General features: G+C 37.8%; 2 protein-coding genes and 1 long non-coding RNA gene across 28 annotated transcripts; 2 read left to right on the plus strand and 1 right to left on the minus strand.

The window, feature by feature from the left end:
- Positions 1-4,557: 4,557 nt before the first annotated feature.
- On the plus strand, positions 4,558-28,476 carry RNF146 (ring finger protein 146). Of its 20 annotated transcripts, none has more exons than XM_070559363.1 (5): positions 4,617-4,742; positions 15,125-15,226; positions 21,835-21,874; positions 22,425-22,484; positions 26,769-28,476. In XM_070559363.1, the coding sequence occupies exon 5, from the start codon at positions 26,770-26,772 to the stop codon at positions 27,829-27,831; it is 1,062 nt and encodes a 353-aa protein (XP_070415464.1). In that variant the 5' UTR covers positions 4,617-4,742; positions 15,125-15,226; positions 21,835-21,874; positions 22,425-22,484; position 26,769; the 3' UTR covers positions 27,832-28,476. The 20 variants fall into 20 exon arrangements, with proteins under 20 accessions (XP_008542874.1, XP_008542895.1, XP_008542881.1 ...); XM_070559358.1 differs by lacking the exon at positions 22,425-22,484 and adding an exon at positions 24,496-24,622; XM_070559368.1 differs by having other exon boundaries at positions 4,621-4,742; positions 15,130-15,226.
- A 1,027-nt stretch (positions 28,477-29,503) lies between these two features.
- On the minus strand, positions 29,504-108,193 carry ECHDC1 (ethylmalonyl-CoA decarboxylase 1). 7 transcript variants are annotated; one of them, XM_070559375.1, is made up of 7 exons: positions 108,059-108,077; positions 79,597-79,727; positions 65,961-66,182; positions 64,590-64,732; positions 50,710-50,762; positions 49,084-49,164; positions 29,504-30,464 (listed from the first exon to the last, which is right to left on the minus strand). In XM_070559375.1, exons 2-7 carry the CDS (start codon positions 79,649-79,651, stop codon positions 30,056-30,058), a joined length of 963 nt encoding a protein of 320 aa, XP_070415476.1. In that variant the 5' UTR covers positions 79,652-79,727; positions 108,059-108,077; the 3' UTR covers positions 29,504-30,055. The 7 variants fall into 7 exon arrangements, with proteins under 7 accessions (XP_070415476.1, XP_070415475.1, XP_008542837.1 ...); XM_070559374.1 differs by lacking the exon at positions 108,059-108,077 and adding an exon at positions 80,234-80,787; XM_008544615.2 differs by lacking the exon at positions 108,059-108,077 and adding an exon at positions 80,279-80,784.
- LOC139073652 (uncharacterized) lies at positions 91,188-97,871 on the plus strand. Its single transcript, XR_011522654.1, has 3 exons — positions 91,188-93,858; positions 95,222-95,281; positions 95,612-97,871. It is a non-coding gene; the product is annotated as an uncharacterized lncRNA (long non-coding RNA).
- Positions 108,194-144,179: the final 35,986 nt, after the last annotated feature.

The raw sequence follows: 144,179 nt of genomic DNA on the forward strand, positions 1-144,179 counted from the left end.
CCCTTTCTCTGTTTGGTAATTACTGCATGGGCATCTGAATATAAAAGGTATATTCTTCTCTTGTGAATATAAAGTTTATTGTGTATACAGTGATTCACCCTTAAAATTTGCAATTTTTCCTTGTTATTACCTTTTAAAAATCTATGTGCTCTATCAAAGTTGAGAGATGTACCAGCTGTGCAAAACAGGGTTTTTTCCCACATTTTGCTTTATATTTCTAACAGTTTAGTAGGACCAAGAAAGTGTAAGAGCTAAAAATCCAAAAGTACGCAGCTAGAGTATAAGACTGTTTGTTGCCAAATGTAGCAACTGTATCATGTATCAGGATGTTTCTTGTTGCAAATACTACAGAAAAAGCTAACTCAAACTCACTTAAACATTATAGGGGCTATACTTCTTGAATTGAGAAGTTCAGAGAAAAGGCAGCCTATAAGTGTGCTTCAACAGACCTCTGGCATTCTCTCCATGATCTATCAGTTTTATCTGCAGGCTTGGTTTCCTCATGGTAGCAATACGAATGAGGCAGCTCAAGGTGCGACACCCGCACTTGATGCCACCCAAACCAGGAGAGGGTCCGTATCCCAAAACTCTCAGCAAAAGTTCCAGAATTTTACATGATACCACTGTCTTAGGTCAAATGTCCACATCTTACAGTCACTACCCTGGGGTTGGTATGTACTCATTGACTTAGTCCAGTTCACATGCTCCATTTACAAGAATGGAGTAGTGTTTCCCAGAATCTCATGGACCCTCCATAGAAATCAGAGACAAGGAGGAAGAACAAATGAAGAAACTCAATTCTGGTCAGAGCAGCAGTGACGTCCTTGTCTGTTGATGCTTAGCCTCACAATGGCACTTCTATATTCTGCTTTATATCTAAGGGAGCCGGAAAAGGTCATTTTCCAGAATCCACTGACCATTTGTTTCTTGTGTTTCTACCAATGGAAGACACTCATAAGTAAATCGAAGGTGGGAGGGAGAAGGTGATTCTTTTCTTGTTCCTGGCTCTGGCAGTGGCAGAGGTAGATGACTGCTGGTGGCCATGAGTTCCCGGATTCCGGCAGCCTCAGTAAGCATACAGGCTCCTGGCTTCCTGTTGCAGCAGTTCAAACAGAAATGCTCCAGCATCCTTGGGGAGAATGTGACTAGGCTCCTGGGACACCCGTAAACGTCTGCTCCTCCAACCTTAGCACAGCTGGTGACTTTCCGCATTTACTGATTTCAGGTTATTCTCATCTTCCTTCTTTGGCTCCTCCAGTTTTACAATACGTTGGCAACCAATTCACTTCATTGAATTCCCTTTGTTTGAAATACTTAAGGTGGTTTCTGTTTTCCAAACAGGATCCAAACTGATACACTACTGTGAAAAATATTTCAAGTTTCTAGGTTATAATAAACCAATAACTGATATGCATATAATTCCATAAATAAATAAATGCCCCAATGTACATGATTATAAAACCATTGAATGTTGACTTCCTAAATCTTAACCACTTTGAGAAAAAACATATTTGCTGCCTGTACAACTGTAGGGTATTTCCGTTACATAATAGGGTGCACTGTCTAAGTGTCAGTTTATTAAAAGAATAATATATTATTCTTTTCATTCATTATAAAATAATGAAGGATTCTGTCAAAAAACAAAATAGAGCATTTATTCTTATCTTTCAACGCTATGCTCAATGAGAGGTCATGTCATCTAATGAACAAGCACGGACTCTGGAGGTAATATAATAGCTGATATTGTCAACATAAAACATCTAAAAATCAATACATACATCATATATATATACAACCAGGGTTAGGAAAGGCATGATCAACTTTACAATCAAACTGTAAAATCTAAGTCAGGGACTGTTTTGTGCTGGGCTATTTCTCAGGCATACAATTATCATAATTCAGTTGTAACTTCTGGGGCTGCAGTAGGAACACTGAGAACCAGTAAAAGAGAGAGCATTGATTATCACATTAGGTAAAGGAAAAACACAAAGAAAACTGTCTACTACACATTATTTACAAAGGAATTCTACTAGAAAAGTAGCTATTATTTGATTACTGTAAATAGAACAACATCAAATGGTAGGACAGAGACCAAGCTAAGCAAAACAAATAACATCTAACGTTTTTGGGTGTTGGGAGGATAGTATGGGGAAGAGGGGTGCCTGGAGGAGATATGTGGTATTCATGAAGCATTTTATACACTTGTGGGAAATAGACAGTGGGTTATGAATAACGAGAAATTCCTCTCAGTATGTTGCAACTCCTTTATCTTTGATTCAATGAAGCAAAATAGAATGCCATGACAGTAACATTATTATAGAAATGCCCTGAATCTGTTAGGCTCTGATTTATTTCTTTAAGTAAATCACTTGAAAGTTTGGAGAGTTTAACAGTTACTGGAAACCAATTACTTTTAAAACACTTCTGGGGCCGGCTCTGTGGCCGGGTGGTTGGGTTTGCGCTCCCCTGAGGCAGCCCAGGGTTGAGATCCTGGGCGCGGACATGGCACACTCATCGGGCTACGTTGAGGCGGTGTCCCACATCCCACAACTAGAAGGACCTGAAACTAAGATATACAACTGTGTACAGGGGGGGTTTGGGGAGGTAAAGCAGAGGAAAAAAAAAAAAAGATTGGCAGCAGTTGTTAGCCCAGGTGCCAATCCTTAAAACACTTCTGACAATGTTGACAGGTGCTATCCTATATTGTTCATAGAGATAAACATCACTATCTTTCAGGTGGCTGGTGGAGGTTGGGTGCATACTATTTCATACATTCAGCTCTCCTATATATACACAATTGCTGAAAAATAAGAATTTCTTATTTATTTATATATTATTTGGTATATAAATGTGTGCACACATATTCATTTATTCATTCAACATATATTTACAGAGAGCCACTCTAATAGTGTCAGGCACTATTCTTGGCAGTTGCGATACAAAACAGAACACAAATTCCTGCCCTCAAGAGATATATGTTCTAGTGTGGAGAGACACACAATAAAGATGAATAAGCAAACTAAATCATCCCTTACATTGTGAAAAGTCTTAGAGAGAAAAAATAAAGGGAGAGGATAAGAAATACTGGGAGGGGGTGATGTCATGATTTAAAATAGGGTGGCAAGTAGAGGACTAACTGACAAGATCGCATTTGAGCACAAACAGAGGGAGGAAGCTATTAAGGGGAAGAGCGTTCTAAGCAGAGGGAACAGCAACCGCAAAGACTGAGGTTGAGAGCTTGTGTAGAGTTGTCTTGGAACACAAGGCTGAGTGAGCACTTTGTGAGGTCAGACAGGCAGCGGTTTTTACTCTGTTTGGGGAAGCCATGGAAGACTTTGAAGAGAGGAATGGTATGATCTGACTTTCTTCTTCATAAGTTTGCTTCGGCTTCTGTGTTGAGAATAAACTTAAAGGAAAGCAAGGACAGAAGCAAGACAACCAGTCCCTGGGCTACTGCAATAATCCAAACAACAGATGTTGTAGGTTATAGCAGAGACGGTAAGTAGTTGGATTCGGGACGTGTTTTGAAGGAAAAGCCAACAGATTGTTTGCAAAATGGACATGGAACATAAGAGAAAGAGAGGAATTAAAGACGAGTTTGGACAAGGAAAGATGGAGCTATTCACTGAAATGACTAAGATTATGGGTGTGGCTAAGAGAGATTTTAAAGCCTGGAAGGGCATTTTAGTGGGATTCTTATTGATTAATTCCATTAATTAATTCCAGATAGAATATAAATTACAATTAACTCATAATTAACAGAATATAATAGTCATTTAGAGAACCCGTTCTAAACATGTGCCTAGAACAAGTGAAGACCAGTGAATAACTTTTCCTAAATTACAAGTATTTATGGACCAGGAAACATACCTGTATTGTGATCCCGGCTGTATCTCGAGCAGGAAAGTCTTTGAGCAAGTCCTTTAACCTTGTTATATCTCTTTCTTAACTGATAAAATGAAGAAGTGGACTAGATGAACTCTTACAGCCCCTGACTGCATTCAAATCCCAGCTATGCCTGTTTCTGTAAACTGGGACTAACAAGTGTACCCACCACATAGTTTATTGTGAGCTAAAACGTGTAAGCACTTCGAACAACGCCTTGCACATTGTTAGTTAATATTAGTATCTCTCTTCAAGATGGGATCTTCAAGTATATACCAAATTTTTCCTATTGTCTGTTCATGGGTTGTGTAGGAGAGAGGGATGATAAACTGGAACGTCCTAGAGGTAGGTTTTTTTGTTGTGAAAGAGAATAACCAGTACTTTCCCAAGGGCTCTTCACCCCAAAATGCAGCTAGGCGCGCCCAAGGGCTTCTTCTGGGTCTCCAGGCTGGGTTTATGAGCAGCACCACCTGCTGGTCCTACATGCGTCTTACTTCCTCAGCCCCGAATCTCTGGGGGACCGGCGTTCTTTCAGAGTCTTCTGCACCTAATCACAAATTACAAAAATTACAAAGCAAAACATAAAGCAACGACAGGGATCCACGCAGCCAAAAAGTAGATCCTCAGAGGCAGGAGCAGGCAGGGGCCGCGCGGCGCGCTCCGGGGCGGGGCGTGGGGAACTGCGAGGGGCGGGGCTGGCGAGAGCTCCCTGGTGCACGGCGCTGCTTCCGCCCCGCGCGGCCCCGCCCCCGCGCCGCGTCGGGCGGTCACGTGACGGCCGCGCGCGTTCCCGGCCGTTGCGGGCTCCGAGGCCGAGGAGAAAAGACTGCGAGGCGGCCGCGGCCGGGGCCCGAGAGGTGGGAGTCGGGGCGAAGCCCTCGCGGGGGCAGGGGCAGCTCTGCCACTCCGGGATCCTGACATGGGGAGAGGAGTGACGGCCCGCGGTGTCACCTCCAGTGGCGACCCGCTCCTGGTGGGCCCTCAGCGCCGGGCCTGAGGGGCGGCGGCGGGGTCAGGGTCCGGGACGGTGGTGGACGCCCTTGGGCCGGCGCGGCCGCGGCTGTCCGCCCCAAGCGACAGGGACAGCGCAGCCCTTCCCGCCGCCCCCACCGGGGCTGCTGTCGCAGGCGAGGAGACTGTGACGGGCTCGGCTCTGTCCGAGCCACCGCAGCCCCTGCCCTGGGCGACGGCCCGGAGCTGGTCACGGTCGGGGTGCGAGAGGCGGAGCAGCGGCCATTACTGCGCAGCCTCTTCCGCCGGTGTCCTCGTCGCTGCCTTTGGTGGCGGCCTGGTCCCTCCCCTCTCCCGTGGTGTCAGGCCTCTACCGGGAACCGTCTGGCCCCAGGATTTAGGGGCGGCGATGGTTTGAGGGTATCCTGCTCCCTGCTTCCCGTGTGGAGGCCTCTGCCCGGCCTTGGGTCAGATAGCAGCCGGGGCGCACCGGCCCTGCGTTTTGTCTTCTCCCAGAGTGTCTCTAGCCGTTTCTTTCTCTTCCTCTCTCCCACCTCCTCCTGCTCAGGGTCTGGGTCTTGCCTCATCCGAAGAGTAGCCCCTCCACCGAGTCCTGGTTTAAACCCAGCGCTGCACAGTCTTCGTTGTTTTGATGGTTATTAAAGCATCGGAATCATTAAGAGATCTCTCGATACCCGTTGAGCCTCCAAAACCTCAATGCGTCTTCAAGCGGAGGCTGTTGCTTTGTTCTCGTGGCTGCTGGGTGCGGAGTTCTCTCCCTACCCCCATCCCGGCTGAGAGAGTACGGGTCTTCCTTGTTGTCGCCGTTCCGCTGTCCCTGGGCGTCTAGAGAAAGGCTGCAAAATTGTTTTGAGTTTACACACACATGCTGGCAACTAGATCTTTTTTCCTTGTAATCCATTTTCTTATATGTGTTTGTTTCTTTTCCCTAAGTGCTGTTTTAGTGAGCACTTATTGTTCAAGTTTCGAAAGTGCCTACGTTTTGTTCCAGTAATATTTTTGTAATATTAAACAGTGTGAAGTTGAGGGAGGAGAAAGCCAAGAAATAATTGAAAACGCTTTGTCTTTGTATGGTTGACATTTCAGGTGCTGGGGCGCACCCCTCCTTTGCAATGTGTGTACTTTTTAAAATAGGATGTGGAAGAATAACGTTGGCATTGAAAGCAGTATATAGTTACAGAAATTGGAAAGCTTAAGACTGTTTTTTGTCTCTTTAATAGATGGATCTATATTTAGACTTTTAAAAGACGTGGCATATAGGACGCGTGTAGAAAATGACTCGCACAAGTAACAGGGTTTATGATGTTGGCTTTGCTGTTTCTATGACCAGCAAAAACTGTTTTTGTTGAGTGTCTGGGTGCTCTAAAAACACAGAAAATAGGTCAAGTAAATCTCATTGTAAACGGAAAACCGGAAGAGTGAGAGCCACTCTAGAAATAGATTTTGGATGTGTTTGTTTTAGCCTCGTATGTCTTAAATTGGAGCATTTCGTTAAGCCTGATCTTTGATTTAGAATTTATGTTTCAAATGGGCCAATGTAAGTTGTGGGAAAAATGAAAATAATGGTCAACATTTGAAGGTTTTTGTTATTTACTGGTGGTTAAAATTTGGTAGAATTGTAATCATCAGGAAAAATGTTTTTCCAACTAGCTGGTCATTAGACAAGAGGAAGAAAAAGAGAAATGGCGTTTTTTCTTTTAGGGGACATATGTCAACTGGTAAAGTATTTTATTTCAGTTTCCACCAACTTGGATTGTCGGAAGAATGGGGTAGAATGTTTTTGAAAGGATCCGAAAATGATTTCTTGATTTAATAGAAGAAAAAGATAGTATTAAATCTTTTCTTTTCACACTATTGGTCTGTTCAAAGAATATTATTTTGTGTATTAGCCATTTACTAGCGTGAAACTCCTGACACACTGTCAGTTGGGTATTGAATGCTTTTTTCCCCCAGTGTTAGTAATAGAAGGTGCTGAGCCATTTTCATTCTCTTGCCTCATTTCTGGTTGTGCCTAAGGAACCTGAGTCCACAGGCTGGATTAGGAACAATCTTTGTGGGTATGGAAACCATCTTATTAACATTCTGCTACAACCACCTGTACTTATTTATGGACTATTTAGTGTTCATGGCTTACTACTTTTGGGGTTAATTAAAACAAAACCTGTTGCTAAATGCCTGTTAATTAAAGTTTAGAATTTAGAATTACAGAAGCATAGACTAGGGTAAAATGACAGAGACCTGGGAGTTATGACTTGACCAAGGTCACACAGATAATTAGTAGCAGAGCCTTTCTTATTTACAAAATGGTTGCAAGCTATGAAACTGCTGTTTGATGTGATTAAAAGACAATATTTTTCACATTCACATTTCGTGTTTTGCTAAAATAAAATATAAAGGCTGTATTTTTTGGGGGGGAGTGTAAAGGTTTAATGCTTGAGTATGAAGATTGTGAAGGCCTTAGATTGCCATACAGTAATGTTTGCAAAGGGAAGTGCTATACAGTAAGGGAAATAATTCTTTAAAATAGAATAGTGTAAAGTATTGGGCCCCATTTAGTTGAAATGAGTTTTGACTGAAGACTTGTTTCTCAATGTGACCTGTAAGCTGAGTTTTAACAAGGGATGAGAGGGAAAGCTAAAAATGGAAACATTAGGGCGTTTGGTTACATCTCTTGATTTGTGACTCTTTCTGAAGAAATTTTAAGTTGTATCTGTTAAATTACACCCAATTTCTCTATTCCTTTTTTTTTTTTTTTGCTGGCCCTTGCTTTTTTTTTTTGAGTTTGTATACCAAAAGGTGGAAGGTTTCCAGTGCTTTTCTTTTCTGTCACTGATAGCTTTTATATAGAATGTTTCCTGTTTTGTGTATTTTGAATAAATAAAGAGTAAAAACTATTTTATTAAACATTAGCTGTTAGTGATTGGAAGAATACAGGAAGTCTTCAAATCTTTATGATTTGGTTTTGTTATATGCATCTTTTCTTGATTCGTTCTTTAAAAAAGATAATCATTAATTTGAATTGGTTATCTGAAAAAAAAACTTGATTTTTGTCGACCTTGTGACTGACTTGAAAGTAGAATTGTAATTAATCCTAGATATTTTCAGAGAAAATAATAGTATATACAAATAATAGTGTGAATTTGTTGAGTGGTCACAAATTATAACTAGTGCAATATTACTTCCTTTTCGGTCATACTTATATAGTTGGTTGAGTGGGTAAATGATTTAAATCCACTAATGATCTCTAAACTCTTTTATATATTTTTAAATTTAGTCTGTCACTTTTTTCCTCCACAGTTGTTAAGAAATATTTAGTTTCAAATTTTTTTCTTTTTATGTTGCCTTCCTAGTTCATTTCTGTATAAATTTGCACCTAAAGAAGGAACCTTAACTCATTAACTAATTGATATTTGCATGTCAAAATATTTGGTATGTTTTACTGTAGTATTCATAAATTGTATGGAGTTTGGTGTATAATTTACAAATCTTCATTGCAGCAGGATTTATATATGTTTGAATTATTTATGTTTGCCAAATTAATTCTGGCCTGTGGTTAGAATTACACTGTTCTCTGTTATGTCTTTCTTGAAAGTAAAAGCCTCTCCCTTCCTCCATTTAAAAAAATCTTTAGTTTCAAATGTAGAAGTTCTCTGAGGGCTACTTCACATGACCATTCTGGGTGTGACATGCCATGCTGTATGTTGTGCGCAGTTGGCATTATAATTCTCAGAGGCTATAGTTGATGAGTCAATTTGGCAGAATTGGGACCACCTAAAACAGTCAATTTTGATCACGACAGAATATGCGATTTTCTTTATCTGTGCCAGCAAAGGTGTGGGTAAAGTAACATGGAGTTCGTTTTCTTTATTCACTGATTCTTGTAGCAAATTGCCAGTTTTGTGTTTAAAAAAAATTGTCAATATGCAAAACATTCTAAACCTGCGTTGCCCACTAAGGTAGCCACTAGCAACATGGAGAAATTGAGCACCTGATATGTGTCTGGTCTGAATTGAGTTGTGTGATTTCAGTGTGTACACACACACCCATGCACATGAATGTAAAATATCACAATAACCATTTATTTATATTGAATACATGTGGAAACAGTAATGTTTTGAATATATTGGGTTAAATAAAATAAATTATTTAAATTAATTTTACCTGTTTATTTTTATTGTTTTTAATGTGGCTAATAGGAAATTTGAAATGATGTATGTGGCTTACATGGTATTTCTATTAGATAATGCTATTTTAGACCTTTTCTCTGAGATACAGTGTATTGAAGAAAATATTTTTTTGAAAGAGATACTTGAGTTTGAATCCCATCTCCCAATATTGATAGCATTGTGATTTGGATTAAATCCTTGTGGGCTTGGGTTTCCTCATTTGTAAAATGGGCATAATCATATCTCAAAAGGTTGTTTTGAGGATTCAGTGGTATAAGGGTCTGCTAGTGCTTCCTGAATTTTAATATGCATATGAGTCACCTGGAGATGATTCTGTAGGTGAGATGCGGCACTCCAGATTTTTCGTTTGTAAGGAACTCCCAGGTAATGCTGATATTCCTGGTTGGGGACCACAGTTTGCGTAGCTGGGATCTAGATTACTACATAGGTTTTAGTTCATTTTCCTTCCCCCAACCATTATTATCTATGTAGAGTCTACTTTGAAAATTATCCATGGGATATAGGAATTGGAAAAGTCATTGTAGCTTGTAAGATTTAGTATAATTGGTTTTATTCTTGGATATTTTTATCTGCGTTCTGGAGAATTCATTGCAAGTGAACAATAGTTGGGTAAATGATGAGCTTGTCAAAAGATATAAAGATAGCTTGAATTTTATGTTTGTAAATGTAGTAACTCCCTCTGTTGGATTTTAAGTTCTTTAAAGAAAGGATTAGAACTTAGATATCTTTTATCTTTTGTGGCTGGATGCCTTGTTCACAATTAGAACTTAAATGTTGTGTTATGTGAGTAAATAAATTTAGGTTTTTGATATTTTATTTCTCTTAACAGTTATTTTAGGAGCTTTTTCATTCATCTAACAAATATCAGTTTAAGTCAACAAAAACTGATTGGCAGTTTACTAGCCACCTAGAAGTATACAAACAGTCCCTATCTTCTTGTGGCTTGTAGTTTAATAGAAGAGTTGGAAACAAACAAATAATTTCAGTCCATATGGTAAGTTCAGTAATAGAAGAATGTATAAAATATAGGGGAGGGAACAAGTTTTTTGGAGGTAGAGGAAGTGCTATTAGCATTCATAAGCTGTAAAAGAGATAGAGTGTATCAGGCAGGAGGAAATACAGAACTACAAAGGGAAGTTTGGAGAACTATTAGTAATTTGGTATAACTAGAGTTGATCTGTGAGAGATAAATAAGACTAGAGAGTTCTTTAGGTTTCAGGTCATTGAGGCCTTTGAATGTTGTCCTTAGGAGCTTTGCCTTTTCATTGTATATGCTGGAGAGCCAGTTTAGGGCTTCACATATGGGAGGTCTATTTTGCCTTTTGAGTGTATCACTCAGAGACTTGGTGAATAAATTTGAGGGGTGATGCTGAAACAAGATAATCAGACTGAATAGTAGTCCAGGTAAGAGATGATAGAGGTGTAATCTAGGGCACTAGCAATGGCAAGACAGTAGAGGATAGATTCCAAAGGTGTTAAGGGGAAAAGTTGACAGAATTTGATGTGGTTGGTTGGAGAGAGGGGTGAGAAGAAGAATTTTCTGTTTTTCTTTATCAGCACTTATTGGTGAAGGCATGGAAGCTGAGATGTCACATTGTAAGATTCATGCAGAGATGGGGGTTTGTGGAGTACGTGTAGATGAGAAACAGTGATAAGAGGGAGTCAAGGATTCTGTTAAGAAAGAAGTTACAATGGCTGGGCTCCAGATTGGGTAGGAAAGCAAATGAGATCAGAGCTGAATAAAGGAAAGGAGGTGGTCCAGAGACTGGAGCCAGTCTCCGTGAAATTAAAGAGCAGTTTTGGGAATGAGTGAGTAAGTGACCAGCAAGGACCAGAGCTTGCAATTTGAGAGTGAGATCAAGATTTTAGAGAGGCAGCAGTTTGAGGTGGCATTTAGTTCCAAATGTGGCCATGATATTTTGTTGCTGCTGGTGGGGTGAAGTTCATTGAATTCAGGATTTGAGGAATTGAAAACAGAGGACAGTGTTTCTCAAATTGTATCGATGCATTACCTGCATTGATATCATTTGGGGTGAGATTCCTGGGTTTACACCCCTGTATACTGGCTTAGAATCTCTAGTAAGGGCCTGAGAATGCACATTTCTAACAGGCAACCTCAGTGGGGCAAATTTAAGAATCTCTGAGTTAGCTGTTGGATGGTTCATTCTCATGGATATTTTAAAGATTTTATTTTTCCTTTTTCTCCCCAAAGCCACCCGGTACATAGTTGGATATTTTTAGTTGTGGGTCCTTCTAGTTGTGGCATGTGGGATGCCTTCTCAACCTGGCTTGATGAGCGGTGCCATGTCCCCGCCCAGGATCCGAACCAGCAAAACCCTGGGCTGCCAAAGCGGACCACTAGAACTTAACCACTCGACCACGGGGCGGCCCCCTTCATGGATATTTTAAATAGGTTCATAGCCGTGTGTCAGGAGTTAGGATGAAGAGGAGGGCCAATAGTGAGAAGATTAAGTCAACACCTTAAAGATTAAGAAAGGACAGTTATAGGGGATTATAGCCAATGGTAGAGACTTCAAAGAATAACTGTTTTTGTTAAGAGTAACAATGTTAGAATAGTGGAGTGTTTCCTCCTGTCTGGTGTCTGAAAATGGGCAGTTTCTGTTTTGAGTAGGCTGCAGAAGGGAAGTGAATGGAGTCTTCGGTGGTGCTATTGAACTAGGCACCTAGAGGGTAAAGTGAAAGAGTTGGGGGAGTCAGAACAACGCAGCCCATATCTGGTAAAGACTGAGTTCTAAACTCAGAGTAAAACAGATAGGTTGTTTAGAAACCCTTTTTAATCAGTTAAAAATTCTCCAGTTTTGAAACACTTTTTGTTCTGTTAAACATTTGATGGGATAAGCTGCCTTGTGTTTAAAGACCGTGTATCATATTAAAAATATTTATCTTTAAACATGAAAATCTAGATTTTTTTAGGGAGATGGATTCCCACGCTATGAGAGGCACATGGAACTGAAAGAAGATTGAGATCTCTCCTATGTTGTCATGACTGTGAGGCCTATTTTCTCTTTAGTCATTGTGTATTGTTGATTCTAAGTTCCATGTAATATGTGCCTCCTCCAGTGGGTGTGGTGAAGTGGAAGGAGGAAATACTAAACAAGAAGAAGAGGATTAGTGGCTGAGATGATTTGGTTGGTGCCTCTGGATTCCCTGGACAAGAGGCATCTTGAGAGAAGGTTGGCTTAATGGCTATAAACTTGGACATACATATAAATAGCAGAGGTCCTAGTTAATGTGACCACCTAACCTTCTCACACACTTCCTCCTTGTAGGAAGGCGATGGCTATGGATACCTTCTGTGTAGGCTACTTTGTCCATAGAGAATTTGTTTCACTTAAAGAAAATTTTTATTGTGGTAAAATATAAAATAACATGAAATTTACCATTTTAGCCATTTTTAAATGTACAAATAAATGGCGTTAATTACATTTACAGTGTTATGCAATGACCACCACGGTGTATTTCCACAACTTTTTCATCACCTCAAACAGAAACTCTGTACCCATTAAGCAGTAACTCTCTCTTTGTCCCTCTCCCTAGCCCCTGGTAACCTCTAATCTACTTTCTGTCTGTGAATTTGCCTACTTTCCATATTTTGTATAAGTGGAATCATAGAACATTTGTCCTTTCGTGTCTGGTGTATTTCACTTAGCACAGTGTTTTCAGGGCTCATCTGTGTTGCAGCATGTGTGAGAACTTCATTTCTTTTTATGGCTGAATAATATTCCATTGTATTTATATACCACATTTTGTTTATTCATTCTTCTGTTGATAGGTACTTGGGTTGTATCTACTTTTTGACTTTTGTAAGTAATTCTATAGTGAAGATTGGTGTGCAAGTATCAGTTTGAGTCCCTGTTTGCAGTTCTTTTGGGTATATACCTGGGAGTAGAATCGCTGCATTATGTGGTAATTGTATGTTTAACTTTTTTGAGAAACCTCCAAACTGTTTTCCACAGTGGCTGCACTATTTTACATTCTTACTAACAGTGTGTGAAGGTTCCAATTTCTCCACATTCTCACCAATGTTTATATTTGTTTGTTTTTCATTATAGCCATCCTAATAGATGTGAAGTGGCATATAATGGTGGTTTTGGTTTACATTTGCCTAACAACTCATAATGTGGAGCATCTTTCACGTACTTCTTGGCTATTTCTATATCTTCTTTGAAGAACTATCTACTCAAGTCTTTTGCCCCCCTTTTTTTTTTAAAGGTATGCTTTTTAGTGAGAAAGATTGGCCCTGACCTAACATCTGTTGCCAATCTTCCTCTTTTTTTCCTCCCCAAAAGCCCAGAACATAGTTATATATCTTAGTTGTAGGTCATTCTAATTCTTCTATGTGGGATGCTGCCAGAGCATGGCTTGATGAGCGGTGTGTAGGTCCATGCCCAGGATCTGAACCTGTGAACCCTGAGCTACTGAGGGGAACACGTGAACTTAACCACTTGGCCATGGGGCTGGCCTCTTGCCAATTTTTTAATTGGTTTTTTTCTTTCTTTCTTTCTTGTTTTTTTGAGGAAGATTAGCCCTGAGCTAACATCTGCTGCCAATCCTCCTCTTTTTGCTGAGGAAGACTGGCTCTGAGGTAACATCTGTGCCCATCTTCCTCTACTTTATATGTGGGATGCCTACCACAGCATGGCTTGCCAAATGGTGCCATGTCTGCACCCGGGATCTGAACCGGTGAACCCTGGGCTGCTGAAGCAGAACATGTGCACTTAACTGCTGTGCCACTGGGCCAGCCACCTAATTGGTCTTTTTCTTGTTAAGTTGTAGTTCTTTATATATTCTGGATATTAAACCCTCATCAGATAAATGATTTGTAAAGATTCTCATTCTGTAGGTTGTCTTTTTACTTGCCTGACAATGTCCTTTGATATACAAAAGTTTTTAATTTTGATCAAGTCCAATTTATCTATTTTTTCTTTTGTTCGTGCTTTTGGTGTCATATCTAGGAATCCATTGCCAAATCCAGGGTCATGGAGATTTATCTCTATTTTTTCTTCTAAGAGTTGTATGGTTTTACCTCTTATATTTAGGTTGTTGGTCCATTTTGAGTTAATTTTTATGTATGGTGTGAAGTAGGGGGTCTGACTTCATTCTTTTTCATTTGGAAATTCAATTGTCCCAGCATTTATTGAAGAGACTATTCTTTCCTCCATTGAATGGAGTTGGCGCCTTTTTTGAAAATCAAATGGCCATAGATATATGGGTTATTTCTGGACTCTTCTCTTCTATTGGTGTATTTGTCTTTCCTTATGCCACTACTACATTGTCTTGATTACTGAAGCTTTGAAATTGGAAAGTGTGAGTTCTCCAACTTTGTTCTTTTTTTTCAAGGTTGCTTTCGTCATTTCGGGTCCCTTACATTTACATATGAACTTGATGATTGACTTTTCTTCCATTTCTGCAAAAAAAGGCTCTTAGCATTTTGATAAGAATTATGTTGAATCTGTGGATCACTTTGGGTAGTATTGTGATCTTGATAGTCTTCAATCCATGAACACTAGCTGTCTTTCCATTTATTTAGCTCTTTAATTTCTTTCAGCAGTGTTTCTTGGTTTTCAGTGTACAAGTCTTTTACCTCTTCAGTTAAGGTGATTCCTAGTTATTTCTTCTTTTAGATGCTATTATAAATGGAATTGCGTTTTTGATTTCCTTTTTGGATTGTTGACTGCTAGATATGGAAATGCAGTTGACTTTTTTGTGCATTGAACTTGTAACCTGCAATTTTGCTGAATTTTTTTATTAGCTCTAGTAGCTTTCTTGGAGATTCTTTGGGATTTTCTGTATAGAGAATAGAGATAATTTTACTTCTTCCTTACCAATTTGTATGCCTTTCCTGTCTTTGTCTAATATATTTGCTCTGTCTAGAACTTCCAGTATAGTGTTCAGTAGCAGTGTTGAGAGAAGGCATGCTTCTATTGAAATTTTTTCACTTTTAAGATAAAATTTGCCACTCAGTTTTGTTAAATGAAAGGATCATACATAATCGACTGATTTTGTTGATCTTAATTAGTATGTGGAAAAGTTAATGTTGAGATTTTTTTCTTTTGCAGCACAGGATGAACCAGCAGTGGAAGAGAAAATCCTGCCAACTGGCTGAGTGAAGATGCTGTTTTAGTTTTGTGACAGGCATCTGTGGGATCTGTAATAGGAATGTAAGTATGGCGTCATCATGGTTTTTCCAAAGCTGCAGTAAATTAAGTGAATTCCTATAAAATGCAAAAAATCAAGTATCTGTCATATTTACTTCTAATTATACAAAATGAGCATTTTGTATTGACTTACAGATATTTTATTGAGTTAGCAGTTTTATTCACATTAGATTATTGTTAATGTAGATATCCAAAAATCTCCTCATAGGGAAAAATCTCTGTAAAGTAAAACTGAAGACAGAGGAATTTGCTCATAGGAGGCTAAAAAACTGGAAAGATCTCCAGGTCTTCTAGGTTCTGCTTTCTCTTTACACAGTAATTTACTTAACCAAACTAGACAGACAGTGCTAGCTTTTATAAATAAGAAAGACTTAGGAGTTATAAAATACTAGTTATTAAAAGCTTGTTTCACTAAATTAAATTGATTTTTTAAAAATTGACTTTTTAAAAATTTAGTACATTATTACATTTTAATTCATATTGAATTCACTTGAGTCCCCAGTTTTACTAGTTGTGTTTTGCTATCATCTAGTCTTTGTGAAATATGCTTTAAAATGTTACACTATCTTGATCTTGCCCATATTGAACTTTATTCTATTCTTGGTGGAACATTTTTACATGATGAACATCATAGTTCTATTTTCCAAGTTAATATGAACACTGTCCAGTTTGATGTTACTCAGGAAAAATGCAGTGAACATTTTACTGACTTTCACAGACTTAGTAATCACAGTGTTCAAAATAGTGGGCCAAAGAGTGACCCTTGTAGATATTATTTCACATGTTCTCCCAGTTTGACATATAACTATTGCTATGTACTTTTTCAATATGATGCTTTGATTATATATTCCCTTTAAAAGTATGACCATATCATTCTTAGTGTTGAGAATTTGATAAAAGAAAAATGAAACCAGTAAGCATTTTTCTTTAAGTTGGGGCTAATATATCTTTTATTTAATCCTGTTCATATGTTACCTGTCTGTCTGTATATAGACATACTGTGTTTTACTGTGCTTTGCTTTATTGTGCTTCACTGATACTGCGTTTTTCACAAGACCCTCCACCAGCAAAAAGATTATGACTTGTTGAGGGCTCAGATAATAGTTAGCATTCTTTAGCAATAATGTATTTTTTAATTAAGATATGTAAATTGTGTTTTTGGACGTAATGCTATTGCACACTTAATATACTACAGTATAGTATAAACGTATATTTTATATGTACCGGGAAACCAAAACATTGGTGTGACTCACTTTATTGAGATATTCACTTTATCATGGTGGTCTGGATCTGACCCTGCAGTATCTTCAAGTTATGTCTGTACATATACAGTCATGTGTCACTTAATGATGGGTGTACATTCTGAGAGATGTGTCGTTAGGTGATTTTGTCAGTTGCATGAACATCATTGAGTGTACCTACACAAACCTAGATGGTATAGCCTACTACAAACCTAGGCTATATGGTACTAATCTTAAGGGGACGAGCAGCGTATGTGTGATCTGTCATTGACTGAAACGTTGTTATGCGGTTCATAACTGTATATATTTTTATTTTGTAGGTCAGATAGTCTAGGTGCTGGCCATAAAGAAACTAGACTATGGTGTAGTAAGTGAGACATGTATATAATTAATAAGCAGTGGAAGAAATGCCATATTGAGGTAACAATGAAATGCTTTTGGAACTGAGAGGACTTCTTCCATCTGAAGGGTTCAGAGTGAACAGAAGAACTTTTGGCTTGGTCTTAAAGAATGAATAGAATTTTAACAGTCTGAGAAAATTAGGAAATATTTTTCAAGCCAAGGGAATGAGAAGGGCACAGCTGCCTAAACATCAAGGCATCTTCGGGGAGTCGAGGAGCAATCTCATGTGGTAGGAGAAAGAGACTTCAAAGTTAGTATAGGGAATGAGTGTGTAATTAGTACCTACTGCATTGCCAGGTGCTTACTAGGCATTTTACTTGGATCATTGAATTTAATCACTGAAAGATAGTAGTAACGTCATTTACTGATGAAGAAACAGAGAGATGAAGTCATTTGCCCTAGGTCAGTGTTACCAAATTTCTTTAAGAATAATTCCCTGGGGCACTTGTTAAAAACACAGATTTTTAGACTCTAACCCAGATATGTCCACATTTCCAGGGAAGAGCACACCAGCTAATTCTTACCTTTAGAGAAGTTTGGGAAATTCTGTTCTAGGTCAACACGGTGAGAATAAATGATGGAGCCAGGATTTTAGCTAAGTCTGTTTTACTCTAAAGGTTGTGTCAGTGTACTTGAAAGCTAATGCTTAGGAATTTGGATTAGATTATGTAGGCAGTAGGAAACTATTGAAGATTGAGCAGAGAGAAGACTAATTAGACATGATTGAACTGAGGATAGATGAGAGGGAGAAAGGACGGAAGTCAGGGAGGCTACTTGCAAGGTCGATATTTTGTACAAGAGTGTGTCCAGGAGGCCAGAATTAGGGTTACAGACTTTGGGAATGAACAGGACACATTGTCAAGAAGTTTCTGTCATAGAAAAGAGAAGTGGCCAAGCAGTAGGGGAGCACTGAGAATGGCTTCAAGTTTTATCCAAGATGGAGAACAAAGGAAGAGGATGCAGGTTCAGAGGAACAGAGAATTTTATTTTTAGTCATGTTTGATTTCAGGTGCCTGGAGAATGTTGAGGCAGACGTTTTGAAAACGGAATTGGAATTATAGGTCTTAGGTGGAATGGTTCTGGATATTGGATTTTGGGAGTCATGTAGGTGGCTATTAGTTTGAAATAATCAGTAGATTGTCTAGGCATAGCATATAGTGTGAAAATAGGGCCATCCGCAGAGCCCTTGTGAGGAATACTGGTGATTAAGGGTAGCTAGAGAAGATAGAAAAAAATGAAATAGAAAGGAGAATTGAGAGAGAGAGTACCATCTTAGAAGTGAAGAGTGTAAAGTTTTAGGAAAAAAGTTGGTGGTTAACTGAATGATAATTCAGTGCAATGAGATCAAATAGCTTAAGACCAAAAGAGACCATTAGATTTAGCCTGTTAGTTGATTTTGAAATTTACCAGTAGAGAATATTGATTAAGATCTTGGAGGAATTGGGATGCACTAACACCAGAAATTGAGGGGTTAGCTGTAAAAACAACTAGCAGTACCCCATCCCGAGCCAAGAGGAATGATGATAAAGTAGCATGAAGATAAAGATAAATTTTGAGGATCCATTCTTATCTAATTTCTTAATGATAAAGGAGTCCAGGATATCTTTTAACTATAAGGTTGGAAGTTTTGTAATAGTTTTTGGGGAGAACAGGGAAATCAAAATAGCTAGTCAGTATATGGTGCTCGCAAGTTTTGCACCATACATTTCACTACAAAAGTGGAAATTTTCATGAGTTGGAGAGTAAAAGTTCTCTCCTTTCTTGACCCTTCTTTTTTGCAACTGTCTCCCTTCATGGCTTTTGTGGTGGTGATCTCTCTCTATTCCCCATCCGTCTCTGACCGTTCCTTACATCTTTTGCAGACTGTTTTGCCTCACTTATAAATGTTGGAGTAGTCCACGGTTCTGTGGTTGGCCCTTTTTTGTCTGCTCTTTCTATGGGTTTAATTTGGGCATTCATCCATTTTCATGTCTCCAAGAACCGTGTATGTATTGGTGACTCATCAGATTTCTTTCAGCTTAGATTTCTTCAGAGTACCAATCCAGTAAACTCAACTATCATCTGCCTATCTTTATCTGGGGACCTTATAAATATCTCAGAGCCATTATGTCTGAGATGAAACTCTCCTCAAATGCTGAGTCTTAATGGATGGTGCATTTCTGTTTCCTTAGTATTTCCTGTATTCTATTCTTGGAATCTTACATTTGCATCCTCCCTCCCATTATCTTATACCTAGATTACCATAAATCCTAGTTTCCTTTTTACCCCATGCCATCAAGTCTTTCTCCAAACTGCTGTCCAAATGATCTTGATAAATTACTGGACTGTCACTTCCTAACATGAAAGCTTTCGGTGAATTCCTTTTGCCTCCTTAGGGGTTCATAGAGATCTTTGAACCCCTTCAAATTATATTTAAGATTTCATCAAACTCTTAATAAGCCTGTGACCTAAAAATGTTAAAACCATTGACATTTAGAATAAATGTTTAAACTCATTAAGATAGCACAATGTACAGCACTTAGTCTTGCATGGTACATTTCATCCATTCAAAACGTCTCTTTCCCCTTCCTGCTAGTTACCATTTCTTCCTTTGTGCTCTCTGGTATCTTACGTCTATCATAAAACCAATAAGTAATGCATGTGTTCGTTAATTTACCTGCTCCTACACTTCGATGGCAAGTATTAGTATGCATCTCCTTCCTAGTGCCATGGGTGTGGTGGATACTCAAGTACTTTGTTCAGAATTGAAAGGGAATAAAGGGAAATTCTGAAAGCGACAGAGAGCTCTTGAGGCAGGTGATATAAATTTCGTTCCTTTATCAGTCTGTGAAATTTCTTAGTAACTGGTTGAAACTTTATCTTTCCTGAAATTATTGACATAGTTCTTACATTTAGATAGCCATAATTATTTTGGAGGCAATCTGTAGCAGTTAAGACCTGGATTTGAAACTGAGATTTGAAGTTGCCTCAGTCGCTTATGAACTAAGTACTGTGGCTTTGGGCTGAGCTTTCTGTACCTCAGTTTCCTCATCTGTAAAATAAGGAAAACAATGGACCCACTTTATAGGGTAATGCGAGGATTAGATGTAAAGTGCTTCAAACAGTGCTTGGCACATATTACACAATCAGTAAATGTTAGTTGTTATATTTTAATGTAATAGAAATATGCATCAACAAACACCCAACAGAGATTAAATACTCACCATTTACAAGACACTGAATAATTTGAAAAGTTAAGAATTTTGTCTCAAGGTCTTAGGAATGGTCATTGTTAAAATTGAAATTTTTAAGGTGTATTTTTAACTTGTATTAAACTTCAAACTCCTTTTATTCTAGCAGAGCTAAAGATTTGAGGAATTTTTTCTTTTAGAAAATAGTCAAAGTTTTGGGAAGGAAGTTGACATTCTTTTTTGATAGGTCTGCACGGCTCAAAAGGTGGTGTGTTAACTTATTCTTTGTTCCCTTTTTTGTGTTTGTAATTACATTTGGAGCCCAGACTTTTAAAAATCTGATTTTTTTTTTAATGGTTTTTTGTTTTGGAAGATTGGCCCTGAGCTAACATCTGTTGCCAATCTTCCCCTTTTTTTTCCCCTCCCCAAAGTCCCCCAGTACATAGTTGTATATCCTAGTTGTAGGTCCTAGTTTTCCAGATGGGATGCCACCTCAGCATGACAAAATGTGTGGTGCTAGGTCCACACCCAGGATCTGAACCAGCAAACCCTGGGCCACTGAAGTGAGCATGTGAACTTAACCACTCGGCCATGGTGCTGGCCCCTGATTTTTAATATTTGGAATTTTTATTGCTGGCTAAAAAGTTCTTCAACACTATGTAAGCTGAAGACCTTTTTCACTTATAGTAATTTTACCTTTCTTTGACTAGGTGTCTTCAAGAAGATTAAACAAAATCTGAGTGCTTGGAGATTTCCACTAACTCTTTCCATATCTCTCTGTATTTTGTCTTCTTGAACAGAAGGCTTACAAGTATTAGTAGACACTTATTTGTCTTCCAGAAATATTTTATATAATTTGTCTATGGGAAGAAGAAGAATGGGATTTATGTTTAAAAGTTCTAATATCTTGTTAAGAATTCAGTTAGTAAAAAAATCTTTGAAAATGAGTGCTATGTTTATTATGTTCTTCAGCGGAGTTGCATTAACTTCACTCCAAATTTCTATGTATTAAATTTCTCTTAGTTTAGTAACCAGGAAATAAACTCCCTTTTTCAAAATGACCTCTGGAGTTTCCTAAGATATTAGTTAGGGAATACCTCTCTTTGATTAGCATTAACTCTCTAAAATCCTTGCTCTACAAAAAAGAAAAAATAAGCATTTCTTATTTACATATTGGTATGATCTTTTGCACACATTTAGCCTCCAGCCTATTTGAAGATCATGAAACTATGCAAAATAGAGACTTTGTAGGGTAGATTAAAATGATAAAAATAATCTTGAAGTGTATGTTTTACAGGCCAGCTAGAGGTTTGGGTCTCTTTGTCTTTCTCTTGTTATATAGCTTAGTTGTATCTTGTCCACTGTTTGTGCCTCAGCCAGAATTATGTAAGCAGTATCTACTACATTTTTCTCCCCATTTCTTAGTTGGTGACAGATTAACAGTATACTTGGTGGGCTAAAGAGAATCAGAATTTAAAAGTTGTAAATTCACAGTTGAAAGTACTTCAGATGAAATAATGAAGCTTTAGGGTCTGGTGTCTGTTTCCTGATGAAGTTTATCCACTCTGACTTCATTCTATTGAGGAAACTGAAATACCTGCCCAAACAGGACTGTTTTGCCTTTTCAATGTGTGGCTTTTACAGTTTGTGCCTTCCCCTGGGGTGGTGCTGTTTCTAGTTTTGAAATTACATGTTTAGGTTTATTCATGCAGGTAAGAGTAAGAGTCATGTAAAATATTGATCATATTCAACAGGGTAGAGAGTACTGTTTTTAGATTGAAAACTTTATTTTTTGCAGATAAGCTAACTTGCATCTGATGGAAAATAGACTTTTTTGGGTAAGTTTTACTTAAATACATCAGGTTTTGAAATTATGTATTTTTTTAAATGTATGGCATTCATCCAAGTTACATATTGGATATTTTGTTTACATTTTACAAGGCTTTATTTTTCTTTGTTAAAAAAATTTTAGAGGGTGGCCCAACGGCGTAGCTAACACAAATTTTAGCTCAGGGCTAATCTTCTTAAAAAAAATTCTTTTTAACTTTATTGTCCTGTCCTTTGCCCAGAAAGTACCTAGATCGTTTAGGATGTGGACTTGTTTATGTATAAGATCTTGCTGCTGTTTTTCCAAAGTAGTGATGAGAAGTAGCTTATTTCTCCATTTTGTCTTATGAATGGAATCAAACATCTTTCTTACTCATTTAAATTACTACTTGTGGTTGGATGCCTTTGTTAGTTTCTTTTTCTTTTTGGGGGCTTTAAATAAATAGGGAAATTTAGAAAAAGATTTTTCAGAATTTCATTGACAACTAATTTCTTTGTCCTAAATTGAAAGAATATATTGTTTCCCCTTCTACCGCTAATTTTAGTTGTTTTTGTTGCCAGGATGTTTAAAGTTATCCAGAGATTTACATGTAGCAATAGGACCTGATGAATTAAAACTAGGTAGGCAATCCCTTAAAATTATAATTATTTTCACAGTTACTCTTTCCCTGAGATTGACCTGTATGTAGCTTTTGCCAATAAACAGAAAAGTGAGAATGAGAAGCTAAATTCAGTTAGCAAATATTTATTATATACTTTGTGGTGAGCATGTATTAGATATTGTAGAAGAGGCTTTCAAAAACACAGTTTTATGGTTTCACCTAATTTATTGTCACTTTACAAGAATTTTGAGTCAAAACATGAGTTATTCTCATTTTACTGATGAGAAAACTGAAGTCCCAGAAGCATGGTGTGAGTGTTGTGATTTTTTTTTCTAACCAATTAAAAGTACATTGGGCGCTGCTTATAGTATTTGGCAGAATTGAAAGTAATATACATGGGCTGTTACCACAGTGTAAGATTACCTGGGGCAGACAAAAGTATTCTGAATTTTTTGCCAAATGACAAAGGAAATAGGTGGTACTTTGTCTCTTGCCCTTTGAGGAAATACTAAGACTGTATTTAAGAAATACATAGGAGTTTTTGAGAGTCTAACAAAATGTGTTGGTGCACAGGGGTTGGCCCAGTGGCATAGTGGTTAAGTTCATGTGCTCTACTTTGGCAGCCTGGGGTTCGCCATTTCAGATCCTGGGTATGGACCTACCCACCACTTATCAAGCCACGCTGTGGCAGGTGTCCCACATAAAAAGTAGAGGAAGACGGGGGCATAGATGTTAGCTCAGGGCTAATCTTCAAAAAAAAAAAAAAAAAGTGCTGTGCACAGCCAGTTCTTTTTAGGGGAAATAGGTGGGGGACACTAACGGACAGTTGAGAACTATGTGGTTTCACTTGTAACTTAGATGTTTAGTTCCAAAGTCTTTGAAAGCAAGGGTTTATCTCAAAATATTTTGAAGCTCCTGTAGTGCCTAACACATATTAAGAGGTCATATTTGGTTGACATAGGTTAGGAAAAAGTTGTACTTTACTAGTTTCTGTAACCTAGAGTTTCTGGTTAAGGAATTGATTGGCTATGTAATTAAAGGTTGAAAAAAAGAGTTTGGAAAGTAAGCATTTCATAGTGATCAGTTTTCCAGTGAGACTGTGTGTTGCTGCTTTTTCTAGATGAGTGCAGCTTTTTCAAAACACTTAGTATCATTTTGAACCTTGCTTATTGAGGAACCTAGGACACAGAAAAAGCAGTAAGAGAATGGATTGTTGTCTGATCGAATGTGCTGTGATGAATCCTAATATTATTCAAGTTTTGATAAGTGTAAACATTTTTACTCACTACCCTTTCCGTAACCACTGGAGCCATTTTTGAGTGCTTGATCTTGGAAAAAAGCAAAGATCCTCATTAGAATTAAATTATAAATGTTTCATGTTTCAAATGGTGAATCAACTGGTACTTGTCACTCACTTAAAGTAGCAGTTAGTTAATGGTTTATAATCTCTGAGATCTTCACCTCCATTTCTCAATCTTTTTACTTATCACTGGTCTACTCCATCAGTTTTTCCCCTTTTAAAATATCTGTGGTTTCCTATTATTATGGGATAAAATCAAATCAGATGTTTCTTTAGCAGAGCGCAGTAAGGCCTTCATGGTCTAGCTTCTGATTCCCATTACAGCTTTATCTCCTGCTGTTCCATTGCTGATTTAACTCAGTGTCTTGAGTCTCCTGCACTCCCCAGCCTCCTCTGTACCTCAAGCTTTATAACCTGTGTCCATCCTATCTCTCCCCCATCAGTATTACTTTTAATAAGTATTCCTAACATATTTTGATTACTGTAGGAATCAGGCCATCATGTGATTATCTGCTTGCTTGCATGTATGTTTCCTTACTTAACAGAGAAGGTGTGTGTCTTACTCATCTTTAAATCTATCAGTACTCAGCATTGTATATGGACCGTAGTAGTTGTTTAATAAATGTTGATCTGAATCAATAAGGCAGAAGTTCCAAATTTTATGCCAGCATTTAAGCCCCATAAATTCCAACTTGACAGACTTTTTTCTCTCTCTCTCCTTCCTCTTCAGGGCAACTTGGATATTCATGTCATTTTTCCCCTTGGTCTTGCATGATTGTAACGGGTGTGGAGCTTTGGTGATTACAAAGTGTATTTTTGACTCTTTTCACATAAGTTTTATAAACTCTGATTTGCAGGTAAGGAAATTTAGACAAAGGGTTTAATTTAGCCCAGCACTGGTGTCACTGTATAACAGCTGCCTTAAGCCAAAGTATCCTTTGGCCCTTAGCCAGCTGCAGCTATTCATTATGTAGTCTTCAGTTTGCTTCTTCAGGGCTGATCTTTAAATGCACTGACAATTTTTGTACATTCCCAAGGTATGCTCAAGTAAATGCTTTAAAAAAATATTTATCAGTCCAGTGGCTTAACTTGCTGTTATTTAAAATAAAATAAAACCTAGAAATCTATTTTATAGTATCACATATTCATATTATTCTTTGAAAATTTATATTCATTTTCTTAGCAAATATTGAATGTTCTCTATCTGCCAGATCCCACATGGGAATACAGAGATGAGCCAGAAGTGATCTGTCCCCTGCCCCTTTAAAGCCCACTTGCTTTAAGGGAAGACTGACAATAACAAAGTAATCACACAAATAAGTACAACATCGCAATTCTGATAACTGCTAGGAATGACAAGTGCATAGTAGCAAGAAGTTAAAAAACTAGGATGATTTGGCCTAGTCATGGAGGCTTTTTCAAGAGGGGTATAACATGGGTAGTAGTTTGCCCATGGTGGGTGGTGGGAGGCAGGAAGTAAGGAAATCTTCCATAGAAAGAAAACCTAGGTTTGGAGAGAATAGCTAGTATGGCTGGAAGCCTGATCAAAGGGAGGTTTGATATGAGATGAGGCCAGGCTGGCATAGGAGTGGGGGCCCGATCACGCAGGGTGTACATATCCTGGTCTTTATCCAAAAGTCAACATTTTTAAGGAAGGGGTAAGGCTGGACCAATTAAAAAGCGTATACAATAATTTAATAAGCAGTGTTTACTTGGTGGCTAGGGAAAGAGAGAGATGGATAGTAGATAGATTCAGGAGATATTTAGGAGACAGTTGATAAGACCTGATGTTTTGGATGGGGAGGGGTAGGAGAAGGGCAGTTTCAATGGTGGCTTTTTGGCTTGGATAAGCAGATGGATAGTGGTGTCACCAGAGGGGCTTTTAGGGAATAAATAAGGAGGAAACAGATCATGAGTTTAGTTCTTGTGCCTTTAAGACATCCAAGAAGAGACCTGAAATGATGATAGCAATCTGTGAGTCATTTGTATATAGGTAACAGTTGAAGCCATGAGTATAGATGAGATGATCTTGAAAGAGTACAGCAAGAAGAGCATATAGTTTAGGAAAAGGCAACAACAAAGGCCATTAGAAGAGAGATCTTCATGGAGGGGAATGAAATGACTGGTCTAACCAGTGTTTTTAGATATACAGAAGGGAAAGGGAACTTCTTAGATTTCAGCTTTGGTCTTAATTTCATATGGTCTACTTGTCAAGTACTAAAAGTATATTAATATATGGCAATATTTGCAAAATTGCCACTTAGTAATATCCTAGTAATATCCTAAAAGCCTACAAAATTGTCACTTTCTGTAATTGTAATTTCAGTTACTTTTAGCCATTTTCTGTTTTTCTAACTACTTTCCAGACTGTGAAATCAGTCTAGAATGGATTGTGCCTTTTTAAATCTTTGCATTTAGTTTTTTTTTTTTTCAAAGATTGGCACTTGAGCTAACATCTGTTGCCAATCTTTTTTTCTTCTTCTCCCCAAAGCGCCCCCAGTATACAGTTGAATATTCTAGTTGTGAGTGCCTCTGGTTGTGCTATGTGGGACACCGCCTCAGCGTAGCCTAATGAGTGGTGCCATATCCGTGCCCAGGATCCGAACTGGCAGAATCCCGGGCCACCGAAGTGGAGCACATGAACTTAACTGCTCGGCCATGGGGTTGGCCCCTAATTCTATCTTAAGAGTTCTGTGACTGAGTAGAAATGGTCTATTTATTTAAAATCTGTGATTGGATTTTTTTTTTTTTGTCTAACAATTGTATGCCTCATTGCCCCTGACAAGTAAAAGTTAAAGGCATACAAATCAAAAAGATTTTTGTACACAAGTTAAGAGTTTTTTTCCTCTACTTTCATCTTTGTATCACCATTGTCTAGTATGTGGCTTGCATATAATGCATATAAAAGGTACTTCGTAAGTGTTTTCTGAATTGTTGAATTAAGATATTGGAAGAGTTAAAACACGATTTTCATATTATACGTATTTTTTCTCACTTTCATAGGATGGCTGGCTGTGGTGAAATTGATCACTCAATAAACATGCTTCCTACGAACAGGAAAGCGAATGAGTCCTGTTCCAATACTGCGCCTTCTCTGACTGTCCCTGAATGTGCCATTTGTCTGCAAACATGTGTTCACCCAGTCAGCCTGCCTTGTAAGCATGTTTTCTGCTATCTGTGTGTAAAGGGAGCGTCATGGCTTGGAAAACGATGTGCCCTCTGCCGACAAGAAATTCCCGAGGATTTCCTTGACAAGCCAACCTTATTGTCACCAGAAGAACTCAAGGCAGCAAGTAGAGGAAATGGTGAATATGCATGGTATTATGAAGGAAGAAATGGATGGTGGCAGTATGATGAGCGCACTAGTAGAGAGCTGGAAGATGCTTTTTCCAAAGGTAAAAAGAGTACTGAAATGTTAATTGCCGGGTTTCTGTATGTTGCTGATCTTGAAAATATGGTTCAATACAGGAGAAATGAACATGGACGTCGCAGGAAGATTAAACGAGATATAATAGACATACCAAAGAAGGGAGTAGCCGGACTTAGGCTGGACTGTGATGCTAATACCGTAAACCTCGCGCGAGAGAGCTCTGCTGATGGAGCGGACAGTGTATCAGCACAGAGCGGAGCTTCTGTTCAGCCCCTAGTGTCTTCTGTAAGGCCCCTGACGTCAGTAGATGGTCAGTTAACAAGCCCTGCAACACCATCCCCTGATGCAAACACTTCTCTGGAAGACTCTTTTGCTCATTTACAACTCAGTGGAGACAGCATAGCTGAAAGGAGTCATAGGGGGGAAGGAGAAGAAGATCATGAATCACCATCTTCAGGCAGGGTACCAGCAGCAGACATCTCCATTGAAGAAACCGAATCAGACGCCAGTAGTGATAGTGAGGATGTATCTGCACTTGTTGCACAACACTCCTTGACCCAACAGAGACTTTTGGTTCCTAATGCAAACCAGACAGTATCAGATCGATCAGGAACTGATCGATCAGTAGCAGGGGGTGGAACAGTGAGTGTCAGATCTAGAAGGCCTGATGGACAGTGCACAGTAACTGAAGTTTAAATAAATTAAGTCTTCAGCTCCATGCTCAAGGTTATCTGTAAATTTTTGCCCACGTAACCTTACACACTCATCCCTAGTAGTGCATTTCGGGAGTTGGGGTGGGAAGGGGTATGGGAAGGATAGGCCTGTAATTAAAACGTCTAACATGTCTCTGTTGAGAAATTTATTTAATGTAAGGAACTGGGGTGTTAATAGTTGAGAGCTCTTTAGTAATAACCCAGTTTTCTTGAGGCCTGTTTATTTTATAGTTTTTAAAAAAATTTCTTCAGTTCTTTTGGCCAGCGTCTGTGTATTATCTGTGCATTGACAGTCCCATCTGACTCTTGCATTTTGTCTTTTTTTTTCTGCATGGATTGACATAAAACCATTACTAAAATTTGGCACCTATGAGATGTCTGGTATCAGTATGAACAGGAAGCTTAATTAATGTGAGAATAGATGACTAACAACTATTTAACAGTAGTCACTGAGCTGGACATGTAAAGACACCAGCTGATACCTTAGGATTCGGAATCCCATCTGTAGCTCACTCATGGCACCCCATGGGCTTTGCTGTCTAGTCCTCGTAGTTTGAGGTTCTCTTGATTTGCATTGTTCTTTGATTACAGAATTTATAATTTAATAAATACTAGAGTTTATCAAAAATAATTTGTCTCTTGTTTGAGTCTGGAAAGGGGATGGAAACATTTTGACATTGGTGGCCAAAGGTCACTAAAAAGGTGGTGTTTTGAATTAATGATATTCAGCTTAAAGAGTCACCTGCTCAGAAATGTTTGATTTCTTTACAGAGGATATTTAAACACAATCTAATCTACAGGCAATATGCATGGAATAAACATGTATGGCAGTAAACCTAGAGCCTGTGAGACTTAAATTGCTTAAATAACTGATAGTAGAGACCACATATGTTTTAGATTTTCCTTGCCGGTCTTCATTAGTGATCTAACACTAATCTGAATTAAATGCTAGACTTATTTATAAACAGCATTAGTAGACACAAATTCACTTTACACAAAATGTTGTAGAATCTAGGGCACGGTAGAAAGTGTTGGGTTAATTTGGTAATCTGGAATTTGGTTCTGAAAAAGAGTAATGGGAGTTTGTCTCTATTTTCCTAACTCAGAACAGTAAGATCATATTGATGAAGCATATGCAAATTATTTTTAATGTGATTTTCAAATGTGAATTGAATGTTACAATAGCAAATAAAAACTCACTACTTTAAAACTATCTTTTACCTCTTGTTGTGATAGGTTAGAATTGGGACTTCATTCTTTGACATATGTTTTTTAAAGTCTATTACTGAGATGATCATAAAAGTTTGAGTTATACATTTTTATTAAATTTACTTTTAAAAGATACCAGTTATCAAAAGAAGAAAGGCTAGTTACTTTTGAGAAAAAAATAGAAATCTGATGTAAAATGCAAATATATGTTACAGGATGCTTCCTGAGTCCCTTTGAAGTCTTAGGCAGTTTTGATGTGGAGTTAAATTTTATTACTACATAAACAGTACTACTTACTACTTGTTTAGAAATTCCAGGACATACAAATGAATGTGCAATTTTGTACCATCAATAAACTTTCCATGTGGGGGCTATCACTGTTCAATAGATAATCTAAAATAGAAAAAAACTATTTATTAAAAAGATCAAATAAATAAGGCTCCAGATTTGTAGGTGGGTGAGGTGGGAAGCATCTTTATTTAAAAGAAGGGCCATTCCCTGTGATTTCTTTATTCCAGCTGCATAGAGCAGAAAAAAATGATTGATCGTATCTTTCCTTATAGTCTTGTCCCCTGATCCCTCTCCACTGTTGTTCTTCAGCTGCAAGGTTCATTCAGTTATTTTTATAAGTTGTTCCCAGGTAAGACAGAACAAAGACTTCATGAAAAATAACCCCAGGAATAGGTTTTATGTACAAGTTTTTCCTTTTGAAAAGTGATCTTCAGTTATAGGCTAAGAACTATTATGGGAATTTGAGAATTGATAACAATTTTTAAGCCAAAAGTTTTGTATAGCCAAATGTTCCAGATTACTTGGTAAATAACCAAATATACTGACAACTAGGCCAGCGAGATTGGGTACTCAAAAAATTATTAAAAACAAACCCAAATACCAGTGGTAGCCTTCAAAGTAATTCTGACATTCATATTTAATGTCATTTGATTTTTATACACATTAATCATTGGAGTTTTAGTTGTAGTACATCATATTTTAAAAAACTATTTATTAAATTTTGCTCTCCTAGCAATAGCCTCTAAATTTGCAGGTCCACCCCAAAGTGTTCCTAAAAGATCTCTTTCGTTCTGTAATGCCTCTTCTAAACAAAGCTCTTTGCCTGAAGAAACAGATCTTTTCAAAGCTCTAATTACTTCCGGTGGCCCTTTGATAAACTGCTTTAGCCACTCTTGTGCCTCTTCTAGAGATTCAGTTTCATCTGAAGACTGCAAGACCTCTTCGACCATTCCTATGTCTAAAGCTTTTTTTGAATCCAGTTTGAGGGCCCCAGTTAACACTTTGAGAGCTTCTCTGTTGCCAATTATGTTGACCAGCCGGGCAGCACCACCCCAACTTGGCACTATACCCATCTCCTTGTGGACAAATCTGATCTCACTCTCTCTCGTCATTAATCTGCAAAAGAGAAAAGTAAAAACGTCATTGCAACTAAGTATATACGCTTTAGTCATGAACTACTACCCATTCATAATCTGATCTGAAATCTCCATAGATTTTTATAGGTGGATATGTTATCATTAAAAACAATGTTCAAAAAATCTGGCTAAGTCTATAATTCAATTTACTAAACAGTACTTAACACTTCCCTTTGAAAACAATGGCAACATTTTTGTTGTGTTCCTTATCCCCTTTACTTTGCAAATAAGAATCTTGTGTTTATTTAATGTTTATTTCTAAAAGGCCAAAGTTTATCTTTCTAAAGTGAGTGGTGGCCCAATGAGAAAACCAGGATTAAGTGAAAATAGGGGAGTAGATGTTAAGTGCATACCTCCCTCCCCCCACCCCAAAAACGCGTAGTAAGTTAAGGTCAGTAGTCTTCAGGAGAAAAGCATCAATTGTTTTAACCCAGCATCTATCCAGTTTCCAGTAAATATTTACTAAACACTACCAGCCCAGGAGGTCTAGGTGAGGCACTACGGGCGTGACCAAAATAAAGTCCCTGGACTCAGTTCACATTCTAGTTACGGGAGAAAGACTAGTCAATATAATGTCAGGGGTGCTAGTGCTACAAAGACAAGACAAGGGACTAGACAACAGGCCCGGGTGTTGAGGGTGTGCTATCTTAGATGGAGCAGGCCTCTGAATATTTGCCCAGTTACCCGAGAGAGTGATGGGGGGAAGTGTTCCAGGAAAAGGGATTTGCAAGTGCAAAGGCCTTGGAGCAGAACTGCTCAGTGTCTCTGGGGAGCAGGCTAATGGAGCTGGAAGAGAGCAAGCAGAGAGAGTAATAATGGGAGATGAAGTCACAGAGGTAGGCTTATTGGCCTTAGGAGTCCAGATTTTATTTTTTAAGCATGAAGCTATTTAGAGGAGGCTGACCAAGTGAGTAGGATCTGACTTATTCTATGAAGGTTTTCCTGGTTGGTGTGTTAAGACTTTATTTAGCATTTAATAGCACTTACAGTACCCGTTGTTTAAGGAACTTTATGTTTAAGGAACATTATGTTAACTAATCCTCAGAGCAACCATATGAGGTAAGTACTATCCTCATTTTATAGAGGGGGAAAACTGAAACAACAGATTAAAGAGCTCACTCAAGGCCATGCAGCTATGGCAGAGCCAGGATTTAAGCCCAGGTAGGTTAGGTTAGTGCTCTTAACCACACAGTACACAGAGTAGTTAGCTAGTCTAGAGTGGAAGCAGGGATACCATTAAGAAAGTTGATAGTGGCTTGGGTTGGACTGAGAGCAGTGATTTCCTATAGCAGGTATTCATTTCCCCGAAATCTTGGGATTGTTATGAATAGAGTGATTAATAAGCAAAATGGAACAATAAAGAGGAGTTAACACAAATTAGAGGGATAGCAACAGGCTTCACTTTTGCTGGTTAAATTTTGTGTGCTATCAATAGACTGCACAGAGCTGTGCTGTCTGGGGAATGCTGCCTGAGTTTGATTTTGACTGCGTGCTTCAATGAGAAGCTTTCCTTATGTTAAAACCTCTGATGTGATCCAAAGGTCATATCTCAATTTTAATTTTTTAAGAAAAATGATTGCTTTCAAAGTACTCATTACAAAAAAGACGACCTTAAGTGAATTCGGCTTTCCTGAGTTTTCAATGCTCAGCTGCAGGTGGCTTGGTTCTGTTAGCACCCAGAACAACAGACTCAGTCTCTGACCCTTTAATCATGAGAAATATTCCATTCGAGAATTCTCACAAAAGCCTGCTTGTTAACCCACCGAGAAAGAACTTTCTCTTCACAGCTGTGAATTCCTACAAGGGAAAATCGGCCTCAATTATGAACAACTACTTTCAGAGGCAAATCGCTATGAAAATAGGAGTAGTTTTCAGTAAACAATTTGTAAATAAGAAGGAAGAAAGAACAAGTCTCATAAGAATCTGAATCTAGCTTAAAATTGTGAGAGGAGTACTGCTTTGTTAAACAAAAACAATGTTAAAAATAAAGTAGAATGAAATTACAGAAAATGTCTAATAGCCTTGGAGACAAATACTGCTAATACTGAAATATAAAGCTTTTCACAGAATAAAATATGTCACAGTTCATAAGTATATTCTGGAATTGACACTAATGCTGGCTCAGAGCTATGCCTACAATACAGAAAAGAATTATGTCAGGAATAAATTCACTTAGAATCAGCTGAATATAGAAGTTGGTTAAAGCCCTAGATGTTGGGATAACGTAGATGTGCTTATGACAACAAAAGTTATTATCTGTGGAAGCACATTTATATTTAGAATTCTTTGCTTCTAAAGAAGACTCAATCATTTTTATACCATGTATTTTTTTCCCTTTGCCACATTTGACAAGGTGAGGTATGCCTTTTTGAATCATGTTTTACAACAAATCCTGATGTAATCCTTGTAAAAATACTTGTGATCAAACTCTGACATCCATTCTTTATATATCATATGCCTGGGGTGTGCCTGTCTACTGATATACATTTGCAAATAGGACCAAAAAATCTGCTTGTGACAAAAGAACACGTGGTAGTTTAACAAGAAATATGGAACATTCAGATGGTAACCTTTCACAAGACTGTTCATTAATCTAAAAATCAAGGTTTAAATTGGAAATTTTAAATGTTGATAACCATAATTTGTAAAGAAAATGTCCAATCAACAAGCTATATCTGAAAATAGAAACTGCTTCCTGATTGACCTCACAGGGTTATACACTAATTTTAGATGCAGTCACTTGGTACCACCTGCAATATAATTTACTGCAAGGGATAAACTATTAATCTATGTAGAATACTGGAAGACCTAAATTTTAACATTCTGAAGACTTAGACTCAATTTATCAAACCATATTAAACTCCCTTTTTTTGACAAGTAAAAGAATTTTAAGTATCTTCTGTTTATTAGTGTAATTATTATTGGCAGTGTTAAAATTTCCTGTGACACCTTAGGAGAGAGGGGATGAGGGAAGTAATCAAATGTGGATACACTGCTCCTTACCATACAAACAGCCCATAAGTGGGCAAAGATATCACCTGTGACAGGTGTTGCAAAGTCAGCGTGGATACCTGAAAGGACTGTTCGGTGTGCTACTACTTTCTGATGAGTTAGCTATAGGTTGCAGGTCTTTGAACAAATGTATTCAAGAAAAACAATTTTAAACAATTATTAAATTTTACTAAAATAGGAAGTTTTTCGTAAAGGTTATAAAAGTTTTAAAAAATGTTTATTATTAAAGAATGGTATTTTTAGTGAACTCTGTGATAAAAGAAACATAAATGATTACATTGGGAGACAGTACAGCGTTTTTTTTTTTTTAAAGATTGGCACCTGAGCTAACAACTGTTGCCAATCTTTTTTTTCCCCTGCTTTTTCTCCCCAAATCCCCCGAGTACATAGCTGTATATTTTAGTTGTGAGTCCTTCTAGTTGTGGCATGTGAGACGCCACCTCAGCGTGGCCTAACGAGTGGATCCGACTGGTGAAACCCTGGGCCACCAAAGCGGACTGGAGGAACTTAGCCACTTGGCCATGGGGCCAGCCCCACAGTACAGCTTTGATGTGAAGTGCATAGACTTGAGGCAGACTGCCTGGCTTGGTTGCTAGACTGGCTGCATACTACATCTTGTAAAATACAGCAAAGAAAAAAGACATGTGGTATAAGGAGGATGAAATTACTTAACATCTCTGGGCCTCTGTCTTATTTATAACCTAGCTATAGCACTTATACCACAGTATGATTATGAGTATTAAGTGAGTTAATATATGAAAGCTGCTTAGGACATATATGCCAAATCCTTTAAAATAGAACCTTAGAGGGAGTGTGTTTATAGACATTTAAAAAAAATTAGTGTGAAATCTTCTGCCTCAAGCACACCTCTAGTAGAACACAGTATTATTTATACATTTGGAATATAAAAGTCATATATATATTTTGTAGCCTCACAGTGCCTAACACATATTAAGCATTTATTGTTATGAAGTCAGTTGCATTGGTAGGTAGGTCACTACAAATAATGGTGGTGTTTCTGCTGGAGAGGTAGTATAAAGTTGTTTCCTGGACTAAAATCACTCAACCCCTAAAGTATCAAAAGTAAAACAGCTATACTCACACCACGAGCCCAGCAAATGATGGTGTACTATCCGTCCTCAGTATCTGTTAATGGAGACTACAAAATATATACAATTTTTATGTTTCCAAATAAAGGCAGAAATAACTATTCTGCTCCAGATATGGCTGAGAAGATTCCAAGCTGATTTTTTCTTTAAACATAGGCATATACCTCTCTAAGATTGTCTTAAGGAACATTGTGCAATATAAGTAAAGTATAAGCATAAATATTTAAAAATTTTAAAGAAAGCTTTTTTTTTTTTGCTTGAGGACGAATGTCACGAAGCTAACATTTGTGCCCATCTTCCTCTATTTTGTATGTGAGATGCCACCACAGCATGGCTTGATAAGCGGTGCTAGGTCCACACCCGGGATCCAGACCCACAAACCCAGGGCTGCTGAAGCGGAGCGCATAAACTTAACCACTATGGCACCTGGCCGACACCAAAAAGAAAGCATTTTGATGTTACAAAATTAAATAACATGATGTCATAAATTTAAAGTTTGGAATCACTGACTTGAATAAACTTCAGTATCGGACTGGTAGTCCTTTTACATTGCATATTTAGAGCCAATGACGACAAAGCCAATTGGTGTCATGGGGAAATGTGGGCATACAAGTACATATTAGCAACAGCATCTCTGCCCACAAACACCACTTTGAAATCATGCCCGAACCTAAACACGTATTTTTGTGCACGTGTGCTTCCTGGTACCTTCTGCCTCCTGCTTTCTACCTGCCATCACATTCCAAGACAAATTATGGAGAATAGAAGGAAAGAACCCAAAGATTCTCCCCATAATCTTGCCTTTCTGATTTCCTACTCTCAGATGACGGGCTTCATTTATTTTATGCATAGAGACTGCTTGAGTAAGAAAGTATATATTTGGGGACCAGCCTGGTGGCACAGCGGTTAAGTTCATATGTCCCGCTTCGGTGGCCCGGGGTTCGCCAGTTTGGATCCTGGGTGTGGACCTACACGCCGCTTGCCAAGCCATGCTGTGGCAGGTGTCCCACATTTAAAGTAGAGGAAGATGGGCAGGGATGTTAGCTCAGGGCCAGTCTTCCCCAGCAAAAAGAGGAGGATTGGCAGTAGGTGTTAGCTCAAGGCTAATTTTCCTCAAAAAAAAAAAGTATATGGTTGAATAAGTGAATGTTTTAAATTGTGTGTCTGCGGTGGTGGTAGAGTGGTGGGGGGAGCAGACAGGAAAATGTTTTGGGATTGTCAAATCTGATTTTAATATTTACTTAGTAATCCTAGCATGCTTAGAGGTGGATTTTCTTGATATCACAGGCTCTAAAGTAAGAATTTCCACATAGTGTAGCAGTCACCACAAAACGAAGCAACATGGGCAATGACTGCTCCTGAGGTGGTTATCTCGTCTTCAGAGCACAGGCACTGCCACAGCAAAAACTGGAATTTGTTCTTTAACGACTCTGGGATGTGTTGGTTGGTGTGCATGTGTGTGCACGGACTCGGTTGTGTATGTGCAAGTGTGTGTATTCTGTATATATACAGTGTTTTATTTACTAAGTTAGTATTTTATGAAAAGGGCTGCCTAAGTAGCTCCCTTGGGACAAGCATGTTTACAGCTCTTTCTTTGTAATATACTTTGAACTAACGGGTAGCAGCTGGAAATGCTAATACCTTGGGCTGAGGGTTATTTATATTCATGAAAACAATGTTAGAGATTGGAAACAAATTAGATAGGCAGACTCTAAATTGTGTAGTTGAGAATTTTATTTCACTAGGGAGACGGAGGAATAAAAATGTGTTTTTCATCTGGTGAATAAACAGCTAAATCCTTGATACTCCAAAGAAAAATAGGAAAAGAAAATTCAGACAATTCATATACACATACACAGACACACATCAATGAACATATGAAAATGTATGCCTCACCAAAAACCTTTAAAAATGCAAATTAAAATAAAATACAAGTTTTGACTATCAAAATTAGAAAAGATTTTTAACAAGATTATATTCATTCTAAGGAAGGATGCTCTCAAATAGACACTCACATATTGCTGGTGGTAGTATAAATTGGTAGAATCTTTCCTGGAGGCTAACTTGGCAACATATATCGAAAGCCTTGAAAATTTTTATATCCTTTGATTAGGTACTTGAACTAGGTACAGGGTTTATTCTAAGGAAATAATCTGAAATGTGGACAAAGCCTTATGTATGAGGTAGTTATCACAGCATTAATGATAATAGAGAAAAATTGGAAACAACAAAGGAGGATATTTTAGTACATCCATATTGATGGAATATTTTATATCCTAAATTCATGTTTTCAAAGTATGTTTCATGCTTTGGGAACACTGTCATAAATATAAATTATATACCATATGATCTTAATTTTTTAAAATAGAAAATCATGTCTATTTTAAAAAGACATGAAGAAACACACCACAATGCTAATTCTAGTTATCTTTGGATGGTAGCAACTTTAATTTTTCACTCTACACTTTACTGTATTTTAAAAATAATTTAGAACCTTGTTATTCAATGTGTGATTTGTGGACCAGCAATATCAGCATCATCTCAAACTTCACCCCAGACCTATGAAATCAGAGCTGCATTTTAATAAAATCTCCAGGTCATTCCTATTCACTAGAAGGAGCACATAGCCTTTTATAATAAGAAACCATAAACATCTGAAAAACACCACCTGTATTATTTACTACTGATGCTATAACAAGCTTAGTGGCTTAAAAAACACCCATTATCTCAGTTCTGGAGGTCAGAAGTCTGGGTAATCATGGCTCAGCTGGGTCCTCTGCTTAGAGTCTCACAAGGCTGAGTCAAGGTGTGGCAATACTGCCTTCCTTTCTGGAGTCTCTGGGGAGTAATCCACTTCCAAACTCATCCAGGTTCTTGGCAGAATTGAGTTCCATGCAATTTTAGGACTGAGGTCCCTGTTTCTTTGCTGGCTTTCAGGTGCGGGATTCTCGTCTTCCTAGAGGCCACCTGCATTCCCTGGCTCATGGTCTCTTCCTCCATCTTCAAAGCCTTCTCATGCTTCTCATCTCTCTGACTTCCCATTCTGCCTCATGTCTTTATTTTGAAAGGCTCATCTGATTAGACTGGGGACACCCGAATCATCCAGGATAATCTCCCCATTTTAAATCTCCCCATTAGGTCCAGAACCTAAATTACATCAGCAAGGTCCCTTTTGCCAAATGTTAACATAATCACAAGTTCTGGGGAAAAACAGAGGTGGGGCAGACATCTCTGGGGGAGCCATTATTCTGTCGATCACACCATCTAAAACCTCAACAGAAATACTTAAGCCTGATTTTCCGTTCATTCTGCTGTTCTATTAATTTTCCTCACATATTCCTCTCACAGCACTACAGCAACTAGCTCCCACCACTACCATCACTCCTTCACATCTTTCTTGCACCTTCTGGGTAACTTTTGGCTATTCATTCAAAGATTCTCTTTGTTCTACTGTTTTAGGTGTTAGTAAGTAAAGACTCAGTGGGGAAAACAATCTCTGTTACAAAGAAAAATGAGGATTCACTGGATCTATAACATTCTACTTTTAGGTGAATGTTAAAGGCGCTGGAACACTTGTTGAGGAGTCCAAATTTCCTAGGTATAGACACTAGACCTGTGTAGTTCCAGAACCCCAAACAAGCTATTTTTTCCCCCTCAATGTTAACCTAGTAAAATCAGAATATAAAGGCATGATTGGGTCCCCTGCTGTCACTTTAAAGAACATTAGGGGCTAGAAATCTAATTAAGGCCTGACTGAAAATGAAAGAAGGTTTATATCATAGTGGAATTAATGCATTATGTTAAGAATTTTTTCTAATTACAAAATATTTCAAGTACACAGAAAATAACATACTCATGTACCCACCACTTAGATTTAACAGATGTTAACATTTTGCTACATTTATTTCTCAACTCTGTTCTCATCTCTTTCCTGTTTCTTCCTGACTTCCTTCTCTCCCCAGTGGCAGCTAATATCCTGAAGTTGATGAGAATCATTCCATGCACATTTTAATTTTTATAAACTGCATGAATTCTAGAAAAGAGACCAATAAGTAATAATAATTCAGTGTTATATCCAGTATCTCAAAAGACAGGGTACCCTGACCAGCCAACACTGATCTTAAATTGGTCAGTATTATTTTAGCAGGTAATTTCTACATTGGAAATGAATTCATTAGACTATCATAGTTTGATGACAGAAGCCATTAAGATAATTCGACTAACTCTGTCTAGTGTGATTTATCCCTTCTACTGTTGATGGCCATTTAGGGTTGTTTCCAGTTTTTAGCTATTATGAATGGTGCTGCTATAAACATTCTACTGCGTATCTTTAGGTGAATGTTTGAAATGCATACAAACATTCATTGGATTTATACTGTATTAGTTTTCTTCTGCTGCTGTGACAATTTACTATAACTATGTGGCTTGAAACAACACAACTTTATCTTATGGTTTCTTAGGTTAAAAGTCCAACACGAGTCTCACTGGTTTAAAATCAAGATGATGCATTCCTTTCTGGAGGCTCTAAGAAGAGTCCATTTCCTTGCCCTTTCCAGCTTCTAGAGGCTGTCCACAATTCTTGGCTCATGGCCACCTTCCTCCATCTTCAAAGCCTGCAGTGATGGGTTGAGTCTTCACATCTCATCACTCTGACCTTGCTTCCATCATCACTATCGTTTTCTGCCTCTGAACTCTTCAGCTTCCCTCTTTCATTTTAAGGACTCTTGTGATTACACTGGGCCCACCAACCAGGACAATCTTCCTATTTTAAAGTCCACTAATTAGCAACTTTATTTTCATCTGCAATTTAATTCCCCTTTGCCATATAATGGGGACATATTCACAGGTTCCAGGGGTTAGTTATAGGTATTTTTGAAGGGCCATTATTCTGCCTACTGCATATCCCTAGAAGTAGAATTACTGTGCCATAGGGTGTATGACACTCAACTTTAGTAGATACTAGCCATTTTCCAAAATTTTGTACCAATTTACATTCCCATCAGTAGTTTATGAGAGTTCCAGCTGGTCCACCTTGCTAACACTTGATACATTCTATCTTTTTCATTTTCTCTCTTAGTGGGTGCATAGTAGAAAGGCACTGTGACTTCAATTTGCTTTTTCTTGATGACTAATGAAGGTGAGTACTTTTTAACATATTTTAGGTCATTCAAATATCCTCCGTGAAAAGTTCGAGTCTTCTGCTCATTTATTTTAATTGGGTTGTCTGTCTTATTGCTTTGAAGGCGTTCTTTATATATTCTAGATGTGTCTTTTATGACATATAAGTATTGAGATAATCTTCTCTCACTCTGGATTGCATTTTCATTCTTTTGGTTGTATCTTTGATAGAAATTATTAATTTTAATATAATCTAATTTATCAATCTTTTTCTTTATGGTTAGAGATTATTATGCCCCATTTAGGAAATCTTTGACTACTTCAAGATGGCAAAGACATTCTTCCATGTTTTCTTTCAAAAAGCTTTACTGTTTTACTTTTCACTTTTAGATTTGCAATTCATCTGAAGTAATTTTACACATACACATACCCTTACTGGAGAGACCATTATTTCCTCACTGCTCTACAGGGTTACGTTTGTCTTGGATTAAATGGCCATATATTTTGGATTGGTTTCTGGACTCTACTGGTCAGCTTTTCTATCCTTGTGCTATTTAAGTTACTATAGTTTTATAATAGGTTTGCTGTCTGGTAGTATAAATCTTCCAACTTAGTTTTTCATGACTACTTTGGTTATTCTTAGTACTTTGCACTTCCATGGGAATTTTAGAGATTGTCAATTCACATACAAACAGAAACCTATTGGGATTTTTACTGGGATTACACTGACTCCGTAGATTAATTTTTGAGAGAAGCGAATCCTTAAAATATTGAGTCTTGTATTTCACGGAAATGGTCTATTTCACTATTTGTTTAGGTCTTCTTTAATTTTTCCCAGTAATCTTTTTTAGTCTTCTGTGTAGAAGTCTGACATGTCTTTTGTTAGATTTGTTCCTAGGTGTTAGGCATTTTTTTTTTAATGCTACTATAAATGGTATTTTAAAAAAATTTTGTTGTCGATTAGTTTGCTGCTGGCATATAGAAATGCTATTGATTTTTATTGACCTTGCAACCAACAAACTTACAAAATTAACGTATTAATTTCAATAGATTGGCTACATATTCTTTTGGATATTCTATGTACACAATTATGTCATCTGTCAATAATATGGTTTTATTTCTTATAATCCAATCCTTACAACTTCTTTAATCTTGCCTTACTGAACTATCTAGGATCTAGTACAATGATAACCATAAGTGCTGACAGGATTCTCCTTGTGCCTCATGTCAAAGGGAAAGTTTTCATAGTTTTATCATTATGACATATTTGCTGTCGGATTTTTGTAAATGTTCTTTATTAGACTAAGAAAATTCCCTCCTAGTTTGCTAGGAGTTTTTCTCATTAATGAATGTTGAATTTTGTCAAGTACTTTTTCTGCATCTATCAAGATTGTAATTTGATTTTTGTCCCTTTTTTTGTTAATGTGGTATATTACACTGATTGATTTTCTAATGTTAAACCAACCTTGCATTTCTGCAATAAGCATCTCTTGGTCATGATGTATTATCATTTTTATCATTAGATTAAATTTGTTAATATTTTGTTAAGAATTTTTATATTTATGTTTATAAGAGAGATTTGTCTATAATTTTTTTTATGTCATTTTTAGGTTTTGGAATAAATATGCTTATTAAAAGAGTGAGGAAATATAACTTATTTTTCTATTTAGTGGATGAATTTATGTAAGATTGGTATTATTTCTTTCTTAAATGTTTGGAAAACTTCACTGATAAATCTGTTGCTGTTTTAAGAAGTAAAATTTCAGAGGTTAGTCTGGAGGATAACAGCTGCTGATTGATTCCTAATCTCCCCATCCATCCTCCTCGAAGTTACAAAATTAACAAGGAGCAAAAGAAAACCAGACATGACCTACACCTACAGATTACTCAGAGACAGAGAATACTACATCTTTAAAATGATCTGTAAGTAGAGAAATAAACACCAGATTAAAAAAAGATTTCGTGCTGCTGTTGCAAACTAATGGGCACAGAGTGATAAAGAGGCTTAAGACCTCCAAGCAAAACAGGAGAGGGGCATAGAAGACTTTGAGGAAGCATGGTCAAAGTCACCCCCAGAATGAGAAAGTCTAACACTATGTTCTAAAATACTGAACACAATTCTGGGATTTTGTGGTTCATAGCACTGACTAATAGAAAAAGAGCTTGAAAATTAGGCTGAAAGTGATAGTTTCGTGTATGCACAGCTTCTGAACTTAGAAGACCCAGATAAGTAGAGAAAGGGTGATTCCTTTGGAGAGATAAAAGAAAAAAAAAATAAGAGGGGAAAAATAAGGATTCTGTAGAAACAAAAGAGATACAAGTCATGCCAACTCCCATTTCCACTGTTATCACCATCACCAATGTCATTCAATAACTAAACTGTTAGAAGATGGCACTCTCAAATTAGGAATCCTAGCCACAAAATATTCAGAAATAGAACATATCCAGCCAATTCTATAAAAATCTATTGTAAGAGTAAAGCAGAAAATGTAAATTAAAACATTTTGGCTGATGAAAAGCACCTCCCTCCCCAAGAAAAACCATGAAACTGAAGGAAAAAACAGTGATGATCACTCCAAACTGAATTCAATATCTTCAAACAGCATATAGGCAGACCTCGGAGATATTGCAGGTTTGATTCCAGACCACGGCAATAAAGTGAACATCTCAATAAAGCGAGTCACACCAATTTTTGGGTTTCCCAGTGCATATAAAAGTGATGTTTACGTTATGCTGTAGTCTATTAAGTATTCAACAGCATTATGTCTAAAGAAACAACGTACATTCCTTGATTAAAATGCTAACCATCATCTGAGCCTTCAGCAAGTTGTATGTAATCTTTTCGCTGATGAAGGATCTTGTAAAAATGCAGTATCTGTTTAGCACAATAAAGCAAAATTCAGTAAAATGAGGTATGCCTGTAGTTCTATGAAAAAAGAAAAATCTTGAATCAGAAATTTAAAAACCAGGAATAGAAATCAACCCCTCCTCAAAAATAAGCCTTGGGGGTGGGGAGATAAAATGAATGAGAGTTGATTGAACTCAAGAAAGAAATAGAAGAAAAAGACAAGAATAGGTTTGATTGAAAATTTAATAAAAGGCATTGAAAAGAAGCAGGAAAACAACCAAGAGAATGAGAATTGATCAAAAAAAGAAATAGAGAAATAGGCAAAGAAGATGTAATATATGTATAATTGGAGTACCTGAAACACCTAATATTTTCACATAGAAAGGGTCTATTGGACATCTGGGAAAACTGACTCTAAAGGATCAACTTTGAGACAAATCCTAAGTATCACACTTTAAAGAGAGAAAAATCAGGGCCTCCAGGCAAAACAAAAACAAAAAGCCATCAAATAACTTATAAGGGCCAGAGAATTATAACGTCATTGGACTTATCAAAAGCAAAAAAGTACCAGACCCAGATGATTTCACAGGAGAATTCTACCAAATCTTTACATACATAGATTATTTTTGAGATAGGAAACAAAGGAAACATCACAATTTTTTTTAATGCAGTAAGTATAGCATTGATACCTGAATTTGATAAATATAACACACACGAAAATAAAATTAGACTAATATTATTTATGTGTATTGTAGTAGGCAGTCTCCATGATGGCCCCTAATGATCACTGCCTCCTTGTACTTACACCCTTGTGTAATCTTCTCCCCTTGAGAATTTACTATGAGGGTCTATATATACCAAATAGACTTGAGTGCTCCTGACATATTAATTCATGATAGGTATTATCAGCTGATGCTTACAAGGTTTGGGAGCATAGGGTAGAATAATGCTAGAATGCTGTATGAGCTCATTTCTTTTGAATACTCATAATAAGAATCTCTCTCAAATTCTGAAATATTTTCCAAGGATAATGGAAGAGCAGCAGGGATAAAATGTCAGTTGAGTGAATTCCAGGCAGTTCTCCAAGGTTAAGAAAGTTAAACAAGCAAAAAAGGGCCAACATATACCTAAGGAAGGAACTGATCTTTTTAGCAGAATGCTATGAAAGCTTTTGGTGTGCTTTTGGAACAAGCAGATATTTTTATAACACAATTAAAGCAAGTTGTCATAGAAGATAACTGACAAGGTACTGATAAAGTTAGGGGGGAAATCAGAAGAGTAACTTGTAATGATTTATCACTTCCTTGAAACCGTGGCTGGTCATGTAGTTCAGGATGCAATCTTCTCTATTAGCCTCTAACGTTGAAGACTTTTTGCTTTTGGTGTAAGTTAAAAAGGGCTGAAGAGACTAGGACAGTGCTTTTCTATGGTGAAGGATCAGTTCCTACTTTTTTAAAATTTCTAATTGGTTGTAAAATGTAATAAAATATAATACTAGAAAACCAAAACAAAAAATAAAGATGTAAGTTTCTTGAATGGCAGTGCCTGGCATACATGGGTGCTAAACATATGTTTAATGAACAAAGACACCACTTCCAGAAAAGTTGGTTTACAAATGAACATGGCTTCATTGGAAGCTGCTCTGTGAATGTATCTGGTATATTACTGGATATATCTGATGAGGGCAGTACCCTGAGACATCTCATAACCAATAAAACTAAATATTTTATGAGGCTTCAGGACACACGATACTTCCTTCATTTAGAGAACAGCAAAGCAAGACAAATTAGCAGTATTAAAAGATTAAACAGTCTCTGATTGTTTTTCCTGTGATTTGGCCTTGTGTCCTAAACCCTAGCTAGACCCAAACGCGGATGAGGAATAAATACGAAGGGTGATGTGAAAGTCTAATAAATGCACAAAGATGAAACCAGACTCTGTGTTAGAGGGTACACTTTCTACAGAGGACATCTATAAAGTTTTACTTTGCACTGACCTTTATGTACAGGTTTTTTAAGTGTAATAATGCACAGTTGGATTAGCTTAGAATTCTTTAAATATATTAAGTTATATTTTTAAATATATACTTTATATTTATATATTTAAATTATATATTTCCTTAGTACACGTATTTCAAGGTAAAGTGAGAAAAGTCTTTAATCCTTTCACACATAGAGCATTTTATATTTAGTCTCACATTGTCCAAAAAGCCAATGACTGCTTCCACCTCACAGAACAAGCTGTAGATCCTAATGCAATCTGCCCTGAGGACAGCAGAGGGCACCGTCATATGAAATGGCCATTTTTAATTATGTCTAAGAATCCTCTCCAGTTAGGAAGCACTAGTCTTCAAAGAGGCTAGAATCTTCATAAACTGTCTTATACATCAAAAACTATTTTAAAATCTCTATTTTTGTGACTACAATGTGATATATTTCAATTGACAAGTTAAAACCTGTCATAAATTATCAAAAAGAATAAAAATTAATATAAAATTTTACTACTTTGCATGAATTAGCTTACTGACTCTTCCCTCACACTATTTCTATTACTACATGATGCCATTTATATGAAGTTCAAAAAGAATATATTGGTTACAGAATAACTAGCTTATAAAACTATAGAGGAAAGTAAAAAGGAAAATATAAAATTCAGGGTAATAGTTTCTGCTAGATGGAAAGGAGGGGGTATGGCTTAGAAAGGGTGTGTAGAGGGCTTCAGGAGTGCTGGCAATGTTCCAATTCTTGATCCGTATCATAGTTACATAGGTTCCCATTTTGTAACAAATGATTAAACTAAACATTTGTGTTCTATACACACAAAACCAAAATATTAGAAGGTCTTATCAAAATTGCATCAGTGGTCAAAAGATATATCTTAAAATGCAAAAGATAATGATAAAATAAATAGTACATAAGCAGAAATATTTGCTTCAAAAACAGGGGTTCTAAACCAAGGGTCCATGGATGAGATTTTATATGAAGCTTTCTAAGATAGGGTTCCTAGCTTTGCTACATTCTCAAAAAACTGGAAGAACAATGTGGAAATATCATCGAGTTATTAGTATGATCCAGCTTTCTTAGAAGTAATTAAGTTCCAAAACTATTCAAACAATACAGAATTACACACATCTAATACTAGATGAATTTCTGGTTAGAGAAATCATTATCTTCATTCATAAAGTTAAAAATTCAGATATGCTTAAACCCCAAATTTATTTTCTGGTAAAAATATAAATAAATAAAAAGGCCTTTCATTCTTATTATGTTTATTTCTTTAAAAGATAATTGCCTGATTAAAACAAAAGCATAATAATAATTTGTGAAGTTATAACATGTAGAAGCAAAATATATGACAACAATAGCACAGAGGACAGGAGAAGGGAAATAAAAATATATTGTAATGTTTTTATATTTTGTATGGAGTAGTATATTATTTGAAGGTGGACTATGATAAGTTTAAAATGCATATTATTAACTCTAAACTAACCAGTCAAAAAACTATATATGTATGTATATGTTTGTGTGTGTACATATATATTACTAGAAAATATCTTTTTCTGTGTTTTAGAAATATATATTTTCTACCCATATATTCTAGGCACTGCCATTCAAGAAATTTGTCTTAGTTTTTTGTTTCATTTTCCTAGTAATATATCTGATATATATATATATATATATCAAAGAGGTTTAGTCAATAGTAAAGGTAAAATGGGGTCATAAAAAAATAATCTAGGATGAGGCAGGAAAAGAGAGTAAGAAAGAACAGATGGGACAAATAGAAAACAATACCAAGATGGTAGAATAAACTCAATTATATCAATAACAACACTGAATATAAATGGTATAAAATTCCAATTAAAAGTCAGAGATTGTTAGACTGGATAAAAAGGCAAGACTCAAATATATATTTTGTACTAACTAGAATTGCCTTTGAAAAATACAACACAGGTTAAAATGAAAGGACAGAAAAAGATATACCACAATAATGTTAATCATAAGAAAGCTGGCATGATTGTATTTATCTCAGACAAAATAGATTCTTGACTGGATCCTGGACCAGAAAAAGGACATTAGTAGGATAATTTTAAAAATTTGAGGAGCCAGCACAGTGGCACAGTGGTTAAGTTCGCATGTTTTGCTTCAGCAGCCTGGGGTTCACCAGTTCAAATCCCAAGTGCGGACCTATGCACTGCTTGGCAAGCCATGCTGTGGCAGGCGTCCCACATAAAGTAGAGGAAGATGGGCACGGATGTTAGCTCAGGGTCAGTCTTCCTCAGCAAAAAGAGGAGGATTGGCAGCAGATGTTAGGTCAGGGCTAATCGTCCTCAAAAAAAAAATTAAACAATAAAACTTTGAATGAGGTCTGTAGACTATTTGAAAGTATTGTATTGATATTAATTTTTATAACTATACTGTGGTTATACACGATATTAACATTTCGGAAACTGAGTGAAAGGTATATTGGAGTTATCTGTATGATTTTTGCAAGTTTTTCATAAGTATGTAATTATTTCAAAATGAAAAGTCAAAAATGTTTTAAAAATTAAAAATTTCCGCTCTTCAAAAGACCCTAATAAAAAAAGGCAGAGAGAATACATTGACAGTACTTACATTTGACCAAGAACAACTATATATTTGGTGACATAAAAGGACTTCTATCCAGAATATATAATAATATATAGAATGCAAAGAAAGGCATACTACTGAGGAATTAAATAAGCAAACCACTGATATATGGAATAAGACAAATTAATCTCAAAAACAAACTGTGATATATCTATACAATGAAACACTTCTCAACATTAAAAAGGAATGAAGTAGTGATACATGGTACAACACTGATGAATCTCAAGCTGGAAATAAAAGAGTACATACTATATGAATCTATGTATATAAAACTAAACCAAAACACAAACCTTATTTAGAATGAGAAAGTGGTCAGTGTTTGCCTTGGACTAGGGTGGGAAGAGACTGGGAAAGGGTACATGTAACATATGGGGGTGATGAAAACCTTCTACATCTTGATTGTGGAGGTGGTTACACAAGCATAGAATGTAAATTATACCTCAATGAGACTGATTTCAAAATTGTTAAAATGGAGGTTAGAAGAGATAAGTCTATGATTAATATACATCTTTTAGCATCCTTAATTATAGGTCTTCCTTTTCTTTTTGATGAGTGTTTTTTACATCATCATGACTATTTTCATACCATTTTGGTACAGTGGACAGATTACGAGTGTTAGCTTACATAATTTGAAAATCTGAACTATGAAAATTTGAGCCTACAGCACTACATGCCAGAGTGGAATGGCTTTCTCTTCAGTGTCTGAAAAGGAGAGTCAAAACTTTAAACACTGATAGTCTCCTCTTAGTGTATGCTCCAACATTTTCCTTTGCCAGGATCAAGTGTATAATGAATAGGAAAAAGGAGTGAGGCCACGGTTAGCCTTAAGGCTGAAAAACATTCCCAGTGAAACAAGAATTAATGAGTTTAAAGCCTGAACATTACCATACTGGCATTTCTGTAAAAGTAGTATAAGGTAATCCTAAGACTCTAATCAATATCATGTGTACACTCACGTGTACTTTAGGTTAAGAATTATGCTAAAACCTATATATTCATTAACTCGTTTAAATCTATCTACAACACTTAAGGGAGATTATTTCCATTTTATAGACAAAGAAATTGAGACTTAGACGAAACAGTTACTTGCTTAAAGTCAAATAGATAAAAGCAGCAAACTGGGAAAGAACCTAATTCTGACTCCAGTGCTTGGGCTCTTCTCCATTTTACCTCCAAGTATGCTATCTACTCTGCCTTTCGCATTATAAAGAGGCTCAAGTGTGCAAGTCTGTACAAAGAACACTGTATTGGTTCTCCTAGCTAAGCAAGTAGGTCCTAGGAATGGTACTGAGAAAGCACCTTCAAACATACATAAACTGTCAGATTCCACAAAATGTCCTTCCTATAAAGTACAGCTGTCCAACAGTAAAAAGAATTCTAGGGATTGAAGGGCTATTGGTCCCACATAACTTTCTCTAATTTTATTCCCTAATCAGCCCAAAGCCTCCACAAAGTTACTACATATCCGAGTAGAGTGAAGATATGAAATGGATCTCAGAAAACCTCTTTTTATTGGTAAGAGGACGACTACAGTAGTCTTTCTCCATTCTCTTTTTCTTTTCTTTCTCAGTTTTTTACTTTTCTTTATATTTCTTTTGAATCTTAAAGTTTCATACATTTCCTTGGCTTCCCTCTCCAGGGATTTTGCTAATATGGATTTGATTTATTCAAAATCATTTGGTTTTGTGAAACTTTTGAAATGTACAGTAATAAAGTAATGGTAGAATTATTATACTAGACTGAAATTATCTACTTTAATGACTGACAAAAATATTTGCTAATTGATTATCCTACTTAATACATAAAATATTGATATTAAGGCCAAAAAAATTTGAGCATATATTAATTAAATACATGCAAGAAGTAATACAATTTTCATCCTACCTGAAATCACATGCCGTAGTAACTTCTGCTCCTCCACCCATTGCCCGACCTTGAACCAGTGCAACACTTACTAAAGGAAGTCTGTATATTGAAAGAAAGAGAAAAAACGAATGTGAGTATTTTTAATTTCAATATTAACTTACTCTTATTTTAAAAACTTAAGATGCAGTGGAAACAAAATTATTGAGCAGTATTTATAATAACAAACAAATCTTTAAGGACAATGGAACCTTTAGCCTGTGCCTCAAGAGGAGAAAAACAGTTTAATAATGAAGATATAATAATTCATAATAAATGCCATGTAATTTACCAAAATATCTCCCTGACTCATTATATATGTTTAAATAGTATCCATACTGTAACTTTCTCTCAAATAAATGGAGTTTCTGTATAATTTACAGCTCCTGGAACTTCTCAGTAGCTGGTAATTGGGAATAATTCAATGTGATATCATCTTAGTCCATTTTTATTGAGATGCGGATATGGATGGGAAAATTAAGGCTGTATCCAAAGGGAGGAAATGTGGTTCAGAAGACTGAGCTCCAAAACTGTGTTATTATGAAGGTTCCTATCAAAAATCTTTTCATTACTCACTAAAAATGATCCACAGACTAATCCTACATAAAGGAATGGTTCTGCGGTAAAAATCAATCTCTTCCCCTTTCCTGTTTGCAAGGACCCACTTTGCAGGAGTGTATGAATATTCAAAGATAAATCAAAAATGTTTTGAAAGTAAAGAATTTTCAGTAGGTTCCAACAAAAATGCAAAGCTGCAGAAATAAAGTAATTGAAAATTTCTTAACACACACTGCTTCCAAATAAAAAGAATTATTTAAAAAAAAACTTTTTTATGTTTACCTAAGAAAAAGTCAAACGTAGTAGGGAGAAGATGGTGACAAGAACTAAAACAATGAAAAAGCATTTTAGAATAGTAATGTTATGATTCCATTATTCTTTTTAGAGTCTCAGATACACAGAGCATAAAACTACAGTAATGTCCAATTAATTAGTATGCTAAATAAATATAAATTTCCTTAGTTTTTGTAATTTTTAAATTGTCAACATTCAGAATATGGAAGTAGAAAGTTCATCAGCCCAACCAAGTCATAGTGTGTAACCCCAAATGCATAGTGATAGGCCAAGAAGAATTTTCTCCCTTTTCTTAAAACTTTCACCTAAGTGCAAAGAACCCATCTTCCTCAGAAAGATGTGAAAACCTCTCCAATCCAGAGTTCTTGATCTTTCCTCTGGACACAGACCACTTCACTATACATTCTAAGAATTTTGAATATTAGGTGATCTTTACATGTCATCTCTTGATCAGTGTCTTTATTCTGCTCCAATAGCAGTATTTAACTTTCCCATGTCTATCCCTAAATATAGGTAGCACTATAAGCTTTTAAGGAAAAAGGCCATGTCTTAAATTCTTTTTCTATACTTGTATAGACTTCTAGACAGTAACATCTAATTAAATGACTGTCCTTGATGGCACAAATAAATTTCCACATTAGAATAAATATAATTTGAAAATCAGCTATTATTTTTTTAACTGGTACAAAAAATAGAATAATGAAGAGCTATTTTTGGTATTTTAGAAATCAGATTTTAAAAAGAAAGATACATTACCTCATAAGTCTTGTTAAGGTGTTTTGCATGAACATACTCATGGCCACTCCATCCTTTAAATAAGAATATGCATAAACACAAAGATATAATGCAAATGTATTACATAAGAAATTTTAAAAAGATATTTCCAGGATTTAGAAAGTAATGAAACCAAAAATACACCTAATTTTTTTAGTAATGTTTTCATTTAAAACTCTCTGATAGTGTCCAAAATGCAAATGACGCAGTATTTGATTTTGTTGAGCTCCTGGGCTCCTTGAGCTCAGCTACGCACGAGGTATTAGCAAAGACTTATGTGTGAGAGTTAGATCATATACCCTTACAACAGTGTGGAGTTCTACTCAGGGTAATTTGCTGGGAAGGGCACAAGATACACCCACCTATTATCCCAGACTGTAATCCCCTGAGAATATAAACATCTAAAAAACAAATTTATTAAAAGTAGTCTAAACTCATTGCCTCTTCTTTTTCTTCACACGTTTTCTTCAACCTAGTGTAATCTGTTCTTCGCCCTTCTCTCAAAAGACTCCCCTTCAAAGGTTTCTAAAACCCTCCCATTATTCAAATTAAATGGCTTTTCTCCATCCTCCTCTTCCTCTCTCTCCATAACATGTGCTACCTTGCTTTGACCAGTTTCTTCATTTTAACATTGTTTGTTTCTAGCAACATCCTCCACTCCTGATTCTCTTCCTAGTTCTCTGACTGTTCTTTTCCAGTTTTCTTCTTTCTCTCTTCTTATTCAGCTAATCCTCTAAATGCAGGTATTCTCAAAAGTCCAATCCATGATTCTCTTTCTTATCTTTATCAATTTCATTCTTGGAAGTCTCGTTCATTATTACCCTTGCTTCCACTACTGTTTTCATGTAGAGTTCCAAAACCCATGAGAAATTTCCACTTTCTGCCAACACTTCAAACTCAGCATGGCAAAACTAACTGGGAGTGAAACAGGTGAGTTTGAATCCCAGTGTTATCACTTACCAATAACATGAAATTGAGCAAGTCATAACTATGAACCTCAGTTCCTCATCCACAAGGAATGAGGAATAAAAAAATACCTGTTTCATTTGATTTACAGGATGGTTGGAAAGATGAAAATGAATCTAGACACTGTGAAAAATCACATAAATGTAAGCAAGTTCTGAGTTAGTGGAAAAAGGTCTTCTGGTCAACAAGGCTCAGAAATTGGTATTTCTTTGATTTCACAATTCTCCTACAGTCGATTAGTTACCAAGTACGTTCCCCCAATTCTTCCTTTGAAATTTTTCCAATATAAATCCCTTCTTTTTCTATTTTCACTACCATTCCTCTAGTTCACACTTTGTCACTCATGCTTAGATTATTACAACAGCTTTGCTTCCTAACTCTCTGTATTTAATTTCTTTTTCCTCTTTAATATATCTTGCATCCTGCTGTCTGATAAACCTTCCTATAGGATGATGATTTTTATCACCAATAAAATAAAGTCTAAATTCCTTGGGAAGGCCTGATCCCACTTGATCCCAAACTATTTTATCAACTCTATTGACTACCATAACCCTCATCCAAGCATCCTAACTTCAGCCACATTAATTTGTCATTCCTCCAACATGTTACACTTATTGTTCCTGTGTCTTTGCTCACATCATTCCCACTATCTGGAATAACCCGTCCTTGTCTCCACCTATTTCAAGAAATGCCAAGATCAAATAATATTTTTCCATCTGGATTTTCTATATCCCATAGTAATAGTTTTCTCCTTTGTGTTTCCATGGTGTTTTTATTTTTGTAACTTATCAACAGTACTTATAGATTGTCTTGCATGCATTGTGTTTGGATTCATTATTAGACACATTATTTATACAGGATAGGGACTAGGGAACCTCATAAGTGGAATGTGGTCTCAGTTCTTAGTCCCCAAAAATCTTATGAGAGATACAGAAATGCAACATGTATGAAGGTATTGCATAGTAAGTATTTTAAGAAATGCCTGAACAAACTGGGAATAGCACCAAATAAGAAACAATTCATTTCAATTGGGTTGGAGTAGTTGGGAAGGGTTTATAGAAGAGAAGGGGAGAGGGCATTTGCTAGCCTAGACCATAAGTTTCTTGAGGTTGATGGTACATCCTCTTTATCCTCAGAAGCTAGTACAATGTTCTGCATATAGTATGTGCTGGTTGAAGTTAACTGAATCAGATGAATTTTAGATGGAGAACTACATTGATTTATAAAATAAATGCAGTCAGTGAAAGGTAAAAACCAACATGGTACAAATTTCCTAATCAAAAGCCTTTATCAGGGGCAAGCCTGGTGGCACAGTGGTTAAGTTTGCACGCTCCATTTCAGTGGCCCATGGTTCACAGGATGAGATCCTTGGCATGGACCTACACAGCACTCATCAAGCCATGCTGTGGTGGCATCCCACATAGAAGAACAGGAAGGACTGAGAACTAGAATATACAACTATATACTGGGGCTTTTGGGAGGAAAAAAAAAAGAGGAAGATTGGCAACAGATGTTAGTTCAGGGCCAATCTTCCTCACCAGAAAAGCCTTTATCAGGAAGGTCAGTCTATATTACAAAGTGATGAGAAAATTAATACAAGCACAAAGAGCTAAAAGTCTTTAAAAGTAGACTGATTTATAGTCTATTTAAAACCTGGCCAATAGAACTGGTTAAATTATCTCAATAAAGTCATTTTAATAGGTCTATTTTCTATTACTAGATTTAGAGTACTTGAAATTCTGATGGAAATATCTAAAATTGGTAGTAATGATGGTGATGCAGGTATTAGCCTGTGTTCTCTTACAATTTCCAATGAAGGGATAAAAGTCACACTAAAAAAGGTTTAAAAGCAGCCTAGAATAATGGTTAACAGCACAGACTCTAGAGGCTAACTGCCTAGTTTTTAATCTGGGCTCTATCCATTGACTAGCCCATTTGACTTTGGGCAAGATACTTCCCTCTATATGCCTCAGGATCTTCACATGTAAAATGGTGCTAATAATAGTACCTACCTCAGTAGGGGAGTTAGTAATGATTAAATAACTTATGACAGGTAAAGAGCTTAGAAGAGGGTCTGGGCATATAGGAGAACAAAAATGTTATCTAACTTGTTATTGTTAACATCAGTGATAGCACTGGCAATCACATAACAAGTATGTCTTGGCCTTAAGTGTACCATAAAGTAGAGATCACATTGTGCTAGCCAACATGACCTAAGGAGAAGAAAGATTTAATTTATTACATTTGTCCCCCAAAGCCAGTGAGCCAACAATGGTTATACTCTCAGGCCTCTTACTGGGCTGAAGGAAGAAAATAAGTCAATTAGATAAACTCCTACCTGTGATAGAATGAGTTGAGGGAAAGGGACCAATGAAAAGCTGGACCTGCTCTGACAGCTAAAAGCTGGAAGCTAGGAAGTACTTAAAAAAAAAAAAAGGTTTTGAGAGCTGTTGCAGATGGTGATATTTTCGTCCGATCTGGATGATACTCTGACACCTAACCCTACTCCTCCAGCTCTTCCCAGTATAACAAAGATGAGAAGCACAATATTCAGCCTAAGTGCCAAAAGAACTATTAACAACATATTTCCTCTAAGCCTCATGTATCCTGAGTGGAAAAATGCCCAGCTTGTAAAATATCTTATCCTAGAACATAAGTGAGCTCTCTGTTTCCCTAAGTGCTTGTTGTATGGATTTATTACTTTGCTCAAATTACATGGAAGGGTTTAGAGAAAATTAAAATAGCTTATTTATAAATTATTGACTAAAATGGAACTGTACAAGAGTAGTAGCAAAAGCAAAGAAGTGAGACAAGAACTTTGAGGTCACTGTAGAAATTTAAGCAACACAGAAAACAGGGTCAATAGATTGGCAGAAAAGTAACAAGGAAGGTCAGGAGGCAAAGGAGGATGTTATCTTCAAGCTATCAGATAAAGAGTATAAGGGTTTCTAAATGTCAGACTTTTCCTTGAGGCGTTATGCCTATTCATTGTAGAGTAAGCAGGTTTTTATTTCCCTATGTCTTGAAGCTTATTCTTAGATTTTGAGTTTGAAAAAATACTTTTTGCAGTCTACAGAACATCTGTGGCATCAAATCCAAATCTTATAACTGGGTTAATACTTACATTAGATTTTTTCCTATTTTGTTCTTTTTTCTGTCCCATAACCTTGCAGGGCTAATGCTTGTGTTATGCTAATCCATCTCCCTGCCTGACCTTCTCAACCAAGGACTGCCTAATAGGGAGCTCCTTTACTGCTCATTAAACAAAGAATACCAAAATGAAACCAACTTCTTGAGAGACCAGGTAGATTAAAAAAAAAAAGTGGAATGATAAATATAATCAAATATTGATGGTTGTTGATGCTCTTATGAGTACATGAGGGTTTCATTGTATTAGCCACTCTACTTTTGTTTATATTTGGTAATTTTCATTAATAAAATATCTTAAAATTTTGAAAAAATACAAGGGCAAAAACATCAACATAAATATCTTTTTTAAACAAAATCAATTTAATAATTTCTTTCAAGTATCTTATTATAATTAGCAGGGAATGTAATCCAATTACTAAAATCATTATCTATTCTAGTTATCTCATCATCCTCAGAAAAGCAAATTCACCAAATAAGCAGACACTAGTGAGGCATCTGCAACCAGAAAGAGTAACTATATTAGATAAGAAGAGCCTCACTGAGAGAAAGGCTCTTTATAACTTGAAGTCACGTTAAGGGTCTCACAGTATCTCAGCTGTGATGGGCAGATGCATTCACACCTGCAGCTGCAACTCAAACAGGTATGAAGCTCAGAAGACTTGAGCCCACTTGTTAAATCTCAGTTTTACACATACAGTAGTCCCCCCTCATCTGTGGTTTCGTTTTCCGTGGAACCATAGTTCAAAAATATTAAATGGAAAATTCCAGAAATAAACAATTATGGAAGTTTTTAAATCACCCCCTGTTCTGAGTAGCAGGATAAAATCTCGAACAATTGTGATCCGTCTGCTCAGAACATGAATCATTCTTTTGGCCAGTGTATTCATGCTGTATATGCTACCTGCCCATTAGTCACTTAGTAACCATCTTGGTTATCAGTATATTGTTACAGTATATATACTGTTATAACTGTTATAATCATTCTATTTTATTATTAGTTACTGTTGTTAACCTCATACTGTGCCTAGTTTATAAATTAAACTTTATCAAAGATATGTATGTTTAGGAAAAAACAGAGTATATATAGGGTTCCATATTCAGTACTATTCAGGTATCCCCTGGGAGTCTTAGAACATCTCCCCAGTGAATAAGAGGGGACTACTGTATTTAACAGTTATTTCTCAGGCATATAAAAATATAGACAGTATGAGAAATGGTAATAGTTATCAGGAACTTTATAGTTTTTGTTAATTTTAAAATCAACATGTGACAAAGTACTTTATACATATTACTATGTTTCTTAATATTATCCACAAAGAGAATTTTACTCAAATTGCTTATTTCAATGCTATAAATTTTTTATACTAGGACTAGGGAAATTTCATAAATGTAGAACAAAGGATCCATCTACCTAGGAAAATGCTTTAAGTAAAATAAGTTATTTTAAGTACCAATCTGGGTTCTAAGCATACACATTGCAGAGCTGAATCATAATTCCAGATTTTCTTTTGTTGAGGAAGATTAGCCCTGAGCTAACATCTGCTGCCAATCCTCCTCTTTTTGCTGAGGAAGACTGGCCTTGAGCTAACATCGTGCCCATCTTCCTCTACTTTGTATGTGGGATGCCTGCCACAGCATGGCTTGACAAGTGGTGCATATGTCTCCACCCAGGATCCAAACTGCCAAATCCCGGGCCACCAAGGCAGTGCCCCGCTTCAGTGTACCCGGGCACCTTCAGTTCCCCGGGCACCATGCCACCGGGCTGGCCCCATAATTCCAGATTTTCTTGATGAGACTGGCAGAAGTGTACAACTGTAAGTGATGGGCACCTGCAATGCTATTTAAGCACTGGGGCCACATGATCCTAGTTCTCAGCTGTTGATCAAAAGTCAATCTTATTTTACCGCAGGCATTCAAAAGAGATTACACAGACAACGTCTATACTAAAAAGAATAAACTTCATTAAGTGATCCCTTATCTGAAGTCTGAATAAAAACTACATATGCATTCCTACATGACTTACATCAGACTCGCAATATATACACAAAACAATTAGCATGTTTCCACTTTTAGCTTTTACATATATAGGAAAAAAAAATCCTGCATGATGTAAAAAGACAGAAACAACTTTCCAACAAGAGGAAAACAAAATAACCTTGGACCTTTTTAGGGATGTTTTCCTACCTGACTTATATCAGAACCACAATAATCTACTATATCATTCTATCTTTACAGTGACTTTTGTGAGCAAAATGAGGTGCCTAGTAACCCAATCATTCGAGAGATAAAAAATTATAATCAAGCGACTTGCAGGTCATATAATTGTTAGTAAAGCTTGGGCAGGAATCCATAGATATTCCAACATCCATCTTAACACTCTAACCATTCAGATGCATTACAAACTTAAGTCTAGTAGTGCCACAAATTATGGATGATTTCATGAATAATAATATTTATTAATATCAAGATCTTTGAAATAAAAATAACAGCTACCTTTTTCAGACACCAAGCTAGTAGGCACTTTATATACATTATTTTGAATCCTCACAATAGCTCTGTGAAATATATAATTCTCATTTATAGATTAGAAAAATAAGACACAGAAAAATTAACTAATTTGTCCAATCACTTAGCCAGAAAGAAGTGAAACCAGCATTCAAATCTAAGTCTATCCAAATTACCAAAAGAGAGCTCTTTTGGAGTGACATCAGAATCATGGCAGAGTGAGTTTTCCCAGCAATCTATCCCCTCCAACATACAAAGAAAAGGACATTCATACTCCAAGAGTGGACATCCAAACACAACATAAAAAACGTCAGAGAGACCCACGCAGCCATATGATGGAGGGCGGAGAGGCCAGAGCCCTCCTTGGGGGAGGTGGAACAGGGTAAGACAAACTTCACTATCCCCCTAAAGACTGCCATCTGGGACCACGGGAAGCCTCCAAGAGGGAAGGAACAGGGGAGGGGCTGTTCATTCACAGGAACGTGAAGGACCCCCAAAATCGATTGCAGCCTTGAGGGAAGCCCTCTAATGGGGCAAAAGCTTTTGCGAGGGGTGACCTTATCAAGCCAACATCCCAGGAGAGCACATAGCGAGAGCAGAGGGAGAAATCCATGAGAGCATGCAGGAGAAAACACCCCTCCCCCCACCTGCTCAGCACAGCTCCAGCCCCTGGGATCTCGGCTGAAGGCAGAGAGCTCAGAATATGTGGCTCTTTACCCCTACCCGGTGGCGATAGGTGGTAACTGTTACCAAATAACACTAGGATGCAAAAAAACAGAGCCACTCCCTCTAGCAATATCAAACATTATATTAGATCTCCAGGTCAGAGAGAAAATGACAAGTACCCGAAATCAGTCCTGAGGATGCAGAACTACGTAATCTAAATGACAAAGAATTCAAAATAGCTATCATCAAAAAACTCAATGAGGTAAAAGAGAATGTAGAGAAACAATTCAATGAGTTCAGGCGCTACTTCATGAAACAGACTGAAACTATAAAGAAGAATCAATCAGAAATATTAGAGATGAAAGACACAACGGAAGAAATAAAACAAAATATGGATTCCCTGAATGCTCGAGCAGACACCACAGAGGAGCATATCAGCATAACTGAAGATAGACATGTTGAAATCCTCTAGATAGAGGAGGAGAGACAATTAATAAGACTAAAAAGAAATGAAGAAAGTCTTTCAGAAATATCTGACTCAATTAGGAAATGCAACATAAGAATTATAGGTATTCAAGAAGGAAAAGAGGGGATGCAGTAGAAACCATGTTCAAAGAAATAATAGCAGAGAACTTCCCAAACCTAGGGAAGATGGAACTCCATGTGAAAGGGGCTGCCAGATATCCTAAACATGTCAATGTAAAAAGACCTACCACGAGGCATATAGTAGTGAAACTCGCAAAAGTGAATGACAAAGAAAGAATACCAAGGGCAGCAAGGCAAAAGAAAATAACCTACAAAGGAACCTCTTTCAGGCTTTCAGTGGATTTCTCTGCAGAAACCTCACAGGCTAGGAGAGACTGGAATGACATATCCAAATCTTTGAAGGACAAATACTTTCAGCCAAGAATACCCTACCCAGTGAAAATATCCTTCACATATGATGGAGAAATAAAAACTTTCCCAAACATAAGCTAAGAGAGTTCATAGCCACAAGACCGCCCCCCCGCCCCCACAAGAAATCCTCAAGAAGGCTCTCATACCTGTAACTCTGTGTTACAAAGCACAGAGTAAAGAGATAAATAGGTAGACAGAATCAGAGCAGGACAGCAAATACTCAAGTATATCATTAAAGACAAAGGGAAAGAAAACACCAAAAACAAAGATAATCATCATGTTAACCACAAACTCACAACACAAGATGGAATAAGATGTGAAAAAAAAAGCTTAGAAGGGAAAGAGGAAAGGGACTGAATCGGTTTAGTCTAAGAAAATAGGCCATCAAAAAAGGGACTATCTTAGCCACGAGATTTTGAATACAAACCTCAGGGTAACCACTAAATGAAAAAGCAGAGCAGAGACACAAACAATAAATGAGAAAACAAACAAACACAACATAAAAACTACATAACTTGATTGGTAGACCAAAATACAGAGGACGAGAAACAAAGGAAATCCAGGAGAACCAGAAAATGAGTGATAAAAGGGCAGCAGTAAGCCTTCACATATCGATAATCACCCTAAACTGTAATGGATTGAATTTTTCAATAAAAAGACACACAGTGGCGATATGGATTAAAGAACAAGACCCAACAATATGCTGCCTCCAGAAAACATATTTCAGCTGCAATGAGAAACACAGGCTCAGAGTGAAGGGACAGAAGATGATACTCCAAGCTAATGGCAAACAAAAGAAAGCAGGTATTGCAATCGTTATATCAGACAAAGTAGACTTCAAGATAAGACAGGTAAAGAGAGACAAAGAGGGGCAGTATATAATGATCAAAGGGACATTCCATCAAGAAGAAATAACACATAAATATCTATGCACCCAACACAGAAGCACCTAAGTATATAAAGCAACTGTCAACAAGCCTAAAAGAAGACGTTAATAATAACACTATAATAGCAGGGGAACTCAACACTCCATTCACATCAATGGATAGATCATCCAGACAGAAAATCAACAAGGAAACAGTGGAATTAAATGAAAAGCTAGACCAGTTGGACTTAGAAATATATACAACATTCCATCCAAAACAGCAGAATACACATTCTTCTCAAGTGTGCATGGAACATTCTCAAGGATAGACCATACGTTGGGAAACAAGGCAAGCCTCAACAAATTTAAGAAGATTGAAATAACAACAGGCATCTTTTCCAATCACAATGCTATAAAGCTAGAAATTAATTACAAGAGAAAAGCTGAGAAAGGGACAAAGACGTGGAGACTAAACAACATGCTATTGAACAAGCAATGGATCACTGAAGAAATTAAAGGAGAAATCAAAAAATATCTGGAGACAAATGAAAATGAAAACATACCATACCAACTCATCTCGGATGCAGCAAAAGCGGTAGTAAGAGGGGAATTCATCACAATACAGGCTCAACTTCACAAACAAGAAAAATCCCAAATAAGCAATCTCAAACTACACCTAACTGAATTAGAAAAAGAAGAACAAATAAAGCCCAAAGTCAGCAAAAGAAGAGAAGTAATAAAAATCAGAGCAGAACTAAATGCCACTGAAACAAAAAAGGCAGTAGAAAGGATCAATGAAACAAAGAGCTGGTTCTTTGAGAAGAAAAAATTGACAAACCCCTAGCCAGACTTACAAAGAAAAAAAGAGAGAAAGCTCAGATAAATAAAATTAGAAATGAAAGAGGAGAAATAGCAATGAATACTACAGAAATACCATGGATTATAAGAGAACACTATGAAAAACTATATGCCAATAAAATGGACAATCTATAGGAAATGGATAAATTCTTAGACTCTTACAACCTCCCAAAGCTGAATCAAGAAGAAATAGAGAATCTGAATAGACCAATCACAAGTACAGAGATTGAAACAGTAATCAAAAGTATCCCAAAGAATAAAAGCTGAGGACCACACAGCTTCCCTGGGGAATTCTACCAAACTTTCAGAGAGGATTTAATACCTATCCTTCTCAAGCTACTCCAAAAAATTAGGGAAGATGGCATGCTTCCTAACACATTCTATGAGGACATCACTCTGATACGAAAGCCTGACAAGGACAAGACGAAAAAGGAAAACTACAGGCCAATATTGTTGATGAACATAGATGCAAAAACCCTCAACAAAATATTGGCACCCCCAATTCAGCAATACATCAAAAAGATCATCCATCTTGATCAAGTGGGATTTATACCAGGGACACGGGGATGGTTCAACATCCACAAATCAATCAACGTGATACACCACATTAATAAAATGAGGAATAAAAACCACATGATCATCTCAATTGTTGCAGAGGAAGTATTTGACAAGATCCAACAGCCATTTATAATAAAAACTCTTAACAAAATGGGGATATAAGGAAATTATCTCAACATACTAAAGGCCATATATGACAAACCCACAGCCAACATCATAGTCAATGGGGAAAAACTGAAAGCCATCTTTCTGAGAACAGGAACAAGACAAGGATGCCCACTGTCACTACTCTTATTCAACAAAGTACTGGAGGTTTTGGCCAGAGCAATTAGGCAAGAGAAAGGAATAAAGGGAATCCAAATAGCGAGTGAAGAAGTGAAACTCTCACTGTTTGCAGACGACATGATCTTATATGTAGAAAACCTAAAGAATCCATTGGAAAACTATTAGAAATAATTAACAATTACAGTAAAGTAAAAATCAACTCACAAAAATCAGTTGTATTGCTGTACTCTAATAACGAACTTACAGAAAGAGAACTCAAGAATACAACTCCACTTACAATCGTAACTAAAAGAACCGAGTAGCTAGGAATAAATTTAACCAAGGAGGTGATGGCTTTATACAATGAAAACTGTAAGACATTATTGAAAGAGATAATGACATAAAGAGATGGAAAGAGATTCCATGCACATGGATTGGAAGAGTAAACATAGTTAAAATGCCCATACTACCCAAAGCAATGTACAGATTCAATGTCATCCTGATCAGAATCCCAATGACATTCTTCACAGAAATAGAGCAAAGACCCTGAATTGCTAAAGCAATCCTGAGAAAAAAGAACAAAGCTGGAGGCATCACAATCCCTGACTTCAAAACGTACTACAAAGCCACAGTGATCAAAACAGCATGGTATTGGTACAAAAACAGACACACAGAGCAATGGAACAGAACTTAAAGCCCAGAAATAAAACCACACATATACAGACAGCTAATCTTTGACAAAGGTGCCAAGACCATACAATGGAGAAAAAAATAGTCTCTTCAATAAATGGTGTTGGGAAATCTGGACAGCCACATGCGAAAGAATGAAAGTAGACGATTGTCTCATGCCATACACAAAAATAAACTCAAAATGGATCCAAGACTTGAAGATAAGTCCTGAAACCATAAAATTCCTGGAAGATAGTATAGGCAGTACACTCTTTCACAACAAACTTAAAAGGATCTTTTTGAACACCATGTCCTCTTAGACAAGGGAAACAAAAGAAAAAATAAACAAGTGGGACTTCATCAGACTAAAGAGATTCTGCAAGCCAAAAGAAACCAGGATCAAAACCAAAAGACAACCCACCAATTGGGAGAAAATTTTTGCAAATCATATATCCAAGAAGGGGTTAATCTCCTTAATATATAAGCAACTCACACAACTGAACAACAAAAAAACAAACAGCCCGATCAAAAAATGGGCAGAAGATAGGAACAGACATTTTTCCAAAGATATAGATGGCTAATAAACATACGAAAAGATGTTCAACATCACTAACCATCAGGGAAATGCAAATCAAAACTACATTAAGATACCACCTTACACCTGTTAAAATGGCTATAATCACTAAGACTAAAAATAACAAATGTTGGAGAAGGTGTGGAGAAAAGGGAACCCTCATACACTGCTAGTGGGAATGCAAACTGGTGCAGCCACTATGGAAAACAGTAGAGAGATTCCTCAAAAAACTAAAAATAGAACTACCATATGACTCAGCTATACCACTACTGGGTATCTACCCAAACAACTTGAAATCAACAATCCAAAGTAACATATGCACCTCTGTGTTCACTGCAGCACTATCCACAATAGCCAAGACATGGAAACAATCCAAGTTCCCATCAACCAATGATTGGATAAGGAAGATGTGGTTATATATATATATATATATATATATATATATACACACAAGGGAATACTACTCAGCCATAAAAAAGACAAAATCATCCCATTTGCAACAACATGGATTAACCTGGAGGGTATTATGCTAAGTAAAATAAGCCAGACTGAGAAAGACAAACACCAGATGATTTCACTTATATGTGGGATATAAACAAGCACATGGACAAAGAAAACAGTTCAGTGGTTACCAGGGGAAGGGGGTGGGGGTGGATACCACGGGTGAAGCGGACCACTTATGTGGTGTCAGACAAGCAATAATGTACAACTGAAATTTCACAATGATGTAAACTATTTTGAACTCAAATAAACAAAAGAGAGAGCTCTTTCCTCACATATTTATGCAAATAGAGATCATATACTACATAGAGTGGTATGAGAGTTGTGGAAACCTTTAAAACATTACCTACATACAGCCCACATCCATAATTAAATGGCAACAAATACTTACATTTTTTTCCTTTTTCTTTTCATTTCTCTTTCTTTTTTTTTTTTTTTATCTAGGGGATGTGGGTGGAGGGCTGAATTCAAGAATGAACAGGCTTCTTGGAGGACTGATAAGGGAAGATGGTTAGGATTCTTTTTCTATCAGGGTATTCCAAAGGCAAATTTTTAAACTGTTACCATTTGTTGAGTCTACTATGTGCCAAAGCTATGCTAGGTAATTAATATATATACCTGAAGAGGTTCAGAGTGAGCCTTCCCAAAATGTACCACTTTGGCATGTGGACTATTTTGAGCTGAAGGCAATCAAGACCCAGCAGACTCAAGAAAAACTTTTACCTCTCCCCTAAACCTAAAAGAATTTAGATGCGGACCTGTTCCAGAAAGCAAGCTACTACCAGAAATGACTTATCTGAATGACCTATCTGTACAGCAGGACAAACATCTAATTACCAAACATCTGCTCTTCTTATTGTCCTGAGAGGCCCCAGGCCCCCATCCCATTCCTTAGCTCAGGATAGCATACAAACCTCAATTGCCTGACTTGTCCTTGGGTCTTATGTTCTTATGGGGCCCCCATACATATGTAATTAAATTTTTTTTCTTACGTTAATCTGTCTTATGTCAATCTGATTATTAAAACAGCCAAGGAACCTAGAAGGGAAGAGAGGAAAATTTTTCCTCTCCTACATACCTCACGTAAAGTTCCTTATCATGAGATGCTAAGGGGCTTCCACTTAAAAGAATTCAAACTCTTGCTGGTTTTAATAACGGACTTTGGTTACTGCTCATCTTCCTGTCCTTCCTTTTTTTTTTTCCTCCAGTACTTCATACCATTGCAACCTAATCCTTAATTTACGAAGCAAAACAAAAACTCTGATCCTTGAAAAGCTATTAGAGTAGCTGTCATCATAATAACCACATAAGTAAAATATAATAATCTCAGCCGTAGATGTCTGATAAACATGCAGAACCTAGTGCCTAATTAATTCATACAATACTTGCCTCTGGAGTTCCTAGTGCTTTCACAGCATTCAGATCAGATCCTGAGGAGAAAGTACTTTTTGCCCCACGGACAATGAGACCTTTCCCCTCTGTCCAACTTTCCAGTTCAATCACTCTTTCCAGAAGTTGTAGCATCATAACACCTGCCAGAGAGGGGAAGGGATTCACAAACACATAAAATATTGGAAAAAAGAGAAATAATTTAGAAACCATCAGGCATCAAACAGAACTCTTAGGTCATGCATTTTACAAATATATACTGAATGTCTATCAAACGCCTGTTGTGTTGGTACCATGGCACATACACAAAAGAAGTATACATGACAGCCCCCGCTTTAAAAGTTTACAATTTGTTAGTGATCTCTCTCTACCTATCCATCTTAATTAAGAAATCACACAAAAATATGGTTCGGCATGGGGCTGGCCCCTTGGCCGAGTGGTTAAGTTCGCGCGCTCCGCTGCAGGCGGCCCAGTGTTTCGTCGGTTCGAATCCTGGGCGCGGACATGGCACTGCTCGTCAGACCACGCTGAGGCAGCGTCCCACATGCCACAACTAGAGGAACCCACAACGAAGAATACACAACTATGTACCGGGGGCTTTGGGGAGAAAAAGGAAAAAAAAATAAAATCTTTAAAAAAAAAAAAAAAAAAAAAAAAAAAAAAATATGGTTCGGCAGAAAAATGAGAATATATCATACATGTCCTAGGGATAGGAAGATTAGAATGAATAATATGGGATATGGTGGTATGAAAAAATTATTCCTTAGGGTAAAAAGGAAATACAGACCTGACTTTACAGCAGTACACATTAAGTGTCAAGTTGACAAGCTCAACAAGAGTTATAAAGTAAACAGTTCATAACAAGAGTTATGCCTACGTTCCTAACTCAAATATAGTATTGCCTACCAGAAGACTGATTATTGGAATTACATGGTTAATGTATTAATGACAGTCGTATTTCAATTCACAGAAAAAAAATTTAAGCTAAATAATTTTCATTTATAGGCTTTTCTTCTTCATTTTTAAAAATCTTTGAAATGTCCCCCCACTTGTCTCCCAGTGACATTAGCTGAACGCAAATCAAGTTATTAAGCAGTTAATAAATTTCAATGAAAAATATTATCAAGATTAATTTGACATTTATCTTTTTATCAACACCTGTATTCATGGGTTTTTAAAAAACATTAAACTATCCACAAATAGTAAGAAATGTTCCTGCTTCACGGGATAGTTTTGTTTTCGTGTGTGTATGTGTTCTACAAAGAGTACCATGACTTCCACAAATTTTATCACAAGAGTAAAGATAAAAATCATATGATAGCAGGTTAGATTTAGGTTATTCTTTAACTAGCAAAAGAAACATCTCTATACCTGAGAAGGCATTCATTTTACTTGGATTGTTCAGAGTAAGAATGCCAATGCCACTGTCTTCCCTCTGAAGGTCAACAGATCCACCGGGAAACTGCTGAAGCTTTTTTTTAACAACTTCTTCATGGAAGCCATGAGATGTATCATAAAGTGACACTCCGGTTTTATGCAGCAATTTTGTTCTTATAGACATAGACGATGTCTTCAAAAGACTTCTTGCCATTTCTGGAAAAGAGAGATAAGTATGCAGTAGTACAGATGAACAAACATGTTTCTAATATTATATGTTAATGGGCTTTAGTGACAGATGTTTCTGTTTAATTGGGAGTACTTTCCCATTTCTGAAAGCACTCTTTGAGGAGAAGATTAGTATGAAATTCCTTCCTCTTTCTGCCCCTCTCAAACCAAATAATTCACAAAGTATACCATTTCAGTATATCATGGAGAGATGATCACATAGGTACAGTGCATTTACTGGGATCCAACACACTAGAAGGTTTAGAAAAATGTCGCTGTTCTGTATTTAGCACCCTCTCCTGCCTCCAGGTAGTCTTTCTCGTGACAGTAGTTCTTCCTCCAACTCTTTTAACTTTTCCAAAACCTAAGAATAAATTCAGTCAAAAAGTCCCCTTGGAAACAGTCTCAATGCAGAAATGCTACAGGAGTAATCCCACACTCTAACAGAAATTTTATTCTTGGTATCCTTACCTCATGCAATGCTTTTATAGAAAAAGCTAGAAGGGGTCTGGAGGAAAATGGGGAAAGAAACAGGAATGTGTATGTGAGGTTTCTGTGTTCCCTGGGGTGTGTCACTCTTCTCTTCTCACTCCTGGGTAATCTCATCTCTGCCCATAGGCTTTTCCGCTCTATGTAAGCATTTTTGTTAATGTAACATAATGTATGTTAAAACATACATTCAGAAAAGTATACAAATCATACATTGCAGCTCAATGAATTTTCACAAAGGGAACTATTCAAGTAAATAGCACCCAGATCAAGAAACAGAACACGAACCTCATAAAGTCCACTGTGTCACCTTTGGTCATGATTCCAAATAAGGAAAGCAACTATTTTGACTTCTGAAACCCAAGATTAGTTTGCTAGCTTTTGAACTTTACATAAATTGAGTCATACAGTATCTTTTCTTCTGTGTCTGGTTTCAACTATGTTTCTGCCATCCAATACTGTTATTATGCGTAATTCGAGTCTAAATAGTCCATTCTTCTCATTGTTGTATTTTATTATATGAATATACCACAATTTACCTATTCTAATGCAAACGGATATTTGGGTTGTTTCCAGTTTTGGGCATTACAAATAGAGTCGCTGCAAACATTTTAGTATGTGTCTTTTGGCTCAATATCTATGCATTTCTGTTGGCTATATATCTAGAAATCAAATTACTGGGTTGGGCAGCAACCAGCTTATACTGATTGTTACACATTGAAGACTTTTGAAAGTTGGGTTTTTAAACCACTGATAGCTTGAAATTGACCACGGTGGGAGTATCAGCAACTCTACATACCAATCTCTTTCTCTCTCACACACACACACACCAAGCCAGTTTCCCAGTACACCAATGGTCATAATAATTGCATCTGTTCATTTGTTCAACTTTAAAAGATACTGCCAAAGAGTTTTCCAAAACAGTTGTACAAATATAAATGGGTACTTCCACAGCTAGTGAATGTTCCAGTTCCTCCACAACCTTATTATCACTTGCTAATGTCTTTCCTTTTTCTTTCCATTTTAGGCTTCTAGAGAGTGGTATGTCATTGTGGTTTCACTTTACATTCCTATGATGTCTGATGAAGTCACTCCATTTTCATATACTTATCAGTCATTTGCATTTCATCTTCTGTAAAGTGACTGTTTAAGCTTTATGCCCTTCTTTTTCCTATTCACCTTTTTATTATTGACTTTAGAATTTTTGTTTGCCTACAGCTTTTACTAAAACCCACAAGACACCAAATCCCACATTTCCATCTCCAGTTGAGACCTTATGCTTGTGTACTCCTAACAAACAGATATGTACTGCTGGGAGCTGTGGCTACATCATTTGATTGGCTGTTTGACAGGGTCCAGCCGATTAACGTCGAGGGGTGCAGGGTCACCCTTTGGTGAAGAATAACTGGCCAGCCCCTCACATAGTTCTGAAACCTATGCTACTTCTAATTGCCCTTCATTCCTTTTCCTTTCTTAACCTCCAGTTTTCACGCCTTTGGGTGGCTGCTTGGGAGGCACTACCTCCTGGGAAAATTAGATAAAGTAAGAGAATGTGACCACCTGCAGGTAACTTTCAAGACATTTTTCGGTTAATTATTGGAGGAGCACACAGTCCCATTTGAGACAAGCAGAAAGGAATCCTGCCCAGATAAGATGTCGAATTAGGTTTATGGCCTCCATCTGGTTAATGTTTCCTTCTCCCTCCAGTTCTTTGTCTAAATATATATGCATCGTCCTTCTAAGTTTGCTGGTTAATCGGATGATCAAGAAGTATCTATATATTATTCTTGACCTTCTGCTTTCTGTTAAAATGTTATAGAGGTTTTCTCCTAAAAGCAATAAATAATAAATAATTGATGAGTAGAAGGGCCGAGGGGTGCAGGGATGCCCCTCGGTAAAGAATGGCCGGCCGACACCCCTGATATTTTCTGAATTATATGTATGCTTTCTAGCAAGGTTATGTCTATACTTATTTCTGTTTTTTATTCTTGAAGATATATAGTTTAGCTTAGCTTTTCAGCCCTTTACTTTACTAACAAAATGATACTTTCTCCGGCAGTGTGCTTAAGGGACTGTTAGCTCCAGAATCTAAAAGACAAAGGAATGCTTTCACCCCGTAAAGGGCGCGAAAATGTAAAGATGTTTAACTGCCCGCTGAGAATGCAGATAGCCCTGGGGATAAGACACCCTGGAGTCGCCTTTTGTTCCCATTAACCACCTACACTAATGGCGTAAATGATTGAGGGAGGCAGGGATGGCTCCACCAGGATGTAACCAGAGGGACTGCTGTCCTGTCCGGAGGCCTGGACCTTCTCTCTTTGATTTAACTTTACCATGAATTACAACAGATGCCTAGGTACCTATCTCCTTTAGCTTAGAGACAACAAACACTAGTTAATTGTGGAGAAGACTACCATTAACCTTATGCTCTATAAAATAGAATGCTAATAAATATTCTTGTGCTCGTTTTTTACTTTCTTATCTCTCTGAGAATATTTGTAGAACTATTTCTGTACTAATCCTGAAAAATATATAAACGACACTTGTGCACAGTAAAGTCGGACTTGCTAACACCAACCCAAGTCTCACGTCCTCTTTATTTCCCCCTCCCCAGTTTTTCGCTGACGCCGTCTCTCCCGCGGGAACCTGGACTTTGCCGAGGCTGGACCCCGGCAATGTACTTCCTTACTCCTCACCTCTAGAGGTACCTACCACAGGCTGCTCAAAATCATTGTCTAAAGCTGAACTCATACTTTCCTAAAACCTGTTGCTCCTTCTTTATTCCTTCTGTTAACTAATTTATGGTATCACCAACCCCATAAGCCACAGCAGAAAACCTCCAGGCCAACCCAATCTCCCTTCCCTCCCATACCTTCCATATGCAACCTCCCTCTAAAACAGTCTCTTATCTTTCCCATCCTCTATTCTTTCTACTCTAATACAGGTCAAACCTCATTACATAACATCTAGACTAACACAATGGTCACCAATTAGTTTCACATTACTCCTTAAAATCAGAGCTATTTTGGTAATCCTAACAGTTCATTCCAAATTCAAGGTTTTTCAATAGCTTTCTACTGACAAAAGGATCACGTCTAATGCTCACTTTGATTTGGCCCTTACCTGTATCTCGAATCTCCTCTCTCGTGACGTCTCCACACACAATCTACAAAGGACACCAAACAAGCAGAGTCCCACAAATTTACTTTGCTATTTTATATTATTACCTTGCCCGATAATGTCTTTCCTTCCGTGTTGTCCTGGTAAATACTCAATCATCTTTAAAAATGAATTCCTAAGCTTCCTCTAAAAAGTGATTTCCTAAGCAGAGATGCTCACTCCCTTTACTTATCCCAACCCAGTATATTATTTATTGCATTTTAACACATTTCACACATCATTTTAATTTTATTTTTCATTTGTCTTTCTTATAGACAGGAAGCTTCCTGAGAGCAGTTCTTTGAGGTAGATACCCTCTGTCACTAAAGCCTAGCACAGTGCTCAACACACAAAAGGTACTTAATAAATGCTTAATGAAGAAAACGTAGGAAAGTAAAAATATAAAACATCAGTTAGCCAAATGGAATGCCACAATCTTGTTTCCTAGCTTTAGAAATCTCTCTAATATGTGAGTTATAAAATGGTATTAGAAAGAAATGGGGGACAGGGCATCACAAAGAAGGTTACAATATAATATCCCTCCCTTCCACTTTAAATTTAATTTAAATTGCTTCACCTTCAAGTGGCATTTTTGTTAAAATGTCTCAGCAGAGCCCTTGAAACTAAGTATCTGAAAATATTACACAGTTGAATGCAATTTCCTAAACAGATATACTTTAGGAACTAGGAAACAATATTTCAAAATTTCACCACTAAGGTGACTTACAAATACAATATTGAGGAGACAAAAAGGTTTCTTAAATCTCATCAAGGAGACTAAATAAAATGTAATTCATATTAGATAAACTGTAACCTAATATTCTGTAATATATGGTAGAGGATTTCACAACAAAGAAAGGCAGTAAGTGAGGTGTTTATTGTCTTAGAGAACCATATCCAAGAATAAGACCTTGATGCTATTTTTCCAAGAAAAAAGGTGTCCTAACTTGCTATCATAAGTGCTGCGATGGGGTCTGCTTTCAACTTCCATAACTTTATTCTGTCCTTACTATCAAACTCCTTATGGTCTTACTCTGTACTCCATAATTAACCTTCCTTCTTTCCTACTGGAAAAGACACTAATTAGTGAATATCAAGGCTGACAAACTGACATTTCTTCCACATTTTATGAGCTTAGTTTGGTTACCAGAAAATAATCCCTAGTATTTAGTCATTCATGGATGAAGGGATAACTTTTTTGAAGTTTTAATTCTGAAATGTCCTAAAATTATAAAACAAAAATAGAGAAAATAAAACAGATACCTGTCCCTCATTTATAACGGATGTTAACATTTTTCTAATATTCTCTTCAGCTCATTCTTTTTTTAAAAACTTCTCATTTCTGAAACTTTCCAACATTCACAAAAGTAGAGAGAATAGCACAGAGAATTTTCATTACCTAGCTGCAACAATAATCAACACTTTTGCAATCTCGTTTCATCTAATGACCATCTCACTTACAACATGTACAACCCACTTCTGCTTCCCCTGCGTATTTCAAAGAAAATTCACAGGACACCTTTTAAGTGTCTGAACAGACAAAGCTGAGATCCTAGACCAGTGGCCACCTAAGTAAGAAGCCCTCTGCAGCACTGCCTAAAAGACATTGAGAGCATCTTAACATAATAATTTCTTTGAACCCAGATGTTACTTATCCCACGAGTGGAGCTTAGCACTCTGGAACTTGGCCTGTAAGATCTGTTCTTAGAATCTCTCATCAATATTCAACTTGGACATACATCAGTCTGTATAACAGTTTTATTTCTAACAACTACTGGGGTTATTCCTAATGGGGTTAGGATTTCAAGAATCCTATCCAGAAACAAATTCTTTTAGGTGCTTATCAATTCATTCCTAAAACTGATGGGAAAAGAGGACTAAGAAAGAGGCTCTCTTTACTGTAGTTTAAGTTGAAGAAGATCCAGGCAATGTCTCCCCATTCTGGAATAAAAATGACTAGAAATTAAGAAGAAAATATACAGGCAAATGGAAAGGATGCCAAGTGCTCACATAGATGAGGAAAAGCAGACAAGTGTTTATTTATAACAGAACATGTTCACCCTTCTCTCTCTTTTCCTCCCCCACAAAAAGTCACCAGTTGCCTTATTGAGATTACCCATCAGTAAGGAATAGTAACAGCACTGGGGAACCACAGATGGATTGTGATTAATACTGGTCTGGGTCAAGGTGATAAACAGAGCTAAGCAACCAAGCAAGTAATCAAATGTAATACAAGTTGCAAAATAAAATATCTAAGTAGTTAAAGTTACCTTTAATCTCTTTGTGTGGTGCCAATTCCATACTCCTTTTCCAAAACTCATGGAGTATCCTTACTTGTACACCACTCTCTCATCGCCCATCCCCCATCAGTCCTAGCTATCAGATTAGAAAATGACAAATCAAGCTGATGGATTCTACGGTTTTAACTGGTTTTAAGGTATCTAAAGCCTCTTGAAGACCTAGAGTGCTAGAAGGAATGATTATCAAACATAATTATGCAACATGCCAGGACATCTCCAGTTAATTCAAGGGGCATTGCAAGATTTTTAACGTAAATTTCAAAATGAACAAAAGAATCCAATTAGAACATAGAAATGTATAATGACACAGTAAAGGCAGGATAAATTTAAATTATAGATGTTCCCACCCCCTAAATTAGTGCAATACAAGGTACTTTCTTGATACCACATAAAATTACTGGACAGATGGGAGAAGTACAGGATACTGTGAAATTAAAGAACAAGAGGCAATCTCTAAATATCAATAATTATTACCGTACACTAAATAATAAACTATTTTTTAAACAATTTTAAACGAACGATTCATTTGAAGTAAATAATTTTCCTACAAACATTATTGCATATTATTCCCCATGTTTAACTTATTCCTTTCCCTTGCATAGCCCCAGTTCTCAAAACTTAAGCATGGTTCAAAGACATAGGTCCTTGCTTTCCCAGGGGAGAGTAAAATTCTGTCGATGGAAAGGAAGCACTTCTGAAATTACGGTCTTTAGTCATCTAGCATCACTAGAAAATGAGCTATTCTGGTCAAATAAACTCTCTCTTTAACTGAAAGCATAACTGTCCTGGGCAAGGACAAATCCTTTTGTTGAAGCCTTTCTTTCTATCAAGTACATAAAACTGTAATGTTAAATATTTCAATTAATTTTAAGATGCTTCCATTTGTCTTTAGATATTGTACATTCCTAACCATACATCTCAAGTGTACACCCTAGAAGTACAAATCTATCTATACATTTTCAAAAAAATTGAAAAGATTTAAAATAACATGGCCTCTCAGGACTGGAGCATGAATCTATGAATGAACCTGAAGGGGAAATAAAGTGAGAAAGGTAGAAAATTTAAGTCTATGGGAAGTGGAAGGAGGGGACAAAAACTTCAAAAGTAAAATGTTATCACTTATTAAGAAGTAAGAAGTGGTTATGAAAAAAAACACAAAGATTTTGGAGGCTTCCTAAGTTATCACCCAAATGTAAATATCAAGTTGCCTCAAAATATCTCAGCTGGGAAAGAAACCTATACTAAAAATTGCAGGAGGTATTGAGAAATGACAAGCAATGGGGCTTGAAACAAATTAAATGAGCTAACAAAACCTGTATTCTCATAAGATGTATCTATGTTCCTAAGCTCCAGCCATGTGCATAACCCTCTCCTCCCTGACCAGTGTTGTTTCTTTCCACATCCTCTTTCACCATCCCTGGACCCAAGTTCAGTGGTCAAAGTCTGCGGGGAAAATAGGGAAATATAACAAAATATATCATTCAAAATGAGTTCTGAAGCCTTTGCTTTTTTAAAAAATTTTGAGAAACATACATAATGATTAAATTAGCACTTCAGATAAATATTTTAAGATAGGACAGTATTCTTTATTAGATTATTTAAAGTAGATAATAGCCACATTCCAATAAATAAAAAAGGGTTGAATAGTTTCTTTGCATATGGGCCATTAAGGAAACTACATTTATGTGTAGGTTTTTATGGCCAAGAAATTCACAGACTGGGATCCTCGTGTATAAACACAGGTGCGTATGATAAGAGCATTTGGTAAGATGTAGTTGGTAACAATTCAATGGGTATTTATTGAGTTCTTATGAGTAATCTCCCCTTTGCTCACTAGCTATTTCAGAGAGAAAAAAAAGCATCTTTACCCTTGAAAAATCTTCAGTTTTACCAGGGAAACAAAATATGCACACATAAGGCAAAAATAATTCAACTACCTTATTGAAAACAGAACAAAGTCCCTCCTTTTATTAGGCTCTACTAGCTATTTGCATCAGATTTAAAATATAGTCTTAACTTCATAAAAGGATATTTTTTTCCCTTCACCAGTAAACTTTTATCATGATGTCTAAGAATATTCTACAGGCAGAAATGGATCCAAAAACATTAAATCAGTGCATAGGATTATGATATTTTATTTCCCTTCATTCCCAAGTTTTAAAATTCTAAGCGGAAATACAACAAAAATCAGGCAACAACCCAGTTCTGCTGAAAAGTAACCAAAGGAAAACAAACTCAGATGAGCTTTTCTTTCTAGTGTCTTGAATTGTAGCCAAAATATTGGCAGAGGAAGCTATCCTTAAAATACTCTCATCTTACATATTTTCAGAGTATTATTTCTTCAAAAGATTATGTTAGTGCTAATCTATTAACATGAAAATCATACAGTCCCCCTCCCCTCCTCAAAACAAATCTAAAAAAACAGAAAATAGGACCCACATTTCCATTTTACAATTCATTAAAGCTTACCTTTGTGTGCACCTTTCCCCTGGAGAGTGATCTACTCACTGCTAAATTTTGAAACAACAGAAAAGCTCTCAACCAACGTTTTCTCTCTCTGCTTTTTTTCTAAATAATTTTAAAAAACAAACTATCAATTTATAAAAACCTTTAAAACTTGAAGCACTGTTTCAGGTAGCTCCATAGGTGTCTAGAATCACAAGCCTTTTGAATGGACAAGAACATACTTTATAGACAGGCTAGCTGATTGAATCAAAATATTTATCAGCTAGTTAGGAAACTGTGCAACACTACTGTTCATTTATTAATTCTATAAAAGATTATTTTTGTCTACTGATTTGAAATTACAGTTGGCCAAAATGAAAATAAAACACAGACGTGAAGAATGAAGAAAGCTATTAGCTGAGTCACCTAATAGTTGCTCAAAAAGTCAGGTGTCAGAATATGGGCGTGTTCTATTTCTTAATCTAGGTGATAGATACGCAGGTATTTATTTTTGTTATTGCTCTTTAAACTCTTCTTATGTATTTTTCACTATATGTACGTACTTCTTAATAAACTTTTCTTTAACTAATGGCTATCAATCCAAATTTGGGGGGATGTCTCTGCTTTACCAGTAATCTCTCCTAATCTTCTAAATTGCCAATTTCAAAACTAGTTTCTTAAGTAGTCTATCTCCTCACATAGAAGACACTGAGTCAGGAACACAAATACTGCCTCAGTGGCCACATAGGTGTCTCAAGTCTCTGGTAGTTCTGGCAACTAAGCAAGAGTCCTTATTAATGATAGTTCTTAAAAATTGAGGTACAACCAGAAACCACATAACAGAGAACTAGAGATGATGTTCCTGCCTCCAGTAAATTAAAAAATTCTTATGGGCAGGGATTGCATCTTATTCACAGCCTTTAGCATACAGAGTTTAACATTTAATATTTGTAGAACTAAAGGACACATTGTGGTTATTACTATATAGAGACTACCGTACCTAACCATCATTTCCTAAACTAAATATAAGATCTTTATCTGCAAAATAGAAAAAACTTATTTCATTGTTGGGTTTCTAGAAAACCCAAGTCCAGCATGAAGAGCTACAAGTGTCAAGGGTATCACAGTCAGCCAGAGAAGCAGGTTCTCCTCGTCACTGGTCTCTGGTCACTTTGTTTACAGGACCGCCACTCCTCCATCAGTCCCAGCTGAGGAATCTCTGCTTCTCTTCAGAAAGAGAGGGCAAGAGTTCCAATTTTTCTTTCATGTTTACAAAACAGGTTTGCATATGACACAATCTCTAGTGGATCATTAATAAAAATATTAACATTTTAAGAAATGAGGTTAAGTGATAGATAAGACATCAATCTAACTGTCTATAATCTCTGTAGTTGGTAAAACATATTTTACAAGGGCTTGGTTAGGAGTACTCTTCAAACTTTATATGACCAGATTTCCCTCACAAGGCTGTTGGGTTAGGGCTAGCCTGTTACATTCTCTAACCTTCTCAGAATGAGAGGCAACTTACCCACTGGGTACTGAGGATAATACTTAAGAAGTGTTAGTGGCAAACTTCAACAGGGAACCCAAGACTTGACTTATTTTGCCCTACATTCCCCACTCCCCTTTTTCACAGAAAGATATTGGTTCTGAGCCAAAGACAAGTATAGGGCCTGGGCCTTGCTTGTTCAGCAAAAGCCCGCAAGCCCACTACAACCATGTGTCCTTCTGTTTCCCTTCTGGGCAGGATGCCCAGCTGCTGGGATTTCTAACAACCCAGGGCCTGGCCAGGCCAGATCCTACCTTATCTCACTTCAAGAACATCACATCTTGAAGGGACACAGCCCTTCCACGTGAGCTAACGTTCCTGGGAATGCTGGTCATACCAAGGACAGCCTCTTGGCAAGCATATAGCCTTCGTGTCCCCTGCCTCTATAAGAAACCCCCTTCCAGCCCACGGTAGCGGGTGCACATTGCTGTCCAGCCAGCCGCTACTGGATCTCCCTATAAGTAACTCCCAATCAACCTATATGCCTCGTTCACCATCTCCAGATCTTTTCTTTGATCTCTCCACACCCTATCTGGCACTGCTCACTCACCTGGGTGTGCGGCCAGACAACAAGCAATTCAGTCAAAGTACTATGGCTTTCTGTAGGAGGCAACAAAGAGAAACTCTTTCTGCCATTTTGGATTTTCTTAATTCTTTTTAAGAATTTTTTTCTTTTTCTTAAATCTTTTTCTTAATTCTTAGTTCTTTTTTCTCTCTCCTGGATTCTCCTTCTCTCTCATGGGGCTTGTGTGGTAAAAGGAACCTAAGGCTGCCTTCATCTCAGGAAGCGTCCCATTTGAAGAAGGTCAAATAGAGTCGGGCTCAGGGTTCCTTAGGCCTGCTTCTAATCTTGGGAAAATATGCTGTCAAGGTCAGTTCACAAAGCTGGAAGGCCCACCTAGAGTCAGAGCCAAACACAGTTAGGTCCAGGCTTGCTTTTGCCTGGGGTATGCTCTATGCATGTTTTGCCCCTGGGGATTAAGTCACATATAGAAGAGACAACTCAAAGGAAAATTCAAATGGGGCAGAGGTCCTGATCTTCTCCACACTGGCCATGACTTTGGTATAAAAGGAATGTGCCAAAGAAACTTGATAAGGACTTAGATGCCTTTTTTTTTTTTTTGAGGAAGATTAGCCCTGAGTTAATATCCGCCACCAATCCTCCTCCTTTTGCTGAGAAAGATTGATCCGAACCGGCGAACCCTGGGTCACCAAGGAGGAACGTGCAAACTTAACTGCTGCCACTGGGCCAGCCCCTTAGACGTCTATTTTTAAAATCTAAATTTGTCTATGTTTTCAACAATACTCGTTTACGAAAAAGAAGAAAGAGTTAAACTAGAAAATAAGGAGTAAGGCTTATAACATTATTAGCATTTTTAATTATTATTGTGGGATAAGAGAATCAATAAACAACATATCTTCTGGTCACTGTAAGGAGTCGTATGCTCTGTTTATATATTAGCCTTCCCTCAAATATCCAACAACTCAAGGGCAGTTAGTGTGGATGCCATCAAATGTACATCTCCTTATCCTTAAATCATTACAAATTTAAATACTTATTTAACAGAGATATTTTGACCCCATTAGACATCTTTGATATGCTGATTTCTTCCAAGGAAACTGTTAACCTAAAAATAAAGAGCTGAATAGAAAGGCACTATGTGTTTATTTGGGATCAAAGAATTGCAATTCAGGGTACAGAGATTTAGGTAGAAACCCAAAGTGTCCCCCAACAGGAGACAGACTCACAATTTTTATGGCAAAAAGGGAGGAAGAGGAGGTGAGTTGTATTAAAGAAGAGTTCATTGGTGCTAGATGAGGTAAGGCTAGGTTTGTACTTCATTGATTGGTTAGCAATTTCGTGACCATCAAAGTCCAATTTCATCAGTCCTTACAAACAGTATATTCTCATTCTTACTGACTTCTTGGAACACTGGCAGTTTGGTCCAGTTTGGAAGATAAAGAAAACAAGACATGCATGGCAATTCCTCTGAAATGGCTGTTCCACCTCTATTTTAATATGGCTCCACTCATGTCAGCTTTCACAAAACCTTACAATTAATACTTCATGTATCCTTTTCTCTATTAATTCCATTTTTTCTCTTTGCCCCCACTCCTGTCCCCCTTCCACTACTAACTCTCCCTTCTTTCCTCTCCTCTCCTCTCCTCATATTCCTTTGTTTTGCTACAGAATAGTACGAGAAAAACTCAAAGGCACTTCTTAAGTCTGCTAGCTTTGCTAACCCCAAGTTTAGGAATCTAATTCTAGAAATTTGATATTAGCCTATTATGTATACTTTCATCCCAATTCTAAATTCAGAGGCTAACTTAGACAAGAGTTCAGCGCTGAGGAGATGACGATGTGTTAGCCACCACTTAACTACTCTAGTATCTACAAATACAAGCAAAGAAAGCAAGCTTGAAATTCACGTTCCGTGTAAGCACATAGATAAGCAACCAGCATTTTTAATTTGTTCCAGAACCATAAGGCAATGAAAAAGTTCTAACGTATTTACACTTTTATAAACTTTCATTCAGGACAAAACGTATGTTTAAAACTTGTTATGCAGGATACTTTGCTGTCCTGCCACAAGCAGATTCAATGGAGCTGAAGGAGCTCACAACCAAGCCACTGGAAACAGGAAAGAGAGCAGAGCCCCTGGGACATCTGAGGTCAAAGGTGTCACTCTCTCCATTTTCCTTAAAGTCCTGCAAAGCTGATCAAATAGTTCCCCTCCCTGCACAGGAAATAAGCTAGCTGTTCTCTTAAAGGCTGTAACCCATTTACCATACCCTGGAATTCCTAAATTCATAAAACAACACAAATGCATACTTAATAAGAAAACAATTAGCCTAAGGCAGGTAATAAACAATGAGAAATCAGAAATATTCCATTTTAGACGGTCAATGCATGACCTGTGTCTCAAGTTTTGATTTGGTTTTAGGCTGTCACTACATAACCTACCTTCCAAGTTTCATTGCACACAACGCACACCCCTCTCCCTCACACAGCCAAAAATGAACCTCTTTCAGCTCCTCAAATCCTTAAGGTTTTCTTTTCATTCCAAGCCTCTGTAGATATGAACCCTCTACTTGTTAGGCTCTTCTCTTCCTCAGAGTAACTCCCCGTCATCTCCTCGAATACTCTAGACTACATCACTCTTACTGTCTGCTCTCACATTTACATCCTTTATTACCCCTCACTCACCCTTTCTCTAATTCTTTAACCAAATCTTCCCACTGGATTTAGCAGCAAGAGGGTACCTGCAGTGCCTAGAACGTGCTTGACAAACAGTATTTGCCAATAACAATTTGCTCTATCCTAGCTGTACAGAAAAGTTTAAAACACCTGAAGGGAATGTTCCCTAACAGCAACTGGCAAGCTGTGCTATATAAGGCTTAAGAATCTTCCCCACAAACCAATTCTCCAGCTACCTTGTTTATCAATCCCACCACTCACCCTGTTTCGACTCCATTCCGTTGTTCGAGCTGGTTTCTCTTACTGGAACGCTCATCACTGCTTTTGCGTCAGCCCAAAGTAATCCACTCAGTTTTCAGGCAAGAACCAGACAAACGTCGAGAAAGGATTGGCTGTTTCAGTAATATGCAAGTCCCTCCCAGAGTAATTTCACAATTATATCTTTCCTTCCCCGCTTATTTCTTCCAAGAGGGCGCTAGGCCTTCACAGAAGGAGTCCTCTGTTACTCCTGCCCGTGCCCCGTGCATCTCTATACCTCCAGCCCCTAGCAATAGCTGCTAACAGCAGGCGCTGAAGCGTGGAAGCGAGGGGAAGGGGGCGGGGGAGGTGCGGTTGATGTAGATTCTCTCAAAGTTCTCGTCAGTCTTTTGGATATTTAACTGAATCTGTGGTTTTAATCCCCTACATTTGTGATCCTTGCATGTGTGTGTAGCATTAAAAGGATTACGGAGGCTCAAAAGTATTCTAGAAGAACCCGCAACAAAAATGACTGGGTCATTTTTTTATTGAAAAGTTGGCTGCATGAAACAAACGACGTACGTTTCAGTTTCAAGCAGAATCATTTAACACAAGAGTACCGAGAAGGACAATTACAGAGGCCCCACGGAACACTACCTACTTGGCACAGGCCCTGGGAAGGATTCGGCAGTTAAATTGCGCCTACCAACTCTTTCGAAAACGTTCCAGGCGGAAACTCCTCCGGCGAAATTCCAAGAAAGCCCGGCTCGCCCCGCCCCTCATCCTCGCCCCCGCCCGCCTTCACCTCGCCAGGTCCGCGCCCCACTGCGTCCCTCACCCAGCAGAGGGTAGTGCGCCTGCGCGGCGGCTGTAAGGAGAGCGCGGCACTGCTCCCCGGCGGCTTCCCGCGATGGAATTTGTGTGCAGACACGCTAATGTCCACTACATAACGACATGCTCGACTTCTCTCCTAGATGACACTTAGAATGTAGCCCCTACGGCCACACAGTACTGGAGGCCGCAGCGGTGGCGACTTCCCCTGCCCCTCCGCCCTTTTTCTGCTTCCGTACGCCCCGCCGCTCCCGCCCTCCGCTGCCCTGTGCCCTCCTTCCTCTCCTCGTCTCCTTTATGCTGCCCCGCACCCCCTTTCTCTGCCCGGCGCCCCCATCCCGTTCCCGTGCGGCCACCCCTGACCCCATAAGCCCCACCCCCGTCGTAAAGCGTTCCATTCTCTGCCGGGTCGCGCGCCCAGCGTAGTGCGTCCTCCGTCGTGTCGTGAACGAGCCGGAATGGCGGGCTCCTGGTAGGCCTGCTTGTTGGGTTCGCTCTGCGATGCAGGGTTAGGGCTGGGGCAGGGCAGCTGCCAGACCTGGTTGTTTTCCGGCTCCCATGTAAATGTGGGAAGAGTAGAAAAGAAGCAAGCCAGTTTAGGTGTTACTGCATTTGGTTCGTTTTTGCCCGCCTCCCTGAAAGCTAAACACTTGAGATGACGGGATAGCAGCAGAGAGACGGTTTTGATCACAATGTAGCGGTGTGAGGAGGTGAAAGCGTGAGTCTCAAATCTACTTCCCCCAAAATGGGAACTCAGGAGCATTTATGGGGTAGAGGGGTAAGGTGGTCCAAAATGTGGAGGTAGGTGATTGGACATGAGGTAATTGATGTCAGACCCCGTGCCTCTTCACAGGACACGTGCTCACAAAATGGTGGCATTAGCGTGATCTTTGGGTGCAGTTTTTAGCTGCTTGATGTCAAAAGGCCGCCTGTGGGACATCTGTGCAGGCCCAGTTGATGAGTTGGTGGTCTCAACCACCCTGGAGTGGACAGGGGTTCTAATTCCTGGAAAACTACTCATGCACCCATTACCATGGTGAACCAGGCTCCAGGGAGATGTTATCTATAGGAACCTAGTGGGAGTCAGATAGCCTATTGCCTAAACAGTATAAAGATGGGTGGGTTAAACAGCTAAAAGTTATAATCAGTAATTGCAAAAAGGAAAAACACCTTTAGTTTCTAGCTACTTAATCATCAATGTCTAACTGCTGGTTTCAATTCCCCTATCCTTTGGTATTCCTCATCCTTGAGGGATTCAGGGCCACAAGCCATCTAGTTACTTTGTGTTGAATTGGGGCATAGATCTGGGTTAGAGGTATGAAACCGTTTAGCAATCATTTGGAAATATTCTTTTGTTCCTGGCTTCATGTTGACAGTTTGTATTATTAGAATTTTGTACTTTGCTTTACAGTTTTGGGACCAAATCTAAAGGCATATTTTATAATGAAGTGTCCAACCAGAAGGATAAGTATAGACAACCTAAATTTTAACAGTCCCTGGAAAAGAGACCTAATCCCAGTGAGGCCTCCATCTGATGATCTCCAGGTGGGAGAAGACATCTGGTCTCAGTTCCTGATAGTCTTTTGTTTTCCTGGATATGCCTCAGAGACTGGAACAATGCCCTATCCCCTGATCTTTCAGTTATCATTGATGATGGCTATAAGCACATACTCTCTGCCTGGGGGTCATCACATTCCTAAGGAACTCAAAAGAGCAAAGTTTATCAACTTATAGCAGCTGGGAGGGTCCATAAAATCTACAGAGCACAGCTTATTCAAAGTTACCATATGGTTTCTTTTCTACAATATGGCTTCCCTTATGTCTACCTTGTGTCGAGCCCGTATCATGGGGATATTTTGCAAGGGGAGGGGAGAGAAAGGTAGGAATGCTGTCCTCTCTTAAACATCTTTTCTGCATTGAGTGGGAGAGGTATTTTTGTTATTTTTTTAACCAAATATTGAACATATGTTCTACATGTAATGTTGTGTTTATAAAGCCCAGCAAGCTTAAAATGCTGTGTGATACCTATAGTAGTCCCCTCTTATTGGGGGAGAGAGGGGCAGAGGGGGGATGATACTAGCCTTAATATCAGTTCCCTTACATTAAACCCAGCATATGGGTTAAAACTAAAAGCTCTCATCCCCTTCCCCTGCCTCTCCAAATTACATTCATAGATAAATACTGGTTTTTTAAACTTTTGTATCCCTGAACTTCACAAGGCAAATAGAAGTTACAAATTGTTGGAGCCCAGGTGGCCTCATGCTAACATTTTAGCTAGTTATGGGTGCTTTGAAGTTTTATTACAGGGAAACTGACATCCAGAGAATATCAAGAAGCTGAAGCTTCCCAGACCCCAATTCCTCGGCTTCCTGGCACCAGAATCCACCATCCACCATGAAGGCAGACAACCAAGCATACCCACCTATGGGTTCCCTCATCTTGCCATCCTCCTCCCTGCAAACAGCCTCACAAGGCCAAACACAGGCTGGTGGGAAAGCCCTGACCTGCAAAGGTACTTGCTTACCATAACCTGTAGAAAGAGGAGAAGTTTTCTATCTCAGGATCTAGTCTTTCTCATTTTTTTCTTTTCCAGTAATATTCTGATTGCTCACCTGTATGTATAACATTTCAATATATATGCACGTACAACTTAGTAAAAATACCTTTTACTACAATAACCATTTTGCCAAACCACAAACTAAAAGTTGATGCACCATAAGATTAATATGTCAGTACCTAGTCATCCTTTAACTGCTGGCTCAATCTATAAATATTGGATGGCCATTTCTTTAGTCATTTAAGTTTTCATAAAATACATATCCAGTTATTCTCCCCCTCCTTCACCTGCCTCATTGTTAAACTGCTCTTTTTCCTTTTACCCCATGTCAGGTTCTGCAGTCAAGACTTTTCAGTATCTACTCTTCCTGAGAGATTGGCTTCATACTGAAACTCTTAATATTAATCTGAAATTTATGGGCCCAGTGCACAGTCAGTCCCTGAGGCATCATGGGTTGGAGATAGAGAAAAGTTTATTTGAATTAGCCAAAACAAGAATGTGAGAGGATAGGTTCTCTCAAACCTGCCTTAACAAGAGAAGAAAGCAGGAGGTATTATAGAGCTAAGGCTTGGCAGGAGTTTCTGGAAACAAAGGGGAATCTCTATTTCACTCCAGATATGCAACTGGGCAATCTGACTTCTGGGCATCAATAGCAGCCTGGGGCTGGTTATCTGTGATTGTAACTTCCTTGACGGCATTCTCTGCTGTAAAATAAGCTCTTAAATCCTTGTAATTCTTGAGTCACCACTCAAGTTAAACAAGAAAACAGGAGATGGACAAGAGTAGCTTTTTTCATCCATGTCTGTGTTGGGAACAAAGTCAAAAAGTCTTATTGAATATTTACAGTAACCCTCAGATACCCAGCTTCGGGCTCAAAGTAGCTTTCAATCTTGAGGCACATAAAATTTTCTTTTCTATATCATGCTTAATGACTTTTTCTTTTTTGCACTTTGACAATTCCCCTTAAGAAGTGTTTTGACCCAACTTTATAACTGGATAGGTCACCATTCATCCCTTTCTAAGGAGTTGAATGTCCAGGAAAACCTAATTGAGAAGTAAAAGTAGATATTTTTATCAAATACTAAAGGATTAAGTGGCTACAATGAAGGAGACCTGGCATGAAATGTGATTGTTCTTGCACAGGAGGCATCCACAAGACTGGCTGGACTTTTCTGCAAACAGAATGTTCTGCCTGGTGAACTCACAAGGCCCCAGGGAAAACATTGCTTGCAAACAAGAATGTTTTATGAGCTCCTCAAAAGGAGCAAGCCTGGGACCTTGAGAGTTTGAAACATTATGAAGGAACCTGTTATGAACAGATGTGTAGGGGAAAGGTCATTATTGTGGGACGCTTGCGCAGGTTTAGGTCGCTGACTCGCTGCTTTGGCAAAAGGCCGGCTTTGTTTAGAGGCTATAATAATAAAGAGCTCGAGAAACTCGAGAGCAGAAGACTACTGCACAGCAACCGGTGTTCGTGTATTCATTGCGTCAGCAACACTACAACTTCTGTTACTTTGTGATTTTCAGCTCTCCTCTCTCCCTCCCTCCCTCCTTCCCTCTCTCTCTTCCATTTCCTTCCCCTCTCCCTCTCTCTCTCTTTCTGACACTTCATCACTTCCTGAATAGTAAAAGATATTCCCTGGTATCCTCCTAGCTATTTTTAAAAGATAGTGTAATTCCCTGTTGACATTATAAAAGAATAACTTTTTTTCTGGTTAGTAATATAATGTTCCTGTGCACACATGGAAAAGTTAAAAAAAAAAAAAACTTTCATAATCCCCGATAATATTTGAGCATATTTTAAAAAATAAAGAGGGATCAGCCCCAGCGGCCAGTGGTTAAGTTCAGTTTGATTTGCTTCAGCAGCCAAGGTTTGGTTCCTGGGCCTGGACCTACACCACTGGTTGGTGCCCATGCTGTGACAGTGGCCCACAAACAAAATAGAGGAAGACTTGCAACAGATGTTAGCTTAGGGTGAATCTTCCTCAGGAAAAAAATAAAATAAAGATTGATAGATTCTATCTATAGCAGTATCTATATCTAGTTATGTATCTGCATGCATGTACATATGTATACACATAATAAAATCTATGTAATACTTAGCAAAATAAAATAGATAAGCATTTCTCCACATTGGTAAATATTTTTAAACTGATGTTTAATGATTAGTCAACATTCTGTTGTTTTTTTAGGTATGCCCCTTATATGCATCATTTTGCCTAACCCAGTCTTAGAGTCTCTACCTTTTAGGGGGGTTCAAACCATTTACATTCGTATATTTGATTTGTGACCTTTTTTTACCTTATGGTTTATACTTAATGCATGACATTCTGTTTTATCTGAAGGGATATTTTCAAGTTGTTTTTTTTCCTCCCCAAAGCCCCAGTGCATAGTTCTATATTCTAGTTGTAAGTCCTTCTATGTGAGCCACCACCACAGCATGGCTACTGGCAGATGAGTTGTGTGGTTCCGTGACCAGGAACAGAACATGGATGGCCAAAGTGGAGTATGCTGAACTTAACCACTAGGCCATTAGGGCTGGCTCTCAAATTGTTAACATACGTATCTTTTAAAAAATATCTCCCTTCCATTCAAACACATATCTCAGTGCTGATTGCCTTACGGGAGTGATATGGGTGGGAAGAAACCTGAAATGTCCCGTGAATCTCTTTGGTTTTATTTTCCATGAGTCTATGTCTTTAGGAGAATCTAGAATATGGCTAAATAAATAAAAGAGAGAGAGGATTTAGGAGCATAAACAAATGTCTTGGCCAATAATAGGTAACTAGAGAAGGCTGCAGGAACAACGAGAAATATGTTGTCTTTGTCAGATCTTTGATTACTTAAGAACGCTGAGTCTTCTCATGGAAGCAAACCAGTGCCCATCAGTGGATGAATGGATGAAGATGTGGTATATATATATATATATATATATATATATGTATATACACACACACACACACACACACACACACACACACAATGGAATACTACTCAGCCATAAAGAAGACAAAATCATGCCATTAGCAACAATGAGGATGGACCTTGAGGGTATTATGCTAAGTGAAATAAGTCAGAGGGGAAGGGGGTGATGGGAGAGTAAAAGGGGTAAAGGGCAACATACGTATGGTGATGGGTAAAAACTGTACTATTGGTGATGAATACAATGCAGTCTACACATAAACTGAAATATAATAATGTACACCTGAAATTTATACTGTTATAAGCCAATATGACCTCAATAAAATAATTTTTTAAAAAAGACAAACATTTGGAAAGAGACCATAATCTTAAAAAGCTTTTGTAAAAAACCCACTACTGTATCATCTCTTACAATATCCCAGAATAAAATCTTTACTCTGTGAAGAAAGAAAGAGAGAGAGAAAAGAAAGAAAGAGAGGAAGGAAGGAAGAAAGAGAGACAGAAAGAAAGAGAGAGAGAGAGGGGGAGGGAGGGAGGGAGGAAGGAAGGAAGAAAACTGTGTCTTCTCTATTAAGAGAGCTAAGGTTTTTTTCTGGGGTTTTTTGGGGTTTTTTTTACAACCATGTAACTTCCTGTATTTGCCTGGAGTCTTTAATAGTCACTTTGGTTAAATGGATAACTAAGTGTTGTTTCACAGTGACCTGTGATCCTTAGTTGACCAAGTGTTTTAAAACCTTTTGGTATTTTTGACAAACTTCCAAAAATCAAGTTCTAAATGAAGTATTTTTGACCTCAAACTAACTTTGGGATTTTCCAGAGGGTCCCCAGAATATCTCAAAAGATTTGTTCTCTCTCTTTATAAAAGAAAGTTGTTAAACTAATTAGGCTGATTTGATATGTTAAATTACCTGGCAGCATTGTCAAATAAGAAGTAATACTAAGCCTTCTTTATGTTGTATTTGTATGGATATATGTTATAAGTATTCCAGAAATTGTATGAAATTCCTAGAAATCTGATATGTCCTGGTATAATGTTATCTGTCATAATTCTACTTATTATCTTAAAATGTTGTATATCACAGAAACTAACAATGGAACAGAATAGAGAGCCCAGAAATAAACCCATACATATTTGGTCAAATAATTTTTGAAAAAGGAGCCAAGAATATACAATGGAGAAAAGATTGCCTCTTTGATAAATAGGAGTGGAAAAATTGGATAGCCACACACAAAGAATGAAACTGGACCCCTATCTTACACCATACAGATTGGATAGCCACACACAAAGAATGAAACTGGACCCCTATCTTACACCATACAGAAAAATCAACTTAAAATGGAGTAAAACCTGAACATGAGACCTGAAGCCACAAACTCCCAGAAGAAAACATAGAGGGTAAGCATCAGTCTTGGCAGTGATTTTCTTTGGATTTGACATCAAAAGCAAAGGCAACATTAACTCATCAGATATGTGGTTTGCAAATATTTTCTCCCATTCAGTAGGTTGCCTTTTCATTTTGTTGATTGTTTCCTATCATCAAAAAGGTAAGGGACAAGCGTTGGCAAGGATATGAAGAAAGAGGAACCCTTGTGCACTGGTGGTGGGGATGTAAATTTGTGCAGCCACTGTGGAAAATATGAAAATTCCTCAAAATATTCAAAACAGAACTAGCGTATGATCCAGTAATCCCACTTCTGGATATATATCCAAAGGAAATGAAAAGAGGATATTTAAGAGACATCTGCACTCCCTTGTTTATTGTGGCATTATTCCCAGTAGCCAAGACATTGAAACAATCTAAGTGTCCATCAGGAATGAATAAATAAAGAAGATGTGGTATACACACACGCACACATACACATATACAGTGGAATATTCTTTAGCCATGCAAAAGAAGGAAATCCTGCAGTTTGCAGCAACATGGATGAATATTGAGGGCATTATGCTAAGTGAAATAAGTAAGACAGAGAAAGATAAATACTTTGGAATCTAAAAATCCAAATTCATAGAAACAGAGCTAGAAAGGTGGTTAGCAGGAGCTGGGGGGGTGGGGAAAATGGGGAGATGTTGGTCAAAAGGTACAAAATTTCAGTTATGTAAGATGAATAGCCAGCCCTGGTGGTCCAGTGGCTAAGATTCAATGCTCTCACCACTCGGGCCAGGTTCATTTCTGGTCAGGGAACCACATCACTCATCTGCTGGTTGTAAAATGTGGCAGCTGTATGTGCATCTTGCTGTGATGCTGAAAGACATGTCACTGGTATTTCAAACACCAGAAGGGTCACACATGGTGGAAACATTTCAGCAGAGCTTCCAGACTGAGACAGACTAGGAAGAAGGACCTGGCCACCCACTTCCAAAAAACACACCATGAGAACCCTATGGATAGCAGCAAGGTGACATATAGTGCTAGAAGATTAGAGGATGGCAAAGAAAGACCAGGCAGGGTTCTACTCTGCTGTACACAGAGTTTCTAGGAGTCAGAATTGATTGGAGGGCATTAACAACAAAAAGGATGAATAAGTTCTGGAGATCTAATATACAGCATGGTCACTATCGTTGATACTGTATTGTATGCTTGAAATTTGCTAAGAGAGTAGATCTTAAGTTTTCTCAACACACACACACAAAAGGTAACTGTGAAGTGATGGATATGTTAATAAGCTTGATTATGGTAATCATTTCATAATATATAGGTGTATGAAAGCATCACATTGTATACCTTAAGTATATACAATTTTTGTCAATTATACTTCCATGAAGCTGGGGGTGGGGGGGAAGAAAGTGGAATAATGACATCTTCAACTATTACTGTTGACTTTCTATTTCTCCAAGTCTATTTCTCCCTTCGATTTTGTTAACTTTTTCTTCATGTATTTTGTGGCTCTAATTTTGGGTGAATACATGGTTATGAATGTTATATTGTCTTTAGGATGACTGTTATCATTTTTAAAAAGTTCTTCTTTATCACTTTAACATTTCTTAAAAGTCCATTTTGTCTTATATTCATATAGAATTTCCAGCTTTCTTATTGTTATTGTTTACATGATATACCTGTTCCATCTTTTATTTTCAACTTGCTTGTATCTACAAATCTAACGTTTGTCTACTCTAGACAGCATGTACTTGGTTCTTGTTTTTTTATCCAATGTGACAACCTCTGCCTTTGTATTCGTATGTTTAATTTACTAACATTTAATGTTATTATTTTTTTGAGGAGAAAGGAGATTTTTGATGGAAATTGACCTAGAAATTTCTGATGCTTATAGGCATCAGAGAAGAATTCTGTAATGTATATAATCAATAGCACTCTGGCCTTCTGGTTGATGAGAGGTTATTTAACTAGGTTTTGTTCATTCATTTCTTTTTTTAACTGAAGTAATATTGCCTTATAACATTATATAAATTTTAGGTGTAAATCATTATATTTCGATTTCTGTGTAGACTACATCATGTTCACCAACCAAAGACTAATTACGATCCATCACCATATGCATGGGCCCAGTTACCCCTTTCACCCTGCTCTCTCCCCTCGTCCCCTCTGGTAATCACCAATCTAATCTCTGTATCTAAGTATTTGTTTGTTTTTGTTGTCGTTTTTATCTTCCACTTATGAATGAGATCATATGGTATTTGACTTTCTCCATCTGACTTATTTCACTTAGCTTAATACCATCAAGGTCCATTCATGTTGTTGCAAATGGAAAGATTTCATATGTTTTTTTATAGCTGAGTATTATTCGATTGTGTACATATACTACATCTTCTTTATCCATTCATCCCTTGATGGGAGGAGGTGAGTTCAGAGTCTTCCTATGCCACCATCTTCCCAGCAATCTAATGTTATTGATATCACTGATTTAACTCTGCCATTTTTCTTTATGTTTTCTATGTCTCAGGTCTTTTTCTTCCTTTATTTTTTCTTCACTACTTAGTTTTGCATTAATGGGTATTTTCTAGTGTTACATTTTATTTCCTTTTACAATTTTTTCATTATTTGGGGGTTATTTTCTTAGTGGTTGCTTGAGGGTTTACCACATGCATCTTAACATATCAGGGTCTACTTCATATATATACTAACTTAACTCCAGTAACATATAGAAATGTTACTCCTATATAGTTCTTTTTTCTATGTTTTGGTGCCATTATTGTTATATTACATCTATAAATGTTACAATCCCAATAATACATTGTTATAAGTATTTTTTTTAAAGATTGGCACCTGAGCTAACAACTGTTGCCAATCTCTTTTTTTTGTTTGCTTTTTCTCTCCAAATCCACCCCAGAACATAGTTGTATATTTTAGTTGTGGGTCCTTCTAGTTGTGGCGTGTGGGATACCACCTCAGCATGGCCTGATGAACGGTGCCATGTCCACACCCAGGATCCGAACCAGTGAAACCCTGGGCCACTGAAGTGGAGCGTGTGAACTTAACCACTCGGCCACAGGGCCGACCCCGTATAAGTATTAATTTATATAATTGTATATCTTTTAAAGACGCAGAGAAAAGAAAAGAGAGCAAATGTGTATTAAGAGCGCTTGTTATATTAACTTTTTTATCTATCTTATATGGTTCCCTTAATTTATCCTGTAGATTTGAGTTACCATCTGGTGTGATATCCTTACTCCAGTACAGCTTTGCTCTTACCAATCTCTGTGCTATTATTGGCAAATATGTTACATTTCTATATGTTATAGACCTAACAATATTGTTTTATACAATTGCTTTTTAAATCAGTTAAGAGAAGACGGAATAAATAATGCACATTTAAACGTTTTATCATTACATAATTATCTTTACCAGTGTTCTTTTTCTTCTCTTGTTTTTCATATGGTTTCTAATTACTGTCTGATGTCACTTGCTTTCAGCTTGAAGAAGTTCTCTTAGTGTTTCGTGTTAGTTGGGTTTGCTTACAATGAATTCTTTGTTTTTGTTTATCTGACATTGCCTTTATTTGAACTTCATTGTGCTGTTTTCAAAATTTTCTTTTTAGACAAAATATCTTTAGATTGAAGTGTCTGAACATTTGACTAAGATGTTTCTGGGTGTAGCTCTCTTTGTGTTTTACCTACTTGGAGTTTGCTGAGCCTTTTGGATGTGTAGAATAATGCTTTTCACCAAATATGGGAAATTTTCAGTCATTATGTCTTTGACAAAGGTTTGTGGTTTTGTTTGTTTGTTAGCTTCTGTCTCCCTCCTTTCCTGCTGCTAATCCCATTACAAGTATGTTGGTGAGCTTAAGGATGTCACATGTTTCTCTGAGGCTCTGTTCATTTTTTCTTCATTCTTTTTATCCTCTCTGTTTTTTGGATGTATAATCTCTATTGACCTTTCTTTATATTTACTGATTCTTCCTTCTGCCAGTTCAAATCTATGGTTGAGCCCTGTAGTAGTTTTTTTTCTTTTTTGATTACTCTACTTTCAATTTTAGAATTCTCATTTGTTTCTTATTTATAATTACTTACTCCTTTTTGATAGTCTATCTTTGATGAGACGTTATTATAGCTTTCTTTCATTCATTAAGCATGACTTCCTTTAATTATTTGAAAACATTTTTGATGGCTACTTTGCAGTCTTCGTATGCTATGGTCAACATGTGGGCCCCCTCAAGGAAAGTTTCTATTGACTGCTTTTTTTTTTAACTGTGTATGGATCACACTTTCCTATTTCTTTGCATATCTCGTATTTTTCTTAAACTTTTCATTTTAGATAATATAGCAACTCTGGATATGATTTTCTCCCACCCATTTGTTGCTTCTTATTTCTTTATTTTTTTGGTGAGGAAGATTAGCTGTAAACTAACATCTGTTGCCGATCTTCCTCCTCCCCCCCCCCCCACCAAATCCCCAGTACATAGTTGTATATCCTAGCTGTAGGTCATTCTAGTTCTTCTATAGGTGATACCACCACAGCATGGCTTGATGAATGTTGTGTAGGTCCATGCCCAGGCTGGGAACTGGCAAACCCCAAGCGACCAAAGGGGAAAACATGAACTTAACCACTCGGTCACGGAGCCAACCCCTGTTGCTTCTTATTGTTGTTTGCCGTTTATTTGTTTAGCTGCTGGTGGTACTATTTTAGTTTGAAGCCTCTGATGTTGCTCCTGAGAGGGCACATCCTTGTGCGTGAAAACAGTCACCTAGAATAATAATTTTAGCAGGGCTCTCTTTGACTGTCTCTTTTCCTGATCACAGCCAAATGTTAGACTCCTGTAATTGCTGGCTGATCTATTTTTACAATGCCCTTGGGCATAAATTGCTCTGCAGTTCGACACAATTAAATTTGGGCCTCATTTTATTTTTTTATTTTTATTTTTTGAGGAAGATTAGCCCTGAGCTAACTACTGCCAGTCCTCCTCTTTTTGCTGAGGAAGCCTGGCCCTGAGCTAACATCGTGCCCAGCTTCCTCTATTTTATATGTAAGATGCCTACCACAGCATGGCGTGCCACGCGGTGCCGTGTCCGCACCCAGGATCCGAACCAGAGAACCCTGGGCCGCCGAGAAGCGGAACGTGCGCACTTAACCGCTGCGCCACCGGGCCAGCCCCTGGGCCTCAGTTTAGGGGTAGTTTCTGAAGCCAGTGTATGAGGATTGCTCTGACCTCAGGATTGATTTTCGTAGGAATTTCTTTCCCTGTTTCTCTCTGGCAAGCTTGCTGGCCAACGTGTTGTTGTCACCCTCCCTCCCAATAAACACCTCCCTTGTTTTTAAGAGCACCCTTAGGTTTGACCTTTCCCACACTCTGTTTCAAATAGGGTTAGTCCATTTGAGAGAGCTTCCAAACTCTGTGTTCTAAAGGCCTACTTCTCCCCGAGAAAAGGTCTCTGAACAGTAACTGGGAGTGCTAGATGTATGTAGTAGTCTCTGGTCCTCTTGGCTTGCCTCCCTCATAATGGAACCTTCACCCTACAATGAGCTGGCGTGTGAGAATCCAGGCCCCAGTCTTCTCAGCCTACCACACTTGTGGCAGAACCTCTGGCCTATGGGTAGGGGCTAGGTGAAACAAGGGAGCCTTTGACTACTCATGCCAGAAGCTGGAACTTAGCCTCTGCAAAATGTGGCTGGGTATTTAATAACTGCCAGCAGCCTGTCCCTTGCATAGCTGTTAAGAGGAGAGGGAACCCTGTGTTCTTGGCTGTACCTGCCTGGAGTGAAGTTTCTTTTGTGCTGAGCTGGAGGAATAGAAGGAGGGAGAAGGGTGTGATTCAAATGCCCCAGATTCTCACTGTCCTGATTGAGTTTTAGTAGATTTTCTTGAAAAAATACTTCTTTATTTACTGTATGCTCTTATGCCAATTTCCATGTACATTAAATAGTTGTAATTTTTAAAAGTAACTTTTACCAATTAAGCTTATTTGGCTAAGGAATGGGTCCATGGGGCTCCTCATGCTGCCATTCCGGAAGTAGGAGTGCTGAACCTGGTTAATTTTGAGAGAGCAGCTTTAACTAAGGTGGGAACAGAGTGCAAATAAAAACTCAAACGGTCAAGATGAAGTGCAGGCAAAGGCTAGACACTCCTCCTTTAAATGTTTGGATGAAGGGTAGGGTAGCTATAAAATCATGGATGAGAAGTACAAGGGTGGAGAGACTTTTTTTAAATAAAGGCAATCTTTTTTAATAGTCTGTGCGTTTTAGTCTTGAAACTAGAGAAGAAAAGAACAAGGCTTGACAAAGAGAAAAGACATTTTTCCCCAAGTAAACAAGGATAGAAAAGTTAATTGGGGAGGTCACTGTATATTTTTTGATGAAAGGAAAGGTGTGGCAATGTGTCGTGAGATGAAAAATGGGAAAGAGAAAATAAGTTATGAGGGCTGGCTTTGATCTTCTTGCTAAAGCATTGATTCCCAAAAGTGTGTGTGAAGGAATTACACGTTAGAATTTCTCAGCTTCTTTTTTTGCCTCCCCTAGAAACAGACCTTACTTAACCCAAGGGTTCACGTGCAAGCGATTTATTGGAAGTTGCTAGGAACACAGGTGAGGTGATATAGAGACATGACAGAAGTGTCATTAGGCATGCTACCACGGTGGGAACTGGAGCCTGGTCCCTGGGGAAGCTGTGGAAAACAGTGCAAAACACATGTACAAGACTTTTCCCATCCAGGGAATTGAGTATATATATTCCCACACCTGTGAGTCATTGGTCAGTGTCCTAGGGGATGTTAGTTTCCTGGTACCTCTGGCCTGCTGTGATTTCTAACAAAAAGAGTTCTAGCAGCTCTGACAAAGATGCAAAAATTTGGTGTCAGAAGCCATGCTGGTGTGCTTGGAAATTACGGTTATGGACAAGGCATCCACAGTGCCTGCTACACAAAAGAGTTTTTCAGACAAATCAGCTTGTGCTCTTCTCTTCCCTTTACCCACTACCCTGAATTCTGATTCCCCCTGCAGAAGGCAGTATTGAGAAGAGTGCATGTAGACATGTCTTCCTCATAAAGTGATTAGTAGCCTCAATTTATTGCTTGAAGACCATAGAAGTTAAATGAGAAAAAGTTCCCCTGGGACTGAACAAGGTCATGGTGGGATGGGGAGAACATGGGGGAGAGAAAAACACGTTTTAAGGTCTCTTTGGGGAATTGATTGTGAGTCCACAAGAAATGAATTAAAAGATTCCTGGAATTGAGGTGAAAATTGCAAGAATTCATATGATCTAGTCAGCACTATCTTTGACATACAGTAACATTAGGTGTTCTGAGGAAGAGAAGGGAAGATTGTGACTGTGGCAGTTATCAAGGTTTATGATTTTATAAGTCGGGGGAAGGCTAAAGAGTCTAAGGACTCAGAAGTGCTAGAAAGAAGGGCAGAACTGGAATGTGTGAGTGTAGACTTAGGCTAAATAGAGAAGTAAGAGAAGCCAAGAGGGACCTTAATGGACTAAAAGAATACAGAAGAAAGGAAAGCAGAGGTCATATGATAACAAAGAGTGAGGGCAACAAATATGGGAGGAAACAGCAGGAAGAAAAAATTAGAGATGGAGCCTTGAAATTTAATCTTCAAAGCAGAGCAATTCAGAACTATCAGAGTGTGATTGATAAGAAGTAGAGATAAAAGGTTTTGGAAATATGGAGCTGGAGAAATTATGAGACCAGGCTTTCTGATGAGTCATTTATATATACAATGTCAGGGGATTAAAGGAGAAAAAGTTCTCAGTCTAGTATTAAAGTTATAAAAGGAGATTTTTTGTAACAGGGAGCTATTGCAATAAAGATTTGGAAAAGATGGCATAATTTTAAAAATTTTGCCTCAAAATTATGTATCAAATTATTTTGGTATTTGATGTAGAGATGTAATCTGTCTTATTTAATATTACCCATAACGTTAGTCTTTTTGATTCACACAGAAGAAACTCAATCAAGAACAAAGATTTGCTTACTGGAATAACAACTTTTTGAATTTTATGGTAAGCTCTTATTTAATAGAATTAGACTCTCACCTGAGGAATTCAGCTGAAAGTTGATCAGTGAGCATTCTCTTTCCCTAAAGCATTTGGTCCAATATGGAAACAATAGGTTCAATCTTTCATCTATGAAAGATAGGTTTTCATCTATGAAAGATAGGTTTCAATCTATGAAAGATAGATTTCATTCTTTCATCTATGAAAGCATGTTGGGAAGCAATTTTGACCTGTAACTATCAAACATCTTCATTATTTCAGAATTACCCGTTAAGCAATCAATTACTAAAGTGGAACCTGTATTTCAACATAATTTTAGGAACTTTTGTACCCTAGGAGGCCCTGTCTTCATCACTGGGGATCCAGTAGGAAACAAGACAGGCGCCACTACAGTCCAGGAGGAGGAGGAGATGACAAACATTGAATAAACAGTCACAAATGTGATTACTGTTGAGAAAGAAGAAATAGAGAGGGTTTTTTCCTACATAGCATTTTCTTTTATTCAAATTGGCAGTGAATAGATGAACACGAGATTGGGATGACAAACAAATAATTTTCCTTTTAACACTTACCTGAATTCCAAATGAATAAACTACACACAAAGTTTTACTTAATGACTTATAAACATAATGAAAGTAAGTGTTTATTGAGCATCTACTTTGCATCCAAGTGGTTAACGTACATTCACTGTAACTGGTGGCAGTACCCAAGTGGGCAGTTGCTGTTTTCCGTGCAAACACGAGTTTAAGCCCTCACTCCCTGACGCCCAACCAGCTTGCCACCCCGTCGTCTCTGCTATATAGAAATCCTTGTAGCCCAACTCAAGGTGGTACTTTTAACTTCATTTTGTAGATGAGGAGGCCGAGGTCAGGTTGATTAAATAAATTGCCAAAGGTCTCACTGCTTATAAACACAAAAGATATAACTTGAACTCAAATCTTGTGGGTTTTTTCTTTATAGTGCTTCAATAATGGTTACGGTTCTCCTTTGTGTCTATACTGAACACTCAGCTATAAAAAAAAATCCCCCCTCCATTTGGCTCCATATACCATTTTTAGGGCTTCCTCCACCTCATTCTTTTCCTTTACTCAGATTTATGTCTGAATAAAAAGAATGAGGAGTTCCTTGAGACCACCAGCAAACATTTCTGACTGCCTGTCTACATAGCCGGGCTGATGCAGGGGTAGGGAGAGAGTGGAGGGTTCAAAGCTGATATTCCCAACCTTAGGTTAGATATTCCTAATTCCTACCTTGGATTTCCTGTGCAGTTGTTAGGCCAGTTTGTCCTCAAATCCCCTTCTTGGTCTCCTCTATTTTACAGAAGGATGAACTCTTGTTTCCAGTTGTTTGACTGCCCACAGGATTGCTAGAGAGAAACTGAAGGGTGGGGTGAAAGCAGAAGCCACAGCTTTTATCCACCTCATTGCCAGTAGTGGCATGGTTAGTGGCAGTTGTGTTTCCTAATGTGGCTGCTGCTCCTGCCAGATGACCCTTGCTCTTGTACTCTGATAATCCTGCCTCTGCCTATTGTTTTTTTTTTTTAAAGATTTGCATCTGAGCTAACAACTGTTGCCAATCTTTTTTTTTCTTCTTCACCCTAAAGCCCCTCAGTACATGGTTGTATATTCTAGTTGTACGTCCTTCTGGTTGTGCTGTGTGAGATGCCATCTCAGCATGGCCTGATGAGTGATGCCATGTCCATGCCCAGGATCCAAACCAGTGAAACCTTGGGCTGCTGAAGCAGAGCGTGGGAACTTAACCACTTGGCCCTGGGCCAACCCTGCCTCTGCCTTTTGTCCCTTCCAACTGACATGGAGGAGATAATGGTTTCCTTTTGTTGCTTGCTTCTCAATGGCCTCACTATCCTCTGTTGGGTTTCTCAGTTTTTCATCACCCATGTAACCATTCCCCAGTAATAAAGTCCTCTGTTTTGAACTCTCAGGAGGTTTTTGTTTTCCTGATTAGATTTTGACATACACCCCAAATACTTTATACTTAATCATAAAGCTCAGTGCACTTGTGAATATATATTTAATAAATGTCTTCTTAGGCAAACTCTCAGTTTCATGAGGGCAGAGACCATGCTATCTCCTTCACTTCCATATTGCACAGTGAAGGCCAGATGCGAGGTGCTTGATAATTATTTGTTGAATGAATGAATGGATGGATAAGATGTGCACTAAAGTTTTTCTCTCTTCAAGCCATGTCAGTCACCTCTTCACTTCTTATTGGTGCCCTGGAATAGTGAGGCACAATAACAACAGACAAAGCAAAGCCGTTCTTGTTCTGTACTTGCCAACACATCCTCACGTCATTCAAGCACTAAGTCACTTACACACAGAAAAGCAAGTAACATCTGCCAAAATAATTAAAATAAAAATGGACTATTTGAATATACCAAGGAAAAAGAGAAAAACTTCATGATACTATCTTGAGAAGCCAACAATGGGGACGTTAAACCTGACGTGGCTTTGTAGAACCAGAGGAAAGCCAAGTGAACACTGAACTAGTCTTATTTTAACGCGGAACTTGTTCTTTCCTGTCATTTCTTTCTGTCAAATGATTTGAATTTGAATAAATCATATCAACACCTCCAGCATTTTGAAATGCATTACTATTTATTGAGTTCAGTGGGAAAGGGGATAATAAATTTTGAGGTTTCAGAAATCCTAAAAGATGTATTAATTTGTGAGAGTGCAAAGTTGTGTGTGCTTTCTCCAGAAGTCACAATTTGGGCAGCCCTGCAGATTTTTCAGATCCATTTTCATCACAGTAGAGCTTGCTGTGTATCTTCCTGACATTTTGGAAGGCCTATCCTCCTTTCTTTTCCTCCATTAAGAGCACAGCAGGAGGGCACCACAGCTGGGGGATTGGAAGGAATTTCAGTTCAGTCTTTTGCTTACTGTGATTATGAGAAAGTAACTCAGTTCTTGTGAAATGAAGATGAAGAAGTACTCAAAGTGGGCAAAAATCACTTAGCATCAAAAAACAATGAGCTGACGATGGTCTCTTTGTTTAAAGAAATTGCACAATATTAAGTGTTCCTCTGGATGGAATCCAAATTCTCTTACATCAGTAACATCTGAAATGCTACTCTGGGTGTTCTTATAACTAATTTAGGATAAGAGACAGAGAACTTCCAGCTGTTATTTTGATTTAAAATATCCACAGAAAATTAAAGTAGGTGAGCTACCTACAACCAAGAGAATAACATCTCCCTGGTATATAGCTACAGTAGTTCCCTTTGGATCAGGAGGGATGAGGAAATTGAAGTGCTGTAAAAAAATAAATTCTTTAATACAACATTTTGTTGTTTAAGTTGCCATTATTTTCTTTTTTTGCTGGGCAAATTTTGCCTTGAGCTAACATCTGTTGCCAATCTTCTTCTCTCTTTTTTTTTCCTCCCCAAAGCCCCAGTACATAATTGTGTATTCTAGTTGTAAGTCCTTCTAGTTCTTCTATGTGAGCCACCACCACAGCATGCTATTGACAGATGAGTGGTGTGGTTCTGTGCCCAGAAACCAAACCTGGGCTGCTGAAGCAGAGCACACCAAACTTTAACCACTAGGCAATCAGGGCTACCTCTCAGGTTGCCATTTTTAAAGAGTGTCCATTTTGTATATATCATGATATGGCTCAACCAGATAAACATGAACAGATTTAAAGTAAGTTTCAAAGTAATATAGTAACTGCTGGCTCTGCTTTAACTTCCAAAGCAATCAAACAACTTTTAAACATCCAGAGAGTAGTAGATGACAGCTATTCAAGTTCTTTTTAGCTAGCATATATATTACACAGAGGAGAGGTTTAAAAGATGAGTGTCAAAAAAATAAATAAAAAAATAAAAGATGAGTATCTTACAGATAAAGGCACGGTAGAGAAGTTATAGGATAAGTTCTCACCGTTGGGTTTATTAAGCAAAATGGCGGCACAATTAAAGATGTTGGTACATTTGTGATCCTTTGTCCTGTAAGACTTCCTCACAGGGTGGTTGTGAGGATCAAGGGGAAAAAATGTATGTAAAAGTGCCTTGTGGACTGGAAGCTTCTTTCTGGGTGTTATGAATGATCAACTCGAGCCCTGAGAGGTGAGGGAAAGCCAGGGCACACACTGTCCTCTGGCACAGGTGCCCCTTGCTTTCCAGGATTTGGAGTTGTTTGAACAGTTTGACCTCTGTGTATCTGAATCTGAGTGAATGCAGCATATATTTCAGTTACTTGGGCACTGAAGAGGTCTGGAAGGAAAGTGGGAAAGTTGTGTGACACATTTGTGAGTGAACAGTGGTAGTGGCACGGAGTGGAAAAGAGAGAGGAGAAGCACGATTTTATTTTTATTTATTTATTTGGTGAGGAAGATTAGCCTTGAGCTAACATCTGTGCCAATCTTCCTCTATTTGGCATATGGGATGCTGCCACCACATGGCCTGACAAGCAGTGTGTTTTTCCATGCCCAGGATCTGAAGAACCCCGGGCCACCAAAGCGGAGTGAACCCAAACACTACGCCACTGGACAGCCCCCACGATTTTATTTTTAAATGGTGACATATTCCTCCCCTGACCACTGGGCAGTGGGCTGTTCCCTCCTCTGAGTTCATGCAGCATTTCATCCATTCCTTTTTTCAAGTACATGTGGTATTCTAATGCCTTTTACCCCATCACATCTGAGCATCTTGAGGACTCAAGAAATATTTGTCACCTGACAAAAAAGCTGAATTTCAAAATTCAGTAGTTTCAGAACTAACCAACTATGATACCCAGGGCCAAAATTAATAGCAGGATATAATGGACATTTAATCGGATCAAAAACTCTGAATAAACAGTTTTTTTCTTTAAGAAAGGCACTGTGTTAGATACAAACAACATGATTCACAAAGTACAGTCCTTGGCCTTGAGGAACTACAAATGAGGTAAAGGAAGTAGATTTATAATGACAAATTATACCAAGGTAGGAAATCATGGAAAACTTAAAATTGGGGGTGTATGCAAACAGTACTAGTAGTATTTTACTTGGCTGAACAGTGGAAGGAAAGGCATTTCAAATAGGGAACAGCATGTGCAAAGCTATGGAAGTATGCAGTAGTATGGTTCATGCAGAGAACTGGAAATGTGGCTCTCTAGCTGAAGTGGGGAGAATAGGACATGTCAATGCCTACTAACTTGCCTGCGTTTCTCTATTGTTCTTGATTACAATTGTTGAGGATTGTAGAATGTGGCAGATTGATTTATTGACCCTATTCTTCATCTCTCTCTGTACCCACCCCTTATCCATGTAACTGGACATTTCCTTTCTCTAAAGCAGAGTGTCTTTCTCAGGCTCTTTACTTGGGCCTAATGGGATGTGAGTAGATGTAAGGCAGACAGAATCTCGAAATGCACTTTAAAAAGAGGGTTTGCCCTCTTACATCTCTACATTGCTGTTCTTATTATCGGAGGAGCTTCCCTTGGGTAGCTGCTGCCTATTTTGTGTGGACTCCAGCACGAACACACACAGAGCAGAGCTACACCATCTGATCAATGGATCCAGGCGCAAAATATATGCTCATTGCCGCATGCCACTAAGATTTTGTGGTTCTCTTTGTGAAGAGTTGTTGCAACGGTTAGCTGACACATGGGAGCAATACATAATCCCTCTTTTTGCTGCCTAATTTCAGAATCACCTGAGAGAGAGAGAGAGAGAGAGAAAGAGAGAGGAAACAGGCAGCTGGAGAGTAAACACCATCTTTACCCTTTAGGTGTATTTGAACGCTGGCTTTGTAATACCTGCCAGGGAATCCCTCCTGATCCAGCTCTAGCAGATTTGGCACACAGAGCCTGAGCCTTTTCCCTTGAATATGCCAGGAGGAGGAGAGCAGAATGGCTGTACAGGCCAGCAGGTCCCAAAGGCAGAGAGATGGGAAGGGGTGAGATAGGCATATCTGGTTCCCACTTTCAGGTTTACCTATAAGATAATTTCCGTCTCTAAACCTGACTAATTCATGCCTACTTTTCAGGGTTCAATGAGGGTTAAATTAAAATGTCAATGAAGCATCAACACAGTGCCTGATATAGACTATGCTCCACAAACATCTTTGCCCTTATTCTTTCTCTACCCTCATCTGCTGTTTTGTGTTTTTGTTATCTATTATTCTTTCCTTCTCTCCTCTTCCTCTTGATTTTCTTCCCATCTCTCCAACTTTCTAATTAACTCTAAACTAAATATATTATATCCTATGTTGTATTTTACCAACTTTATGCTCTTTTTCTTAATTTACAAATCCAATTCATGAAATATTTGTTTCCTTCTATAAACATAAATCAAACTAAATTAAATTCTTTTAAAAAATCAGTTTGGGTATTCAATTGATTTTCTCTTTTTGGGTCATTGGCTCTCAACAGTAAAACTTTTCAGGCCCTCAGTATGTGACTGTCAAATTTCTCATCAGTTTTCTATTTCCACTTGTGATTTTCTGTAGAGAACTTATTCTAAATTAATACATGTTTGAGCTTATTGTACTCTTGATTTCAAACCTTTTGTGATAGTTCTATGTCAAAACATTATGTAGGTCACTGAACAACGCTGTTGTATCTCCATTTTCATTGCTTATCTCTTTTTTTTTGGCGGATTTAAAAAATCAATGTTGAGGGATTGACATGAGGAAGTATACAGGGTCAGGTGAAATAGTTTCTCAGGATGAAAGGAAGAAAGAAAGGAAGGTGGGGAGGGACAGAGGAAGAAAGGAAAAGGAAGAAATTCAAGAGCTGTCACTTGGCAGGGTGACATAAGCATGAAAAGGAGTGAATAAAAACTATCTGTTATGAGAAAACAAAGGAACAACCAGTCCCACTGGCCATAGAGCCTTGTGGAAACAGGAGCAGCCTACAATGTGATGGCGTGGGAGCACAGCGTTTGAGTCCACTGACTAGATAGAAAGTCTATGTAAAGACAATAGATATCTGAATGCATATACACTTGTCATTTTCAGCTTTTGGACATGAAAGACAATGATGTGAGGAAAAACTTAAGTAACTTAAAAACTTTATATACCAAAATAGTTGAAGAAGATAAAATAATAGTCACAATTGAACAGTATGGAAATTTCAGCCTAAAATCAACAAATACTTTGGGTGCTCTTTCTTAGGGTAAAATATTTCCTAAGATTTGGGGAGAATATATGTTTGTTCTATAGCTCACTTTTTGGAGCATTTCATGGACCTTGCTCTTTTGTTTTCTTTTGCACGCACTCCACTATGGAAGGCCTGCAGCACCCCAAGCCTAGAAAAGGGGAAGGCAGAACCATTCATCCCTCCACAGCAATAACATTTGCTTCTTTTAAGGACGTGCTTCTCTGATCTTCCCATATTTAGTAAAGCAGGGAAGAACAGAGTGAGATGCATTAATAACACTGGCAGGTTTACGTAGCAACGGCTGAAGGTGAAAAAGGAAGAAACATTTGGATATACTGTGCGTTTTAGCCGCATCAGATAAACTTTGTATCTGAAATATTTAGAAAGTTTTTTGGAAACACACTCCCGACAGTAGCGAATATTAATTTCTTGTGACTTGATCTGTCTCTAGGCTGGGGGGCAGGCTTGGGTTTATTCTGGCATCCTCAGCTGGCTGAGGATTTTGAGGTAAACATTTTCCTTGCCCCTTCTCTTGAGCACGGTAGAGGGAGGTAGGTGCGCTCTGCTTTATTTCAGTGAAGTACAAGCCCTCTATTTCCTCTTGTTGGAGTAGGAGCTTTGTTGCAGAGTATGCAGGAGGAGTTCAGAAGCAAATTCAAATGAGTTTATCCCACGGTCCAGAGCCAACTCACTCAGCAATATCACTGTAGTGCATAGCTGATGAATTTTACATTTTTTTTTCTTTATTTCCCAAACCCCACCCCCACCGTACACAGTTGTATATCTTAGTTGCACGTCCTTCTAGTTGTGGGATGTGGGACGCCGCCTCAACGTGGCCTGACGAGCAGTGCCATGTCCGCGCCCAGGATCCGAACCCTGGGCCGCCGCAGCAGAGCGCACGGACTTAACCACTCGGCTACGGAGCCGGCCCCGAATTTTACATTTTTATCCACCCTTTCAGTTGTTCTTGGTAAGAGAACCAGTCTACAATAAAGTACTCTGCTGGGGCCCAGCCGGTGGTGCAGCAGTTAAGTGCACACGTTCCACTTTGGCAGCCCAGGGTTCGCCGGCCCAGATCCCAGGTGCGGACATGGCACCGCTTGTCAAGCCATGCTGTGGTAGGCGTCCCACATATAAAGTAGAGGAAGATGGGCATGGATGTCAGCTCACGGCCAGTCTTCCTCAGCAAAAAGAGGAAGATTGGTGGCAGATGTTAGCTCAGGGCTAATCTTCCTTAAAAAATAAATAAATTAAATAAATAAATAAATAAATAAATAAAATAAAGTACTGTGCTAATACCAGAAGTGGGAACACCATATAGATATTTATTAACATGTAGAAGAAATATCTTTTTATTTTATTCTTTCAGCAGGAACGGATATTGAATTTTGTTTTGGCTTCTAATGAGACAATTATACATTTTTAGCTGTGATTTACTGATTGAATTAATTATATGAATACATTTTCTAATGTAAAACCATTCTAGTATTTCTTCATTACAGCCTCTTAAACTAAGTTTGTTACTTTTAGCATATAACTGAATTCATTTTGCCTAATTTTTATTTAGGAGTTTAAGAATTATGTTTATAAGAAAATCACTGCTTTAATTTTTAAGTGCAGGTTTGATTTCTCCTTGCATGAAAATGTTATGAAACTTCTGAGTCTTAAATTAAGTGATTGATTTTTTTGCTCACATTTTTATTGTTATATTGATTTTATTGCATTTGTATTCAGAGAAGGTGTCCTATGCCATTTATGTCTTTTGTAATTTGAGACTTTCTTTGTGGCACAGTAAATAATTTTTGTAAATTTTCTATGGTTATTAGGAAATAAGTTGTGTTGCTTGTAGGGCACAAGTTTGGAAAAAATTAATAAATCTTAATTATATTATCAGATTATCTACATTATAATTTCTGCCTACTTTATTAAGGACTGAAAAGTATGTTTATATTTTCTGTTACTCCTGCGTTTTGGGAGATTTTTCCTTTTAATTAAAATAGTTTTGATATCATATGTTTTGACATAATATTTTTTAGTACATATGGCTTCCGAACTGATAAACACACGTACACAGCACAGACACATATACACACTGTTAATTGTGAATTTTATCCATATAAAATGACTGTCTTGATCCCATTAAATGCCATTTCCTTGAATTTCTTTCTCCTTGCTAGTTGTAATATCACTTCTGTTTCAAAAATTTATATTCATCTATTATATTGTTTATGAAAAACACAGCTGTTGGGTGTTTATAAATTTTTTTTTTTTTTTAAAGATTTTATTTTTTCCTTTTTCTCCCCAAAGACCCCCGGTACATAGTTGTGTATTCTTCGTTGTGGGTTCTTCTAGTTGTGGCATGTGGGACGCTGCCTCAGCATGGTCTGACGAGCAGTGCCATGTCCGCACCCAGGATTCGAACCAACGAAACACTGGGCCGCCTGCAGCGGAGCGCGCGAACTTAACCACTCGGCCACGGGGCCAGCCCCGGGTGTTTATAAATTTAAAGTGATAGTATATTTTTTGATGGGGAGAGTCTTAATGTATCAGCATTTATTGTTATTCCTGAGGTATTTGATTTAATTAGATTATCTTGTTTTATGCTTTCTTTCTTTCTTTTTTTTTTTTTTTTTGAGGAAGATTAGCCCTAAGCTAACTGCTGCCAATCCTCCTCTTTTTGCTGAGGAAGACTGGCCCTGAGCTAACATCCATGCCCATCTTCCTCTACTTTATGCGTGGGACGCCTACCACTGCATGGCTTTTGCCAAGCCGTGCCATGTCCGGACCCGGAATCTGAACTGGCGAACCCTGGGCCACCGAAGAGGAACGTGTGAGCGGAATGTGTGCACTTAACCGCTGTGCCACTGGGCCAGCTATGCTTTCCTTTCAGGCTTATTTTCTTTGCTTTCATTTTTTCTTTTACTTTGTATTCATTCCTTCTATATTTTTTGCACAGAATATATTTCCTAAAAATATCCATGCTTTCATATGGCTTTATTAATATTGCTATGAAAGAATCAAAACTCCATGTAATTGAGTCACTCTTTTGCCATAATCATGCACACATTAAGGATTCAAAATTTGAAAATAACGTCATTCACAAATGAGTAGATGAATCCTTAAATCACCACGTCAACCTATTACCTGGCACTTTAGGCTGAGTATTCTACCAGTATCTCATTTCTATGACACTGAGGCAAATGAAAGCTGATTACAATGGTCCCAGTTCTACTATCTCAAAACATCACGCCATATTTCAGCAACCAAAATTTATTATAATTAGGGAATATTTAAATATATTTGAATACTATTTAACTATAGTATAAATATTTACATTTAAATATATTTTAACATTATGTATATTCTTAAGTGTAATAATAGTATTGGAACTGTTTTAAAAAGAGTTTCCTATTTCTTAAAGATACACGCTGAAATATTTATATATGAAATTATCCATATGGGATTTATTTTGAAATATTATAGGAGAGACAAGTGATTGAAGGTTTGGGGTGCTATGAAACAGCAGTGGGAGAATCCAACTTTGCTTTATATCCGGTTGTCTTATGCTTCTAGGTAACTTTTATTCCAAGATGTTAAAGCAATGTTATCTGAGAATATATTTGGTTATATTCCAGTGAGCCTGGAAATAACTATAGGAGACCAGATATTATATTCCAGAAGAGAAATATTTTGCACCAACTATGTATAACACATTTTCTCCTGCTCTTTCTATCATAATCAGATTTTTAAGATTTAATGGAAAGAATTCTTTCTACTTTTACTATCCCTTTTGAATCCTTAACACCGATCTATTTCCCCAGTAGTCTCTGAAACAATCACTTCTCCCTTAAGAGGAAATACAACACAGAATCTTATAATATATTATGTTGTCCCTGGTTTAGTAGAAAGAATTCCCTTGTTAGGGAAACAGGTGGTCTCAATCTAGGTAAGTGGCAGCCAAGCAGCAGTTTCTCCTTCTATATAATACCAAGAATGGCTTATATCAGTTTTTCCTTTAAAAATGAATCATTTTCTGTTCCAAGTTAGTTCTTATGTATTTAATTGTGTGTGTGTGTGTAGGTATGTAAATATACACATATAATCCAAATAGAGCTTCATTTCACTTCCTCCCTCCCTCAGGCCTTGAAGCTCAGCCAAGGAACCTAGGACCTTTTGAACAAGCTCTGATATGGATCCTTTGTAGCTCTAACTTCCTTTGATTCAATAGGAATTAAAATATCTTTTATTCAATTTATAATGCTCATTCCTACACTTTGAAAACTAGAACACTGTCAAGTAAGATGATGACGTATTGAAGAAATTTGGAATCCAAACTAAGTGTCTCTTTATGATGAATTAAGTAAACCAAGGGAGACTCTAAACACTTAGACAATTATAGGAGGATCTTTATTAAAAGATAAGAAGTTCCAAGTGATAATTTTAGATTACTTTAAAATTACAACAAGAGGAAGCCTGGTGGCATAGTGGTTAAGTTTGCGTGATCCACTTCGGCACCCAGGGTTTGCAGATTCGGATCCTGGGCATGGACCTACACATGGCCTATCAAGTCATGCTGTGGCAGCCATCACACATATAAAAAATAGAGGAAGATGGGCACAGATGTTAGCTCGGGGCTAATCTTCCTCAAAAAACAAAAACAAAAAAAATATAAAAAGTCTCTGCTTACCTCCCCTTAGATTTAAACCAAATTGAGGATGATGATGTTAAATTGGGTTTGTTAGCAAATTGAATTGATGACTATATTGCCTTAAGTGGAGGAGAAAAAAGAAAAAAAAACCTAAACAAATAAGAAGTGGTGAGATTTCCTGGCAGCAGTAGCCTGGAGTTTATACTGTTTCCTTTTGGTTAATTATGAACGGACCCTTCAAACTGCTGCTGAACTGAGAGTGCTGTATTCGCAAGATTCAGGATATTGGTTGGTGCTTGTGTTGCACCTTGTATCAGTTAAGATTCTTGTTCTATGGGGCAGGCCTGTTGGCGCAGCGGTTAAGTTCACACGTTCTGTTTCAGTGGTCCGGGGTTCGCCGGTTTGAGTCCCAGGTGCAGACCCACAGGCTGCTTGTCAAGCCATGCTGTGGCAGGCGTCCCACATATAAAGTGGAGGAAGATGGGCACTGACGTTAGCTCAGGGCCAGTCTTCCTCAGCAAAAAGAGGAGGATTGGCAGCGGATGTTAGCTCAGGGCTAATCTTCCTCAAAATAAATTAAAAAAAAAAAAAGAAGATTCTCGTTCTCCAAAGTCATAGTTGGTATTTGCGCTTGCACCACCACCATATTGGGGTTCCTACTCATCTACATGCTTGCCAACACTTTATCAAATTCTAACTTTAATCTCAGAGGTGTGAGAAGTTTAAGCATCTTTGGCATATTTACAGCCCATTGGTCCCCTTTCTACGAACTATCTGTTCCCGTTCTTTTCTTATTTCCGAATTTTTTCTTTTAGTGATTTATAGGAAAACAATTTATATTTTGGGTATTAAGCATTTATCAGTCACATATCGTCAGGAGCTCAGCTGAGCTGGGAGAGAGAGTGAGCAGAGCTAGCAGATGTCAGAGCAGCCGATTAAAACCAAGCCAGGAATGAAAGAGTCAGACCTTTACTGACTTACTGCCGTGGCATAAGCAAGAGGCTAAAACCGGAGAAAGTGCCGACCCCTCACCTCCTTTCCATTTTTTCCCGTGGAGAGGTGCACCGGTTGAGAGTCGGGTAGATTGGCGTAGACGTGGGCATCGTCCTATTGTGCAGAGAACCCTGAGCAAAAGGCTCCGGCAGTTTTATGAGCCTTGGGGTGGGGAGAAGGCCAGGGCGAAGGGCTGGGAGAGGAAAAGTACAGGCTACCGAGTGAGAGAGAAGAGAAGCGTCTTCAAGGTTTCCCCTCTTGTCCCTATAAGGACGCCTCACCAGAGGTGCTTGAGGAAGACCTCCGCCCAGCGCCTCAGATGAAGAGACCTAGGAATGAAGGCAAATATGGAAAAGCACCAGCGCCAGGGGGGGCCTGAGTCCTAGCCGGCAGCTCTCTTCACAGGCTGCAGCGCGCTGGCTGAGCGCCAAATCTGGTGTGGGGAGGGCATTTCTCCACCAGGCCTGTCAGGTAAAGCGGGTGTCAGGCCTGAAAAATCTCTCCTAGGGTTTTAACCAGGAGCTGACTCCTCATGTATGTTGCAAAGGTCTTCTCCCTATATGTGGTTTATTTTTTTAACTTCTTTAAATCAGTTAAACTTCTTTATTCTTTTCTGTCCCAAAGTGGTAAAGTAGTCTCTTATTTCCTAAAAGTCTTAGGATTTTGCTTATCATATTTAGGATTTTTATATATGGTGTGACATACAGATATATTTCATTTTTCCATACTTATAACCAATTATTTCGCACCATTTATTGAATTGTCCTCATTTTCATTATTGATTAGCAGTGTCATTTGTCATAGATGAACTTTATGTGTAGTTCTGTTTCTAGGCTTACTATTCTGTTCCTTTGGTCTGTTGTTTGCTCCTGAGCCAATACAGTGTTACCTCAATTACTGCTGCTTTGAAATAAACATTGGTATATAACTGAGCAAATCCTTCCGTCCTGTTCTTCTGTTTCAAAATTGTCTCAGCTGTTTGTGGCCATTAGCTGATGCATATGTATTTTCAAACCACTTGGTCAAGTTGCATAACAAACTTGGGTGGGATTTTGAAAGGAGTTTACATTAAATTTATAAATTAAGATATGGTCCTCTTAATCTATAAAATCAACATCTTAAGAAATGATAACATCTTTACTATTTAGGAGTCTCTTCTGCATGTATTTCATTTATCTCTATAATATTTTTCAATAAAGTGTAATTATTTTCTCCACTAAGGTTATACATTAACTTTATTAGATTTATTCCTTGGTATTTTATATTTTTTGTTGCTATTATGAATGCTATTTTAAAATGATCTTTTCTAGTTGTCTTTTTTTGGGATATTAATCTTATACTCTTCTTTTTATCTTATTAAATCAAACTCTTTTCTATAGGTTCTTCTGGTTTTTTTATTCAAACATATTATTTTCAAATAATGACTATTTGGTTACTTTTGTTTATTTCTTTTACTCACTCCATTACTACAGCTTTCTTCATGATATTCAATGTTGATGATAGCATTGTTGTCTCAATCTGGATTTGAATATGAATTATCCCGATATTTCACCATGAAGTATGGTATATTTCTATAAGTTTATGATAGGTTCTGTTAATCAGTAAAGAAGCTTTCTTCTTTGCCTAATTTTCTATGATGTGGTAATAGTTAATGCTGAATTTTATTAATGCTTGTTCTCCATTTAATGAAATGATCAAGTAATTATTCCCTTCAGTATATCAATGTGACAAATTCTATTAATAAACTTTCAAATGCTAAAATGTTCTTGCATTCCTACCTGGGATTAATCCAATTTGATCATGATGTATTGCTTTTTAATACATTGTTAATTCAGTTTCCTGATAATTCTACAATGACTTTTGCATCTATGACTCATAAAAGGGCTGAAGATTTCCTTTCTCATTCTATTCTTCACTGGTTTCATATTAAGTTTTTCTTATTTTCTGTATATATTGATTTTTACGTTCCCTTCTTTTTTCCTTTCTGAATTTCTTTTAGATTACTGAAGTTTTTAAAAACTACTGTTTTTTCCTCCACTAATTGGAAATTATAAATTCTATTTCTCTTATTTTTTCTTTCAAAATTACAATAAATATTACATATAGCTCTGATCAACTCTATCTTACTCTGTAATTATCCACTATTCCTGTTCTCCGTTTCTTGCTCCCTGGGCTAGACATTGACATTATTATTTTATATAGTCTTTTAAAAAAGATTTATCCACCTTTTTATTTTTATCAATTTCTTGATCATGATTCCTTCTTTTATCTGGAACCATTTTTTTGGGACTATTTTCTTTTTTTCTGAAGTCTTTGGAATTTCCTGTATTGAGGGTTTATTGGAAAAGAAGTAAGCTATTTTTGGTGGTGGTTCTGAAATGTTTTTATTTTGTTCACATTCTTGATTAACAGTTGATCTGTGTCAGGGGCTGGCCTAGTGGCGTAGTGGTTAAATGTGCATGTTCCACTTCGGCCACCAGGGTTCGCCGGTTCAGGTCCCGGGTGTGGACATGGCACTGCTTGTCAAGCCATGCTGTGGTAGGCATCCTACATATAAAGCAGAGGAAGATGGGCACAGATGTAAACTCAGGGCCAGCTTTCCTCAGCAAAAAGAGAAGGATTGGCGGTAGATGTTAGCTCAGGGCTAATCTTCTTCTTTTTCTTCTTCAAAAAAGTCTATCTGTGCATATAATTACAGGTTGAAATTAATTTGTGTCAGTACTTTGAAAATGTTCTGGCTTCCATTTTTGAGATTGGAGAGTCTGCATTGAGTCTAATTGTTATTTTTGTAGGTGATCTTTTTCCTCTGATTGCTTTGAAGATCATTTCTTTGTCTTTGCTTTTCTTTGTTTTTGCTATGATTATGTTATAGAAGAATTTTCTTTTATTTATTCTGCTTGTGAGGGTTTATATTTCATCAATTATAAAAATTTATCAACTATTATATCTTCAAATATTGCCTGTCTCTTTTTCTATTTGCTTCTTTCTTCTGGAACACCATATAAATACAAATACATGTAAATGTATATGTATATATACACACATGCACATATATGCATAAGTTTTTTCTCATTCTATGCTTCATGTTCCTTAATCTCTCTCTCTCTCTTTCTCTCATATTTGTTCTCTATTTCTGTGTGCTATGTTTTAGAAAATTACTTCAGATCTGTCTTCCAATTTTTCTTATGAGCTATGCATTGTCTGCTATTTAAACCACGTTGAGTGTTTAAGTGAAGTGACTGTATTTTTTACTTCTACAACTTCTATTTGTTTCCTTTTCAAAATTTCCCATGTTTGTCAGCATAGTATCTGGTTAATTGCTTGGTTTGTCTTTCTTTATACTTCTTCGCGCATTTAAACTTCTTGTCTTTATGAGTTTTGTAATTCTGAGTGGTGAAATCATGTCTGGCCTGACTTCATCTGCTTGATTTTGGACTTGTGAGAGCTTGGATTAGATATATGCCTTGTAGGGAGAATGCTCTGCCCAATCCCCAGGGCTCTGGCAACAGAGACCACTGTAAGTGTGTTTCTCAACTTTGTACTTGCCATGCCACCCACTTAACTCCCTGAGAAACACAACTGTGCTTGCAAATTCTCGATCGAGACTTTCTCTTCACTCATTGCTCAAGTTAAGACAGACACATTTTCCGGTTGTATAGATTTTTGCCTTGTTTATCATTTTACAGAAGGCATAGCCCTTCATAGAGGGCAACTTTCTGCAGGCATGGGAGGACAGGACTCCATTTTAACTCTCCACTCTTCCAAGGCCTTATTGCCTTATTTCTTTTTTCTCTCCTGTCCTTAAAACAGAAACCTCTATAGAACCCAGATCAGCAAATAGCATGAAGGCTACTCTAACTCACCATTATGAAGTGCTCAAAGCAGTAACCAGCAGATAAAGCATTATGTATAAATACACGTTCAATAAATAAACAGAAAATGTCACCTAGGAAATGGTTGATGGGACCAAGAATGTTTAACTGGGAGTCCTTATGACGTTTTATTAGGGTTGGAGATGAGTAGATAGATCATCTGGTTGCTCTCTCTACCCAGTTTCAAATACTTAAAAGGTGACGAAGTTGAAATAGATTTGTTCTATGTAGCTAAATGAGCAGAATTCAAATCAATCCATCAATAAATACAGCAGCCCTTGTTGTCTGGCAGTGGAAAACATAAAGAACTGAAATACCATCATTTTGTTTATTTGTTTATGTTTTACAAGCTTCAATGGTCACATATGTAAAATTTTACCCATTTTTCAAAAAATTTAACAGTAAATCATAAACCTATAAAAATAATATTAAAAAGTTTAAAAAACATGGTTATTGGCTCCACAATATTTTATAATGTGGAAAAGGCATGACTTATCTAACCATTTCCTTGTTGGAGAACTAATTTTTGCTCTTAAGAATAGTACAGCCATGCACTGCATAATGATGTTTCAGTCAACAACAGGCTGTATATATGATGGTGGTCCCATGAGATTAGTACCATATAGCTTAGGTGTGTAGTTGGGTTGTTTCCATGTCTCGGCTATTGTGAATAGTGCTGTGGTGAACATAGGGGTACATATGTTACTTTGGATTGTTGATTTCAAGTTGTTTGGGTAGATACTCAGTAGTGGGATAGCTGGGTCATATGGTATTTCTATTTTTAGTTGTTTGAGGAATCTCTGTACTGTTTTCCATAGTGGTTGCACCAGTTTGCATTCCCACCAGCAATGTATAAGGGTTCCCTTTTCTCCACACCCTCTCCAACATTTGTTATTTTTAGTCTTAGTGATTAAGGCCATTTTAATGGGTGTTAGGTGGTATCTTAGTGTAGTTTTGATTTGCATTTCCCTGATGATTGTGATGTTGAACATTTTTTCATGTGCTTATTGGCCATCTGTATATCTTCTTTGGGAAAATGTCTATTAATATCCTCTGCCCATTTTTTGATCGGGCTGTGTGTTTTTTTGTTGTTCAGTTGTATGAGTTCCTTATATATTATGGAGATTAACTGCTTGTTGGATATATGATTTGCAAAAATTTTCTCCCAGTTGGTGGGTTGTCTTTTGGTTTGATCCTAGTTTCTTTTGGCTTGCAGAAGCTGTTTAGTCTGATGAAGTCCCACTTGTTTATTTTTTCTTTTGTCTCCCTTATCTGAGAAGACACTGTATTCCAAAAGATCCTTTTAAGTTCAGTGTCAAAGAGTGTACTACCTATATTATCTTCTAGGAGTTTTATGGTTTCAAGACTTAGCTTCAAGTCTTGGATCCATTTTGAGTATATTTTTATGTATGGCGTGATTTTCCAGATTTCCCAACACCATTTATTGAAGAGACTATCTTTTCTCCATTGTCTGTTCTTGGCACCTTTGCCGAAGATTAGCTGTCCCTAGGTGTGTGGTTTTATTTCTGGGTTTTCAGTTCTGTTGCATTGATCTGTGTGCCTGTTTTTGTACCAGTACCATGCTGTTTTGATCACTATGGCTTTGTAGTACATTTTGAAGTCAATGATTGTGATGCCTCCAGCTTTGTTCTTTTTTCTCAGGATTGCTTTAGCAATTCAGGGTCTCTGGTTGCCCCATATGAATTTTAGGATTTTTTGTTCTATTTCTATGAAGAATGTCATTGGGATTCTGATTGGGATGGCATTGAATCTATAGATTGTTTTGGGTAGTATGGACATTTTAACTGTGTTTATTCTTCTGATCCATGTGCACGAATCTCCTTCCATTTCTTTATGTCATCACCTATTTCTTTCAATAATGTCTTATAGTTTTCATTGTATAAGGTCTTCACAACCTTAAATTTATTCCTAGATATTTAATTCTTTTTGTTGTGATTGTAAATGGAATGGTATTCTTGAGTTCTCTTTCTGTAAGTTTGTTCTTAGAGGATAGAAATGACTGATTTTTGTAAGTTGATTTTGCACCCGACAACTTTACTGTAATTATTAATTATATCTAACAGTTTTCCAATGGATTCTTTAGGGTTTTCTATATATAAGATCATGTCACCTGCAAACAGTGGGAGTTTCGCTCCTTTACTCCCTATTTGGATACCTTGTATTCCTTTCTCTTGCCTAATTGCTGTGGCCCAAACCTCCAGTATTATGAGGAATAAGAGTGGTGATAATGGGCACCCTTGTCTTGTTCCTGTTCTCAGGGGGATGTCATTCAGCTTTTGCCCATTGAGTATGATGTTGGCTGTGGGTTTGTCTTATAGGGCCTTTATTATGTTGAGGTAATTTCCTTCTACTCCCATTTTATTAAGAGTTTTTATCATAAATGGCTGTTGGATCTTGTCAAATGCTTTCTCTGCATCAATTGAGATGATCATGTGGTTTTTATACCTCATTTTGTTAATGTGGTGTATCACATTTATTGATTTGTGGATGTTGAACCATCCCTGTGTCCCTGGTATAAATCCCACTTCATCTTGATGTATGATCTTTTTGATGTATTACTGTATTTGGGTTGCCAAAATTTTGTTGAGAATTTTTGCATCTATATTCATCAGTGATATTGGCCTGTAGTTTTCCTTTTCTGTGTCATCCTTGTCAGGCTTTGGTATCAGGGTGATGTTGGCCTCGTAGAATGTGTTAGGAAGCATTCTGTTTTCCCTAGTTTTTTGGAATAGCTTGAGAAGGATAGGTATTAACAATAGTTATTTCTCTGAATGTTTGATTGAATTCTCCAGGGAAGCCATCTGGTCGTGGGCTTTATTTTTTAGGATATTTTTGATTATTATTTCAATCTCTACTTGTGATTGGTCTATTCAGATTCTCTATTTCTTCTTGATTCTGTTTTGGGAGGTTGCAAGAGACTAGGAATTTATCCATTTCCTATAGATTGTCCATTTTGATGGCATATAGCTTTTCATAGTGTTCTCTTATAATCCTTTGTATTTCTGTGGTATCTGTTGTTATTTCTCCTCTTTCATTTCTAATTTTACTAATCTGAGCTTTCTTTCTTTTTTTCTTTTTAAGTCTGGCTAGAGGTTTGTCAATTTTGTTTATCTTCTCAAAGAACCAGCTCTTTGTTTCATTGATCCTTTCTTCTGCCGTTTTATTTCAGTGGCATTTATTTCTGGTCTGATTATTATTATTTCTTGCCTTCTGCTAACTTTGGGCTTTGTTTGTTCTTCTTTTTCTAATTCAGTTAGGTGTAATTTCAGATTGCTTATTTGGGTTTTCTCTTGTTTCTTAAGGTGAGCCTGTATTGTGATGAATTTTCCTCTTAGTATCACTTTTGCTGCATCTTATATGAGTTGGTATGGTATGTTTTCATTTTCATTTCTATCCAGATGTTTTTTGATGTCTCCATTAATTTCTTCAATGATCCACTGGTTGTTCAGTAGCATGTTGTTTAATCTCCACATCTTTGTCCCTTTCTCCACTTTTTTCTTGTAATTAATTTCTAGGTTCACACCATTGTGATCAGAAAAGATGCTTGTTATTATTTCAATCTTAAATTTATTGAGGCTTACCTTGTTTCCCAACATATGGTCTATCCTTGAGAATGTTCCATGCACACTTGAGAAGAATGTGTATTCTGCTGTTTTTGGATGGAGTGTTCTATATATGTCTATTAAGTCCAAATGGTCTAGCTTTTCATTTAATTCCACTGTTTCCTTGTTGATTTTCTGTTTGGGTGGTCTTTCCATTGATGTGAGTGGAGTATTGAGGTCCCTTACCATTATTGTGTTATTATTAGTATTTCCTTTTAGGTTTGTTAATAGTTGCTTTATGTGCTTTGGTGCTCCTGTGTTGGGTGCATAGATATTTATAAGTGTTATGTCTTCTTGGTAGAGTGTCCCTTTGATCATTATATACTGCCCCTCTTTGTCTCTCTTAACGTGTCTTATCTTGAAGTCTACTTTGTCTGATATAAGTATTGTGACACCTGCTTTCTTTTGTTTGCCATTAGCTTGGAGTATTGTCTTCCATCCCTTCACTCTGAGCCTGTGCTTGTCATTGGAGCTGAGATGTGTTTCCTGGAGGCAGCGTATTGTTGGGTCTTGTTCTTTAACCCATCTTGCCACTCTGTGTCTTTTTATTGGAGAATTCAATCCATTTACATTTAGGGTGATTATCGATATTTGTGGGGTTAATGCTACCATTTTGTCACTCATTTTCCAGTTCTCCTGCATTCCCTTTGTTTCTCGTCCCATGTGTTTCAGTGTACCAACTGAGTTATGTAGTTTTTTATGTTGTATTTCTTTGTTTTCCCGTTTTTTAATCATTTGTGCCTCTGTTCTGCATTTTGCTTACTGGTTACCATGAGTTTTGTATTCAAAATCTCATAGATAAGATAGTCCATTTTCTGATGACCTCTTATTTCCTTAAACTGATTCAGACCCTTTCCCTTCCCCTCCTAAGTTGTGTTTCTCACATCTTATTCCATCTTGGGTTGTGAGTTTGTAGTTAAAATGACAAGACTATTTTTATTTTTGGTGTTTTCCTTCCCTTTATTTTTACTGTTTTACTTGAGTATTTGCTAACCTGTTCTGATGTATAGCTACAATTTTATGATTTTGTCTACCTATTTATCTCCTTATCCCAAGGTTTGTAACCCTTTCTCCCTTATTTTTTCAGGTATGAGGGCTTCTTGAGGATTTCTTATAGGGGGTTGTCTCATGGCTACAAGCTCCCTTAGCTTTGGTTTATCTGAGAAAGTTTTTAATTCTTCATCGTATCTGAAGCATATTTTCACTGGTAGAGTATTCTTGGCTGAACGTTTTTGTCCTTCAAAGATTTGAATATGTCATTGCAGTCTCTCCTAGCCTGTAAAGTTTCTGCCGAGAAATCTGCTGAAAGCCAGATAGGGGTTCCTTTGTAGGTTATTTTCTTCTGCTTTGCTGCCCTTAGTATTTTTTCTTTGTCATCCACTTTGGCAGTTTCACTACTACATGCCTTGCAGTAGGTCTTTTTACATTGACATATTTAGGAGATCTGATAGCCTCTTTCACATAAATTTCAATCTCCTTCCCCAGGTTTGGGAAGTTCTCTGCTATTATTTCTTTGAACAAGCTTTCTGCTCCATTCACCCCCTCTTCTCCCTCTTGATATACCTATAATTCTTATGTTGCATTTTCTAATTGAGTCGGATATTTCTCAGAGACTCTCTTCATTTCTTTTTAGTCTTAATCCTCTTTCCTCCTCTATCTAGAGCATTTCAATATATCTATCCTCGATTATGCTGATTCGCTCTTCTATGATGTCCACTTGAGCATTCAGGGAATCCATATTTTGTTTTATCTCATTGATTATGTCTTTCATCTCCAACATTTTATTGATTCTTCTTTATAGTTTCAATCTGTTTTGTGAAATAGCTCCTGAACTTGATGAATTGTTTCTCTACGTTCTCTTTTAATTATTTGAGTTTTTTGATGATAACTATTTTGAATTATCTGTCATTTAGATTACATATTTCTGTGTCTTCAGGACTGATTTCTGGGTACTTGTCATTTTCTCTCTGGTCTGTAGATTTAATATAATTTTTGATATTACTAGAGGGCATGGCTTTGTTCTTTCACATCCCAGTATTATTTGGTCACAGTTACCACCTATCACCACTGGTTGGTGGTCAAGAGCTGTGTATTCTGAGCCCTCTGTGTTCCACCAGGATCTCAGGTGCTGGAGCCAGCACTGGGTGGGTCGGGGGAGGGGCATTTTCTTCTGTGTGCTCTCACAGGCTTACTCACTCTGCTATCCTGGGGTGTTGGCTTCATGAGGTCACCCCCTATGATAGCTTTCACCCTGGTAGGGGCTTCCTCCTAGGCTGTGAGGGACCTTGGAGATCTCTGCTGTTCCCATGAACAGGCATCCCCATCTCCCTTCCTTCCCTCTCAGATTGCAGTCTTTTGGGGAGGGAGTGAAGTTTTCTCTTACCCCGTTCCACTTTCTCTGAGGGGGTCTCCAGCCTCTCCACCCTCCAATGTATGGCTGCATGGGTCTCTCAGACATCTTTTCTGTTGTGTGGACATCCTCTGTTGGAGTATGAATGTGTTTTTTGTTGTATCATGGAGGGGAGAGATCGCTGGGAGAACTCACTCTGCCATGATGCTGACATCACTCTTCTCTTTTTTTTCCCATATATTTTTTTTTAAAAGATCTCTGATAAATTCCTTAGATAGAATGATAGAAGTATCAAAGGTCATGAATAAGTTACAAAGGCATTTGATATTTGTTTCCAACTTGTTTTCTGGAAAGATTAGACCAACTTACACTTCCACCAGCAGTCATAATCTTGTTTATTTCATTTCTGTAATTTCTTTTCTGGGTCTATTTACCACAATCATAAAAACAGGAACTCATGTTTGCAATCTGTAAGACTTAAGCTACAGGTGTTGCTCCTCAAATATACACTAGATTTATCTTTTAAAGATAGATACTCAGATAGAGAGTTGCCAAGTTGATGGGCATACACATGTTATTGTTATAATAATTTGTCATGTCCTCCTTCTGCTGTTTCTGTTGAATTTCCCCCTTCTTTCTCTTCCAAGAGGAGACTACTTGTAGTTCTCTATGGGATCTACTTGAAAGCTGTGTAGTTTTAGATATCAACTGTAATGGCCTTTTACAGCAATAGACATAGAATCTAAAAGTAAATTCATTTTAGATTCCTTTTCATATGACATTTCTTTTCCTACAATAGCATGAAATCCTTGATAGCTAAGAAATGTTACTTATTAAAGGTCAGAGACTACATATTCTTTAGAATTGGAAATTTTTATTAAATTTGAAGTTATTGGGTTGCAATTTAAATTTTACTCAATACAGAAATTATATTGTTATGGGTGATGGGAAAAACTGAAGCAGCACTTGCTAACATATTTCAATAACTCATTTTTGTAAGTGAATAAGTGATCTAGAATATTTATTACTATTCTACGTTGAGAGATACTATGCAAACTTTCCCTGGGCAAAGAGAGTTGTGATATGTGATTAAATTATCTCATTAGATCAAAAGTTGAGTATTCCAGGGGCTGGCCCAGTGGTATAGCAGTCAAGTTTGCTCACTTTCCTTTGGCCACCTGAGATTCTCTGGTTCCATTCTGGGCATGAACCTCTGCACTGCTTATCAAGCCATGCTGTGGCAAGTATCCCACATATAAAATAGAGGAAAACGGGCACAGATGTTAGCTCAGGGCCAATATTCCTCAGCAAAAAGAGGAGGATTGGCAGCAGATGTTAACTCAGGACTAATCTTCCTAAAAAAAAAAAAAATTGATTATTCTACTGGCATGACTGAATCAACCTCATACATTTATACCTTGAAGTAAATTTTAAACCAACTCCTTATGTTGCACAGAGTATCTTCATTCACAAGTCCTCTTCTTAGAGAGAATGAAAGGCTTCTTCCTCTGTAAAGGCACCAGGGTCAGTCTATAGATAGGGAAGTTGTTTTGGGTGACAGGCAGCCTTCCTGTTGTCCAAGGAACATTGCTTAGGCAGCCACCGACTGCTCAGATGAGTAAGGCTGGCTTTGACCTTATGACCTCTTGACCTCATGGCTATATTGTGTTTGGACACACAAGCCATATGCAACTGGAACTCATTTGCACATTGCTACAGTTGAGCTCAGAAATCAATATGGTGAAGTACAAGGTGTTTCTTTTTCTTTACTGCAGTCATCATTTATATTTTAGAAATGCTTCCTTTGAGATCTTTAAAAATTGAATTTCAGGAAAGAAAATATCATAACTGGAAAAAAGCCATACTTGTAGGGAAAAATGTGTCTGTGCCATCTGTCCTTAAATTAATCACCAACTGTTTTTGTCTAGGTGAATGGAGCAATCTATATTTTAAAAGACAGCAAGATCCAAACTAAAAATATAACTGCCACCTACTTTGAAAATTAACTAAGTGGAATATTATCCTTTCTAATCTTTCAGGGGCATCAGCCTAATGTTTAAGGTCCTCTCTTCATTGGCCTCCAAGCCTTTAACTCAGGTTACATGGCTGCAGAACTGGGCTCTAACCACTGTGCTATGCTGCTGTCCACTCTCCCTCCCCCTTGCCTGGTTGACGATGGCTCATTATTCCTTGTTCCTTGATGTACTTCTCAAGGAGACCACTCTCCTTCTTCACTCTCCCCTGCACGTTCCCTGCTTATCCTGTTCTCCTACCCAGAGAAGCCTCCCATCTTTTCACTATCAATTGAAATGTTACACTGTCTGACTAATGCCAAGTTACACATTAACATTTTACTTAACGGCTATATAGAATATGTACATAGAATGTATATACATATAGTTATATATATATAACTATATATATAATATATATATATAAGTTCTTTTGAACTTAATTGCTTTATTAAATTTCATAATATCTAGTACAAATCTGGATATAATAGGCCCTTAATAAATACTTGGTATCTAGAAATAAATAATTTTAGTTCATTCTAAAGTATATAATGAGGAAAGAGTTGAAACTTTGTCAAGATAAAAGTTTATAAATGACATAACAGTGACAAAAAACACTTGGCTGCTGGTAACCTTTTAGAATTTTTTCAACAAAGACTAAATAAAAGATGGTAGTGCATACTCTTTGGGTGTAATTTTCCCAAGGGTTGTTAAATGTGGAAATACAAGCCCACAGTTAGAGTACCAAGGAATATGTGGTGTGGATATAGTGAGGGTAGTAGGCAGTGAAAGGAAAGTTCGTTGCTCCCTATAGTGTTTAACGTATGTGCCTAAGCAAAATGCAACAGACCACACCTCCATTGGGAAGCAAGTTGACTATGTATGTGTCTGCAAAGTCCTCAGAGATTGAGGCTCTGTCACAGTCAACTTTGTATTGCCAGGGCTAAAGATGGCTCCTGAAACAGCAAAATAATTAATTTTGATTGAATTAAACTGAACTGAGACAACAAATATTTCTCATACTTAGCATGTTTATTTTACTTTGCCTACTTTATAAAAAAATTTGAAACTCTTTAAATAGTAAAGAAAATATCAAAGTAAAATAATGAAAAGAGAAGAAAAACGTCTGACAGAAACGAGTTCAGAGAGACGTGAAGGGGCCCTATGACTGGGGGTCTTATGAGCTATGTTAAGTAGTATGGATTTTATGCTTTTTATGTGCCATCACTGTTTCTAATATCCGCTTCTATAATTGCACTTAGACTAATCATGATCATTTACTTTCTTATCTTTCCTATGATAGTATGAAGCCCACTATAGAAGTATCTAATTTGCCTTTGTATTATTGAATACTTAGCAGTTCCTGGCACACAGTCACTGCTAAAAGAACACTCATTATATGACTAAACTGTTAACATTATGTTCCTTGACCTTCTCAGGTAGACTCAAGTACTTTCTCGTTTGTGGGCCCATATGGCCTGTACACATCTCTATTATTACATGTACTTGTTAGAAAATCTGTCTCTGTTAGACTATTAACCTTTATGGGGTAGGGTTAATCTTTTTATCTCCCATTCCTGTTGCTTCATAAATGTTAGTGTAGTAAATGAATATAAGTCTGCATGCATTAATAAAGGAAACCAAACTCCCTAATAGGCGGAGGTATGTGATAAACACGCTCCAAGGAGGAGAATCGGTGGTGTGCTGGAGTTTACTTATACCAGCTCGTGAGAGTCATTGATAAATATTTAGGAATTTTGTGAGCAAGTTGACACTACATTGGTATCTGAAAATTGGTCCTGTTGGAAACACTTGTACACCATGGAAAGTGGCAAATGCTACATTCAGGGTATTTTTTGGTTTTTTCCCCCAGAAAACCAATTATAAAACACTTACCAGCACCCACATTCAGACCCTTATCTTTAGGTCAGATATTTACACGTGTTATATCTTGGAAGGAAGGAAAAATTTGTGAATAGGAAAGCAGGATCCGGTCACTCCACAGCTGTTTTTATACAGCCCCAGATCACTCACCAGACAATAATCTGCCTCAGTCCTTTCAGCCAAGCCCAGGATGCGAGATTACTAATTCCAATATTTTGCAAACTGCATTAGCTACACTGGACACCTACCATCAGATGACTGATTTTCCCCTCACTGAGAGGCTCAGATGGAGAGTGCTCTCTCCTCTTTCTCACACAGAGGAGTGGACCTAAAAGAATAAGTTGTTGGGTCAGCTTTTTTTAGTTTCTTGCAAGTCACTGTGTTATTTTTCGTCAGTCTACTCTTCATTTTCTTCATTTTTCATGTGTGAAACAGTTTCTGAGTAAAGTTGTGATCTTCTACTCATAATATGAGTTTAGAATGAATTTAGCTCCACAAAACAAAGGAATTGACTTAGATTTGAGATTTAGTAGAAGAAGAAAATTATAAGGCAAAATAAATGGAAGCTTTAAAATAAAAAGAAAATAGTATTAGTAGTTAGATTGTGGCTATACCAAATGAACTTAGCCAATTTTGCCAAATGTACTATGGTAAGGATAACAAGGTGTCTAGCTCATTGATTCTTTCCCTCAATAAACAGTATTGAAACAACTACTAAATGCCATGCCCTGAGCTAAGTGCATGGGATTTATTGGTGGCTGATCAGTAGTGTTGCCTTCCTCCCTGAAGCTTACAGTCTAGTGGAGATCTGACAATGAAACAAAAGACAGGTGTCGTTAGGTGCTCTGATGGAGCAGTGCACAATCACTGGCTCAACCTCCTGCCATAAAACAGAGAATGCTAATTCCGCCATGCAACCTCCAAGATATATGTCTTTCTTTAACTTCAACTTGTCTCAATTGTAATAGCATTCATTTTATTCTTTTGGTTGGGAGAGTAGGAAGCAACTTTGACTAGCATAAGCAAAACCAGGGAATTTGTTGGAAGACTATGGACATATCTCACAAAATCAAAAGAAAAATCAGGATGCAAGAAGGGAAGGAAGTAGGCGGATTCAAGAACACAGTAGCTGGAGACTGTGAATATCTTTTTCCAGATTCTCTCTGCCATTTAAAGAACTGAGCTCAACTAATTCCCAGGCTCCTTATTCTCTCTTCTGATTGACCAGTTTGGCTCCGGAATCCATCTTTGGATCAAATAGCTACGGCTGTGCTGACAATGACATTTTCTACAGATATGGCCCTTAGGAGCCCTTACTTCCTAGTGCTGGGGTTGGCTCCCAGGGAAAGGTGACCTCTGGGTCTGGTAATTACCTCAGAATGTGCCAAAAGTGCCAAAGTTACCAAAAATGCATGTAGCAAACAGACAGAGCAGCAGATAAGATAAGCTTGTAGGGACTGAAGCAGCCAGAGTAAGAGTAGAGTGCTCCATGCCTAGCAATCTCTCTCCTGATCCACCCAGAAGGATAAATTAATTAACCGCGTTCAAGAACTTCATTACTCAGGCCTTACTTTCTGAAGTCTTTTTACTGAAGCAGGAAGCAGCATAAGCTTGTAGAGTTTGCTATGTCATCCCTTCGATAGCAGTTGTATTCTTTAAACCGGCTCCGTTCAGTTGCTTCTCTTTTTATACCCTAGTGGAATTCACACCAAAAAAAGAATACTTGAAGAGAAGAAAATAATAAAGACAACCCTGTGTAAAACTCCAGATTCATGTCTGTTAACCCAGTGGACCCTGGGGTGTGAACACTGAGTCCGCTGTAAAGATCTTTGCCTGGGCTGTCTCTCTAGACAGTGCTGTGGCCAGCTGGTGAGCTCAGGTAGTACCCATTTCCTTTCCTCTACATTGTGCTAAGGGTCAGAAAAATTCCCCAGACAATCAGGGGTAGTGTAAAACTTTCTGTCAGATTTCTTTACCTCCTAATATTCCCTATATTCCTCCCATGAAAGAGGGTTCTATTCTCTCCATTGAAACTGTCCTTGCTAATTGCTAAATTTCCTTTGGGTTCAATTCTTCTCCAAGGCCCCATTATCAGCTCTCCTTTTTTTTTTTTTAAATCATCTCTTTCTTAGGCAGTTTTATCTATTACCTAAGCTTTAACATTTATAGATTATTTATAGATATTTTCACCACTATACCTGTAGTTCAGACATCTCACCTTGGCTCCAAAAAGCCCACTAAATATGTCTTCCTATCTATTCTCCCTAAAATTTAAATTCAGTATTTCCAGATGAAATTTCACCTCACCTTGAAAATCCACTTCTTCTATTTTTGCTATTGAGTGGACGTTTGTCATCTGTGGTTGGCCAACTCCTTTGAAAACCCACCTTTATTTTTCTAATTCCTCAGCTTATAAGTCCTGCCATCCTAAGATAGAAACCAGAAAACTCACACCCACAAACTCCTTTGCATCTGCACTGTAGGCATAAGAACTAGGTTTTCCAATCAGATTTTGTGCATTATATATAATAATAACAGAAATTTTAGGAACATATGCAGCACTGATCATTCCTTGTTGAATAGTAATAGATAATGTATAGTGTACTAACTTGATCCTCTGTAATCCAGTCTCTGCTAGTCTTTATAACTTGGGTAGTATCAATCGTTTTACTTAAAAGCAAGGGGCTATTATCTTGCATATAATGCTCACATTTTAAACAATATCTCAAGGTACGTCTCTCAAAAGCAAGCAACCTTTTCAACCTTTCTTCCATTATTAAGTTAAAGATAAATAATTACCTTGATTTGTTAGTATCTCCTATTTCTTGTGCACAAGTTAGCTATGATTTGACAGAAAACTGTGAAATGACTATGTTTCCGTATGTTTTATATCATACACATATTTTTGGATTTATACAATTTTATTTTCTAAACTCATTCAATGTATATAAATATATTTTAAAGAGAATTTAGTTAAGAGTCAACTTAGAGTTCCCCCTGTTGTTCAGAAGGCAATCAGAAATTTGGGAATTTAATTGTTGTGAAGTCCAAGAAAGAGCTCTTGCTTCGTGGATTGACTTGATGAATTACCACACCAACTGGGCCTGTCTTGCTCTCTGACTTGCATTGAAAATAGTGGTAACAGCAGAAGGAGTAGTGATAGTCTCTCTTCCTGCTGCTACCACCTCATACTGCCCAAATGGTCACTATTAATCTTTCCCTGTAGAGCTGCGTATATGTGTTTGGACAAACAACATACACTTCATATTCTGTCTTTCCCTGGTCAAGGCTGGATTGAGGGCAAATTTGTGTAAAGAGCACACTGTAAAGAAGGCTGAATGAACAGCTTTTGAAAGAGATTCTTACTTAATGAGATAATTAAGCAATCAGAAACTGGCTTTGCCAAGCTCTTGGCCAGAAACCAAAATAACAACTTTCAGGAGAAGCCTCTGAGAATTTTCTCAGTAGAGATATTCTAACTCGCTCTCATTCTTCTTATTGTACAGCTACACATCAGCACTGTGCAAGCATGAGAACCCCATAGCTTCAGTTCCATTTGTGAACTGGTCCAGAGAAGATTCTCCAAAGAATGGTTACCCAATATTCTCTATGCTTAACTGCTTAGCACCCCGCTCCAAACCAGTTTCTTTTATGAGGTACTTTGGAACTCAACAAAATAATGGATAAAGCCTAGAAATAGTTATTATTCTACTGGATGTAAAAATTAAAAGAAACAGAGGGAGTTCTTTTAGCAAAATCGAAGGCTACTAAGAAGAAGGAGGGAGGAGTAGATGGGGAACTAACATTTACTGATGCCTAGTCTGCGTCTCACTGTGCAGGTAGGAGCTTGACATGTTATTACATTAACTCTTCAGAAAGATGTTTTCCTTACAAAGTATTTTTCTATTTCAAAGATAATGAAACAGTCATTCAAAGAAGTGAAGTCATTCTTTACAGTGCACAGAGCTAGTAAGGCACAAACTTAGGATTCAAAGCTAGAGATGTCCGATTTTAAAAATCATGCTCTCTCTACCATGTGACTTTCTTAAAAGATTTCTGTCTTTATTTTGCTTTTAGTTTTCTTTAAAAAACTAAAAAAACTCAAAGTTTAACCCCCAAGATACATAAATTACCAATTAACTAGTAATTTCCTGTAGAAGGCAAATAAAATTAATAAAGCCATATTTAATAGAGATGCATTCTGATGCCATCAGTGGCATAGATTATTAAAAATGGAGAGGAAAGCTTGAACATGTCAGTTTTTTTAAGATATCGAAGAATGAGATATATGCCAGAACATATTCCTAATGTTTAATATTTCCTTTATATAAAAATTAATGACATTTCTCTTAGAATATAATTCGACATATTAGACAGATTTTGATATTCTGTTCTCTACTAGAACTAAAAAGGTAAATGAACTCAAAATACCTTTTGTGGAAAAGGGACAGAGACAAGCCAGAAATTGCCTTTGAATTAGAACACACACTTTATAGGGCCAAGAAATCTCTGGACACTTTAATGTGACTGAATAAGCAACAGAAGGCACTAACTATAGTGTGGGGTAGAGAGTGTCACACATTTTTTCAATGCTGTAGCTATTTCCACGACTACGAATATAATATCTCAGAGTCATCATGCAACCAGTAACCTTTCATGTACAGAGAAATTGGCAGGAAAAGTGTGCATTGCATTGCAGGGACTGTGTGCTAGCAAGCTAGGTGGAAACTTCACAGCAATAGAGTATGGACAATGCAACCCAGCTCACAGAGAAGCCGTTCACCACCCTGTCTCCCAAAGCTCATAATTCCCTGTGAGTGGTCCACCTCTGACAAAGCCTGAGGCCACATCTGTATGATGTCAAGAATGATCTGTGTGGATGTATAACATCACATCAAATATATAGCTATTTTGCCTATATAATATCAAGTGAATAGGCATTCATTCATTTATCACATAAAGTTTTATTTTCTCATTTGGATGCTTGATATCATTTAAATATGATCTGGGACTTATTCAGAAATTGAAAACACTCCTTTCTTATACAGCTCAAATTACAAGCATGATATCATCACCTGGCTATGAATAATGGGCATATCAATTATCCTGCTGCCTCCCTCACACAAGGCAGATGACAAACTCCTACCCCTTCTCTCCAGTGGAAACTCATGTTTTGGTATTTCCAGTTTATGGTTTATAAAAGACCTAGTCCACAATGTTATTCTATTTTTACATCTGCAAAAACTGAGCCTAGGAGACATAGGAGCTACTTAGAATATTTTAGCTCTGCCGGCCACGTTGACTCAAGGACATTTTAGAGGCCCAGTCTTCTGCAGTAAAATCCAGCACATTGTTTCTGACATGACTGCCTGCTTAGGCCAGGTGGCTCAGTAGAACTGTGTCTTCTCTTGGCTTGACCACTGCAAAAGTCACCTTGAGATATTATATCACTACCAATCTCAGAAATCTATATTCATGGTACAGACTAGCCATCTTCAGCTGGAAACCCACCAGATAGCCTGTGTTATCAGTATAATCTGATACTATCACTAAAAATTAGAATCACAAAATTTTAGAGCTAGAAGGAAGCTTCTGGATCATCAGAGTTTCTTTCCCTTATTTTAGATGGGAGGAAACAGAGGCTAGGCCAGGTGTTGGTGGAGATAGAAGGCTATCCCATGAACCAAGGTGAAGTTGTAGGGTTTTATGGAGAACAAGGCCATGTAATTCTTAGGTACATGACTGAGAGTAGTAGGCAAGGATGATAAAAGACAGAGTGAGATGGTCTGTACCATAAAAATGCATGAAAACGAAGAATTGCCACAGGCCAAGAGACAGCGAGTTGCTCAGCGAGAGAGTTGTCATCTTCGAGAGGAAGGCCTTTCCTGCCAGGACCTGGCTGGCTGGTTTCACCTGGTAAACCAAGATTCTCAGGCCTTCTTTCTGCCATTGACTTGAGTTGTTCTTAAGTTTGATCTAAGAATTCTTCTTCTGGACCCCAGAAGAGAACTTCTACTAAAGAAAAATGACAGTACACATATGTGTACTGATATTTTGTAAACTTCAAATGGGCAAAAATTCCTAGTTCTTATTTTCTAAAAGTCTTAGCTTCCTCCCCTGTCTCCCATAGAGATTAGCTCTTTAATTTCATTCTGTTGTTATTCATCCATTCGTCTGTTTTTCCTTCATTCGTTCCACATTTATTGAGTACTTGCCTTATATGATGCACATTCCACATTTTGGATGAGATACAAAATTATGTAAGATATGTTCCCTATTCTGAAGGATTTCACAGTCTCTTGTGCCAGACAGGCATGTAAACAGATAAATTACATTACCAGAATACCACAAAATTGATAAAATTGCTGTTGGAGCACAGGAGAGGGTGTTGCCTACTATGCTTGGAGACATCTGACACAGAACTCAAAGAATGAGGGAAGTCGACTAGATAGAAAGAAGAAAGATCTTTCCTTGCAAGTAACAGCATGTACAAAAGCCTAAAGTTATAAAAAGAGCCTGTGATGTTTGGGAAACAATGGGCAGTTTTATGTGGGCAGAATAAAGCAATTAAGCTTGATGTAATATCACTAGAGCTTGTTTTAATGGATAGATGCTGGAAAAAAGAAGCTCCAAGCTTTCTAGCTTAGGAAATAGAATAAATAGCACATATAGTAGAAATGTCTTTAAGCAAGGACAAGAATGTAGCATAGAGTTCAGTGTGGGACATTTTAAGATGTATAAAGCCTGAGATCATTTGTAGAACAATTATCCTGCCTTTTCAGTAGTTAAAAAAACAATGGTCACCAATATAGATGGTCTGGCTTTGTTCTCAGCAATTAGAAGATAAAAGAATAGGTAAATACAGTACAGATATCAACTTTAAAAAAAATTTTATTTCCTAATATTGATAATAATACTGAAAAGCTGGACCACATTCTTACTGCACTTAGTTCATTAACCCAGGAGACTTAATTAGGAGTGTGGTCCAGCTTTCCAATATTATCCATTTTTAATTAATTGAAATAGTTACACACATAACTTCCAATACTAGTTATTAAAATAATTGAAATTAGAATAGAAGCAGATGGATAGGGTCTGAGCAAAGTTGAAACACACACATTAAAAATAAATTAGATCATGATGAGGGAAATGAGGGAAATAAAGCCATTATGTTAAAAAATTTACATTAGTAAGTAATTTGGTTTTCCGACAATTAGGTGCAAATGTCTATTGCTCTATAGATGTATCTACATAATCTATTATAAAGTACTGTGAATTATTGGAATAGAATAATGTATTTCTTTTATGTTCTTTTCTTTTTTCCAGACTTTTTATTTTAAAATAATTTCAAGTTATTTCATAGAATATTCCTGAATTTTTATTTGTCTGATGTTTCCTCATAGTCAGATTCAGGTAATGCTGGCCAGAATGCTACATAAGTGAGGTTGTGAACTTTTTAGGGTGCCATATTTGGAGGCACATGATGTCCACCCCTCTTTGGTGATGTTAATTTTGGTCACCTGTCAATATGTTGTCCAGTTTCTCCACTATATAGTTAGTAATTTCCCCCTTGAAACTAGTAAACAATCTCTGGGGAGACACTTTGAAACTGTGCAAACATTGTGTTCTTCATCAAACTCACCCCCTACCTCCTGCCTTCGTATCCATCCATTGATTATTCTTGCCACAACCAATATTTGCTATAAGGGAGCCAAAATGATGATTTTACAACTCCAGCACTCTTTCCCTGTTTACCAGTTGTCATTCTACTCTAAGGAAGATCCCGTTCCTCTCCCTTATTTATCTTTCTTCATTGTGGACCCATGGGTTCCTATTTTATTTTGTGATATTACTGTCCTTATTTACTTGGCTAATTAAAATGTCTCAGATTGCCAAAGTGGACACATTTTAGCCTGGCTTCTGTATTATTTATTTATGTCCCCATTTTTTTTCTTCCTTGTGAGTACTTCCTTAATTTCTGCTCTAACAATAGGTTTCAGACACATCTTCTACCTTCCTTGCCCCAAACCCAGAATCAGTCATCTCGTTTTATCAGCTCTATGAAGCCATTGAAAAGATTTACCTTTTAACATTTAAAACATAACCCAAAGACTTATTCTAGCATTCTGGATATATTCCCATTATTTCTTTCGTGTTACTAAGGAAAAATATTAAAATGTTCTTCTTTTTTTAACAAATGTGCAGCTACTTTTTTTAAAAAAAAATTTAATCACACTTCAGTGGATTAATAAACCATCAATACTAAAATATTTCTAATACAACTTGTAAATCAGAGAATACTATGCTGGATCAGAATATTTTCCTTGGCCTTTAAGGCATGTTAACAAGGACTGAGGTGCTAATCATGCAATTAAGTATTGTTGAAATGATGGGAGCAACTGTAAAATCTATATTTGTCTGCCTGACATCTGCTGCTCATTAGCTCATACACCTAACAATTCTGGTGATACAGCTTTTTGTCCTCTGCCACAACTGTCAGCAGTAAAAATTTGCTTTCATCACTGATTTTTAAGCAATTTGAAGCACTATATGTTATTTTTCTTAATTGATATTTTTAACACATGATCCAATAATGACTTTCTGCTTCTCAAAATGAAATACTGTATATTCATTGGCCAAAAATATCAGTTTAGTTACATTAGATTACAAAGATGGGGTAAATTTGGGAATAAATTATTAGACCCTGATGCTAAGACAAGCTATTATACGATGAAAGGAAATTGCAGTCTGACCAATTTTGGTTTTTTGTTGTTGTTGTTTTTTTATTTTTTTCGGATGTACATCATATTTCGAATTCTGTGTACATTACATCATGTTCACCACCTGAACACTAACTATAGTGCATTCCCTCACATGTGACCCTAATCACCCCTTTTGCCCTCCCCCCTCCCCGCTTCCCCAATGGTAACCGCCAGTCCAATCTCCAATGCTTTTATCTTCTACTTATGAGTGAGATCATATGGTATTTGACTTTCTCCCTCTGACTTGTTTCACTCAGCATAATACCCTCAAGGTCCATCCATGTTATCACAAATGGCTAGATTTCGTCATTTCTTATGGCCGAGTAGTAGTCCATCGTGTATAAATACCACATCTTCTTTATCCATTCGTCCCTTGATGGGCACCTAGGTTGCTTCCAAGTCTTGGCTATTGTGTATAATGCCGCAATGAACATAGGGGTGCAAGTATCTTTATGCCTTTGTGTTTTCAAGTTCTTTGGATAAATACCCAGCAGTGGGATAGCTGGATCATATGGTAGATCTATCCTTAATTATCTGAGGATACTCCAAACTGCTTTCCATAGTGGCTGCACCAGTTTGCACTGCCACCAGCAGTGTACAAGGGTTCCCTTCTCTCCACACCCTCTCCAACATTTGTTGTTTCCTGTCTTGTTACTTATAGCCATTCTGACCGGAGTGAGGTGATACCTCATTGTAGTTTTGATTTGCATTTCCCTGATAGCTAATGATGTTGAGCATCTTTTCATATGCCTGTTGGCCATCCGTATATCTTCTTTGGAGAAATCTCTGTTCAGATCTTTTGCCCATTTTCTAATTGGATTGTTGGGTTTTTTGTTGTTGCGCTGTATGAGTTCTTTGTATCTTTTGGATATTAACCCCTTATCTGATATGTGGTTTGCAAATATCTTCTCCCAATTGTTAGGTTGTCTTTTCATTTTGTTGATGGTTTCCTTTGCTGTGCAGAAACTTTTTAGTTTGATGTAGTCCCATTTGTTCATTTTTTCTTTTGTTTCCCTTGCCCGGTCAGACATGGTACTTGAAAATATGCTGCTAAGACCAATGTCATAGAGCGTACTGCCTATGTTTTCTTCTAGAAGTCTCATGGTTTCGGGTCTTACATTCAAGTCTTTAATCCATTTTGAGTTGATTTTTGTGCATATTGTAAGGGAATGGTCTACTTTCATTCTTTTGCATGTGGCTGTCCAGTTTTCCCAACACCATTTATTGAAGAGACTCTCCTTTCTCCATCGTATGCTCTTGGTTCCCTTGTCGAATATTAGCTGTCCAGAAACGTGTGGGTTTACTTCTGGGCTCTCAATTTTGTTCCATTGATCTGTGTGTCTTTTTGTGCCAGTACCATGCTGTTTTGGTTACTATGGCTTTGTAGTATAATTTGAAATCAGGGAGTGTGATACCTCCAGCTTTGTTCTTTTTTCTCAGGAATCCTTTGGCTATTCGGGGTCTTTTGTTGTTCCATATAAATTTTAGGATTCTTTGTTCTATTTCTGTAAAAAATGTTGTTGGAACTTTGATAGGGATTGCATTGAATCTATAGATTGCTTTAGGAAGTATGGACATTTTAACAATGTTAATTCTTCCAATCCAAGAGCACGGAATACCTTTCCATTTCTTTGTGTCTTCTTTGATTTCTTTCAACAATGTTTTATAGTTTTCGGTGTACAGATCTTTCACCTCTTTGGTTAAGTTTATTCCTAGGTATTTTATTATTTTTGTTGCAATTGTAAATGGGATTGTATTCTTAATTTCTCTTTCTGCTACTTTGTTGTTAGTGTATAGAAATGCAATGGGGGGCTGGCCCCGTGGCCGAGTGGTTAAGTTAGTGCGCTCCGCTGCAGGCGTCCCAGTGTTTCGTTGGTTTGAATCCTGGGCGCGGACATGGCACTGCTCATCAAGCCACGCTGAGGTGGCGTCCCACATACCACAACTAGAAGAACCCACAACGAGAAATATACAACTATGTACCAGGGGGCTTTGGGGAGAAAAAGGAAAAAATAAAATCTTTAAAAAAAAAAAAGAAACGCAATGGATTTTTGTACATTGATTTTGTATCCCGCAACTTGACTGTATTCCTTTATTATTTCTAAAAGTTTCTTAGTGGACTCTTTAGGGTTTTCTAGGTACAAAATCATGTGATCTGCAAAGAGTGACAGTTTGACTTCTTCTTTTCCAATGTGGATCCCTTTTATTTCTTTTTCTTGCCTGATTGCTCTGACTAGGACTTCCAATCCTATGTTAAAGAAGAGTGGTGACAGTGGGCATCCTTGTCTGGTTCCTGTTGTTAAAGGGATAGCTGTCAGTTTTTTTCCATTGAGAATGATATTTGCTGTGGGTTTGTCATATATGGCTTTTATTATGTTGAGATATTTTCCTTCTATACCCAATTTATTTAGAGTTTTTATCATAAATGGATGCTGTATCTTGTCAAATGCTTTCTCTGCATCTATTGAGATGATCATGTGATTTTTATTCTTCATTTTGTTAATGTGGTGTATCACGTTGATAGATTTGTGGATGTTGAACCATCCCTGCATTCCCGGAATGAAACCCACTTGATCATGATGTATGATCTTTTTAATGTATTGTTGTATTCGATTTGCTAGTATTTTGTTGAGGATTTTTGCATCTATGTTCATCAGTGATATTGGCCTATAATTTTCTTTTTTTGTGTTGTCATAGTCTGGTTTTGGTATCAGGATAATGTTGGCTTCATAGACTGAGTTAGGAAGCCTCCCCTCCTCTTCAATTTTTTGGAAGAGTTTGAGAAGGATAGGTATTAAGTCTTCTTTGAATGTTTGGTAGAATTCACCAGGGAAGCCATCTGGTCCTGGACTTTTATTTTTTGAGAGGTTTTTAATTGCTGTTTCGATCTCCTTACTGGTGATCGGTCTATTCAAATTTTCTACTTCATCTTGGTCCAGTTTTGGAAGGTTGTATGTTTCTAAGAATTTACCTGTTTCTTCTAGATCATCCAATTTGTTGGCATATAGCTTTTCATAGTATTCTCTTATCTTTTGTATTTCTGAGGTGTCCGTTGTAATCTCTCCTCTTTCATTTCTGATTTTATTTATTTGAACCATCTCTATTTTTTTCTTGGTGAGTCTAGCTAAGGGTTTGTCAATTTTGTTTATCTTTTCGAAGAACCAGCTCTTGGTTTCATTAATTTTTTCTATTTTTTTTTGTCTCTATTTTGTGTATTTCTGCTCTGATTTTTATTATTTCCTTCCTTCTGCTGATTTTTGGCTTTCTTTGTTGTTCTTTTTCCAGTACCTTTAGGTGCATGTTTAGATTGTCTATATGGGATTTTTCTTCTTTGTTGAGGTAGGCCTGAATTGCTATAAATTTCCCTCATAGAACCGTTTTTGCTGTATCCCACAGATTTTGGCATGTCGTATTTTCATTTTAAATTGTGTCCAGGAATCTTTTTATTTCCTCTTTGATTTCTTCATTGACCCAATCGTTGTTCAGTAGCATTTTGTTTAATCTCCACATTTTTGTGGCCTTTCTGGTTTTCTTCCTGTAGTTGATTTCCAGTTTCATACCTTTGTGGTCAGAAAAGATGCATAGTATTATTTCAATCTTCTTAAATTTATTGAGACTTGTTTTGTGGCCTAATATGTGATCAGTCCTGGAGAATGTTCCATGTGCATTTGAAAAGAATGTGCATTCTGTGGTTTTTGGATGGAATGTTCTGTATATATCTACTAAGTCCATCTGGTCTAATGTGTCCTTTAAGGCCAGTGTTTCCATATTGATCTTCTGTTTGGATGATCTATCCATCAGTGTAAGAGGAGTGTTAAAATCCCCTACTATTATTGTGTTACTGTCTATTTCTCCTCTTATGTCTGTCAATAATTGCTTTATATATTTAGGTGCTCCTATGTTGGGTGCGTAGATATTTACAAGTGTGATATTTTCTTGTTGGATTGTTCCCTTTATCATTATGTAGTGCCCGTCTTTGTCTCTTGTTACAGTTTTTGATTTAAAGTCTATTTTGTCTGATATAAGTATTGCTGCCCCTGCTTTCTTTTCTTTGCCATTTGCATGGAATATCTTTTTCCATCCTTTCACTTTCAGTTTGTGAGTTTCTGTAGGTCTGAAGTGTGTCTCTTGTATGCAGCATATACATGGATCTTGTTTTTGTATCCAATTGGCCACCCTATGGCATTTGATTGGAGCATTTAGTCCATTGATGTTTAAAGCAGCTATTGATAAACATGTATTTATTGCCATTGTGTCACTTTTTCTATTTTTTGGGTGTTTTAGTAGTTCTTCTCAGTTCCTTTCTTTTTCTCTTGCTCTCTTCCCTTGTGGTTTGATGGCTATCTTTAGTAATATGTTTGATTTCTTTTGTCTTACTTTTTTTCCTGCTTGTTATAGGTTTCTGGTTTGTGGTTACTGTGAGGATCCTATTTAATATACTATGCATATAACAGTCTATATTGAGTAGATAGACTCTTTAGCTTGACCTCTTTGTAAAAGCTCTATTTTTTCACTCCCTTCCTCCCACATTTTATGTTTTTCAAATCATATATAGTCTCTTGTTTAGTGTGTGTCCATCCATTACCCTCTTATCATTGAAATAGGTGACTTTAGTACATTTGTCTTTTAACCTTCATATCATCTTCACAGGTAGTTAATTTGCTAGCTTTACTCTATTTTTACCTTTACAAGTGATTTTATTGCCTGTTTTTTTGATAATAATTTTTTTTTATCTCTATTTGTAGTCATTGCTTTCCCATTTAAATATGTCCCTCCAGCATTTCTTGTAGAACTGGTTTCTTGTTGATAAACTCCTTTAATTTTTGCTTGTCAGCGAAGCTCCTTATCTCTCCTTCCCATATGAATGACAACCTTGATGGATAGAGTATTCTTGGCTGTAGTTTTTTTCCTTTTAGCACTTTAAATGTATCATGCCATTGATGGGGTTGTGGGCAGGCTGCCCCAAGATGTGGCATTCTGGTATGCAAACTATTTTGAGCTGAAGACAATGAAGGCTCAAAAGACTCAGGAAGAGCATCTGACCTTCCCCCCTCAAACTGCCTAAAGGACTTTAACATACAAGGCCTGTTCCAGGAAGGAGCTCATATCATGTGAAGGATAGTATGATGTAAAATAGGTGTGGTAAAAGGACACCAACCAACCCATTTTTGGGGCCTAGCAAAACCTGTTTAACCAAAATTTGCATTCCATCTCTATGCAGATTGTCTTCCTCCTCTTTGAAGTCCCAGATCACTATGTCCTCCTTGTCTATAGCTAAGGATTCTTAAACAGGCGGACTCAGCCAGATGGCTGAGTTACTCAGTTTCTTCTGGGTTTCTCCCATGTATACATGTTATTAAATTTTGTTTGATTTTCTCTTGCTAACCTGCCTCTGATTATTTAACCAGCCATAAGAACTTTAAGGAAAAGTGGTGGGGGTAATTCTCCCACTTCCCTGACACCATTGTCTTCTTGCCTGTAGGGTCTCAGCTGAGAAGTCTGCTGATAGCCTGACGGGCTTCCCTATATATGTCACTTGTGGCCTTTCTCTTGCTGCTTTTAGGATTCTCTCTTTATCTTTAATTTTGGACATTTTAATTATAATATGTCTTGGTGTGGCCTTCTTTGGTCTTATCTTGTTTGGAGCTCTCTGGCTTCCTGAACTTGGATGTCCGTTTCCTTCCTCAGATTAGGAAAATTTTCATCTATTATTTCTTCAAATAAATCTTCTGCCCTTTTGTCTCTCTCTTCTCCTTCTGGGACACCTATAATCTGAAGGTTAGCATGCTTGATATTGTCCCAGAGTTCCCTTGGCCTGTTCTCATTCTGTCTAATTCTTTTTTCTCTTTTCTGTTCAGCTTTGGTGATTTCTTCTAGTCTTTGGTCTAGCTCGCTGATCCATTCTTCTGCATCCTCTACTCTGCTATTGAGTCCCTCTAGTGGATTTTTCATTTACAGTACTATATTCTTCATTTCTGATTGGTTTTTTAAATATCTTCCAGTTCTTTGCTGATCTACTCACTGTGTTCATCCAGTCTTCTCCCAATATCTGTGAGCATCCTCATGATATTTTGTTTGAACTCTTTGTTGAGTAGGTTGCTCGTTTCTGTTTTATTTAGTCCTTTTTCTGGGGTTTTGTCCTGTTCCCTTGCTTGGAAAGTATTCCTTTGTCTCCTCCTTATGCCTCTTTCTCTGTGCTTATTTCTATGTATTAGGTGAGTTGGCTATGTCTCCTGATCTTGGAGAAGTGGCCTTATGTATGAGATGGCTTATGAGGCCCAGCAGTGTGCTTCCCTCTCCTCACCAGTCCAGAAGATACACGAGTGACCCCTTTGTGGGCTACTTGTGTCCTTCTGCTGTGGCAGGGTTGCTCCCACTGCAAGTACCCAGGGAAGCTTGTCTTTCCTTCCCTGGCCAGCTGATTGTAAATCTGGTTTGGGGAGCCTCAGCACTGTTGGCTACAAGGTCTAACAGCACACTCCTATTGCAGTTTTCCTCTTAATTGGGTTGGTACTCAGTGTAGCTTGTTGCTAGGCTCAGGGGCTTAAAGTAGCTATAGGCCTCAGGCCTACAGATGTTGTTAGTTCTCTTAGGAGTGCAGCTGAGTGGGGCTGGCCGTAGGCATGGAAGCACTCAATTGTTTCAGGCTATGGAAGGCAGGCTGATCCTTTTTATGGCTATTTGTGAAGCACAGGTCTTCTGCCGCTGATAAGCTTCACCCCCCACAGGACCACACACACTGTCAACATAGTCCTGGTCCATGTACACTTCTCCATCCCTTGAAGAATACCCGATGCCACACTGCAGGGACCCCCACCTCTCCACCAATGCCCCCCACAGTTCACCTGGTCCTCACACAGGCCCTGCTCCACAGAGGCAGACACCCTTGCCTGCCTGTAGATGATCAAGGCACCCAGTCAATGCAGGCTGAAAAGTAGCCTGAGGGCTTGCTGTTAGGTGGGGCTAGTCCCTAGGGCAGGTTGCCTGCCCTGGATGAACTGGATTAAATCTGTGCTCTAGTGGGTGTGGCAAATTCCTGGGCTAACAGGCCAAGGGATGAACCTCAATGGTGCTCACTGGGGTCTGTGTCAGCATGCCTGGACCAGTTCAGAACATTGGCCCCAACCAATGTCTCAGTCTCCAGAGAGGTCCCTCCTCTCACCAAGATGCCCCCAGAACACACCAGGTGAGTCTTGTTTCACCAAAGGACTGTCAGCCTTTTCTCTGGTGATTTTAGGTTGCTGCAATGAGTGAGTTTGTGCATGGGCCCTTTAAGACCCTGGTCTTTTCAGCTTTCGATAGCTTTTCTCGGGGTACCCTTGCTGCAGTTAATAGCCAGCAAAGCCAGACAGTAAGGCCCCCATCTCAGTCTGGCTGAGTCTGAAGGATGCTTACAGAAGTATTGGCCCCTGCTCTCGACCTCACTCCTTCAGGGAGGGCTGCGTACCTTAGGGTGGCTCCTGCCTGGCCAGCTGAGAAGCTCCACTGCTCCCGAAGGTGGCTTTTTCCCTCTCCAGCAGGAATTTCTGCCTCTTCTGCCTTAGTCAGGACTGTCCCTTGTCGTGGGGATTTTTTTTATCCAGTTTTCAGTTTTCAATCCAGGGTAATGTTTCCAAAAGTTATTGTAACCTGGTTGTTTTCATTGGAGGAGATGAGTTCAGAGTCTGCTTACGCCACCATCTTGACGGGATCCTCTCTTAAATTCTTTTAGGCAGTTAGGGGCAAGGTCAAAGTTTCTTCCTGAATCTTTTATTCTTAAACATAATTAACCCAAACAGACACATTTTGGGGTGGCAAATTCTGCTTCCCTACAGTCAATGAACTCCAGCCACACTCACCTACTTTCAAGTCTTATAACTTATCAATCTTCATGACAAGCTTTACAATCACTTTGCCTAGAAGGCACTTTCCCCATCGGTTTGCTTAAGTAACTCTTACTCATCCTCTATTTCTCAATTAACTGGCATTTTCTCAGGGACGCCTTTCCTGACGCCCAAGATCAGGCAAGGCCTGTTGTTACATACTCTCAATAGCCGGTATTTTTCCTTCAGAACATTTAATAGAATATAATTAAATAATAACACATGTAATTACTGGTTTAATATGTGTCCTCCCACTTGATTGCAAAAGTTTTTGAAGACATTCAATATTTGTTAAATAAATTAATGAATAGCTTGAAGGCATAGTAGTTACTGGTTTAATATGTGTCCTCCCACTTGATTGTAAAAGTTTTTGAAGACATTCAATATTTGTTAAATAAATTAATGAATAGCTTGAAGGCATAGTACCTATAGAGACCTTTTCTTGCTCCAGTGAGTGTTTCCTGTAATGACTGCTTATGTCTAGGAACAAATGACACTAGATATCCTCATGGTGGGATTTGCCAGCAAGGGGCTTTCTAGCAGAGAATATAACCTCTTCAGTCTCCTTTGTCTAGGACAGGTTAGAGACCACAAGAGAGACTGCTTCGTTAGGGTACCAGTGAAAATTCTCCTTTCCTCTGTCCCTTCTCACAGGAAGGCTAGTATGTTCCGCTACCCCTCCATCCACCCACTCAGTTGGATGCTTACCGAGTTGCAGGATCTTCTGTCCCATTCCGTGCCTCTGATGTGTGAAGAAATATCTTTAGGGCAAGATGTCATAGTGCATATATAGGGAGCAAGAAAAAATAATAAAAAAACTGGAATAAAGATATTAATCAATTCCATAGTGGTGAATGAGATTCCTGGGAAAAATATAAAAAGTATGAAAAGAAAAGAACTGAAAACTGTGGGCCACCTACATTTAAGGGAAGATCAGAGGAAGAGAAAAAGCACATTGAATGGGAGAAGCCAGAGGTCTGGAAAGAAAACAGAGAACCTGCATGTCATGGAGGCCAAGGGAAGAGAATCTTTCAAGATGAAAGGCAACGTCAAGTGCTTTAAAGGCTGCAAAGAGGTTGAGTATAATTTGATAACTTTCCAAATTATTTCCAACAAGGAGATCATTGATGACCCTTGGGAAGGGTAATTTCATAGGGCTAATGTGCGTGCACATCAAAATGCTGTAAATTAACAAATGGCTTTGAGGCCGACAGCTCTATAGGAGTCATGATTGTGAAAAAGGCTTGGGGCATGGGGCACGTTGAGTTGGGGACATGATTTAAAGAGAGCATATTTAAAGACATGTGGGAAAGAGATTGTAGAGAGGGAAAGATATAGAATACAGAAACAAGGGAGGGGATGTTGGATGGAGGGAAAGTCCTTCAGGGAGTAAGTGGTAGCATCTAGGACACAGGAGAAAGAGTCAGTCTTTGACAAGAGAAGGGGGTCAAGGCTGGGTGGCTTGACATGAGTGTGGGGAGAAAGCTGATCCTGTTCTTACAGAATGACTTCTTTTTTCCTTCTTTCAATTAAAAATGAGATGAGATAAATTGCTGCAATAAGGAGGGGCTGTGAAGTCTAGGGTTTAGGAAAAGTGGAGGACTGAAATGCCCATAGGCAGTGGAAGAGAGATGACTTGGGAAGACCAAAGGAGTGTCAGGCACTGAGGCCCAGGTAAACTTGGTGGTTGCCCCCTGTGGAAACACACTAACCTCCAGCGGTGTGGAATCTCCTCTAGCTTGCTCAGTAGTCCTAATAGACAGGAGAAAAGAAAGTATTGGATTGTTAGAAATCTGAGATTTTTCCAGGTGAATGACATGGCTAGGTGCAAGGACTTCCCCCTCCTCCTAATATTTATTATTTAAATCATAGAAGAAATTCTAAAATTTAGAAAACAGAGGAAAGAACACATCTCATCACATAAACAAACACACCAGTAGCACTTTGGTATAATTATTTAAGCCTTTTTAATACATGTTTTTATTGTTTACATAATAAAAATCAAGAAATAGATAATGGAATATATTTTCTTCAATTTTAAAATAATCTTTTACAATAATAAAATTATGTCTCAGGCATGTGGAAAATTCAAATTCAAACTACTTTACTGAAAATGGTTGGCAGGTTCCCTTGAATCCTGACCTCCTTTTGATAATGTGCAGAACGGCCTGTCTTCTCAAACTCATACCGCTCTTGTGGCCAGTTTGATAATTGTCAAATACCTTTTGCCCAAATATGATCTTGTAAGTGCTTTTAGCACACTTTTCCAAATTGCGCTGTTGGACTGGAAGGAAAAAATTAAATGAATATTCTCCATATTCAGAGGCTACAAAGTGCTTGAGCAACTATCACCTCTTTCAGAAATGTTTATATTAGAAGAAATATTCTTACATTATAAGGTAAAAAGAGATGAGTCAAAAGATTATAAAGTTTTGGGGACGGTCCTGTGGCCAAGTGGTTAAGTTTGCGTGCTCTGCTGCGGCGGCCCAGGGTTTCCCCGGTTCAGACCCTTACTCTCCCTGCTTCCTAGCCAGCTCCATGGGAAGTGCAGACCCCACATACACACCTCAACACCTTTCCCGAAAACTCTCTACTCTACCGGGAAGGAAATCCACTTCCCTGCCCTTGTGGCCTAACCCCAGGCCCTGGCCTATGCCCACATATCCTGAATGTTCTAAATCCCTGAGTTACTTCCACACTAAACAATCCAGATTAAAAAGCGAGAGATTTAAATTTTTTAACCTAGATTTATCTGAATCTGCTGCTTTTACTTGAGTTAGCCAGATAATTTATACCAGTGCCATGCTTGAAACTTTAGAACGTCTCTGACAGCCTGGAAGTTACAATTCCTTTTCAATTTCAGGGCTATCTCTGAGAACTCTGAAGTCCTCGATCTCACAGGAAACTTATTGATTCATGTAAAACAGGAAATACAGTTTTGTGGGAGATAGTTTGGGTGCTGTCCCTTTCGTCTTGTGACTTTAGTTTAGAAATTCTTCCCAGGATTTCAAGTTTCTGAGAGGAAGGGGGTTTCTCTGGGCGTGGCTCCGTGGGGGCTCTGAGATCCCGCCGTGCTCCAGGCGCTGCAGGCTCTTCCTGCTCACAAGCCAATAGGGATTCAGAGTCCTCCCTAACTGCCTACCGCACAGTCTAATAGTGAGGCTCACAGTAACTCAGTAGTTAGGGAGGAATCAGGGCACAGCATCCTCAAAGCTGGGCTTCAAACCTAGACCTCCTGATCCTGGACCAGGTTCTTGACCTCAACCCTTGTGTTACTGAATGTTATTGAACACAGGTTTGTTTACCCCCTGCACAGTGCGGCCAATAAAGAAAAAAAAAAAACCTGATACACTAGGCCTGTGGCAAGGAAACAGGTTTACTATTATGGACAGGCAGCCAGATGAGGAGATGGGAGTTGATTAGAATCCAGATCCACCTCCCCCGAAGGGAAAAACGTAGGCAGCCATAGACTCCCTCCATGACGGCACTTAGCACTGTGCCTGCTTATTCATGCGTCCTCCCACATTTCCTCTATTCTCCTTAACCTTTCCCTTTCAATGAAAGAAATATTCATTGCCTAAATAAATTAATTTGGTGTTTTTATTTTTGTAATCTCTAAGGACCTTCACTATATCATCCAGTTGGTGTATAACACACTCTGTGAAGTATGTAAAGCAGATAAGGAAACAGGCTGAGAAGGTTTAAATGATGGACCCAAGTTGAACAACTAGTCACCTTGGGCTCCTCATTTTAAGTTCTTGCTCTTTCAACTTCATTTTTTCACTTCATTTTGGGTGTGATTTGAACCAGGAGAAATGGGAGTTAGGGAAGCATTTTAGGTGGAGCAAATAGCATGAGCAAAGAGACAGAAAATAGCTATTTGGTTTGGCTAAAGGTCATGACCTGTGTTGAGGAAAAATAGAAAATATGGGAAAGAACAGGGCTGTGTGGATGAAGCCTTGAATGTCAGGTTTGGAATTTTGCATTTTACTCTGATGATTGTGTGCTATATTTTTTAGAGAACGTTATCAAAGTAATCTTATTTTTATTAATAAAAATACTGTTCATTTGTTTTTGAGAGTAAGCTGATTTTCATCTTAGTAGGAGCAAGAGGAGAGATAAATAGTTCGATTTGCACCTGCCAATAATAATCTCCCGAAGCCCACAGCTTCCTCTCCTTCCTCAGTGTGGGGACAAAGCACCTAATCCTGACCAGCTGGCTCCTCAGCTGGTACAACTGGTAACTAGGGCAGTGAGGTTAGAGAGTGTGGGTGGATCAGTTCAAACTTACCACTATTTTCCAGCCACATTCCCAAGTGAGGATGAATTAGCCACGTCTTTGTACAAAGGACGTCATCTTTTTTTCAGCTGATATAAAATACTTTTATGGACTCCTTGTTTTCAAGGCAAAAGAGAATTATATGTTTAGTTTTTTTTTTTTAAGTTCTCAACACAGCAGTCAGAGCAATCCCTTTAAAACATGTCTAAATCATGTTGTTCCTCTGCTGAAAGCTCCGCAATGGCTTTCTATTTTACTCGGAGTGGAAGTGTAAGTCTTTAAAACATCTCAGAGGCCTTACACAACCTCGCTCCCCATGACCCTTCTCATCTCTTTTCTGTTTCTCCCTCTGTTGCTCACTCTTCTCTAGCCACATTGGCCTCTTTGCTGTGCCTCCAACACACTAGACCCCATGCTTCCTCAGGGCATTTGCTCTCGTTATTCCCTGTACCTGGATCACTCTTCCCCAGTTACCCATAGGGTTTACCCTCTCCCCTCCTTGTGGTCTTTGCTCAAATATCCTCTTCTCAATGAGGCCTCCTTAATCACTCTGTTTAAATTGAATCCCCACTCCAGCACACCCCATCCTCTCTGTTGCATATTCCAACATAAATTCTTATTACCATGTGGCATCCTACATCTTTTATTTATATATTTGTTTTTGGTCTCTCTTTTTCCACTAGACTGTAAGCATTGAAGGAAGGGATTTGATCAGTTTTGCTCATGGTTGTATTTGCCAAGACCTACAATGCCAGCACATAAAGGTGCTCAATAAATATTAGTTGAATGAAATAAGTGAGGTATTTTATTCTCCAGTGATTGTGCATAGTATTTCTTTGGATCTTTTAGTTTGTTAAAGTAACTGTTAATCTTCCATGGATTTCTATGCATCTGGAGAAATTTCTTCATCTATCTGAGAATTTTGGGTAATTGTGATAGAGAAATCATTTTCTTTTTTTTTTTTCCCCCCAGGACTAGCGATGTCACAAGAGTTTAGTCAGGCTGAGCAAAGGTGACCTATTTCTTCTAAGTCATAGAATGTGGCTTGGCAAAGCCTGGGACCTTGAGAAACTCTCCATCTGCTGCTGGCTGGGATGTAGTCACAATCTGTGGTCAGAAATATTATTGCTCAATCTTTCTAGTCTATTTCCACTCTAATATTTTTATGTATGTATATATTTAATTTATGCTATTACAATATTGTTTTATGCCCAGTGACTGCTAACTTTGGAAATTCTTCAAAGGATTGTGCATTTTTCTCTCTAATCAAGTTTTGATACTTGAGGGCGAAAGACCAATTTTCGATGATGCTAAAATGGTGGTGCACAGAAGCTTAATAAACATAGGTTGACTTGGTGTAGTGATGACTGCCTCTTAATTATGAGAGTCGAATAATGCCATAGAAATTATAATCTTATCTGTGGGTACCAATTATACCAAGCTATTAAAGATCCACATAAGAACAAATAAATCTTACATGTCCTTAAAATATCAAGAAATGTGGAATCAGAGAATG

Source organism: Equus przewalskii, chromosome 9, assembly GCF_037783145.1.
Source record: "Equus przewalskii isolate Varuska chromosome 9, EquPr2, whole genome shotgun sequence".
Lineage (NCBI taxonomy): Eukaryota > Metazoa > Chordata > Mammalia > Perissodactyla > Equidae > Equus > Equus przewalskii.

Coding starts and splice junctions, on each gene's coding strand:
- ECHDC1 (XM_070559375.1), bottom strand. CDS start 79,651: ATGAGCGTTCCAGTAAGAGAAACCAGCTCGAACAACGGAATGGAGTCG. Junction 66,183..79,596: donor CGGAATGGAGTCGAAACAGG/GTGAGTGGTGGG, acceptor TCTCTTTTCCAG/AAATGGCAAGAAGTCTTTTG. Junction 30,465..49,083: donor ACTACGGCATGTGATTTCAG/GTAGGATGAAAA, acceptor TCTCTTTTGCAG/ATTAATGACGAGAGAGAGTG.